The 134,998-nt window shown below is 42.2% G+C and overlaps 3 protein-coding genes across 6 annotated transcripts; 1 reads left to right on the top strand and 2 right to left on the bottom strand.

Moving 5' to 3' along the window:
- Positions 1–22,833: 22,833 nt before the first annotated feature.
- Positions 22,834–44,592, bottom strand: LOC115166281 (leucine-rich repeat-containing protein 38-like). Its single transcript, XM_029720127.1, has 2 exons — positions 43,691–44,592; positions 22,834–24,784 (listed from the first exon to the last, which is right to left on the bottom strand). Exons 1-2 carry the CDS (start codon positions 44,316–44,318, stop codon positions 24,537–24,539), a joined length of 876 nt encoding a protein of 291 aa, XP_029575987.1. The 5' UTR covers positions 44,319–44,592; the 3' UTR covers positions 22,834–24,536.
- Positions 44,593–48,962: 4,370 nt separating this feature from the next.
- On the bottom strand, positions 48,963–106,763 carry LOC115166282 (ephrin type-B receptor 2). Of its 4 annotated transcripts, none has more exons than XM_029720132.1 (15): positions 106,604–106,763; positions 77,456–77,520; positions 75,788–76,472; positions 68,484–68,639; positions 66,818–67,153; positions 65,543–65,667; positions 65,268–65,430; positions 64,936–65,109; positions 64,131–64,244; positions 63,273–63,520; positions 60,852–61,067; positions 59,476–59,625; positions 52,811–53,004; positions 52,256–52,411; positions 48,963–51,903 (listed from the first exon to the last, which is right to left on the bottom strand). In XM_029720132.1, the coding sequence occupies exons 1-15, from the start codon at positions 106,698–106,700 to the stop codon at positions 51,795–51,797; spliced, it is 2,988 nt and encodes a 995-aa protein (XP_029575992.1). In that variant the 5' UTR covers positions 106,701–106,763; the 3' UTR covers positions 48,963–51,794. The 4 variants fall into 4 exon arrangements, with proteins under 4 accessions (XP_029575992.1, XP_029575990.1, XP_029575991.1 ...); XM_029720130.1 differs by having other exon boundaries at positions 64,110–64,244; XM_029720131.1 differs by having other exon boundaries at positions 64,131–64,253.
- Positions 106,764–125,877: 19,114 nt separating this feature from the next.
- On the top strand, positions 125,878–131,813 carry LOC115166434 (putative beta-lactamase-like 1). Its single transcript, XM_029720332.1, has 7 exons — positions 125,878–126,159; positions 126,473–126,615; positions 128,857–128,963; positions 129,188–129,345; positions 129,537–129,766; positions 130,075–130,180; positions 130,481–131,813. The coding sequence occupies exons 2-7, from the start codon at positions 126,510–126,512 to the stop codon at positions 131,463–131,465; spliced, it is 1,692 nt and encodes a 563-aa protein (XP_029576192.1). The 5' UTR covers positions 125,878–126,159; positions 126,473–126,509; the 3' UTR covers positions 131,466–131,813.
- The last annotated feature ends 3,185 nt before the right edge of the window (positions 131,814–134,998 follow it).

The following is a 134,998-nucleotide window of genomic DNA, read 5'->3' on the forward strand; positions in this document are numbered from 1 at the left end:
GTTTGACGTACTGCCAAATTCTCTTAAACATGGTAGAGAAATGAACATTCAATTCCCTGGCAACAGCTCTGGTGGAGATTCCTGCAGTCAGCATGCTAATTGTACGCTCCCTCAAAACTTGAAACATCTGTGGCATTATGTTGTATGACAAAACTGCACATTTTAGAGAGGCCTTTTATTGTCCCCAACACAAGGTGCAGCTGTGTAATGATCATGCTCTTTCACCTCTTACAGCTCCTTAAGGATAGGGGGCAGTATTGACAATTTCGGAAAAAATATGTGCCCATATTAAACTGCCTCCTACTCAAACTCAGAAGCTAGGATATGCATATTATTAGTAGATTTGGATAGAAAACACTCTGACGTTTCTAAAACCGTTCGAATGGTGTCTGTGAGTATAACAGAACTCATATGGCAAGCAAAAACCTGAGAGAAATCCTACCAGGAAGTGGAAATCTGGATGCATGGGCTCTCTTCAAGTCGTTTCCTATTGAATAGACAGTGACGTAGTAATATGCACTTCCTACGGCTTCCACTAGATGTCGACAGTCTTTACAAAGTTGTTTGAAGCTTCTACGATGAACAGAGCCCGAATGACAAGGAGGGGAAGTTGTTGAGGCAGGGGGTGACATCACTTCTTGGGGTGCGTTCACGAGGGAGGATCCTCCCGTTCCAAAACCTTTTTCAAGACACAGGAACCGTCCGGTTGAAATATTATTGAATCTTCACGTTCTGAAGGCCCTAAAGATTGATGTTTTACAACGTTTGACATGTTTGTACGAACGTAAATACAACTTTTTTAAACTTTTCGTCGCGACATCGTCCGCGCGCTTTCTACACTTGGAGTAGCTTACTGGACGTACGAACAACAAGGAGTTATTTGGACATAAATTATGGACTTTATCGAACAAAACAACATTTGTTGTGGACCTGGGATTCCTGGAAGGGCCTTCTGATGAAGATGATCAAAGGTAAGGGAATATTTCTAATGCAATGTATGATTTTAGATGTCCCCAAGATGGCGGCTATCTGTATTGACTAGTGTATTTTTCTGAGCGCAGTACTCAGATTATTGCAGAGTGCTTTCCTCGTGAAGCTTTTTTGAAATCTTTCATAGCGTTAGCATAAAGGAGATGTTCATCTATAATTCTTTGAATGACATTTTAATTTTGTATCAATATTTATGACAAGTATTTTTGTAAATTTTTGCGCTGATTCACCGGCAGTATTTGAGGGAAAATATTTTCTGAACGTCATGCGCCGATGTAAAATGCTGTTTTTATATATGAATATGAACTTTATCGAACACAAAATGCATGTATTGTGTAACATGATGTCCTAGGAGTGTCATCTGATGAAGATCGTCAAAGGTTAGTGCTGCATTTAGCTGTGTTTTGGGTATTTGTGATGCATGCTAGTTGCTAGGAAAATGGCTGTGTGGTGGTTTTTGTCGATGTACTTCCTAACATAATCTAATGTTTTGCTTTCGCTATAATGCCTTTTTGAAATCGGACAACGTGGTTCGATTCAGGAGAAGTGTATATTTAAAATGGTGTAAAATAGTCCTATGTTTGAGAATGAGAAATGATTCGATTTGGTTTTGAATATGGTCCTCACATTTTTTCGCTGGATGTTGATCCCGGTTACGGGATCCGCGGCAAGAGGTTTATGAGATACTTTATGATATGCTACACCTCTCAGGTGGATGGATCTTGGCAAAGGATAAATGCTCACTAACAGGGATGTAAACAAATTTGTGTACACAATATGATAGAAATAAGCTTTTTTGTGTGTATATTTGCTCAGTGTAGTTATCAGAAAAGTCAGTGCTAGTAGGAAAAGCCAATTTGTTGTACTTTTTTAAAGTGTGTGTGTGTGTGTGTGGGGGGGGGGGGCATCATGGGACACTATTCACCATATAACTTTACAACACCCCTGTAGGCCTCTGAGGTGATATACCTAACAGGGCCTCTGTCTTGTGCCTGAAGGTGTCTTTCTCAGAGGTGGAGGGGTCAGGGCTGGCCGTGGACGGTGCTACCAGGGTGCCATCGGCAGTGTCGCTGGGCCCGGGAGAGCCAGTGGTGTGGATGGATTTGGCGATAGACAGGAACAGCTGAACATCGTTGTAAGAAAGCCAGATGTCCAAAGCAGGGAACTGGATCTGTGAGGGCAACAGAGACCCATTGATGTTTTTCATAAATTAAGTGATTACTAATAGTGTTCTAATCGCAAAATAGTTTTCAAATCAAAATCAAATCAAATTTTATTGGTCACATACACATGGTTAGCAGATGTTAATGCGAGTGTAACGAAATGCTTGTGCTTCTAGTTCCGACAATGCAGTAATATCTAACAAGTAATCTAACAAATTCACAACAACTACTATACACACACAAATGTAAAGGGATGAATAAGAATATGTACATATAAATATATGGATGAGCGATGGCCGTGCGGCATAGGCAAGATGCAGTAGATGGTATAGAATACAGTATATATATGAGACGAGTAATGTAGGATATGTAAACATTATTAAAGTGACGTTATTTAAAGTGACTAGTGATACCTTTATTAAGTCCATTTATTTAAGTGGCCAGAGATTTGAGTCTGTATGTTGGCAGCAGCCTCTCTATGTTAGCTATTTAACAGTCTGATGGCCTTGAGATAGAAGCTGTTTTTCAGTCTCTCGGTCCCAGCTTTGATGCACCTGTACTGACCTTGCGTTCTGGATGATAGCGGGGTGAACAGGCAGTGGCTCGGGTGGTTGTTGTCCTTGATGATCTTTTTGACCTTCCTGTGATGTTCAGTTCAGTAGGCATGAAATGGGACAAAATGTGTCGAAACAGAAAATGAACAGGTGCTTTATATGGCCTTTCTGCAATCCCCACCATTGACGGAACCCTGACCTCCAGTAGTGGTGGGAAGTCCGCCATGTTGAAGACATCTAGAAGGCCAAAGCTGCTCTGGTAGGTGGGACAGCTCCACCTGCACATTGACTGGGTCGATGATGGACAGGGCTGTCTGCTGCTCGCTGCCCAGCCGACAGGAGGACACAAACATGACAACACAGCTTCAAACAGCCTTGTGTATACCATAAGAGTTGGAAAGAGGGCCCAACCCTATCTTTTCCATTATCACTTCTGTGACAGCTTCTGTGCCCTCTATCCAACTGTATGTTACATACACCCATATTGACACAAACGGACTCAAATTGACAAAGGGCTCTGTATTGAGTTAGTAGTCCAGTGGTTTCAGGACAGTTCTGAAAAGTATTGGTCAGTTACCTCGATGCCGGCTAGGCTGCCAGAGAACAGTCTGTCAAGCAGACGGGGTTTGTAGATGAGTACAGGGGTGCACTTCAGAATGATGGCATTGGTGTCCAGACAAGACAAATCCTCCACCACCACAAACTCAGTGCCTGGGGAACAGCAAAACGTTTATTATACATTATATTATCATTATGGCTATTATTACGATTAACGCTATTAACTAGTGGTGACAATGTGGCATAAAATACAACTAGAAAAATCATGATTATGAGAGACAATTCAAATGATACTGTATCTTGATGTGTGCCTGACTATATCTACATCTCTATTGTACAACACAGGGGTTAAAGCAAAAAAAGTAAGTCGATCTCAGATTGATTGTCTGCGGGGCCAAGTTAAACTCCCCTTTCATGTACAAAAGTCATGACCATCGTGTTTTTAGGGAAATGAGAGTTTAAGAGAGAGAGACCAATTACAGTGGATGCATGGCGATGTTTCTGTAGCCTATGTGGCCGATGCAGGCACACAAATAAACCCATGAATAGCGGCAGCATTAATCTCATTTGAATCTCACCATTGCGGTTTTTATAATGAGAAATCGACCAAAAACTAGGTTCCTTTTGTAATATTAGGATTTGTATGGAAAGCCAAGAGGAAGCCAGCATTAGATGTTGTCATCCTCATAATAACCCTTCAATTGAAGCAGTGGAAAACAAACGAAAGTGGCCACCTCTCATAAAAACTGATCAAAAATAAAATTTACGGAAAATTATATGGGAGGAGAACTTATAAATTGGCTACAATAATAACACATTGAGGAATTGTTTGATTTTTAAGGTAAGCCTATTCCAGTACTTACATTTCTGAGATCCAAATTCAAGTAGACTACTTCAAGCCTCTTGTATTGTTTAAAATGGCAGATGTAACATGTAACCAAAATGTATTTGTCATGTTATTTCATTACCAGATCATGTTGTGAAGAAGCCCACTAGGCTGTCATTTGTTGTTATTATATCCAGAATAGTCATAGGAATGCGTTGGGGTGTTTCGCAATAGTCTCAGGGTCTAATCTGAAAAATGAAAACATGAACTCATTACCTTGATGCTTTCTCTGCCCTGCTATAAATCAAGCAGACAACAGATGATCAACATCAATTCGCTAGGGATTAATTAGATCCAGCGTCAATCCAGGCACAACGGTCTTCACCGGCATAACGAACGAGACCAAAATATTCTGGATATTCCTCGAAACACCTTTTTTTCAAACATTTGGGCTATTGTTGTATTGCATGCACTATCAGATGAGTGATATGTGTGAAAATATCACGCAGTAATAAAACAGCTCGACACCAAATGCACATCCAACAAGTATTATACATAATTATTGAAGAACCAAAGTATCGATGTAGGTTTTAATTATCAAGGTAAAGTGACTATTTCGGTTAGAAGCATTTGATTTTGCAATCGCATACATTTTGGGGGATTTGTGTGCCCTGTTTTCACCACTTAACATAAAGAGAATCGAAATGTTACGTAGTTACACTGCATTTCTGAGATAGAAAAAAAGTATATATATATATATAACTGTCCAACAGCTAGATCCAGGATTTGTACAGGGTTCAAGTTCAATGTCTCGTTTAATGATTCATCCTTAATACAGTTGAAGTCAGACGTTTACATACACTTAGGTTGGAGTCATTAAAACTAGTTTTTCATCCACGCCTCAAATTTCTTGTTAACAAACTATAGTTTTGGCAAGTCGGTTAGGACAACTACTGTGTGCATGACACAAGTAATTTTTCCAACAATTGTTTACAGACAGATTATTTCACTGTATCACAATTCCAGTGGGTCAGAAGTTTACATACACTAAGTTGACTGTGCCTATAAACAGCTTGGAAAATTCCAGAAAATGATGTCATGGCTTTAGAAGCTTCTGATAGGCTAATTGACATCATTTGAGTCAATTGGAGGTGTACCTGTGGATGTATTTCAAGGCTTACCTTCAAACTCAGTGCCTTTTTGCTTGAAATCATGGGAAAATCAAAAGAAATCAGCCAAGACCTCAGAAATAAAATTGTAGACCTCCACAAGTCTGGTTCATCCTTGTGAGCAATTTCCAAATGCCTGAAGGTACCACGTTCATCTGTACAAACAATAGTACGCAAGTGTAAACACCATGGGACCACGCAGCCATCAAACCGCTCAGGAAGGAGACGAGTTCTGTTTCCTAGAGATTAATGTACTTCGGTACAAAAAGTGCAAATCAATCCCAGAACAGCAGCAAAGGACCTTGTGAAGATGCTGGAGGAAACAGGTACAAACCTATCTATATCCACAGTAAAACTAATCCTGTATCGACATAACCTGAAAGGCTGCTCAGCAAGGAAGAAGCCACTGCTCCAAAACCGCCATTAAAAAGCCAGACTATGGTTTGCAACTGCACATGGGGACAAAGACCGTACTTTTTGGAGAAATGTTCCCTGGTCTGATGAAACAAAAATAGAACTGTTTGACCATAATGACCATCGTTATGTTTGGAGGAAAAGGGGGAGGCTTGCAAGCCGAAGAACACCATCCCAACCGTGAAGCACGGGGGTGGCAGCATCATGTTGTTGGGGTGCTTTGCTGCAGGAGGGACTGGTGCACTTCACAAAATAGATGGCATCATGAGACAAGAAAATGATGTGGATATACTGAAGCAACATCTCAAGACATCAGTCAGGAAGTTAAAGCTTGGTCGCAAATGGGTCTTCCAAATGGACAATGACCCCAAGCATATTTCCTAAGTTGTGGCAAAATGGCTTAAGGACAACAAAGTCAAGGTATTGGAGTGGCCATCACAAAACCCTGACCTCAATCCCATAGAAAATTTGTGGGCAGAATTGAAAAAGCGTGTGCAAGCAAGGAGGCCTACAAACCTGACTCAGTTACACCAGCTCTGTCAGGAGGGATGGGCCAAAATTCACCCAACTTATTGTAGGACGCTTGTGGAAGTCTACCCGAAAGGTTTGACCCAAGTTAAACAATTTAAAGGCAATGCTACCAAATACTAATGGAGTGTATGTAAACTTCTGACCCACTGGGAATGTGATGAAATAAATAAAAGCTGAAATAAATCATTCTCTCTACTATTATTTCATTCTTAAAATAAAGTGGTGATCCTAACTGACCTAAAACAGGGCATTTTTACTAGGATTAAATGTCAGGAATTGTGAAAAACTGAGTTGAAATGTATTTGGCTAAGGTGTATGTAAACTTCTGACTTCAACTGTATATGACATAACGACAACTTACACTGCCATACATGCAAGGACAGAAAAGTGATGTTTTATGTCACACGATTGTGGACAAATCCGTCAAGACACCAACCATAAGAAACGGTTAAACATAGGTTTTAAACCAACTCTTGAATTGTATTGAATATCGCTATCTTAATATAATGACATGAAAAAGTGGCAGATTATTTTCAATGACTTATCAATAGTTGTAACAAGTTGTCCAGTATAGGAAATCCTCACTGGTACCCTAATTTATAGAAAGACCCATTTGCCAATACAGGCACAGATTTTGAATTTGGCGTTCCATGAGGCTCTGTGCTCGGACCTCTGTTATTTTCTTTATACCTGTTACCACCTAGAAATGTTATCTGCAGACATGTCACATACCTGTAATGCAGCTCCAGCTGGAGGGTGACCCGATTGACGCCTGTCTTGGCTGCAGGATGCAGTCGAAAACATTGTGCTTGCCCCTGGCACTGCTGCCCGCATCCATGCCAGGCCAGGTGTAACAGGTGTCATATGCCAAGATGGAGTGAGACACCAGATTCACAGACTTGGAACCGTTAGAGAAACTCTCAAACAGCAGCTTGGACTTCATGAAATCAAACCTGCAGAGAAGGAGAAGAGCGCTTCAGTGAGGAACATTGCAATTGGGACTGTCCATTTACTTCCTGAATTGACTGAATATAAATAGGATTTGTCCCCAACCCTGGTAATTTGCTAAAGTAACTACAGAGCAAACACTTGATATCTCCGTGGTCAAAAGTGTTAATACCAACCTGGCTAGTGAGCATGGTTTCTGTCCAGTGGCCTTGGGGTTGTCCAGCAAGTCCAGACTGACGTTCATCATATCCACCAGGATGGACAGGCTGGTGTACACGTCACCACTCAACACTGTCTGGGGACACATGGAGTCACTCAGAAGAATCCCTCTCAACATTGTTAGTCAATTAATAGTCTATAATTGACAGTCGGCCACAGTGTAGAGTGTGTGGTTACTCACATAGTTACTGGGGTCCTGAAGGTTGTACGGGCAAATTAACTCCTCGACAGGCTCTCCCAGGTTGTTGCCCAGCAGGCCTCGGATCAGCTGGTAGCGCTCCAGGTCCAGTGAGCAGTGCACAGAGGACAGGCTGCCGTGGATGGACATGTCTGGTACCGTATGGCTCAGAGCACTTGTCAATCAATCAATAAATATATTTTTGTTTCACTTGGGATTCCCAAGTCATCTGAACACAAGGACAACTATTATTAATCAATAGTTACTAGCAACATAAAAACACATGCAACAACGACAGTCAGTTTAGGACATTTATCCACTATCCACAGGAAAAACTTTAAAATTATATCATAAGTTTTCCCCAGTGGGTAACAATTATGTAAGCAAGGCAACAGTAGTGTTCTTGCTGAAGCAAGCCCACTTGCTGAAACAAGCCCGTCTTTCCCATTAGGCTCACCTGTCCAGGTTGCGCTCCACTTTGTGTTTGAGGCGGCAGCGCTCCTTGAGCAGGGATACTGTGGTGCGGCGGGCCAAGTAGGAGGGGAAGACCAGGTCTGAGTCGGGCTGCTTCCCTGTGGCGCTGGCCCACGGCTGGCAGGGCATATGCTCTGCAGCAAAGATGTCCATCTCCTGAAGGTCCAAGGCTATGCAGTCCAACAGACAAAAGTGGTCTTCTGGGAAGACACACAACATCAAGGAGATTATTCTGACTATTTATTTCAAATATACATTTGCACACATTAGTTTGTGAGACCACACCAGAGATTCTCCCAGGCCTGGGGCCTTCCCAGGGAGAAACCAGAGGAGGATGTGGTGGAAGAGGTTTTGGGCTTCTCAGCCGACTGCTCCTTCTTCTCCTCCTCCTCCTCACTAATCGTCCAGTATGTGACTGGCTCTCTCTAACGCAATCCTTTGGGAACAAGATGAAACGTTAGCCAAGTGATGGAAAATTAACTGCGTAATGAACATACACTAACATCTGGAAAAGCCATTGACATGACCTTTCTCTTATTATTTCACATCTGACAAAACAATAAGCAGCACAGTGTCAAGGCTGGCTCAAGGAAGCAGGAGAGGTAGAGTCAAGCGCAGGAGACAGTCAATTCTTGAACACACTTTAATCCGTATGTACAAAAATAAAGATAGTCCAAACATGGTAGGGTAGGGCGTCAAACAGTATCGCGCTCCAAAACCCTTGTTGACGTCACAAAATGGGACACAGCCCATAAATACCTCTGCGGTGATAAAACACAGAACCAACCACAGGCAGAGGGAAAAAACACACGTTCCTCAAGAACCACAAAACCTGACAAGGAACATAATCACGCACAAACACAGACATACCTCGCTAAACTAAATAACCCACACAGCAACTTAGTTAGTGTTTCCCTATTATACTGTGGGAAGGAACTGATGCAATTGCTATGCCCAGCCTAAACAGTGGATTTGAACTATCACTTTAAGATTAAGGAGATGGCCAGGGAAACACAGACTAAACATCCAAACATATAAATAAACACCCAAGCAATTGATTCAAGAGGTTCAGGATAGAAAACACACAAAGACTGTAAACCATGAAAGTCCATAAAACAACCATCTGCAGAGTGCAGACAGTTCACACTCCCAAACCAAGCAGCAAGCCAAAAGCATGCCCTTGTACCTTGCAGTGAGAAGGGTCCTTGTACGAATTAGCATGTAATATGAAATTCTTCACAAACAAAATACAAAATGGTGATGAAACACAGTCTGCTACCACGTCAAACCCCATCTTAAGCAGTAAAAAAAATTAAGATTCTCATGCTGAATTAAAACTCAGGGAGACCTGTATTCATAAGCAACTGGCAGCTTCCTGAAATAGTACCCGCAAAACACCAGTCTCAACGTCAACAGTGAAGAGGCGACTCTGGGATGCTGGCCTTTTAGGCAGAGTTCCTCTGTCCAGTGTCTGTGTTCTTTTGCCCATCTTAATCTTTTCTTTTTATTGGCCAGTCTGAGATAAGGCTTTTTCTTTGCAACTCTGCCTAGAAGGCCAGCATTCCTGAGTCGCCTCTTCACTGTTGACGTTGAGACTGGTGTTTTGTGGGTACTATATAATGAAGCTGCCAGTTGAGGACTTGTAAGCTGTCTGTTTCTCAAACTAGACACTCTAATGTACTTGTCCTCTTGCTCAGTTGTGCACCGGGGCCTCCCACTCCTCTTTCTATTCTGGTTAGAGCCAGTTTGCGCTGTTCTGTGAAGGGAGTAGTACACAGCGTTGTACAAGATCTTCAGTTTTTTGGCAATTTCTCGCATGGAATAGCCTTCATTTCTCAGAACAAGAATAGACTGGCGAGTTTCAGAAGAAAGTTCTTTGTTTCTGGCCATTTTGAGCCTGTAATCGAACCCACAAATGCTGATGCTCCAGATACTCAACTAGTCTAAAGAAGGCCAGTTTTATTGCTTATTTTAAATCAGCACAGCAGTTTTCAGCTGTGCTAACATAATTGCAAAAGGGTTTTCTAATGATCAATTAGCCTATTAAAATTATAAACTTGGATTAGCTAACACAACATGCCATTGGAACACAGGAGTGATGAGGGCCTCTGTACGCCTATGTAGATATTCCATAGAAAATCTGCTGTTTCCAGCTATAATAGTCTTTTCAACATGAACAATGTCTACACTGTATTTCTGATCAATTTGATGTTATTTTAATGGACAAAAAATTTGCTTTTCTTTCAAAAACAAGGACATTTCTAAGTGACCCCAAACTTTTGAACGGTAGTGTACCTTTTTCCCCTCTCTGGTGAATCCTGATAGCGTGCCTACCGGTCGTCCATATCCCTGCTACTGGACTAATATGGTCACATTTATTAAGCATTTTACATTACTATTCAGTGGAGTGGGTGTGTGGTCCCAAGTCTGGGTTTAAGGGTCTCTTTTCCAAGTTTAAAATTATAAATATTCAACATTGCCCATGCTGTCAATCCAGCAGGGCTTCTGCCACGCTCAAAACTTGAAACTCAGAACTGGGAAATCTGACTTCAGTGAGTTCAAGACAACTGGGAACTCGGGAAAATATTAGCTCCCTTCTGGGAAAATATGCTTTGAACAGTCATCCAACTCAGAATTTCAAGTCGGGAACTCTGGCCTCTTTCTAGAGCTCCGACCTGAAGATCACTGAGGTCATGATTCGACCTTGTTTTTTTTCAGAGTTCCCAGTTGTATTGAAAGCACCATAAATCCAGAGAATGCTGGACTTTGATGACAAAATTTGCCCACTAAGGACCGCCACGCCACCTTCCTGTTCAAGTGAGCACAGCACAACAAGGTGAGTCCAAAAATGTCTTATATATTTTGCTGCATATATGATGTAATATGCCAGGGAGATATGTATACTGTAGCTAAGAAAGTAATACTAAGTGTATGTTGTGTAGTAAGATGTTAGTAGCCCATGTGCCTCACCATAATGATTGGGTCCATTTTCACCTCTTAATTTCTTCTGTTTTTGAGAAATGTAATATATTGTAAGACCTTTCATTGCCTGCTTATATGCCCACATTATGTAATAATGTGTATACTGTAGCTAAGAAAGTAATACTAAGTGCATGGTGTGTAGTAAGATGTTAGTAGCCCAGGTGCCTCACCATAATGATTGGGTCCATTTTCAGCTCTTAATTTCACCTACTGTTCTGACTTGGTGGTGCACATGTAGCCTATAGCCATTTTTTTTTTGCCATGATTTACATGCTAAAATCGCAACTGCTCAGTGTATAACCACGTTGCATGATTTACAAATGGCAAAGGGCTATAGGTTGTCGACTTCATTCAATAAGTTCGACACCTTTTATAAACTAGTCAACACTTGTTGTTCAGTTGTCAATCAACGCACAGTAAATAGCCTAATATGCTCCACGACTCGGCGCGGCTGGCTATATGAAACACGCGAAAGAAAATAAATTAATGCGTCAGAAAACAATAATTAGGCGAAATCGTGTATTTCGACTCATCGTTACTACTTACATTACATGGGACGTGCATATTCACGAGCATCGTGCTCTCTCTCCCTCCTCGGTGTAAAGAAATTCGAACGTAACCAGAGATCTGAATATAATGACGAGATGGAGGATATTGCATTTTTCTACCTTTGTGTGACTATTTAGGATACATCACCATGAAGAGAATGACATTCAGATCCGTAATTATGCATGTTTATGTAGTACAGATCAGGGACCCATGATGACATTCTGTTACCACAATTAGGTGTAAATCCACTTCACTTACTGTAGTTTAATAACTGAAATATATATTTTTCTAACTCAAAGTATCATGTCACAGCTGACACCACATTCTTTCTGCAGACATCTTTGAATATTAATTCAGAGATGGTGGTCACATAAAAACGGAGGGAGATTTTACAAAAAGTCTGTTACCAAACTTTGCATCTGCACAGTTCTTCTAGTAAACTCATTTTTGTTTAATGTTTGTTTCAATTGTTAAAGGCCCAGTGCAGTCGAAAATGTGATTTTTCTGTGTTTTACATAATACTGTGAAACTGTGAAAACGATAATAATGCCTTTTTAGCGTAAGACCTGTTTGAAAAGACGGCCTGAAATATCTGCCTGTTTTGGTGGGATGGAGTGTTGGCCTGCCTGGTGATGAAAGGTTTGGAGAGTTCCAAACCTTTCTACCAATAACAGCTAGTTTTCAGTTTCCCCTCCCACTCAGACCAGTCCTAGCTACATTTTTGCTTTAGAAATTGCTCTTTGCTAGGGAGCTATTTTTGTGACTTTTTGACACTTTTTATTGATAACAATGACAGTAAGGTACTTAATTGTTACCCAGATATATTTGATATTGAGATAAAAACGGCTGCACCTTTAAATGTAGTCCTTGTGCATAGAGAGTTGTATGGTTTGCTGAACATTGAAATCAAATGTTTTTTGTTTGGCATACATTTGAAGTGAAAAATCAGAGTCAGCTCAATTTCGTTACTGTGGAATTGCCCATATCACAATCACATGTATGCTTGTGGCTTGGAGTAACTCTTGGATACATATAATTTCATGGTCCAAGAGGCTTCTAAACAGCTTCTACCCCTAAGCTGAACATCTAATCAAATGGCTACCCAGACTATTTGCATTGCCCACCCCCCTCCCCCTCTACGCTGCTGCTACTCTTTGTTATTATCTATGCATAGTCACTTTAATAACCCTACCTACATGTAGATATTACCTCAATTACCTCGACATCGGTGCCCCCACACATTGACTCTGTACCGGTAACCCCTGTATATTGCCCTGCTATTGTTATTTACTGCTGCTCTTTAAATATTTGTTATTATTTTCTCTTACTTTTTGGGGGTATTTTCTTAAAACTGCATTGTTGGTTAAGGGCTTGTAAGTAAGCATTTCACGGTAAGGTCTACACCTATTGTATTCGGCGCATGTGACAAATAAAATTTGATTTGATTAGCATGCCACTATTCACTACAATAGCCTAATACAATGATTCCAAAAGTGAGGCAACATTGTAATCAATAATAACATTTATAAGATTAGACTAATGCGTTGTGCCCCGTCTTTTAAGTACAGTAATGCAGCTGTCTACCTACATATAATACATACATATATGGTCTACAGATACAACAATCTGATTACAACTGAATCTGATTCCAGGATTCTTGGCACAGTTCCCACCGACCTTCCACTTGTCCTTGAGTGCCTTGAGCAGCTGTTTCTTGCGATCACGCACAGCCTCCCTCTCCGTCTCCTCGTCATAGTCCTGGGGTCGGGCTGGACCGATGATGAGATTGAGCTGGGACATGGAGAAGACCCAGGGGCCACTGTGGGTTCGGTAGAACAGGATCTGGAGTAGTATGGTGTACAGTAGAATGAAGTACTAGAGTACCCATAACACTCGATGTGTTGTATCCGGTTTATCTTCGTAAAGAGGTTCCTGTAACATAATGGTGCCTCCTCTTCTTATCAAACACACTATCCTCAGATCAAATACTGTCACGTACTGTGTGAAATGGATAGTGCTGCTTTTGTGTGTCTATTGTTTGTCTAATGTTATGTGATTTGAAACTCAATGTCACACCTCAAGTTCCACAAAGAACTGTAGACTGTTTTCATACTGTGTTGTTGCGCTGACTAGACATAGACTTATCATCCAGTTGACCTTGTCTTAATGAGTAAATCAAACACTGGTTTGGTTGAAAGAACGGCATGTTGAATAATTTATTTCCTTCGCCAGACAAGAAAATCCTGATCGTTTGTTTACATTCTTTTAGCAAACAAAAGGTCACGCAAGCGAGACTGATCAGCAAGAACTCGAGATAAGTGTAGTGAGTGCCCAGAAATGAACAACAATCTGATGGTGTGAAAAAAAACCAGCAGCTGAGTTTCTTTTTCTTTTATAGATTTCTTCTGCTCAATTTCCAACAACTCATTTTGCATATTGAGTTTGAATATTATTATTTGTATAGTTCTTGTGAATATTTTCAATGGTAACCTTGATGGATCACTTACCTGCTTTGACCTAAAAGGGCAGATCAAACTCTCGGAGGGCATCTTTCTTTAAGGATCGGACCCTTTTTTAAAAATGTTCACCTAAAATGACATACCCAAATCTAACTGCCTGTAGCTCAGGCCCTGAAGCAAGGATATGCATATTCTTGGTACTATTTGAAAGGAAACACTTTGAAGTTTGTGAAAATGTAAAAGGAATGTAGGAGAATATAACACATTAGATCTGGTAAAAGATAATACAAGGGGAAAAAAACTGTTTTTTTTGTACCATCATCTTTGAAATGCAAGAGAAAGGCCATAATGTATTATTCCAGCCCAGGTGCAATTTAGATTTTGGCCAGTAGATGGCAGCAGTGTATGTGCAAAGTTTTAGACTGATCCAATGAACCATTGAATTTCTGTTCAAAATGTTGTATCAAGACTGGCCAAATGTGCCTAATTTGTTTATTAATAACTTTTCATGTTCAAAGCTGTGCACTCTCCTCAAACAATATCATTGTATTATTTCACTGTAATAGCTACTGTAAATTGTACAGTGCAGTTAGATTAACAAGAATTTAAGCTTTCTGCCAATATCAGATATGTCTATGTCCTGGGAAATGTTCTTGTTACTTACAACCTCAGGCTAATCGCATTAGCCTACAGGGGACCCGCCAATCCTGAAGAAGTTAAGAGGAGAGAGGTTCTCTAGTTCCACTGCTCCTGGGAAGACAAGGGTCAAGGGTGGGCCTAGACTTCAGCTACCGTGCTTCAGCAAATTTATGATACATTGTTATAATTATCGTGCTATATTGTATACTGCAGGGATTCTGGTAGCATATCATGTTTGGCAAGTTGAAGAGCTGTCAAATTCAATGGGGATAAGAGCGAGGATGATGTCATCGTAGAAACCGACAGTGGACACCCTGAGTCACCAAACAGACAAGCAGACAGGGTACCTTTGAGGAGGGTGATTGAGAGCTAGTCTGTATTTAGGCTGCTGACATGTTTTCCTAAGGTATGTGAATACCCAGGTAACAAGTCCCTCCAACATTATGAGGGGTCAGGGAGGAGGAGTGAGGAGGGGCTTAGAGGGAAAGGTGTGGCGGGAAATCTCCAGAATAACTTGATAAAAATATAAAAACAACCAAACATTCAAACAGAATGGCTGGAGGCCTCATTCTAAAGTGAACTGGTAAGTGACAACACATACAGTATTAGAACAAAGTTAACTTGTTAAGATTGCTTTGCAACATAACACCTGATGGTGTTCTTCACAAAAGTCATGATGGCAGTTTCTCTGACAACTAATCATCACACAGCTACAGTATCTCTAACGTTAGTCTAAGTAACGTCTTTATCAATGCCAACTTGGCAAAACAGTAACTCAAGTTTGGCATTAGTCTTGAGTTAGCTTGTTATCACAAGAGAACAGACAGACATCATGAGACATCCTTTCTGTTTTGACAACGATACCGTCACTAACTTAGCTATCTACGTTAGTCTATTGTCTAAGTTAGCTAAATCAGATAGCTAGCGCGCTAGTTTTTGCTACTATAAGTTGACAGGCCAGCTGCCATTAAATGGTTTTGAAAATACAATTTACCTTAAAGCTAGTTATTAACTAACCAACTACCGTTAGTCCACCATTGTGTTGTAAACAACATTAACAGTTAGTTAAGGTGAGTAGTGGCAAAATGTCATATTCATAAATCTAAATTCACCAATAAAAAAACACTGCCATGTTTTCTATAAGGAATTCGAGCAGTACATTAAGACTTAAGACTATTCTACATTTTTTCAATAAGAAAGCTGTTAAAACAATCAATACGTGTTCATCTTTTAAGGTCTTTGTGTAATCTGTAATTTGTTGTACCCCCTAGCATATGTTATCATTGTCTGTTTGTATACTTCTTGTATGTATACTGGTGTTTCTGCAATAAAAAATAAATACGTTTAAAAAACTGTTAGAGTGAGCAACAATAGTGGAATCGGCAGTTCACCTTCAAAATAAAAGTCCCAATTTGAAACGGATGCAAACGGATAATAATTGTTGAATCATGCCACAATTGAACTGACTCAATAATGCTAAACAAGGTTGGAATGTTGTCATATAAATTCAACAAAAGAACTGCATTGAGGGCATTCTTGTATGCGCTGTACAGCCTAACCTATGGATTGTGCACCCATGAAATGGGGTATCAGCCTACTCAGATACATCCACAGAACACAACTATGTAGAGTTTACACAAATATTAGCATATTGGCTATTATTGGAGGACTTTGATTGTGAGAAATCACATTTCCAGTCAGTCTATTGTGTGTATTGGACATTCATATTTCACTGTACAGCCCAACCTATGGATTGTACACCGATTAAATGGGGTATCAGGCTACTCAGTGACACTCGCAGAACAAAACTGTTAGAGTTTACACAAATATTAGTGTTTTAGTTATTATTGCGGGTCTCTGAAACCACTGAAATAAAACATTGCACCGATAGCCACTGAGGACCCCAATGCCTGGACGTGAAATCGATCTGTTATTTTTTGACATTTTGGCGTGCTTAAGGGATACTAAATTCATGAAGAATTTTTTATTTGAGACCATTTCAATGTCCTCAGAAATAACAATGCAGTCATTTAATGCTCAACAGTTGACCTAAATGTATACTATGGCTTGCCTATATAAATGTATTAATTTCTGTGATCCTGCTATCTAGCTTTCATCACAAGGGGGTGCAATTTGGCCATCAGTATAACTTGGTGCTGTGTACACTCGTTGATCTACCATTCAGCTTGTATACCGAACAACCATCTAGCATTCAACATGTCAGAAACCAGGAAGCTTTTGTCTCCAGGCATTAGGCTGATACATTGTGACCTAGTTGTGGCATATTCCATGGGTCGAAGTAATTACAAATGGTTTAGTCAACCAAATTGCCACAGTGATACAAAGTCATGTTGATGAAGCAAGTTAAAATAATGAGGAAACTATGTTGACAAAACCCATCTTTGGCTGAGGGGTGAGATTTTTAGTGGGTGGTGTGTTTGCCAGGAGCTATAACTTAGTGAGTCAGCAAAGTAGACCATGATGGGCGTGTGATGGGGTATTTATAGGACAAGATTACAGTTTTGTTCAAATTTGCCTGATACACTTTTAAATGAGATATCCTTAACACTGCTGCTCACAAGCAAGAGGAATTTGTGAGCAGTGCCGTCCATTGAGGTTTTAAAGACACCCTTGTACTATATGGCCTATGTAACTGGTATAATTTCATTCTTTAAGTTTAGCTTTTTTCTATATTTTTATGATTGAATTGTAAAAATAAAATGTATTCCCCATTTTACTGTACATTGTATCTAGAAGTGAAAATGCACTTGGAAAAAAAGTTTCATTTGATTCCACTATTACATACTGCCATAAAATGGCCTGTGCAACGCTGTCAGTGGAAACATTTATGAAATTATACTGGTTTACAGAAATGCAATCTCGTGCGACCAGGTGCCAAATCTAATCCCAGGGCAGTATTTAAATCTGGACTAACACCACATCCATTAGATTCTCATGATTTACTACCCCTCCTCCATCCATCCATCTCTACTGTCAACATCTACTAATGACTCTCGTTCCTGGCCCCACTGTGGTTCAAAACCCCTTTTGTAATTACTGGGCTGGCCTGATCCCAAGACTTCATCAGATCTGCTAAACATACTGAGAACACTAATCCAGTCAGACCACACAAATCTAATCGCTATGGTCACCAGACCAGGAGGCTACACACAGGGACATGCGCGCACATGCACGCATACACACGCACACACGCGGAGACATGTACGCCCACATGCACAAACACTCACTCACATGCACAAAGACACACACACACACACACACACACACACACACACACACACATACCCACACACACACACACACACACACACACACACACACACACACCTCAAAACCTAAATCTAAATTATTTCCAATTTATCTTGGTTGTAGTCGATTCACCAGGTCAGGATAGTTCCTTTACACACACACACACACACACACACACACACACACACACACACACACACACACACACACACACACACACACACACACACACACACACACACACACACACACACACACACACACACACACACACACACACACACACACACACCTCAAAACCTAAATCTAAATGATTTCCAATTTATCTTGGTTGTAGTCGATTCACCAGGTCAGGATAGTTCCTTTACTTAAGTACTTATTAGTTATATTTTGTTGAGTCAGCAAGTATATCTAAACACCTAACAAACTGGCCAATTCCATTCCTATTACCTCCGTATGCCTTTTCTATAGCCTGCTGTAGCATGTCTCCATTACATATATGAAAAGTCACTTTATTGGACTATAATCCACTAGAATTTTGAAATGTATGATGTTAGGTTGAAAATGGATTGGTGTATTGTTTCAAATAATGTGTAACAGAGTTAAATTAGTTATAAAGGGGCTGAGAAAGTAAGACATAAGACTAAACAGTGTAATAACCACACAATTACATAAAAACACATTATGACATCTATATGGTAATAACCACACAATTACATAAAACACATTATCTATATGGTAATAACCACACTCGGTCTCCCCTGTAAGCATAACCCTCCATACTTCCCCACCTCCAATACCCAGCACGTCCAGCAGCATTAAGCCCTGGCAGATGTTAATCTTCCCACTCCACTGCCCCCATAAACTCCACCCCCATCCGCTCCACAGACTGGTCCTGTGCCACCACATAATCCAAGGCAGGCCCGCAGTGGCAAAGAGGGCCATCTGTTCCAGCTCACAGCTCTGTAACCCTCCACATCTGGACACTGCACGGGCGAGGCAAGGGGGAGATGGGAAGCCCCTCACCCTCACGGGCCCTAATGGGAAAGGATTGATATTGCTCTCATCTCTCTCTCTCTCTCTCTCTCTCTCACACACACACACACACACACACACACACACACACACACACACACACACACACACACACACACACACACACACACACACACCAGTCCTGTCACAGCAGCTCTCTTATTTCTTAATGTGATATTTGAGATGATTGTATGGTTAAATTATTTTATCATGTGTTTATCTTGTTCATGCTTTGCACTGTATCCTGGTGATGTGGTGTGACCCACTTAGTTCTGCGAAACAAAAAGCATTTGAATTTGAGATCCCTTATAGCAGGCAGCAGCTTCCTTTCAGCACACAGCAGGCTTGAATGTACAGTACCTTCAGAAAGTATTCACACCCCTTCACTTTTTCCACATTTTGTTGTGTTACAGCCTGAATTTAAAATGTATTAAATTGAGATTTTGTGTCACTGGCCTACACACAATACCCCATAATGTCAAATTGGACTTACAGTACCAGTCAAAAGTTTGGACACATCTACTCATTCCAGGATTTTTCTTTATTTGTACTATTTTCTACATTGAAGACATCAAAACTATGAAATTACACATCATGTAGTAACCAAAAAAGTGTTAAACAAATCAAAATATATATTATTTTTGAGATTCTTGAAAGTAGCCACCCTTTGCCTTGATGACAGCTCACTCTTGGCATTCTCTCAACCAGCTTCATGAGGTAGTCACCTGGAACGCTTTCCAAAAAGTCTTGAGTTCCACATATGCTGAGCAGTTGTCGGCGGCTTTTCCTTCACTCTTTTCCTTCAGCCATGCTGGTTAAATGTGCCTTTAATTCTAAATATATCACTGACAGTTTCAGCAGCAAAGCACCCCCAAACCATCACACCTCCTCCTCCATGCTTCACAGTGGGAAATACACGTGGAGATCATCAGTTCACCTACTCTGCGTCTCACAAAGACACAGTGGTTGGAACCGAAAATCTCAAATTTGGACTAATCAGACCAAAGGACAGATTTCCACCGGTCTAATGTCCATTGCTCATGTTTCTTGGCCCAAGCAAGTTTCTTCTTCTTGTTGGTGTCCTTTAGTAGTGGTTTCTTTGCAGCAATTCATCCATGAAGGCCTGATTCATGCAGTCTTCTCTGAACAGTTAATGTTGATATGTGTCTGTTACTTAAACTCTGTGAAGCATTTATTTGGGCTGCAATCTGAGGTGCAGTTAATTGCAGAATTCTGAGGCTAGTAAACTCTAATGAACTTATTCTCTGCAGCAGAGGTAACTCTGGGTCTTCCTTTCCTGTGGCGGTTCTCATGAGAGCAGGTTTCATCACAGCACTTGATGTTTTTTACGACTGCACTTGAAGAAACTTTCAAAGTTAAGGAACCTTTCCTCATTGACTGACCTTCATTTCTTAAAGTAATGGACTGTCGTTTCTCTTTGCTTATTTGAGCTGTTCTTGCCATAATATGGACTTGGTCGTTTACCAAATAGGGCTATCTTCTGTATACCAACCCTACATTGTTAAAACACAACTGATTTGCTCAAACTCACTAAGAAGGAATGAAATTCCAAAAATGTACTTTTAACAAGGTACACCTCTTAATTGAAATGCATTCCAGGTGACTACCTCATGAAGCTGGTTGAGAGAATGCCAAGAGTGTGCAAAGCTGTTATCAAGGCAAAGGGTGGCTACTTGAATCTCAAATATAAACTATATTTTGATTTGTTTAACACTTTTTTGGTTACTACATGATTCCATATGTGTTATTTGTTTGTTCTGTCTTCACTATTATTCTACAATGTAGAAAATAGTAAAAAAATTTAAAAAAATAAAAACCCTGGAATGAGTAGGTGTGTCCAAACTTTTACTGGTACTGTACATTTTTCAGATTTTTTACATATTCCCCAAAAGATGTCTTGAGTCAATAAGTAGTCAACCCCTTTGTTAACCCACATAATAAGTTGTATGGACTCTGTGTGCAATAATAGTTCTTAACATGATTTTCGAATTACTACCTCATCTCTGTACCCCATACATACAAATTACTGTATGCCACCTCATGTAGGTTGTGTGGTACTCCGGTGTTTTGGTTTCTTCTAGTTCTAACCACTGATTTCAGTCATTGGCACCATAATGCCACCATCTTTATCGCTGGATTTTAGATTTGAACTGGTTCCAAGTCGTTTGTCCCTTATTGGTGCTGTGGCAGTCAACATGGTCATGGACCTCTGTCACTCTAATTCCTTTTGTGGACCACAGAGAAATTATTCATACTGTTCAACTGCTGTTCAATTATTCATAATGTTCAACTCACTCCAGGTGTAGCATTACTTCCTATGTTCTCTACATATTTTTGCCCTGCAGGCCACCGCAGTTAACTCTGCAGGGTAAGCTACATTAAGTAGATGTGGGACATTGGACATGTAACAGGGATGGTATTTGTTTACATGCATCCATCCTCAGAGGGTGTAACATGAGGCATTCGATTTAGTGAAGTTGTGTCTCACTTGCATAAGTGTATGGCATCAGAATTCTAATACTATTGTATAATTCAGCTGTTTGTTGTTCCTGTCTCAATGTAGTAGACGGAGGAGAGAGAAAGAGAGAGCAGTGACGTAGCAATTTTGAAATCTCTTCCTCTGTGGCAGTTTCGGCTTCCAACCGAAATGGCCTCCAGCCATGTAACCATGGCGACAACAGGAATTCAGTGGATGAGGGAAAATCCTGATTCCCGAAAATCCTCCTTCCCCTCCTCCGCTCTCATCCTACTTCTGTCCATTCTGTATGGCGGCTCAGCTGACTGCACGGCATAAAGGATGAGGAGGGAGGCACTGGCAGAATGGCTCACCATCCCTCCACTCTGATCTTCATCAGTGGCGTGTTGGAGTCGGAGTTCTGTTCTGACTCAACACCCCGCTGTTTATCCGCTCCCTTTTTTTGTGTGTCCGTGCCCACAGGCTTCAACTGTATGCCATCCAGTTGTTTTACAGCACACGAGACAGTATTGTTCATCTCCCTTCGCCGACACTTCCTAACAGCATGCTGACTCCCAGTGCATGAGGCACTATTTCAGCGTGTATAACATAATTAAGGTCCACAAGGACATACAAATGCATTATATAAATAAAAGTTTTAAGAAAAATATTACCATCAGAACAATAACAGGACAGTGTTGTGTTATCCTATCAAACATAACCTAGACAGTGATCTCTTTTGCGTATTGTCTCAGATAGTCTGCAAATTTTACTGTATTATAACACAAATAAGAATATACTCTATATTCGTAGGGTGAACAAATCTGATGACCACATGCCACATAACAGTAAGTCTTGAAAAATGAGGGTGCCCTTCCATCCTTACCTCTCTGTTCTATGGCGTGGGATATGGATGCCAGCTGTAGCATTATGGGAGCTGTGATTATTGAACCGAAACAAACAGATTTCATTGAGGGTAAAGGTCAACCCTATTGGCCACATATGGGATCCTTTGGTTGGACAGTGACATCCGCTCTTCACTGTAAGATGCTACTGTATCTGGGTATACATCCATGAGACTGGACTAGAGAAATAGGACATTTCTATGGGCCACAATTTCAAACAATATAATGGAAGTGGGATTTTTCTCCATAGATAGGTTGTGTTGCATGTGAAAGAAGGGCTCCATGTTGACATGTAAAGTTTTGTTTTACAGAGATAAATAACATTATATTGCACATGCATAGCAGGATGTTTCTTGTTCCAAAAGATTATTATTGCAAATGAGAATTGGTTCTCCATTAAGACACCTTGTTATGTAAGAGTTAAATCAATACAAAAATATATATTCTACATATGTCTTCATTCATAGAAACAAGACTAGTATGTGAAATCAAAGTTATAAAAGCAAAGTTAGTGTGTGTATTTTACCACTTTTATTTTATCTCTTTACATTTTTCTATATTGCACTTTGCAACCCCATGATTATCTTTTCAAGGTGTTTGTTATGGTGCATCATGACAGAAAAAAAGCCCTTCATCTGTTTTTGGGATCTCAAATCTCATTGGTGGGTTACAAGCGCCAGCAAATCTCATTGGTGGGTTACAAGCGCCAGCAAATCTCATTGGTGGGTTACGAGTGCCAGAGACGGATACAGTTTGACTGAAGCAACATAAGTGAGACAGATGGACACCCGTTCAAAACTCAGGTCTTGAAGCATCTGTGACTATGCTGATTTTAATTTATGATCTACCAGTTGTTTCACTATTCTCTTAGCCAAACAATACACATGACATTATTGACCTATAGCATTCATTCATCAATTTCACCTGGCTGCTACTAGCTGCTGGTCTATTGAGGATATAAAGGCCGACACAGGAAAAGGCCCAACATCAAGGATGATGAAGACGACGAAACACTGAATTAGTTTTTACCTTAGCCCTCCTAGCTTGGAATTAGAGTCTTTGCAGATGTGACAATACTGTTACTATGTGAAATCCCCATATAAACAAGAGAAGACTTAATTTGTACAAAAAATAAATAAAACAACCAAAACATCAACAAAAGCTTCAGTATCAATATAAACCTTTTGTTCAAATGTAAAAAATAAATACAATAATTATGCCTGAAACAGGAAAATACATTGGTCCACTTACAGTACAAGCTGTATAATATCATTATTTCCATAGTTACATTTGTGGGTCATAAATGGCAGGTTATTTTAGCATATTGTTCTATACAGTATACTGTACCTAATGTTTGATTGTTTTTTAACCAATATTACATTTGTGCTAGCCTAAGTGCCAGACTGCTTGTGCTCTCTTGCCAACTCCTTAGGGCGTTGTCTCGCCAAACATAGTCAGGCTACATTTGTGCTCCAAAAACAGATATTGTAACAACATCCCCCATATTTACTTGATTTTGCATTTGAGAGTTTGTGTCACAGTTTAGTGTAACATCCTTGTTGATAGCTCATGCTATCCGATTTCTGTGTTCTATATTGTAACAATAGAATCTTCTCATTCAGCCTGCTCTTTGGTAAACAAAGGTTAAGTAGGTTGCTACTCAAATCACTGCAATGGACATAGTTATGCATTAGACTGCAGTGTGCCTGTGCCTTGTCCTCCTCTCTATCCTTTTACCGCTCAGCTCAACCCAGATCTCAAAGAACCTGTTTGCCCCTGGCAGCAGAGGAATAGTCCTCTTTGAAAGGGTGGTGCAAGTAATTTTACCTCATGTTAGACTTAAAGTACAGCCCAAATATAGTACTACGATTTCAAGGGAATGCTGGAGGATCTCTTCAAAGTAAGGTAGTAAGGCTGTGTACACTAAGGCAGTGCTAAGGCAGTGCTAAGAAAACATTTGTATTATTCAAGCGTATGGTTTAACCCACTGCCCTAGCACCCCTCCTGGTGTGTCTCTGACTGCCACCAATGCACCAATGCGGCGAGCAGGAATTCACATGGTAAGAGCCTTTTGGCCCTTGACTTACTCTTCCATTTTCCTGCCCTTCTTCCTGGCCCTCTTACAAGGTATGTAGTCAGGGTCTGCAATGTCTGCAGTGACACTGAATATGGTCCCAGATCACGCTCTTTCTCTCCCTCAGTCGTTGCCCTCCTCCTCATCTGCCTGACCGGCTTTGCCCAGGCGCTGGAAGCAGTGGACCATAGAGGCCAGAAAGAAACTGGCTATGATGGCTACCACAGAGACGGAGATGCCCGAGAAGATGACTATGAGGATATCCGTGAGGGAGAGGTAGCCCCGGCACTCCCGGAAACTGGCCTCAGAGAGCAGACTCAGGGACATAAGACTCCCGTCCATGGGGAGGGAGCACTCCAACCCTTCCATACCTGAGAGGGGAGAGAGAGAGAGAGAGACAGAAAACAGTCTGGATCACAGTAACTCTATGGTCCAATCCCAAATAAACCCCAGCCTATACACAGTGTAGATCTGAAATGAATTTAAATATATACAGTGTATTCAGAATGTATTCAGACCCCTTCCCTTTTTCCATATTTTATTACGTTACAGTTTTATTACGTTACAGTACAATTTTATTGTAAAATTGATTAAATAATCTACACACAATACTCCATAATGACAAAGTGAAAACAGGTTTTTATAATTTTTTGAAAATGAAATACCTTGTTTACATAAGCATTCAGACCATTTGCTATGAGACTCGAAATTGAGCTCAGGTGCATCCTGTTTAAATTGATTATCCTAGAGATGATCCTACAATTTGATTGGAGTACACCTGTGGTAAATTCAATTGATTGGACATGATTTGGAAAGGCACACACCTGTCTATATAAAGTCCCACAGTTGACAGTGCATGTCAGAGCAAAAACCAAGCCATGAGGTCGAAGGAATTGTCTGTAGAGCTCAGAGACAGGATTGTGTCGAGGCACAGATCTGGGGAAGGCTACCAAAAAGAAATCTGCAGCATTGAAGGTCCCCAAGAACACAGTGGCCTCCATCATTCTTAAATGGAACCACCAAGACTCTTCCTAGAGCTGGCCACCGGGCCAAACTGGGCAATCGGGGGAGAAGGGCCTTGGTCAGGGATGTGACCAAGAACCCAATGGTCACTCTGACAGAGCTCCAGAGTTCCTCTGTGGAGATGGGAGAACCTTCCAGAAGGACAACCATCTCTGCAGCACTCCACCAATCAGTCATTTATGGTAGAGTGGCCAGACGGAAGCCACTCCTCAGTAAAAGGCATATGACAGCCCACTCGGAGTTTGCCAAAAGGCACCTAAAGGAGTCTCAGACCATGAGAAGACTAGTCAGGATCGAGAGAAAGATGAACAGAGCAATGTACAGAGAGATCCTTGATGAAAACCTGCTGAAGAGCGCTCAGGACCTCAGACTGGGGCGAAGGTTCACCTTTCAACAGGACAATGACCCTAAGCACACAGCCAAGACAACGCAGGAGTGGCTTCGGGACAAGTCTCTGAATGTCCTTGAGTGGCCCAGCCAGAGCCAGGACTTGAACCTGATTGAACATCTCTGGAGAGACCTGAAAATAGCTGTGCAGCGACGCTCCCTATCCAACCTGATAGAGCTTGAGAGGATCTGCAAAGAAGAATGGGAGAAACTCCCCAAATACAGGTGTGCCAAGCTTGTAGCGTCATACCCAAGAAGACTTGAGGCTGTAATCGCTGCCAAAGGTGCTTCAACAGTACTGAGTAAAGGGTCTGAATACTTACGTAAATGTCATATTTCAATTTTTTATGTTTAATACATTCACAAACATTTCTAACCTGTTTTTGCTTTGTCATTATGGGGTATTGTGTGTAGATTAATGAGGGGAAACAACAATTGAATCCATTTAAGAATAAGGCTGTAATGTAACAAAATGTGGAAAAAGTCAAGGGGTCTGAATACTCTCTGAATGCACTGTAAGTATGGTAATAGCTTAACAGTGAAGGTAACAGCTACACTCTGCCCTGTATGTTTAGTGGCATTTTCATCATATTGCATCTATTAATTCCTTTCAGATCTAAATGCATGTTGGACCTGACCTCTCTCTGATTGAATAAAAAGCCTACACAGGTGATTAGCTGTCTTGTCTGTTCACAGTACTGTTGAATAGCATGCTGACCATACAATTTGGAATGGCATGCATTGACCGTGGTTGAAATCCACCAATAATGGCTTGTCTGGGATATCATCCAACTGTAACAGTGTAAGTGAGGACATTGCGAGACCAGATGGGTGCCATTGTTTTGCCTTACAGGAGCTATAGCCCAGTACGTCTACAGTAGTAGCTCCTATATTGTGTGTGTTCGTGTCTAATCATTTTCCACACCCATCGAATCACATCAAGTCCCAAAACCCCATTCATTTGATGTTTGTGTTTAGTTTTCCCTCTTATAATAGTGCAAAGTATCAAGTGTTGAATTTACTCACTGCAGCAGAGAACCACATTGCCATAAATCAACACCTAACACTCCACAGGAATTTATGATTTTCTTTTAATAGCCATATAAATACATGTGCTTAGTGCCAGGCTGCGTTCCCTGTCTCGTCGTTTGGTGTGATTTAAAGAGCTTCACTGAACACCTGTCACAGACACACGTAACTCCTATTACATAATCCCTATATAAGGTTTTCCTTAGGATTTTCTCCAACTTTGCTTTATTCACCTCTCCAAGGCAAATATTCATTTGTGAAATGTCCATGTTGCAATCAGATCTATCTGCTTTGGTTTATACAGAAGGAAGAGAGTAATCTGCTCCAACCAGTGTGTTACTAGAGACACCAGATCAACCCCTGGGTAATAATAGAACAGAGACAGATTTATTGAAACTGAAATACATAAATATCTCATTTACATAAGTATTCACACACCTGAGTCAATATATGTTATAATCATCTTTGGCAGAGATTACAGCTGTGAGTTTTTCTAAGAGCTTTGCACTGTACAATATTTGCACATTATTCTTTTTAAAATTCTTCATGCTCTGTCAAGTTGGCTGTTGATCATTGCTAGACAACCATTTTCAAGTCTTGCCATAGGTTTTCAAGCCGATTTATTAAGTCAAAACTGTAACTAGGCCAATCAGGAACATTCAATGTCGTCTTGCTAAGCAACTCCAGTGTTTATTTGGCCTTGTGTTTTACGTTATTATCCTGCTGAAAGGTGAATGTGTCTCCCAGTGTCTGTTGGAAAGCAGACTGAACCAGGTTTTCCTCAAGGATTTTTCCTATGCTTAGCTATATTTTCAGTTTATTTTTGTCCTTAAAATAACTCCCTAGTCCTTGCCGATGACAAGCATACCCATAACATGATGAAGACACCACCATGCTTGAAAATATGAAGAGTGGTACTCAGTGATGTGTTGTGTTGGATTTGCCTCAAACATAACGCTTTTATCCTCTCTGGGACCGGCGGGACGAATTCGTCCCACCTACGTAACAGCCAGTTGAATCCTGTGGCGCGATTTTTAAAACGTTTGAAATACTATTACTTCAATTTCTCAAAAATATGACTATTTTACAGCTATTTAAAGACAAGACTCTCGTAAATCTAACCACACTGTCCGATTTCAAAAAGGCTTTACAACGAAAGCAAAACATTAGATTATGTCAGGAGAGTGCCCAGTCAGAAATAATCAGACACACATTTTTCAAGCTAGCATATGTCACAAAAACCCAAACCACAGCTAAATGCAGCACTAACCTTTTATGATCTTCATCAGATGACACACCTAGGACATTATGTTATACAATACATGCATGTCTGTTCAATCAAGTTCATATTTATATCAAAAACCTGCTTTTTACATTAGCATGTGACGTTCAGAAAAAGCATACCCCCGCAAACTTCCGGGGAATTTACTAACAATTTACTAAATTACTCACGATAAACGTTCACAAAAAGCATAACAATTATTTTAAGAATTATAGATACATTACTCCTCTATGCACTCGATATTTCCGATTTTAAAATAGCTTTTCGGATGAAGCACATTTTGCAATATTCTAAGTACGTAGCCCAGCCATCACGGGCTAGCTATTTAGACACCCACCCAGTTTAGCCTTCACCAAAATCACATTTCCTATAAGAAAAATGGTCTTACCTTTCCTGTTCTTCGTCAGAATGCACTCCCAGGACTTCTACTTCAATAACAAATGTAGGTTTGGTCCCAAATAATCCATCGTTATATCCAAACAGCGGCGTTTTGTTCGTGCGTTCTAGACACTATCAGAATGGTAAATCACGGTCGCACGCATGGCGCAGAACGTGACAAAAAATTTCTAAATATTCCATTACCGTACTTCGAAGCATGTCAACCGCTGTTTAAAATCAAATTTTATGCCATTATTCTCGTACAAAAGCGATAATATTCCGACCGGGAATCTGCAATTAGCTACACAGCCGAAGGAAAATACTGCACGGGGTCAAATCGCGCACGCGCCTAATTCCATTGTCCTCTGATGGGCCACTTGGAAAAGGGGATTCTGTGTTTCAGCCTGAGGCTGCCTCGTCATCGTTCAGGTTTTTCCCGGGTTCTGAGAGCCTATTGGAGCCCTAGGAATTGTCACGTTACAGCTAAGATCCTGACTCTTCAATAAACAGAAGCAAGAACAACAACACCTTGTCAGACAGGGTACTCCCTGCATGAAACCTTCTCAGCTTTTTGCCTGCCATAGGAGTTCTGTTATACTCACAGACACCATTCAAACAGTTTTAGAAACTTTAGGGTGTTTTCTATCCAAACCTGAACAATAATATGCATATTCTAGCTTCTGAGTTGGTGTAGGAGGCAGTTAAAAATGGGCACATATTTTTTCCAAAATTCTCAATACTGCCCCCTAGCCCGTAGAGGATAATTATTCAGGACATGAAGTTAATTTCTTTGCCACATTTTGTGCTGTTTTATTTTAGTGCCTTATTGCAAACAAGATGCATGTTTTGGAATATTTGTGTTCTGTACAGGTTTTGTTATTTTCACTCTGTAATTTAGGTTAGTATTGTGGAGTAACTACAATGTTGTTGATCCATCCTCAGTTTTCTCCAATCACAGCCATTAAACTCTGTAACAGTTTTAAAGTCATAATTGGCCTCGGTGAAATCCCTAAGCGGTTTCCTTCCTCTCCAGCTACTGAGTTAGAAAGGATAACTGTATCTTTGTAGTGACTGGGTGTTTTGATACACAATCCAAAGTGTAATTAATATACAGTTGAAGTCGGAAGTTTACATACACTTAGGTTGGAGTCATTAAAACTCGTTTTCAACCACTCCACAAATGTCTTGTTAACAAACTATAGTTTTGGCAAGTCGGTTAGGACATCTACTTTGTGCATGACACAAGTAATTTTTCCAACAATTGTTTACAGACAGATTATTTCACTTATAATTCACTGTATCACAATTCCAGTGGGTCAGAAGTTTACATACACTAAGTTGACTGTGCCTTTAAACAGCTTGGAAAATTCCAGAAAATTCTGTCATTGCTTTAGAAGCTTCTGATAGGCTAATTGACATCATTTGAGTCAATTGGAGGTGTACCTGTGGATTTCAAGGCCTACCTTCAAACTCAGTGCCTCTTTGCTTGACATCATGGGAAAATCAAAAGAAATCAGCCAAGCCCTCAGAAAATAATCGTAGACCTCCACAAGTCTGGTTCATCCTTGTGAGCAATTTCCAAACGCCTGAAGGTACCACATTGTACAAACAATAGTACGCAAGTGTAAACACCATGGGACCACGCAGCCATCCTACCGCTTAGGGAGGCGACGCGTTCTGTCTCCTAGAGATGAACGTACTTTGGTGCGAAAAGTGCAAATCAATCCCAGAACAACAGCAAAGGACCTTGTGAAGATGCTGAAGGAAACAGGTACAAAAGTATCTATATCTGTCACAGGCGTCGTATTGAAGAGACCAAGGCGCAGCGTGTTGAGTGCTCATCTTTTCCTTTTAATGAAAGCACTTCACCAAGAAAAAACAAACGACAGCCAAACAGTTTTGTCAGGTATACTAACACACTAAACAGAAAGCAACCACCCACAAAACCCAAAGGAAAACAGGCTGCCTAAGTATGGCTTCCAATCAGAGACAACGAAAAACACCTGCCTCTGATTGGAAACCATACTCGGCCAAAGATGGAAAACGAAACAGAGAAATAGAAAACTAGAACAAATTCCCCTAGAACCAAAAAAAAACAAAACACACAAAACAACCCCCCTGCCACGCCCTGACCTTTCTACTATGGCAAATGACCCTTTTCACTGGTCAGGACGTGACAATATCCACAGTAAAATGAGTCCTATATCGACATAACCTGAAAGGCTGCTCAGCAAGGAAGAAGCCACTGCTCCAAAACCGCCATAAAAAAGCCAGACTACGGTTTGCAACTGCACATGGGGACAAAGACCGTACTTTTTTGGAGAAATGTCCTCTGGTCTGATGAAACAAAAATCTAACTGTTTGGCCATAATGACCATTGTTATGTTTGGAGGAAAAAGGAGGATGCTTGCAAGCTGAAGAACACCATCCCAACCGTGAAGCACAGGGGTGGCAGCATCATGTTGTGGGGGTGCTTTGCTGCAAAAGGGACTGGTGCACTTCACAAAATAGATGGCATCATGAGACAAGCAAATGATGAGGATATATTCAAGACATCAGTCAGGAAGTTAAAGCTTGGTCGCAAATGGGTCTTCCAAATGGACAATGACCCCAAGCATACTTCCAAAGTTGTGGCAAAATGGCTTAAGGATAACAAAGTCAACGTATTGGAGTGGCCATCACAAAGCCCTGACCTCATTACTATAGAACATTTGTGGGCAGAACTGAAAAAGTGTGTGCGAGCAAGGAGTCCTACAAACCTGACTCAGTTACACCAGCTCTATCAGGAGGAATGGGCCAAAATTCACCCAACTTATTGTGGGAAGCTTGTGGAAGGCTACCCGAAACGTTTGACCCAAGTTAAACAATTTAAAGGCAATTCTACCAAATACTAATTGAGTGTATGTAAACGTCTGACCCACTGGGAAAGTGGTGAAATAAATAAAAGCTGAAATAAATCAGTCTCTCTACTATTATTCTGACATTTCACATTCTTAAAATAAAGTGGTGATCCTAACTGACCTAAAACAGGGACTTTTTACTAGGATTAAATGTCAGGAATTGTGAAAAACTGAGTTTAAATGTATTTGGCTAAGGTGTATGAAAACATGCGACGTCAACTGTAACTTCACCATGCTCAAAGGGATAGTCAAGGTCTGCTTTTTTATTTTAACTCATCTACCTATAGGTGCCCTTCTTTGCGAGGCATTGGAAAACCTGCCTGGTCTTTGTGATTGAATCTGTGTTTGAAATTCACTGCTTGACCGAGGGACCTTACTGATAATTATATGTGTGGGGTACAGAGATGAGGTTGTCATTCAAAAACACTATTATTGCACATACTGTAGAGTGAGTCCATGCAACTTATTTGGGCTTGGCATAACAAAGGGGTTGAATACTTATAGACTCAAGACATTTTATTAATTTGTAAAACTTTCTAAAAACATAATTACACTTTGACATTATGGAGTATTGTTTGTAGGCCAGTGACACAAAATCTCAATTTAATCCATTTTCAATGCCGGCTGTAACCCAAAGAAAATGTGGAATAAGTCAGGGTATGTGAATACTTTCTGAAGGCACTGAATGTGAGAATGCTGTTCATTGACTACAGTTCAGCCTTCAACACTATTGTTCCCTCGAAGCTCGACACCAGGTTCAGAGCCCTGGGTCTGGACACCACCCTCTGCATCTGGATCCTGGACTTTTTGACTGGCAGACCACAGGCTGTGAGGATTGGCAGCAACCCCTCCTCCACACTAACTCTTAACACAGGAGCCCCCCAGGGGTGTGTCCTCAGCCCTCTTCTGTACTCCCTGTTCCCCCACGACTATGTGGCTTTGCACGACACCAACTCCATCATCAAGTTTGCTGACGACACCACGATTGTAGGCCTAATAGCCAACAACGACGAGTCCTTCTCTAGGGAGGAGGTAAGCGAAATAGCATTGTGGTGCCAGGACACCAACTCTCACTCAACGTCAGCAAATCAAAAGAGTTGATTGTTGACTTCAGGAAGCAGAGGAGGAAACATGCCCGATCCATATCAACAGGACTGCAGTAGAAAGAGTCAGCAGTTTTAAGTTCCTTGGCGTCCACAGCACCGAGGACTTGACATAGACCAACAACAACACCACTCTTGACAAGAGGGCGTAAAAGCGTCTCCACTTCATAAGGCAGCTGAAGAAATCTCTTCTCCAAATACTACCGCTGCACTGTTGATAGTGTCTCGACTGGTTGCATCACATCCTGGTAAGGGAATTGCTCCATCCACAACCGCAAGGCCCTCTAGCGGGTGGTGAAGATGGCCCAGTACATCACTGGGACCGTGCTCCCACCCATCCAAGACATCTACTCGAAACGGTGTCTGAGGAAGGGCCGCAGCATCATCAAGCACCCCAAACAGCACAGCCACATACTGTTCACTCCCTTACTGTTGGGAAGATGGTATCGGAGCATCGGGTCTGATACCAACAGGCTCAGAGACAGTTTCTATCTACAATACATCAGTCTGCTGAACACTTGAACTGGACTGACCACCTGCACTGACTCTCCGCACCTTAGCACTCATGCACTCACTCACTCACACACCCACACATTCATCCATACACGCACGCACGCACGCACGCACACACACACACATACATTCATGCTACACACACATCACAACTGCTTCTACCAGACTCCTATTATTATTGCTAAATAATGCACAATTTAAACACCTTCCACCCAATCCCCCCTTCCGCAAAACACGTGTAAATATTGTGCTTATGCAAAAAAAATGATTATATTCTACTGAGTCATTTACTATGTTCGTGTTCTTATCTTTTACTATTCCTTATTGTTGTCAAGAAGGAACCAGAAAATAAGCATTTCGTTGGATGGTGTATGCCATGTGTATCCTGTACATACGACTAATAAAAACTTGAAACTTGAAATTATTGCATGAGAAAAACAGAAGTGTGCAGAACAAGAAATAGACTTATGTTTGCACTCTGGTGATTCATATTTGCACTCTGGGGATTACATATCATACCAGAATAAAATAAAATAATACACTGTAACAGATAATAATGGAACAGTACCAAATTATCTGATCAAATTGAAATGATGAGGATAAATAGATTATACTGTGGATTATTTTACTTATAATGATAAGGGGAATCAATGGGGCTATGGTAAAATAACCCAATCTATTCTACTAATGCACTAATCAAAATTATTTTATTTTTAAATCAATCGGTATTAGCTGTTTTTGGAAGAAGTATTCAATATAAAACATTCATCTAAATCACGTATGGTGTACCTCAGTCATGATAATAAAGGCAGTTTCGGATGCTTCCATTTTGGCATGCCTGTGTTTGTAGCTGCTGTGGTCAGCAGTCAGAATACATCATTATCAAGTGTGTGTGCGTGTGTGTGCGTGTGTGTGCGTGTTTTTGTGTGTGGTGAGTCACAGTCAGACCAGAAGGGGTTTTCCACATGCGGAGAGATTCAGTGACCTCATCGCTCTGTGATATTCCAGTCACGTGGCTCTCCTCTCATCTCACCATGCAGCACAACAAGCTCAGCCCAGACACTGGCTGTCCTGCTCTCTCTTTCTCTGTCTCTGGCTCTGGCTCTATCTGTGGAGAGGACCAGAATGCTAAATTGCAAATAGATGGAGAGAGTCTGTATGGTTTCGGTGTTGGTGGTGATGGTGATGGGTTTGGGGGTGGGGAAGGGTTGAGTAACATAATGCCTACATTGTCTGACGCTGCCTATAAAATCAAATCAAATCAAATGATATGTGTCACATGCACTGAATACAACAGGTGTAGACCTTACAGTGAAACGCTTACTTACAAGCCCTTAACCAACAATGCTTTAAGAAGCTTTAAGAAAAAAATAGATAAGTAAAAAATAGAAAATAAAAGTAACACATAATTAAACAGCAGTAAAATAACAATAGCGAGACTATATACGGGGGTACCGGTACAGAGTCAATGTGCGGGGGCACCGGTTAGTTGAGGTAATTGAGATAATATACATGTAGGTAGAGTTAAAGTGACTATACATAGCTAATAAACAGAGAGTAGCAGCAGCGTAAAAGAGGGCTCTGGGTAGCCCTTTGATTAGCTGTTCAGGAGTCTTATGGCTTGGGGTTAGAATCTGACAAGTAGCCTTTTGGACCTAGACTTGGCGCTCCGGTACCGCTTGCCGTGCAGTAGCAGAGAAAACAGTCTATAACTAGGGTGGCTGGAGTCTTTGACAATTTTAGGGCCTTCCTCTGACACCGCCTGGTATAGAGGTCCTGGATGGCTGGAAGCTTGGCCCCAGTGATGTACTGGGCCGTATGCATTACCCTCTGTAGTGCCTTATGGTCGGAGGCCGAGCAGTTGCCATACCAGGAAGTGATGCAATCAGGATGATCTCGATGGTGCAGCTGTAGAACCTTTTGATCATCTGAGGACCCATGCCAAATCTTTTTCATTTCCTGAGGGGGAATAGGCTTTGTCGTGCCCTCTTCACGACTGTCTTGGTGTGTTTGGATCACGATAGTTTGTTGGTGATGTGGACACCAAGGAACTTGAAGCTCTCAACCTGCTCCACTGCAGCCCCGTCGATGAGAATGGGGGCGTGCACTGTCCACCTTTTCCTGTAGTCCACAATCATCTCCTTTGTCTTGATCACGTTGAGGCCAAGTCTCTGACCTCCTCCCTATAGGCTGTCTCATCGTTGTTGGTGATCAGGCCTACCATTGTTGTGTCATCGGCAAACTTGATGATGGTGTTGGAGTCGTGCCTGGCCATGCAGTCATGAGTGAACAGTGAGTACAGGAGGGGACAGGGCACGCATCCCTGAGGGGCCCCCGTGTTGAGCATCAGCGTGGCGGATGTGTTGTTACCTACCCTTGCCACCTGGAGGTGGCCTGTCAGGAAGTCCAGGATCCAGTTGCAGAGGAAGGTGTTTAATCCCAGGGTCCTTAGCTTAGTGATGAGCTTTGAGGGCACTATGGTGTTGAACGCTGAGCTGTAGTCAATTTATAGCATTCTCCCATACAGTAAGTGTTCCTTTTGTCCAGGTGGGAAAGGGCAGTGTTGACTGCAATAGAGATTGCATCATCTGTGGATCTGTTGGTGCGGTATGCAAATTGGTGTGGGTCTAGGGTTTCTGGGATAATGGTGTTGGTGTGAGCCATGACCAACCATTCAAAGCACTTCATCTCTACATGCTCTTGGGCACAGAGACTATGGTGGTCTGCTTGAAACATGTTGGTATTACAGACTCAGTCAGGGACAGGTTGAAAATGTCAGTGAAGACACTTGCCAGTTGGTCTGCGCATGCACAGATTACACGTCCTGGTAATTCATCTGGCCCTGCGGCCTTGTGAATGTTGAACTGTTTAAAGGTCTTACTCACATCGGCTGCGGAGAGCGTGATCACACAGTCGTCCGGAACAGCTGATGCTCTCTCTCATGCATACTTCAGTGTTACTTGCCTCGAAGCGAGCAAGGAAGTAATTTAGTTTGTCTGGTCGGCTTGTGTCACTGAGCAGCTCTCGGCTGTGCTTCCCTTTGTAGTCTGTAATAGTTTTCAAGCCCTGCTATATCTGACAGGCGTCGGAGCCGGTGTCGTACGACACGATCTTAGTCCTGTATTGATGCTTTGCCTGTTTGATGGTTCGTCAGAGGGCATAGCAGGATTTCTTATAAGCTTCCGGGTTAGAGTCCCGCTCTTTGAAAGCGGCAGCTCTACCCTTTAGCTCAGCGCGGATGTTGCCTGTAATCCATGGCTTCTGGTTGGGGTATGTACGTACGCTTAATGTGGGGACAACGTCATCAATGCACTTGTTGATGAAGCCAGTGACTGATGTGGTGTACTCCTCAATGCCATCGGAAGAATCATATTCCAGTCTGTGCTAGCAAAACAGTCCTGTAGCTTAGCATCTGCTTCATATGACCACTTTCTTATTGACCGAGTCATTGGTGCTTCCTGCTTTAGTTTTTGCTTGTAAGCAGGAATCAGGTCAGAATTATGGTCAGATTTGCCAAATGGAGGGCGAGGGAGAGCTTTGTACACATCTCTGTGTGTGGAGTAAAGGTGGTCTAGAGTGTTTTCTCCTTTGGTTGCACATGTCAGTGCAACCAAAGTAACATGCTGGTAGAAATTAAGTAAAATAGATTTGAGTTTGCCTGCATTGAAGTCCCCGGCCACTAGGAGCGCCGCCTCTGAATGAGCGTTTTCCTGTTTGCTTATGGCCGTATACAAAATGCTTATTGAGTGCGCTTTTAGTGCCAGAATCGGTTTGTGGTGGTATATAGACAGCTATGAAAAATACAGATGAAAACTCTGTTGGTAAATAGTGTGGTCTACAGCTTATCATAAGATACTCTATCTCAGGCGAACAAAACCTTGATACTTTGTGCACCATCTGTTTACAAATATACATAGACCCACACCCCTTGTCTTAACAGAGGTCGCTGTTCTATCCTGCCAAAAAAGCTTAAAACCTGCCAGCTGTATGTTATTCATGTCGTTGTTCAGCCACGACTCAGTGAAACATAAGATATTACAGTTTTTAATGTCTTGTTGGTAGGATATACACTACCGTTCAAAAGTTTGGGGTCACTTAGAAATGTCCTTGTTTTTGAAAGAAAGCACATTTTTTGTCCATTAAAATAACATCAAATTGATCAGGAATACAGTGTAGACATTGTTAATGTTATAAATTACTATTGTAACTGGAAACAACAGATTTCTTCTGGAATATCTACATAGGCCCATTATCAGCAATCATCACTCCTGTGTTCCAATGGCACGTTGTGTTAGCTAATCCAAGTTTATCATTTTAATAGGCTAATTGATCATTAGAAAACCCTTTTGCAATTATGTTAGCACAGCTGAAAACTGTTGTCCTGATTAAAGAAGCAATAAAACTGGCCTTCTTTAGACTAGTTGAGTATCTGGAGCATCAGCATTAGTGGGTTCGATTACAGGCTCAAAATGGGCAGAAACAAAGAACTTTCTTCTGAAACTCATCAGTCTATTCTTGTTCTGAGGAATGAAGGCTATTCCATGCGAGAATTTTCCAATCCCTTCACAAAACAGCGCAAACTGTCTCTAACCAGAATAGAAAGAGGAGTGGGAAGCCCTGGTGCACAACTGAGCAAGAGGACAAGTACATTAGAGTGTCTAGTTTGAGAAACAGACGCCTCACAAGTCCTCAACTGGCAGCTTCATTAAATAGTAACCGTAAAATACCAGTCTTAACTGGTAAGAGGCGACTCTGGGATGCCTTCTAGGTGATCGTAGTCTATTCTATTATCGATTGATTGTACGTTGGCTAGTAGGACCCATGGTAAAGGTAGATTACCCTCTCGGCGACGGACCTTACAAGGCACCCGGACGTTCATCCGTGTGTCTTTTTCTCCTGCGAATGACGGGGATGATTGCGGGGATGATATAGTATCTTATATCAATGTGATTACAGTTGCCATGCTGCTATAGAGTTGGCATTATATGTTTGTGTGTGTGCAGTGGCGTGTATTCATGAAAGCCAAGGAAAGCCAGACATCACCAAAAAATTGACAAGGAAACAAAACATACAAAAATAATTTTGCTTTCGTCTCTCCGTGTTTCATAAATTTCCTTTAATTCGCAGAGGCTGAATGTACCGTATATCACCGGAGAAAGCATTCAAGCGAGCAGAACAGCGTCCCTCTGTCCTAGTATGTGTAGTGAATCTATCTCATGCTGTCTGGTCAAAAAGAGTACGACATTGTTGCCACCCGTAGCATTGAATGCAAGGGAAGCCAGCGAGCATTTGGCCTCCCTTGATAAAAATATATAAATGATAATATCCAATCAGTGTTGGCGCACCAAAAAAAAAAGTGTCAAGAGAAGCCGGTTTGGATTTGGCTTCAGACCAATCACATCAAAAGCCAAACGTCATTGACAGGAGAACTTGAATTGTTACATCTCGTTGTGTTGTTGTCCTCCAGTGGCTAGTGTAACGGATGTGAAATGGCTAGTTAGTTAGCGGTGGTGCGTGCTAATAGCGTTTCAATCAGTGACGTCACTCGCTCTGAGACTTGAAGTAGGGTTTCCCCTTGCATTGCAAAGGCCGTGGCTTTTGTGGTGCGATGGGTAACGATGCTTCGTGGGGTGTCAGTTGTTGATGTGTGCAAGGGTCCCTGGTTCAAGCCCGGGTTGGGGCGAAGAGAGGGATGGAACCTACACTGTTACACTAGCTAGCTAGCTAGCTAAAATCGTTCCTTTCCTAAATTAATCATGAATGGAGATATTGATTTGGACTTGTGGTTTTACTTAATTCTCTGTACTGGCCAATGATTATAACAGCGATTATGATCCAACCATAAATTCATACATTGTGCCCCTGGCCTGAGAGGATGGAAGTATGTATGCTAATGATAACTAGCTGGCCTACTGCATCGTTGTCCATGAAAGGAAGTTAGGCTAACGAGCAACATTTTAGCCAGGTAGCCTAGGACAACAAAAACTAAAAGTGTGTACTGTAGATCGTTTAGGCAACATGAAAGAGAAGGATGGCATTGGCGTTTCTCTACAAGTAGGGTGAGTCAACATGTTTTTTCTGTTTGCATGCACGCGCTTACTCACGCATGCACACGCTTACTCACGCATACACACACACACACACACACACACACACACACACACACACACCAACACACACACACACACACACACACACACACACACACACACACACACACACACACACACACACACACACACACACACACACACACACACACACACACACACACACACACACACACAGAGAAATCAGTGCCATGGACAGCCACATCATGTTTAGCTTACGTTGATTGGACTAAATCGTTTTTGGTATCTTTTTAGTCACTGTTTCAGACTAAGCAGAGGTGATTTGATGATGTTGAAATATTGAAGTTGATATGGTGCTGGAATAGTGGAGGCAGCTTCTGTTACCGGACATCCGGTAACTCTCTGTGGTTCTAAATCAATAGTTGTTAATTAGTCCGAAAATGTTGTAAACATTACCTTGCTTGACCATGCTGTCGGTCATGTAATTGTTTGTTAAATACAATATGTTTTGTGGACTTCCCTGGACAGATGTTGCTCTCCGGTTTTGTAATGGAACAAATGTGTGCTTGAATTTATTCTGCTACTGTGTCTTCTTGTTGTATCGACCTTAGCCTATACTGTATATCACGGTGCCAAGGCATATGAACTAACAGGTTATAGAGCAAACAATGCAATTATCACAACACATTCAGTGCCTTTGGAAAGTAGTCAGACCACTTGATTTTTTCAACATTTTGTTACGTTACTGCCTTATTCTAAAATTGATTAAATAAAAAAAATTCTCAGCGATCTACACACAATACCCCATAATGACAAAGCAAAAACAAGTTTTTAGAAAGTTTAGCAAATGTATTAAAAATAAAACAGATCTGAGGAAGGGTACAAAACATGTCTGCGGCATTGAAGTTCCCCAAGAACACAGTGGCCTCCATCATTCTTAAATGGAAGAAGTTTGTAACCATAAAGACTCTTCCTAGAGCTGGCCGCCCGGCCAAACTGGGCAATCGGGGGGGATGGGCCTTGGTCAGGGAGGTAAGCAAGAACCTGATGGTCACTCTGACAGAGCTCCAGAGTTCCTCTGTGGAGATGGGAGAACCTTCCAGAAGGACAACCATCTGCACAGCGCCAAGACAATGCAGGAGTGGCTTCAGGACAAGTCTCTGAATGTCCTTGAGTGGTCCAGCCAGAGCCCGGACTTGAACCTGATTGAAACATCTCTGGAGAGACCTGAAAATAGCTGTGCTTCAACGCTCCCCATCCAACCTGACAGAGCTTGAGAGGATCTGTATAGAAGAATGGGAGAAACTCCCGAAATACAGGTGTGGCACGCTTGTAGCGTCATACCCAAGAAGACTCGAGGCTGTGATCGCTGCCAAAGGTGCTTCAACAAAGTACTGAATAAAGGGTCTGAATACTTATGTAAAATATTTGTCAATGTGGGGTATTGTGTGTAGATTGATGAGAGGAAAAAACTATTTAATCGATTTTAGAATAAGGCTGTAACATTACAAAATGTGGAAAAAGTCAAGAGGTCTGAATACTTTCCCGAAGGCACCGTAGATTGTAATATGGTAATTTTGGGGGGGTGGAGGGGGGGGGGGGGCTTGGCTTCCCTGGTGATTTTACCCACGCACCGTGTGTCACTCGCAGAGCGATGGAGTATCTTTTACTGTGATGGAACATTAGTCTAGATAATGTCAGTGTCAATGGCATGCTGTCATCAGTATCAAATGAAGTGTAGTTGTGAATAATAGATGCTGATTGTTCATCCTTGACCTATGCTGTAGTGTGATTACACACATTCACCTACAGGAACCACCGTGAAATATCCTCAGTGAATGTGTCTTAAACGGGCAATCGGCAGTTCCAACATAAACAGAGTGGTTATATTCTTCAAGAATCAATGGGTATATTCATTTACAAGTCAAAAAACATATGTGCCAATTGCAGTTGCCTCTTTATCTGAGCTTTGTTGCATCTTGTTGATACAGTACCTGAGAGTACACTAGGCTTCAATGTGTCTATTCATGTTCTCAGGTACCTAACAGATCAAGACGATCTCAATCAGGATCTGACAGAGCAATGTCCCTGACAGAAAAGTGGGGAAAAGAAAGATGCTACCGTTTCGGTCAGTGAAATTACGGTGTCCAATGAAAAGAGAAAATTACGTTTTTGACTTATCCCACAAACCCAGTGACTGGGCTTGATTGAATGGCTCTGTGGAAGTGTCCAGTTCAGCAAGTGCTCCATTATTCCGTGCCCTTCATTCTCCATTTTGTTCACAGCTGTAGTGAAGAACAAGAACATTGATTGTGATTTGCCTCAGAAAGTCAGGAATTGAGTAATCAGTGAGTAAAGGTCTCGTTTAGCCTAATCCATCAAAGCTCCATTTCTTCCTAGTGTATACATTCCGATCCATGTTTCTAGTCTGCCGCCTTGTCAGAATGATGAACAGATTATCATGGCATTCAACAAGTTTGTCCCAAAGGCAATGGGAAGGAGTAAGTCTGCCTGTGTGTCAAATATACTGTACAATCCACATGTCCTTTAGGTCAACATACAGTAAAGGTTTTCTATGGTTAGCCCTATTAAAGGTGCTAAACCAGACATCATTTTCTGTACAGCACTTTGAGATATCAGCTGATGTACGAAGGGCTATATAAATACATTTGATTTGATAAGGCTGGAGCCTACAGTTGCTAAAGCCTATAGAAGAGCATGTAGGAAGCACCATAGTGTTGTTGTATATGTGTCTGTGCTCACTGAAAACTAGGTGTTAATGTGTCCCCAAATAATTTTGTTAATATAACCTGGAATCCAGGGCACAGCTATTGAAATGAAATCCACTGTGAAGATTGCCAATGTGGCCATTTGATCAATTGATATGATCCATAGAACACCCTGTTGCTTTGATTAGCGTACTGTAATAACATAGTGTGTGTCCCAAATGGCACCCCATTCCTTATGGACCCTGGTCTATAGTAGTGCACTATAAAGGGAAAAGGATGCCATTTGGGATGCACCACATAGCTTACTTCAATACAGGCCCTCATTCCAGCTGACATTGGTGTACCTCATTTGTATGGCCCTTAATAAACATGTACGAGGGTGAAGCAGCACTAGACTAACTCTCTTGGGAAGCAGTTAATATGTAAATATGGAGTTGGACTTCCACTCACAGAGCGTTTGCTCAGGTCAGAGCTCACCATAGCACTGGAGCTCCGGAGAATGAGAGTGAGCATATACTGCATGCAATAACCTGTCAGCACTGCAAACAAGGAAGATTTATGTGGACAATACCCTCACTGTCTATAAATATGGCAACACTACAAAGTGTGGATCAGAAGCTATACGTAATGCTTACTGTCTGTAATTACATAAACAATGCAGGTATATTATGATCTATCAAGTGATTCAGATCCTATTGAATTTGATTCCCTGGCCTCATATCTTTTTAATCTTGAAGATCTTACATGTGATCTACCCACTCGATATTTTGGTGGACACACTCTTAGAAAAAAAGGTGCTATCTAGAACCTAAAAGGTTTAATTGGCTGTCCCCATAGGAGAAGCCTTTGAAGAACCCTGCTTGTGTGTGTGTTTGTATGTTCTAAAATCACAACAAGGAGACTGCTTATTGACACTATCCAGGTTTCATACTCAAAAACTGCACTCTTAGAAAAAAACCGTTCTTACTCTCATGGAAGAACCCTTTTTGGGTTCCATGTAGAACTCTTTTGGCTCCAGGTAAAACTATTTTGGGTTCCATGTAGAACCATTTCCACTTTTTTCTAAGAGTGCAGTGTTTGAGTATGAAACCTGGACAGTGTCAATAAACAGTCTCCTTGTTGTGATTTTAGAACATGCACATGCACACACACGCACACACACACACACACACACACACACACACAATCTGAGAACACATGGTTAATTCATTATTCAGACACAATCTGGTATCTGTAATCTGGGACCCTCCACTCGTCTTCCAGAATTATCTTCTCTCTTTCTAATGATTATCAAGATGTTTCAGAGTGACCTTATGACAGCATTGAAGTGTCCATATCCATACAGAATTATCAGTAGTATGAGCAACAAACTGCACATGAAATAAATTATGATGAGGTTGTTAGTCAATAGCTGTTTACTCTATATTAGACAATTGAAAATAAAGAGTAAATTAGAATATGAAACTGCACAGTACACTGAAAGACAGATAACGTAATGTGCATAACAGTGGTTAGTATGAAATATCTCTACACTGTATGTATACAAATATGGTTCCTCATATTTGTATACACACAGTGTAGAGACATTTCATACTAACCACATCACGTTATCTGTCTTTCAGTGTACTGTGCAGTTTCATATTCTAATTTACATTTTAGTCATTTAGCAGACACTCTTAATTTTTTCCCCCCGTGGGAATTGAACCCACAACCCTGGTGTTGCAAACACCATGCTCTACCATCTGAGCCACATGGGACTAACTCTAATCAGAAATGAGTGGGCTGACAAAATAGTGGTTTTATATGTCCTAGCACAGGCAAAGATGTTAAAGCAAATACGTGCTGTTAAGCAGCTTACATACCCGTTGGAAGCTTGTGGCTGTTCTCCATCAGCCACACAAAGAGTTTAGCAAAGTGACAGTTGCACACCCAGGGGTTACCCTCCAGACGCAGCACCCGGAGTGAGGTTAGGGGCTCCAGCACCCCCACGTCCAGCCCCTGCAGGCCGTTTCTCTCCAGCTCCAGCACCCGCAGCGAGGTTAGGCCCAGGAAAGCGTCCTCCTCCACCAGGCTAAGATAGGGGTTGTTCCCCAGCCGCAACTTAATCAGGCTCCTGGACTCTCCAAAGGTCTCTGACTGGATCTCTGTCAGGTTGTTGCTGCCCAGGTCCAGGAAGACCAGGCGGGACGAGGTGCTGAGGGTGCCAGGCTCCAGCCCAGACAGGGAGTTATTCCTCAGGTCCAGGTAGACCAGGTCGCTGTACAGAACCAGGAAATCCGAGGGGATCAAGGGAATCCAGTTGTCAGAGAGCAGGAGGCGGCGGACGTCCAGGGGGATGGGGCTTGGGAGGCGGGTGAGACCTTGGCCCTGGCAGTCCACGGTGTGGTGGTCTGGACACAGGCAGCTGGACGGACAGTTGTGGCCCCGAGTCAGCAAGGTGGAAGAGAGCAAGGCAAGGAAAGGCTGAAGCCAGTTAATGCATGGTAACATTGTCAAGGGGGTGAGAGGGAGAGCAAGACTTTAGGTAGGGTAGGGGAGGGGGAGGTTGGGAGGAAGGGGGCACAGGACAGGAGAGGGCACGGGGGGTGGGTAGAGATCAAGAGGTGGGAGATTAAGGAAGGGGAGGGGGAAGCAGAAGGAGGAAAGGAGTCAATGTCCTGGCGCTGGCATCTTTCTTCCGCTTGGTGTATAATCTACAAAGGCCCGGCCATCGAGTGGCAAGAGAGATGCGGAACAGTGTTTTCCAGGAGATCATGTAGCAAGCGGTCTGTATCGAGTAGCAGCCTGCTGGCTTTGAGAGAATAAGGGGAGTGAGCGAGAAAGAGGGAGGGAGGGGGTGTGGATTAACACAGAGGTAAATAGCAACTAGCAAACCAGAGACACGCTGGGGAGGTGGTGTGTGGGGGTCGAGGGACGGAGGGCGGTAGGGTAAGGCAGGAGGGGGTGTGAACTTGCAGTAGGGTCGCCCCTCAGAACAGTTAACGAGTGACGCCGTCTGTGAGTCAAAAGAAGAATATCATGTGAGTATCTTAGCATTGGAAGGCTAGACTCACTTAAAACATGGGTGTTTGTATCCAACCGTTTGCCTCTTCTTCTTGTGCTCAGAAGCTACCGTCAGTGGCTCGCTGTCCAATTGACATCACATTCGCAACTCACATGTTGTATTTCGCTACACTCGCAATAACATCTACTAACCATGTGTATGTGACCAATACATTTGATTTGATTTGATGTTGTCAAATGGCTCCCAGAATCCCTGGAGGAAAATCACCCTGACGACTCCTGGCCGTGAACCTCGGGAATCATCATCATATACGTCTCCTCCTCATCTGTCCTCTGCCTCCTTGTGCTGCACGATCCAGCCATCCCAGCTCCGTTGCCATAACAACATGCTCTAAACATCCACCGTGGCGTGAAGCCGCCTGGGCAGCACAGACGAATGTACTGAAAGTGTCATATTGAGGAATGCCATCACTTGACAGCTTGCCACAGCGGCATGATGCATTTGTCTCGTGCCTTCACTGAACAAGCTGAATGGCTGTCTCATACCATACACATCCACTACAGTACCTTTAATGCACTATATCCTATAAATAGAAATACATTATACATCCACTACAGTTTAACACATCCACTGCAAAAGCCCAGTGGTCCTCAGAAATACTTTACCTTACACTAAGCAGTATGTTCCCAAGTTCAGTTGCCAACAGCAGCTGATTTGCCAGCTGTTATTGTTTACATGCTATTTACCTGCATGCTACAGTAGTCAGACATGATGTCCCCAGACCACAGTTACAGAAACAGAAACAGAATGCATTCTAGTATGTCCTCCGAAAGCATTTCCTGGTACATGAAACACAGACCAATGAAATTACCATCAGTTTACACGGCAGCTTTGACCTATGGAAAAGAGCTAAACGTGACAGAGATGTTGGCAAATCCTCTGAAAAGCCTCACATATCAAAATGGATACTAAGAGGGGTAAATTCCAATGAATCCCAGGAATGGACTTGCACAGATTCAGTAGGATTTTGTATGTGCCCAGTCCTAATGTCTTGTTCCCTTTTTGACAGTTTATTTCATTGTTTCCTATTTAACACAAAACAACCACATAATACACCAAACCATAGACAATACAACCAATAAAATACAAAAACAATAACCAACAAGACAAACCAACATACTGTACCAAACAAACAAAGAATGAATAATAAAAACCAAGTCCATAGGGAGATTTTTTTTATTCTAATAAGTGATACTTCATTGCCATGGTACTCCTGTACAAACCGTTAAAGAGGTATTTTGCAGTTGAAACAATAATAAAGCACCTTCCCCGCCCCTGTTTCCGTAAAAAGATGAGAGATTGGGCTGGCAGGGTTGGGTATGTTACTTTCTAAATGTAATCTGTTATATGTACTAGTTACCTGTCCAAAATTGTAATCAGTAACATCATTTTTGGATTACTCCGACGCAGTAACGTAATCTGATTGCTTTCAGTTAATTTTGGAATACTTTCCCCTTATGAGGCATTAGAATTGGACAAAAGGGATTCATCAAACACATTTGGTGTGTCATCATAGTGGTCTCTGATTTGTGGTCAGACTCACTCATGTGGAACAAATTTAAACGTGTGTTTTCTTTCAATGCCGAATTGAATGTCATTGAGAAAACAAAAAGACGTAATGTATTTTTTCACAAACATTCTTTCTGAATTTAAAAGTAATCCAAGAACTAATCATGTAGTTTTTCATAAGTATCTGTAATCTGATTACAATATTTTTGCTAGTAGGGTAACCAGTTGCTCTCTAACCCCGGGGACTGGAGAAATGTAACCACTCTGAAATCCATAGACACAGTTATGGATGCAAGGACGCAGCATCCATTATATCAAAATAGTTATAGTTTTAACCATGTTTTGAGGCTATACAGCGTTCGTTTACATTTAATTTGATTACAAACATTGGATTAAAACCACCTTATATTTTGGGTTCTGATGGGGTACAAATGTTGAACTAAGCTCATGAGGCATGTATAAATTATATTCTTCAAGAATCAATGGGTACAAATCATTAATTTATAAGTAACAAAATAGATGTACAGATGTAGGATACTAATTTGATCAACGTGTTGCATGAGAACCTTCCTGAAATGCAGGAAATGGATAACTTGTAGTGTATTTGAGGTTTAAAAAGGCTTCTGAAGTTTGTAATTTCCACTTCTAAATTTCAGACTTGATTCTCACATTTTTTAAGTAAGCAAGTCAGTTAAAAACAAATTCTTATTTACAATGACAGCCTACCCCAGCCAAACACGGACAACACCCTATGAATCACAGCTGGATGTGACTCAGCCTGGATTCGAACCAGGGACTGTAGTGACACCACTTGCACTGACTTACTGTGCCTTAGACCACTGTGCCAATCAGGAGTTGCTGCAGGCTTATTTTCCTGCTGTAGCAAACTGGCTCAAATTAAGATGCAACATCTATAGCAACTACAGATTGCCCCTTTAAGGAAAAGAAGAATTGTCCCAAATATTTTTGGAGTCTATTATTTTTTATAGGCTTTTGTCTAAAATATTTTTATAAGATTATGTTTTATCAACATAATCATCCATTATGTGAACACTGGCTCATTAGAGCTTTTACAATATTTGACCATCAGCCTTAACATCGACACAATACCCAAACATAGTATCTTCTGTCTGGTTAATGTCTTGCTCGTCTGTCCCCTTGGTCAAGAATATATGACAGATAGTTGGTTGTATCTTAGAAAATGAAATACAATCATTTATTTTAAGATATGAAGCAAATCATTTAGATGCACAGCAAATTTCTATGCAACCAGACAATGAAGTATGATCTCATCTCATTTCAATTCAAAGAAGCGTAGCTCAAGATATTTAGCAATCGAAACAACTCTCAAACGCTACATACATTACCATAAATTGCTCATTTCATTGGCACCAGCACAGATTTTATTATTGTTATTGACAAGTTGATAAGTCAGTGTTCTTTCAAGGTGGCTTCCCTGCAGGGACCACTGGAGCCCTATCAAGTGAAAATCGGCTAATGTGTTTCCCCCATACAGTCTAGGTTGAGCATGTAAATAAATGATAAATGTCAGTGTAGCGTGGTGTTTGGCACCCTGGGTCAGAGCATGGTGTTTGGCACATACAGGGCTGGGAGGCAGGGTGGTGCCATGGAAAAGCAGACAGCCTGCCAGGCACACAGGACACACACCGCAAATGTCATCCCACTTTCCGACGGTCTGTTCTCCAAGTGTCCAAAGCATCCAAGACCATAGGGAGCAGCTGTGACATCTGTAGTTGCACGTTGGCAGGTGTGACTGTGCCCGCTGGCTGTTGGCCAGGAGTGGGTGACTGTCAAGGACAGAAAGCTTGGGCCCATAGGAGGAGTGCCACTGTGGAAAGTTAGACAGGCAGGCAGGCAGGCACACACTGGGCATATTGAGGATTGGTGGTGTGCTAAACAATGGTGCACAGTAGGACCCTAACCAGTGCATTTGCGCTTTCGAGGATGTAGTTTAATGTGCCTTCTGAGAAATGGGACACACTTACCCAGATTATGTGGCAGAAATAAAGGAGTATTTGAGTGTCCTCAGATGAGGAAATCCCTAATCTAGTAGAGAAAAATTGCAGCTACATCTGTTACATTGCCAGATGTACGTATATTTCGCAGTTTGTTTACATTCGATAGTAAAGACTGAAAGTCCTCTCTCAGAAAGCACACATGACCCCAGAATGATCTAGTGGGTGAAAGAAAACTGTTCATGGACAACTTGAAATCAAGTGTTCTTTGCCTTGTATTCGGAAATGTAATTACAATAATATTGTGTTCTGATAAAAGACTAAACAGACTTCAGGAAAATGCTCACCAATTCCCTCAGAAAAATAGCTTTGCAAAAACAAACAAACAAGTAACATTGTTCGACAAAATCCTAGAGTGATCTCTACTTCCCCCTTCTGTTCAATGTGTTCTTTACAGACTAAGGACCAGATTTCCAAAGTGTTTGCACAAAATTGTAGCTGTTATTTTACAGTTAGTTTACAGTTGAGGAAATGTATATTTAATGCAAGATAAAGGGAAAAGGTGTTTTAAGAAAATACAAGTTCTTTGAATGTAACCTTTTTTTATTTATAGAAGACAGTTGCTACCGGCTTCCAGTTTGTTGTCGTAATTGTTGTTTTCTTTTGTTTTGTTCTTTTTTTTTATAAAATAGACAATTAACAATATTACAAATAATTAAAATTGTTACATCATTCACAGGGTTACAGTCAATGTACATTTGTACAGAAAATGAAATGTCCCAATGCAATCACAGTGGTTAGAACTGGAAGGGGGGGGGGGGGGGGTTGGCAGACCCTATGTGTCTTTAGGGACACCCAAAGGACGAAGGACAAAGGTGGAAGAGTGTGAAAAGGGTACTATAAAGGTACTATAAAGGTATAGAGGTACGGTAATAGTGCAGGTTTAACATGGGACCAGCAGAGGGAATGAGCTTAGCACAGTGTACAGTGTTTGAGTTATTTTTAAACACCTAAAATGTCAAAAAAGTAAATGTGCTCATATAGAGGTCACAGCTATATTGAGTTACAGAAGAAGCGTCCATTTTGGTTTCTTTTGCTTGCAAATGACACTCACTCAGAGATGGCAGGCTCTGAGTGTATTTGTTGACAGCAGCAAAACAGTTTTTGTATGATTTTTTTGTTGTTGTTACAAATCATATTTGTATGATTGTCTTCCTTAATTTAGAAATTCAAATCTTGTATAGTACATTGCCTCCCCCCTTGTTGCGGCAGGCCTATAAAACTAAGTAAAATAATAGTGTCTGGGGCTATCCTGCATGATCAATTAACATAGCTTTCCACACATGGACATAATTCCACATAATGCACACTATACCCAGTTGAGAAGCTATTGATAGAGAACAATATGACGAGGACAATGTATCTGGGAAGAACTGCAGAAGAACATATCCCTATTTATCGAAATTGGAAATGACTTTTTTTCCCCCAGAGAGGCAGCAGAGTTTGTTGGTTGGGTAGTAACAGTATAACACTTTAATAACTCCATTACCAGCAGTAAATGGTCAAATGTTTCTCATTGAGGTGTATCCTAATTAGTACCATATTCATACCTATTAAATGCTACAGTATGTGAGATGACCTACGGAATGACTGATGGTGATTTATCCATGAAGTGCGGAGACAATGGAAGCATGCAAACACTATCGCACTCAAGGAACAGAGGGTTGCATCATCCTGGTTTGACCAGTGTCTATTTGAGTTAAAAATTGTTTCTAATCCCTGAACCTCAAGTACAGTATGTTATGGATGGAGTATAAATGTGTAAACTTGGGATTTGTGCTGGCACAATATGAAAAAGAGGCATACCCTATTTCTCAGTACAAAAGAAAACCAAATGACCTTTCATCCATTTCTTTAAAAAGTCCCCACTTTTCTCTGACGAATCATAAACACGTGTCCTACCTTTTGAAAAATGAATGGCAACGGTATACACATATGTCAATATGAATGCTGTGTATGACCCCAGATCACGTGACAATTCACAGCTCCATCAAAGGTGATCATAGGTAGCAATATAAAAACAAATCACAAAATATCATTATAAAACCCATTTAAAAACAAACCAATTAACAACAGTGTTCTGTGAAGTCTTTTAAATACCAGCAGGCTCCCTTTGGAATTCTTCCCCACCTGGTTGGAGCTTCAGAGGCTGCCATTTTGTGCAAGTACAGTATAGTACACCTGGCTGCATAACCTATTGCAGCCATTTTGTATGTACCATAAATGTAAGGACAAGTGCTTTTTCATGACAGAGCCAAAATATATACTCACACGAGATCCTTTAAACATAGAGGAGGACAAAGGGAAAGTGAAATCTAAACTTTGCACACAACACTTTTGTAATGGAAGAATTTATGGAAGTGCCCATCCTACTTCTTTATTAAGGTGCACATACAAATATTTAAAAAACAAATACCAACTGAGTCACCGAAACAAAGACTGTACGGAGCGGAACTCCAAAACAGTGAAAATGGCCGACATGGTTCAGTGGCTATGGCAGCCTGTGATTCCCAGAAGAGTAAGAGACAACGACATGCACAGTACAGTACTTTATATTATGTTTCATTTGGGCTGTTGGAAGTAATGTGTGTTCAAAGTTTTTTTTTCAAGAGAACGGAAGTGAAGGTAGGTAGCAAACAGTAATATAATCACCACAATTTTCAAACTGTCAAATGAGAGCATTATGCACAAGGATGGTAAGTTTGTTCTCACGGGAGAGACTCTTCCCGAAGATGAGTCATTTCATTTCACATCCATAAAGTCTATGGAACTGTATGGGAGTCTGACAGTTGTCCTATTCACTATCCAGTACATCATACACTCCGTTCAGAGTACTGGTCCTACTGTTAAAGTCACTGATACCCTCAGAATCTCAATGTGAAAGATGCGAGTAAAGTTATATGAAGTCTTGTCCCAACCTTCTCTTAATATCCCTTTTAAAGGCCCGTCTGTTGATGAGTTTTAGACTGGGGACCAGTAGAAATCATATCCAACCAAAAGACTGTAAACAATGTCCTACTACAAAAACAAGGAGGGGCTACAGCCGTGCAATCAACAGAGACAGACTGCAGTTGGAAACTGGACAAAATCTGGACAGAGTCTGGACAGTCGTAGACTCAGCACAGCTAGATACAGACTGAACATAGGAGGGGCAGTGGTTGTGGACTGAATACACGCTGAGCACGGCTGCAGACTGACCAGACTGACCATAAAGTACAGGCTGCCGACTGTTGACTGAACTCATGGGAGTGCGGTCTAGAGAAGGGGGGCTGATGGGGATGGGGGTCACAGTCTGACAGGGAGACCAGGCTGGGGGTCTGGTCCAGTCCAGTGTTCTCCCTGTCTAGACATCAGAGGTCAGACCTCAACGGAGGTGATCTGATTCATCTGGGCCCGCATAGACTGGACACTGTTAAGGATCTTCTTCTGGTGGCCCACTAGGGTCACCCCTACTCGGAGGATGTCCCTGTGGAGAGAGAGAGCAGTCAGTGACACAACACTGAGTCTATGACACATTTAGCACAGTCCAGGACATATTTAGTACACTCCAGGACACATTTAGCACAGTCCACCAGGACACATTTAGCACAGTCCAGGACACATTTAGCACAGTCCAGGACACATTTAGTACAGTCCAGGACACATTTAGCACAGTCCGGGACACATTTAGCACAGTCTGGGATGCATTTAGCACAGTCTGGGATGCATTTAGCACAGTCTGGGATGCATTTAGCACAGTCTGGGATGCATTTAGCACAGTCTGGGATGCATTTAGCACAGTCCAGGACACATTTAGCAGTCTGGGGAGGTTCACTTACTCCATGGTCATTTGGGAGACCACGTCGAAGCTGGTGAAGTCCTCGTTGGCAAAGTTCTCCTTGTACTGGCCCATCTTGATGGCATCCAGCCACTCGTCCACGGTGCTGAAGCTGGAGAAGTCAGGCGTGCTGCGGTCCAGCAGAGGTAGGTGAACACTAGGAACAGGAGAGGAACCCAGTGAGAACCCAAACCAAATGACAACCCAGTGAGAACCCAAACAAACCAAATGACAACCCAGTGAGAACCCAAACAAATCCAATGACAACCCAGTGAGAACCCAAACAAACCAAATGACAACCCAGTGAGAACCCAAACAAATCCAATGACAACCAAGTGAGAACCCAAACAAACCAAATGACAACCAAGTGAGAACCCCACAAAAAAAACAATGACAACCCAGTGAGAACCCAAACAAACCCCAAAAGACAAGGAGAAAAGACAAATAAACAGTGATGGATAGGCCTCTGAGATGAATGGTCGTCACTGAGGAAAGGAGATGAGGAAAGGGTGGATGCCAATTCAGATGACTGACATACAGCCCGTGAGTGCCTTACCTTGATGACAGCGGCGTCGTGGCCTTCAGACTGTTGGGGTTGCGGATCATCTTGTCCAGGTTATTGACAATCTGGCTGAACTTGGGCCGATTGTTGCGGTCCTTCTGCCAGCAGTCCAGCATGAGCTGGTGCAGGGCACTAGGGCAGTCCATGGGCGGGGGCAACCGGTAGTCCTGTTCTATGGCATTGATAACCTACAGGGCATTGGCACAGATTGATATGAAAATGAATATAAATGATGATTTAGAAATCAAAGAGGCCTTGACCTAAGTTGTTGGTCTCCCCGTGTGGTTTAAAGTGCCTGAATCAAATGTATAGTAAGTATAGTGAGACTGTCTCTATCTGTATGTGTCTCGATCGCTCCTCCTAAAAGTATTGGGACAGCGACATATTTGAAGTGATACAATAACTATGAGGTTAAAGTGCAGACTGTCAGCTTTAACATGAGGTTATGTTCATCTATATCAGGTGAACGTTTAGAAATTACAGTACTTTTTGTACATAGTCCCCCCATTTTAGGGAACCAAAAGTATTGGGACAAATTCATTTATATGTGTATTAACATCGTAAACAGTTAAATATTTGGTCCCATATTCATAGCACGCAATGACTATATCAAGCTTGTGACTCTACAAATTGGTTGGATGCATTTGCTGTTTGTTTTGGTTGTGTTTCTGATTATTTTGTACCCAGTAGAAATGAATGGTAAATAATGTACTTTGTCATTTTGGAGACACATTTATTGTAAATAAGAATAGATTACGGATAGTCGTGAATTAATCATGAATAATGATACGTGAGAAAGTAACAGACGTACAAATATCATAACCTCCAAGACATGCTAACAGTTGAAAAATATATGGCAAATAGAAATAGCAAAAATGCTTATTTTAAATTTACAATCTGTGGAAACAATGAGAATAGAAAGGTTCAGGATTTTGGTGAAACATCACAACAAAATATATGGCAAATAGAAATCCAATATGGATGGTGTTTAGAGATAGATGGGAGCAGTTGAGGGTAGAGGAAGGACAGGAGTAAAAACAAACAAAATAGAACTATTCTAAAATAGACTGTCTATAAAATGTATATAGTATGTATAACTCCCGAGTGGTGCAGGGGTCTAAGGCACTGCATCTCAGTGCTAGAGGTGCCACTACAGACCCTGGTTCGATCCCGGGCTGTATCACAACTGGCATTGATCGCGAGTCCCATAGGGCGCAACTGGCTCAGGGTCTTCTGGGTTAAGGGAGGGTTTGGCCAGGGTAGGCCATCATTGTAAATAACAACTTGTTGCCTAGTTAAATAAAAAAATACGATGGAACTACAGGCCTAAGACATTACAAGAACAGGGGAGGTTTGCATTTTTTTGGGGGTATGATATTTGTGCATCTATAACTTTCTCAGTCATCATTATTCACAATTCAGTCAGGACTATTCGCAATCATGGTAGCAACCACATTAATATAGATGTGTTCATAAACTTATTCTATTCTTATTTACAATAAAAGTGACTCCAAAATGACACCGTTCATTTCTATTGTGCTCAAAATCATCTAAAACACAACCGAAACAAACAGAAAATGCATCCAACAAAGCTGTAGAGTCACAAACTTGATGTAGTCATTGGGTGCTATGAATATGGGACCAAATACATCACTTTTTACTACTTTAATACACATATCAGTGAATTTTCCCAATACTTTTGGTCCCCTAAAATGGCGAGACTATGTACAAAAAGTATTGTAATTTCTAAACGGTTCATTCAATAATGGATGAAAATACCCTCAAATTAAAGCTGGCCGTCTGCAGTTTAACTTCGGAGTCTTTGTATGATTTCAAATATAAAGTGCTTGAGTACAGAGCCAAAACAACAACAAAAATGTTTTACCGTCCCAATACTTTTGGAGGTCACTTTATGTCTTTGTTCTGCTGCTAGTCTACCATACACACATTGCAAATCAAATCAAATTGTATTTGTCACATGCACCAACTACAACAGGTGTAGTTAGACCTTACAGTGAAATGCTTATTTACAAAGCCCTTAACCAACAATGCAGTTTTAAGAAAATCCCTAAAAAAATAAGAGATAAGAATAACAAATAATTAAAGAGCAGCAGTAAATAACAATAGCGGGGCTATAGGTAATTGAGGTAATAATGTACATGTAGATAGAGTTATTAAAGTGGCTATGCATAGATAATAACAGAGAGTAGCAGCAGTGTCTGGGGGGGATGCAAATAGTCTGGGTAGCCATTTGATTAGCTGTTCAGGAGTCGTATGGCTTGTGGGTAGAAGCTGTTTAGAAGCCTCTTGGACCTAGACTTGGCACTCCGGTACCGCTTGCCGTGCAGTAGCAGAGAGAACAGTCTATGACTAGGGTGGCTGGAGTCTTTGACAATTTTTAGGGGCTTCCTCTGACACCGCCTGGTATAGAGGTCCTGGATGACAGGAAGCTCCTGAGGGGGAATAGGTTTTGTTGTGCCCTTGTCACGACTGCCTTGGTGTGCTTGGACCATGTCAGTTTGTTGGTGATTGGACGCCAAGGAACTCTCAACCTGCTCCACTACAGCCCCGTCAATGAGAAGGGGGTCGTGCTTGGTCCTCCTTTTCCTGTAGTCCACAATCATCTGCTTTGTCTTGATCAAGTTGAGGGAGAGGTTGTTGTCCTTGCACCACACGGTCAGGTCTCTGACCTCCTCCCTATAGGCTGTCTCATCGTTGTCGGTGATCAGGCCTACCACTGTTGTGACATCAGCAAACTTAATGAGGGTGTTGGAGTCGTGCCTGGCTGTGCAGTCATGAATAAACAGTGAGTACAGGAGGGGACTGAGCACGCACCCCTAAGGGGCCCCTACGTTGAGGATCAGCGTGGCGGATGTGTTGTTACCTACCCTTACCACCTGGGGGCGGCCCATCAGGAAGTCCAGGATCCAGTTGCAGAGGAAGGTGTTTAATCCCAGGGTCCTTAGCTTAGTGGTGAGCTTCGAGGGCACTATGGTGTTGAACACTGAGCTGTAGTCAATGAATAACATTGTCACATAGGTGTTCCTTTCGTCCAGGTGGGAAAGGGCAGTGTGGAGTGCAATAGGGATTTCATCATCTGTGGATCTGTTGGTGTGGTATGCAAATTGGAGTGTGTCTAAGGTTTCTAGGATAATGGTGTTGATGTGAGCCATGACCAGCCTTTCAAAGCACTTCATGGCTACAGACGTGACCGCTACTGGTTGGTAGCAAACCCTGCCACATCCGACGAGTGTCAGAGCCGGTGTAGTACAATTCAAACTTAGTCCTGTATTGATGCTTAGCCTGTTTGATGGAGGGCATAGCGGGATTTCTTATAAGCTTCCGGGTTAGAGTCCCGCTCCTTGAAAGTGGCAGCTCTACCATTTAGCTCAGTGCGAATGTTGTCTGTAATCCATGGCTTCTGGTTGGGGTATGTACATACAGTCACTGTGGGGATGACGAACTCGATGCACTTATTACAGTTTTTCTCAATTGCTAAAACACTAAAACCCATTGGCTGAACAAAGTTCTCAGTTGCCTGGACTCATTTAGCTAATTAGGCAGTCTGTTGTCAATACCTTAAACCATTTCACATGGTAAAACACAATTTGCAGATCTCACTTTTCAGCAAAACTCTAAACACATTCTCATTCTCAAAACACATTCTGCACTCTAATGCACATGTCATCCATACTGGTAAACACAAGTGGCAAGAATCAAATACAAATAGAGAACTCATGTCATTGACTGAACACAACCACTCAAAATTGATTTAACCTGTTTCAAATGATGCGACACAACCAATATCAGCCAGTCCAGAGAGCAAACAGGTTGTTGAAGGTGGGAAGGAGAAAGTCTGAGAATGGATAGAAGAAACAATGTGAGAGGACGAGGACGAGTGCGTATGCGAGGTGGGCGACGAGGAGGAAGAGGAGGAGGAGGAGGGCAAGAAAGAGGAAGAGGAGGATGAAGAGGAAGACAAAGAGTGGAAATATCTGATGAAATTCGAGCAACAGTTATAGACCATGTTCATGTCTATGGACTGACAATGAGGGAAGCAGGACTTAGAGTGCAACCCAATTTTAGCCGATTTTCTGTATCCACCATAGTAAGGACATTCAGAAAAGAGAACAGGTACAGTATACTACTGTATTTTTGTAATTGCAAATTTACTGTACTACACTATATGCAGCTGTTTGAATAGATATTTGTAAAGTTAATCACTGTATGTATTGTACTGCATGAATATGTTTTGTAACTGCACAACTACTTTTTGTAGAATTGCAAGGCTGCCACATGCAGGTGGAAGGACAGCTATATTCACTCGGGAGCAAGAGGCCGTTATAGTTGGCATGGTCCTTCAAGATAATGCAATACGACTTAGAGAAATCCAGGAACGAGTGATACAAGACAACACACACTTCCAGGGAATCGACAGTGTGAGCATTTCCACTATTGACCGTGTCCTCCATCGTAACAGGATGCGAATGAAACAAGTATACAGAGTACCTTTTGAGCGCAACTCACCAAGGGTGAAAGAACTGCGAGCTCAGTATGTGCAAGTAAGTGTACATTCAGAAACATTTACTGTAATCCAGATTGTCTGCAGTACTGACACATACTATGTGAATGACATTACTCTTCAGTACATACAATGTATGTGAATCAGAAGTGCATACAGTAGGCCTAATTGTACTCTACAGAATAGCACTGTCTCTGTACGACTTACAAAATCCTACATACAGTATATTGTATTTCTACACAGACAATATTTGACTTGGAATCCTTGGACAGACCCCATGAGTTCATCTTTGTCAATGAAGCAGGTTTCAATCTAACAAAGAGGAGAAGGAGAGGCCGAAACATGATTGGACAGCGGGCCATTGTTGAAGTCCCTGGTCAACGAGGTGGCAATGTCACAATCTGTGCTGCTATCAGCAACCATGGTGTTCTACATCACCATGTTACACTCGGGCCATATAACACCCAGCACCTTCTAACATTTATTGCCAATCTAAGAGATATTTTATTTGAACAGCAGGTTCAAGAGCAGCAGGGTCAAGAGCTAAATGAGAATCCCATTCCCACCTATGTGATAGTGTGGGGCAATGTCCGTTTCCACCGAGCTGCTCAGGTAAGGGAATGGTTTAACATCAATGGGCAGTTTATGAACTTGTACCTCCCTCCATACTCGCCTTTCCTGAATCCGATTGAGGAGTTTTTCTCCTCTTGGAGATGAAAAGTGTATGATAGGCAACCCTACACCAGAGTAAATCTGCTGCAAGCCATGGATTTAGCCTGTGGTGATATAGGTGAGGAATCATGTCAGGGCTGGATACGGCACACAAGAGGCTTCTTCCCCCGTTGCCTCAGGAGGGACAATATTGCTTGTGATGTCGACGAAGTGCTCTGGCCTGACCCAGCCCAAAGACAAGAAGAAGCACATTGATCACGTTTACTCCTTTGATTTTTGTCCCTTTTAGTATTGTATACTGTAGTACAGTGCATTATAGGCTGTATAATGGACAAATGGTATTTCCCTGAACATTGTGCTTTCCATTTATTAACAGTACTGACTGCTCAATAGATTTTGACTGGTTGCAGGTTCATATCAACAAAGAACAAGAATTACAGTATCACAGAGACAAAGGACAAGTGTGTGAGATGCAGGGTACAGTACTGTATAAATAGGGGTACAAGGAGGAGGAAGAACAAAAAACAAAAGAGCAAAGAGCAAAGCAGAGTAGTAATTTCTGATCAATTTTGAGCTACTAAGATAGAACATGTTTTCGTTCATCAAAAGACAATGACGGAAAAATATGCATTTTTTTAGATTAAAAATGTACTTCTCCCTGAGAATTGTATGTTTTGAACAATGTGTTTTCTATTTTTCGGTGTATTGTTCACTGACTGCTTGAGAGTGTATATCATTTTGATCACTTTGTTTATGATTTGAGAGCAGTGTTTGATTTTGAACACAAGTAAAGCTGTTTTGAGGTGAATATTTCATTTTGCGAGAGGAGTCAGAGGTTATGTAAATAGTGCTTGAAGATGAGGTTTTGTGTTTAATGTTTTCAGGAAATGGAGCAAGGTTTCAGAAATTGTGTTTTAGCAATTGAGAAAAACTGTAATGAAGCCAGTGACTGATGTGATGTACTCCTCAATGCCATCGGAATAATCCCGGAACATATTCCAGTCCTGTAGTTTAGCATCTGCTTCATCTGACCACTTTTTTATAGACCGAGTCACTGGTGCTACCTGTTTACATTTTTGCTTGTACTCAGGAATCAGGAGGATAGAGTTATGGTCCGATTTGCCAAATGGAGGGCGAGGGAGAGCTCTGTACTATGTGTGTGGAGTAAAGGTGGTGTAGAATTTTTTTCCCCCTCAAATAGTGTGAATCAAAGATATCCTGTCAAGTCATGAGAGAGAGAGAGAGAGAGAGAGAGAGAGAGAGAGAGAGAGAGGGAGAGAGAGAGATGGAGAGAGAGATGGAGAGAGAGAGAGAGAGAGAGAGAGAGAGAGAGAGAGAGAGAGAGATGGAGAGAGAGAGATGGAGAGAGAGATGGAGAGAGATGGAGAGAGAGATGGAGAGAGAGAGAGAGAGAGAGAGAGAGAGAGAGAGAGAGAGAGAGAGACGATGACTCCTGGATACTCACATCTTGATTACTCATGTCCCAGTAGGGCCTCTCTCCGTATGACATCACCTCCCACATGACGATGCCGTAGCTCCACCCATCACTGGAGGAGGTGAACTTCCTGTACTGGATGGCTTCCGGGGCAGTCCATCGGATAGGGATCTTCCCTCCCTGGAAAGACAGACAAGTGTTGCGTACCAATTCTCTACCCTTCAGTCAGGACTGTGCACTCGATCACTCTCCATATGCATTTAGAAGTATTGGATTGGCGCAAGTAATTTAGCAAACACTCTAATTCCAGAGCGACTTAATGTCAGTTTCCACCATATTTCTTAAACTTGTCAATTTCTTTTAAAACTATAAGAAGGAGTACAAAAAAGAGGAAGGAAGTGCCTCCAGATAACACACTAGTACAGTAGGTATTTGTAAATAAAAGGTGCTCTTTGGTTAAAAGGGGTTAAATAACAAATATTTGAAAACTCTGACACATTTCGGAGAACTCCCTGATGAAGGCCATGCTGCCGATACGCGTCTTATAAAAAATATTGTTTCATTGAACAAATAAAGGCTTTTTAATTCCCTTGGTCTTCCTTGCTTTTTTTGTTGTTGAGTGCACACTCAGGAGTAGGGTCAAAAATGGACTGCAGGCTGCAAATAATACCTAGGTTGTGGGTGGATCTTAATAGTCTCAAGAAGTAATAGTTGTTTCCTCATCTCCATTAACTTCATCTGCACTGATCTAATAGCACTGGACAGTTGAAAGCAAATTCTTTGTTAAAGGGATACTTCAGGATTTTGGCAATGTTGATCTTTATCTACTTCCCCAGTCAGATGAACTCGTGGATACCATTTTGATGTCTCTGCAGTTTGAAGGAAGTTGCTTACTAGCGTTAGTGCATAGCTAGTTAGCATTGACTCGAGAAACTACCTCTAACTTCCTTCATACTGGATGCAGATCCATAAAAATGGTATCCACAAGTTAATTTGACTCTGGAGAAGTAGATAAAGGCCTTCATTGCCAGAATCTCAAAGTATCCCTTCAAGCAACTGTGATATTGCTTTCCTGTGTCCTATACTTGAAAATCAGTGGCGATGAAAGGACGGAGACGAGAAGAAGAACCCACTTTAGACTTAGAATGCATCCTATATGCATAATCTTAAACCTGATACAGTTCCATACTAGCATACCACTTACAATGCACGCCCAATACATTGCTTCATAATAAGTGGTATTCTAGTCTGTATATTGGAACCATAGAAATATAATATATTCCTATGAATGGTACAGAGCCATACTCACCAGGACACTGGTGGTTGTGGGGTCTGACATGCCCAAAATACATTGCTTCATACTACACAGTATGGAAGTATGGATATTGGGACAGAGCCACACTCACCAGGGCGCTGGTGTAAGTGGGATCTGATGTGTCATCCTCCAGAAAGCGCGAGAGCCCGAAGTCAGACACCTTACACACCAGGTTGCTATTGACCAGGATGTTGCGGGCGGCCAGGTCCCGGTGCACGTAGTTCATGTCATTCAGGTACTTCATGCCCGCTGCTATGCCACGCAGCATGCCCACCAGTTGGATCACTGTGAACTGCCCGTCATTTTGCTAAAAAAATACAGAAATGTTATATTGCTATATGTTATGCTGTGCTATGTTATGCTATGTTTGTTATGTTATGTTTTATGCTGTACTCTCTGAAATGTGCTCAGGCGTACGGTACACGTTCTCAAAAAATGATGCTGGTTCTCATATTAGTTTCCAGGCGTTGTTAGCCGCACAAAATTTAGCGTCTGGTTAATCCTCATCTGGATCTGTGAGCTCACCTGATCTAACTAAGCCAACTCCGCACACCTCACACCTGGGCCCAACCCGGAGGGGCACACTACAGCGAATCAAAAACAAGAAAGCTATAAAGTGTTGATGCAGAGGAGAGACAGCCACTGTGTTCTTGATGTAGAAACATAGTTGTAGTTGAAAAATCTGTAGTCGATAAGAGATACTTATCCACTGTCTGGTTACTGTGATACAGTGCCTTCAGAAAGTAGTCATACCCTTTGACTTATTCCACATTTTGTTGTGTTACAGACTGAATTCAAAATAAATGAAAAACAAACATCTCACCCATCTACACACAATGACCCATAATGACAAAGTGAAAATGTGTTTTTAGAAATGTTTGCATATTTATAGAAAATTAAATACAGAAATATCTTATTTACATAAGTATTCACACCCCTTTAATCATCCTTGAGATGTCACAACAACTTGATTAGAGTCCACCTGTGACCAATTCAATTGTTTGGACATGATTTAGAAAGAAACACATCTGTCTATATAATGTCCCACAGTTGACAGCACAGGTCAGAGCAGAAACTATACCATCAAATCCAAGAAACTGTCCGTAGATCTCCGAGAATTGTGATGAGGCAAATATCTGGGGAAGGGTATAAAACAATTTATAGTGTTGAAAGTTTCCAAGAGCACAGTGGTCTCCATTGTTGGGAAATGGAACAAATATGGAACTACCCAGACTCCGCCTAGAGCTGGCCGTGCGACCAAACTGAGCAAATGGGCAAGAAGGACCTTGGTCAGGGAGGTGACCAAGAACCCAATGACCACTCTGACATAACTACAGAGTTCCTTGGCTGAGATGAGAGAACCTACCAGAAGGACAACAGTCTCTATAGCACTGAACCAATTTAGGCTTTATGGGAGTGCAGCCAGGTGGAAGCCACTCCTGAGAAAAAGGCATATGACACCACACCTGGAGTTTGCAAAAAGGCATGTGAAAGCATTAGGCAAAAGATTTTGTGGTCTGATGAAACAAACATTTTACTCTTTGGCCTGAATGCAAAGCGCAATGTCTGGAGAAAACCAGACACAGCTCATCACCGTCTAACACCATCCCTTCCGTGAAGCAATGGGGATTCTTTTTAGCGGCAGGGGATGGGAGACTGGTAAAGGATAGAGGGAACAATGAATGGAGTCAAATACAGGCAAATCCTTGATGAGAACCTGCTTCAGAGTGTAAATGACCTTAGACTGGGGCGAAGATTTATGTTCCAACAGGACAAGGACCCCAAGCATACATCCAAAGCAACACTGGAAAGGCTTCAGAACAAGGATGTGAAAGTCAATGAGTGGCCCAGCCAAAGTCCAGACTTGAAACCCATTGAAAAACTTTGAAAATACTTGAAGAATGCTGTTCACCACTGCTTCCCATCCAACCTAACAGAGCTTGAGAAAATCTGCAGGGAAGAATGGAAGAAAATCCCCAAATCCAGATGTGCAAAGCTGATACAGACATACCCAAGATGACTCAAAGCTGTAATCGCCACCAAAGGTGCATCTACAAAGTATTGACTCAGAGGTGTGAAGACTTATGTGAATGACATATATTTCATTTTCAATAAATTAGCAAAAAATTATGTTTTCACTTTGTCATTATGGAGTATTCTTTTTAGATGAGTAAAACAAAAACAATACATTTTGAATTCAAGCTATAACACAACAAAATGTGGAATAAGTCAAGGGGTATGAATACTTTCTGAAGGTCACTGTATAATTTAAATGCTGTCATATTTATTATCTCCGAAATTCACTCAGGAGAATAGGCAGAGATCCAGCCCTTAGGTTCTCCACTTCTAACTTAGTCACCTTTCCTTTTACTTGCACTGATCCAAAAAGACAAGACAGGGGAAAGCAACCTACTGTGTTTGAACCTGAAGTGTCTGGAAGAAGGAAGGAAAGGAGAAAAGATCTCTCCAGCGTATTGAGATGCCCTACGTTGAGGCCCATTGACCTACTGACCCTGAGGAAGGAGTCCAGCGATCCGTTCTCCATGAACTCAGTGATGATCATGACGGGGGCGCTCTTGGTGACCACACCCTCCAGGTGGATGATGTTGGGGTGGTCAAACTGGCCCATGATGGACGCCTCAGATAGGAAGTCCCGCCTCTGGCGCTCTGTGTAGCCCACCTTCAGGGTCTTGATGGCCACCAGGATCTCTCTCTTTCCGGGGAGACGCAGGTTCCCGCTGCACACCTCCCCAAACTCTCCTGAACAATAACATGTTCAGGTTTACTGTGCATCAGCAAAGGGCTCTGATACATCACTACAGATGCCGTATCTTAATTTGATCATCCTGTTGCAGAAATTTTCCTGCAAATCATGGAATTGCAAACATGTAGTGTATTCAAGGTTTAACAAGGCTTATAAAGTTTGCCATTTCCACTTTAACATTTTAGACTTGATTTGACCTAACATTTCTTTTTTACAAAAATGTCCATTAATTATAATCCACATAATAATTCACATTTCTTGTTGCTGCAGGATTATTTTCCTGCTGTAGCAAACTGGCTCAAATTAAGATCCTATATCTGCATAAGACTTCCGAGTGCTATGATATGGGTCTGTAACTTGGATATATTAAATGTAAGACAATCTTACAAGATGTATTATTGGGTTTAATACACACGTGTATATCAATATCACACTTTATGGGCCAGTTTCCCAGACACAGATTAAGTCAAGTCCTGGACTAAAAGTGATTTAAATGGAGAATCTCCATTGAGAATGCTTTTTAGTCCAGGACTAAGCTTGAAATGTGTTATAATGTATATTTTGTAATGTATATAGGGTTTTCACCTTCACCGGTTGATTTTTTACCTGCGCCAATGACTTGCTCAATCTTGACACAGGAGGTGTCAATCTCTTTGGCAAACTCCCTCACTGCCTCGTTGGGGTCCTCATAAGTGAATGGGTCGATATAGATCTTCATTCCTGGAGACACTTGGAAGGAGAAACAAAGAAAACAGAGGCTATGCATAATATCCAGTACCAGTCAAAAGTTTAGACACACCTACTCATTCAAGGGTTTTTCTTTATTTTACTATTTTACTAGAATGCCAAGAGGTGACTGCCTCATGAAGCTGGTTGAGAGAATGCCAAGAGTGTGCAAAGCTGTTATCAAGGCAAAGGGTGGCTACTTTGAAGAATCTCAAATATAAACTATATTTTGATTTGTTTAAAGCTTTTTTGGTTACTATATGATTCCATATGTGATATTTCATAGTTTTGATGTCTTCACATTTATTCTATAATGTAGAAAATAGTAAAAATGAAGAAAAACCCTTGAATGAGTAGCTGTGTCGAAACTTTTGACTGGTACTGTGCATCCTGGGGTTACGCAATTGGGACTACATACAACAGTAGCTAAAACCTTGCCTGGGCTAAGACCTGATACAGGTAGTTAGGTACAGTAGTAACTCTGAACTCCTAGTATTCCACATCTAACCGTAATAGCCCCACTGTCTCCAGGATGACAGTATTATTCCAAAACAAATGTTTCACTCCACCATTCAACACATTTGCCACTGATAGATGTTTATCTGTTCGAAGGTGGATCTATATAAATCTAAATGAATCCTAGTTCAAAAAAAGATAATTCAAATTGTAAATACATGTTACTCACTGTGGCCGCTGGTGTAGTGCTGGAGCTTATCTGTGAATTCAGATTCTGGTCTCTCAGAGCTTCTTCGATTGCAGACGATGACGAATACGACGACAGCGATGATGAAGACCATGCCTGCAGCGGCGGAGCCAATGATGAGGGGGAGCTTCTCCTGAAAGCTGGACTTGTACTCTTCTGCAAGTACACAACAAAATAAACCCCATATGTTGGCCTACTCTGTAATGTTGCACTTTTGGGACCGTACCATTTAGCGGGCCAGCACCGAAAGTGTTTGGGAAAAAAACATAAAAAAATACTATTCAGTGGTTCGAGGTTTGGTTCAAACGGCATACCTTCGGTCATGGTCTGAAAGAACATTTTTCCGCTGAAGCGTCCGAATCCAGCCACGGTCCGAGCTCGCACCTGGAAGACGTATATAGCTCCGGGCTTCAGGCCCCGGATGACTGCTGTGTTGGTCTGACTGCGCACCACTGATGAGTTCCATTCTGCCATGCTCTGGAACACACAGTGTAAGACTGGATCTGCTCACTGTCTGAATGTTCCCCAAGCTTACAGTAATAGCAATTACAGCAGTAATACAGCAGTAACACCTGTCAACTGACTTTACCTTTTCATAGTACTGCAGCTCATAGTCTAGTATGAGACCGTTGGGCTGGTCAGGTTGGGACCAGGAGAGAGTGATGCTGTCAGGGGTCCGGCTCACCTGGTGCATAATCGACACGGCCGATGGCGCTGAGAGCGAGAGTGCGAGAGAGAGAGAGAGAGAGAGAGAGAGAGAGAGAGAGAGAGAGAGAGAGAGAGAGAGAGAGAGAGAGAGAGAGAGGTTCAGATAGACAGGGATAGAAGGGTTAAGGTTAGTGACAACACCACGACACCCGGGAGCAGACAGCTTTAAAATCCCAACTGCCAATCAAGAACTAGACTAATGATGCAGCAGCCTGTACCTGGTCCTGCACCCTGTCTCTAAGGCTGACATCTGTGCTGAAGGAACTGAGAGCCAGGAACATCGGAGGCAGTTTATTAAGTACTATTACAGTTATCCATGCTCTGAAAATACTAATAGTAATATTGTATTTGTTTTCAAAGGGGTGAAATATTCACTCAGTAGGCAAAGACACACAGGCATGTACGCGCGTGCGCACACACACACATACACACACACACACACACACACACACACACACACACACGCACACACACACACACACACACAGGCATTTCGTTAATGAGGGCTTAATGAGGGCCTGTTAATGTAATATTAGTGGTTCTCCTTACATTCTGTAATTGCAGGTCCCAGCAGCCCCAGAGACACTGGGGTTCATGGGAACCTGAGTTTTTTTTTTTTACAGTCCCAGCCCGAGACAGTAATTAGGACTGACAGCTACTGCACTGGAGAAAAGACTACAGTGTCAAGGGCAGAGAGTTTCAACCGATAGCCTGACCCCAATAACAACACTGCCTAACACCCAGTCCATTGAATGTCATGTCTGAATACTGTATACCAAGCACCCTAAATGCAGTGCAACTTACTCAATACTAATAAAGGTCCCAAATCAATCTGTCACTGAATTATTCTGGAATATCCTCTATCTCACGCAGACATCATAAATATGACTTAAGCATCCTTACACAGACATGGTTTGTACCACATGAAGTATATATGTACTTATGCTGATCTTGCCCTTGGAAAACACCAGGATGATCGATTGTTCCGTCCATCAAAATATCTAAACCTATTCGGTGTAATATTTCCTTTGGCACTCCTTGTCAGACTGGACACACTGCTGACCATTTCTCTCCACTGAACTTCACACTTGAACACAGTATTGTTGGAGAAGAGTGAATTCATTGCTGTAGCGGACTGTGTCTATTGGTTCCTTACCGGCCTGGTTGGTGGTGATTTTGACCGAGGAGTACTGTGGCGAGTAGGGGCTCTGGTCGGAGACCCCGTTGACTGCCTGGATCTCAAAGGTGTACTGCGTGTGGGCCAGCAGGTCACTGATGTGGACCTTGGTCTCTGTCAGGCCCAGTTGGCGGGGGACGAACTGGACATTGTCCCCGCAGCGTGTACAGCCTCCCCGGCCCCCTCCACAGCTCTTACAGATGATGTTGTAGACCACGTCCTCGCGGCCCCCGCCATCGCGCGGCGCGCTCCACTCCAACCTCAGGGCTGTCTCGTTCACGATGGAGATTACACTCTGGGGCGCAGAGGGGATGGCTGTCAGGGAAGAGGGGGGATATGAGGAAGAGTTTAGGGAGGGTCACTGATAATAAGGTCTGTACTCCAGACACTGGTCATCATCAACCTTGGTCCTGAGGAGCAACAGGGGGTGCAGGGTTTGATTTCAACCCAACCCACACCCTGTACTATAGCTCTCCAGGATCTGAGTTGTTGACTACTGGTTAACTCTGTAATAAATTACCTTTATGTGGTTGGAGTAGTGTTCAGTAGGTTACAAAACTACAGTCTCTACACTTCAACTGAACAGAAAGTATTCACCTTAGCTGATTATTCGGACACTAAATTCAAAGACTCCAAAGTATGAGCTCTATTCAACCCCATCAGGCTTCAGATAAACATTTTCAATAGTAGGGAGAGAGAGCAGTGAAAAGAGCAGTGAGCTAGCTAGTTAGCGTCCTTTCAGAATCTGAGAGACACAAAGAATGCCCATGCACGCTCATTTCTGCCTCTTCAATCAGAAAGAGACTGCTGAGGGCCACCTCGCCATTGTGGCCCTGGTTGCGTCCCATATAGAACCATATTGCCTTGATAGTACACTACTTCTTACCAGGGCCCATAATAGGGTACCCATAGGGCTCAGGGTCAAAAGTAGTCCACTATAAAGGCAATAGGGTACCATTTGGGACGCAGGCCATGTTTTCACATTCTAAAACAGCTGCCCCCCTCATAAGGGACAGGCTTATGCAAATCTCTCTATTTTCTCGGAGGTCCTTTTCGGACTGTTGCACCAATGGAAGAGAATGGAAGGGACATTCCACCAGTTCAGTGCGTATACAAAAGAGGGCTACCACATACCAGGATGAAGCATAACCCGTGTTTTTCCCTCGGATACGGGGCACCTAGAAGTAAGCATCACTTTGGTATTTCTTATGTGAAAATATGTGGAGCTGGAGTGTTGTTAACAGAGCGGACGTTGAATAGGTTAGCAGTTGTATTTGTGCTCATTGCAATATGCACAAAATATATCAGATTAATTCTGTCTTTGCTAGACAGGTGCTTTTATCTATAGTGAATGGCACATTAGGCCTAAATTATTAGAGGTGAGGTGATAGATTCTGTTAGTAAATTCAAAATCACAAATGAAAACTCAGTTCACAAATTGATAATGACCCATTATGTCCTGAGAGCATTTGTTAATTCATTAGTCAAAATGTAAATGTGCACGCTGCAAAACGTTGTATTCTTAAATACACAAAAAGCCTACTAAATAAGCTGTAGTAATGAGAATCTCCACTGTCTTTCCTTAACACTGTGCTACAGCACCCCCTATGGAGAGTGAATGGTACTGTAAGAACCAGGAACCTACTGGTGCAGGGCATCAGTGGGGGATCTGAGTCGGTGCGGTAGTAACCGTTGCGGCACACACAGTTGGTGGCCCCCTCATTGGTGATGCGACTGTTGATGGGACACTGGAGACACTGGTGGTCGCCCTGGGAAGGCTTAAAGAACCCTGAGCCACACGCTGCAGAGGAGAAAGACACATGTATTTTTATTTAACCTTTATTTAACTAGGCAAGTCAGTTAAGAATACATTCTTATTAACAACGTTATTGACGGCCTACCAAAAGGCATTGGGATTAAAAATATATATATTTTAAATATAGGACAAAACACACATCAAGACAAGAGAGACAACACTACATAAAGAGAGACCTAAGACAACAACAGAGCAAGAAGGCAACACATAACAAGACAGCATGGCGATAGAGACATGAAGAGACAGAGGGAGTGGGAGAGAGGGGTTATGAATTAAGTTATTATACTTAAGAGTGACATAAATTCAGTACCAGACATTATACAATATGACGGCATGAGAGAAAAAAGGATACAGAGCCGATTGAAAGACAAATTCCCAGACATATCATAAAAAATATTGGTCTTGAAATACACAGACACATTACCTTTGGCATGTCCTTCCACATACGGTTAATAAAATAAAACTTCCAGGAATCTGAGGCTTGCTATTCAGGTTTTTGTCTCATGGCATTTGAAACTCTGGGAGAACAGAGTGAGGCATAGTCAAAGAGACTTTGAAATCTGGTGGTCTGGAATTGAATGGCTATACCATAAAAGGCAAAGGGTGTGTGATAGGGAGAGAGAGGTGGTAGAGTGTAGGGGACAATATATGGGGTTACACATATTCTACAACTGTGAAGTATGTGTTAACATAGGGCTAAAGGGAAAGAGGAGTATCTATACCAAATCCTCATATCACTACCAATCCTCATATCACTACCAATCCTCATATCACTACCAATCCTCATATCACTACCAATCCTCATATCACTACCAATCCTCATATCACTACCAATCCTCATATCACTACCAATCCTTATATCACTACCAATCCTCATATCACTACCAATCCTCATATCACTACCAATCCTCATATCACTACCAATCCTCATATCACTACCAATCCTCATATCACTACCAATCCTCATATCACTACCAATCCTCATATCACTACCAATCCTCATATCACTACCAATCCTCATATCACTACCAATCCTCATATCACTACCAATCCTCATATCACTACCAAAGGCTAATACACTACATCATTCATTCTCCCCCCATGATTGCCGACATTGAGAATGTCTATGTGTAGAAACCTTTGTTCCAATCAACAAACGCTGCTAACCAATATCCTACCAAAACCATGTATGGTGTCTTCTAAAGGGGTAAATTATGTGTGTGAAGGTTCCTGCAGCCTCCAGCTTTGCAAGCTAATCCAATCAAGATGGTGTGAAAGTAATTAAATGCCTGTCTGCCACTTCCTCAACTCTCTGGATGCGTCCCAAATGGCAACCTATTCCCTATATAGTGCCCTACTTTTGACCAGGGCGGCAGGGCCCATAGGGCTTTGGTCAAAAGTGGTGCAAAGGGAATGGGATGCTATTTGGGACGTGGGCTCTGACTGTCTGACACTGGCAGACACGTAGCAGTCCATCCCCGACCACTCTGGAGTGCACTTAGCCAGCCTGTGTCATGACAGTGTGAACAAATATATACAGTAGTATATTTTTGACACTTTTCGGAGGATAACTTTACATTGTTCTCTTGTATTGAAACAGTGTTTGCCTCTTGTTGTTATTGAATTCATTTAGTTTTTGTCTCATTTACCAAGAGGTCCGAAACCTTCTTTGACTAACTGTCCTATCTTCTACTTGCCACAATGAGAAGCGATAGGAATCCCAGGCAGTCAAAGGACAGCCAGTGTGACGAGACTAAAGAAATAGTCTGTTGACAGAAGGACCCAGGGAACACCCATGGCTAAACCCAGACAGAGAGGAAGGAGGGTTGAAGGGGGAGAGAGGATTTGACAATTCTATAATAAAGGGTCATTCAATAAATAAATAGTTACACAATCTGTGATACTCAGAAATCAATATTTCAGGCCACAGTGTAGTCGTCCCAGCCCCTGGATCCTACCAAAATAGAAATATATTCACTAGAATGGGTTTCCCCAATGAGGGCGAACTCCCCTTAAACTGCCCCTAATTTACACATTTTTAGCTACAACTTCACTTGAGCAAAGTGAGATGTAGAATCACTGATCTACAAAAAGTATTCCCTGCCAAATAATAAGCATAGCGCAATTAAGATTCATAGAGCTACGCCTCCCCTGGCTTACGGCACTGCTACACTACACCATCGGGCATCCAGCAATGCCATCAGCCATCAGCCATTGAGGGAACTCTTCCTTTGAAATCAATGAAAGCTGCCATACTGCCCGCGTTGTGTCACGTCCAATGACAGCATCCAAGCTCAAGAATCGTAGATTCAATTCTCGACGGCTGACGCATTCTATCTTCTATCTTGTGAATGGAAATAATGAGGGGAAAAAAGTTGATTTGGGTTGGTCTTGTCTAGCAGGTAGAACGTCACATTGACACAATGCTGATGGCAACACAGGTAGTGTAGCTGACTTGTTCGGCGATCCCCCCCCCCCCCCCCCCACCACAAATTCACACACAACCAGACATTGACTGATTGGAGACAGCTTGTGTGAATTAAATAACATTTCCTGGGATTTTCTACCTGTAGCAGACCTACAGTAGTGGATAATGCAAAACAACCAAAACAACTGGCATGTGATACTAAAGAGCCAGATAAGGTTTCTATATTAAGGTAGCCAATGCTTGGTTACGATATTGTGGCTACTAAACGTGGAAGACTTGTGTAAAGAATTTGTTTGGAAACATTATTTCAAGTTATTGAACCAACTTAATTTATTGAATAGCTTGTAACGCAATTGAAGAAATGTGAATAGTTAACTCCAAATTAAAAAGTGAACTTGGAACAAGATGAAAAAATGGGTTGTATTTATATTATATTGTATTGTATTGTATTGTATTGTATTGTATTGTATTGTATTGTATTGTATTGTATTGTATTGTATTGTATTTGTTATTTATTAGGTTTAACCAAAACGGAAAAGAGTGTTGAAAGAAATAGGTTGCAACTTGAAATATCGGTTTGGTAATAATCAAATTAAACAGTTGGCAATGAATCATATATTTGGTTTCAACAAATGTAGTATTTTTCAATTGAGAAAACCTAACTAATTTACTTTTTTGGTTGATCCAAACTGTAATTTTTTGTGTATATCTATTCATCTGTGTTTGGCATTCTCTGGCGCCTGATAAACTGATAAGAGAGATGCATGGCCATTATATTTCTAATGTTTGTTATAGAACGAATGTAACCAGCTAAATTTCCTAATGTTTCGCTTAAAGTTAATCTCGCATTTTACCAGAGAAAAGTAGGCTGGCTACACCGAGAAAAGTAGGTACACATCAGTCAAAGCGATGTCTTTCGATAGAATGCCAATTTGTGAATTCTCAAACGAGTGCAGAAGTGCAAATGAAGCACAAAATTTGTTTGATGCTGAGCAAAAATTACAATAAGAAGGTCTGTATTTTAGATCTGCGTTTAAAAAAAGAATCTGTGTGAAAAACGAAGAATTCTGAGTTAAGGCGACCCTGAACTTTAACTTGCTAGTTATCTAAGTAAGTGGCTGAATTAATAAGGTCACGGGGCATCATAATGTGTTAGCTTTCTGCCATGGTTGAGAAGTCAAAGCCCTTTGAATGAGTTATCTGTACAGCTGCCACGGCAGCTTGATTTCCTTGCGTTTGTTCTCCTATCTGTTCTGGGCAGTCTGCTTCTCCCTATCTTCTTCTTCGAGCAGAGCAGGCAGGCTCCTTGCCTTAGCGACTCCCAGACTCCTCACAGACACAGTCTGTACACAGTACTGTCCTTCCTTCAGACAAGCATCTGTCCAAACTTGTTAATTTAATTCGCACAATGTCTTTCGTTCACATTTGTTTGAAAATGTCAAAACTCACCAAAAATGACATTCGGTAGCTCCTACCTATATATGTATAACTTTATGAGCTGGATTGTCTGTCTTTGCAATTTGTGTATTTTCGTTTCCGCTCGTTAGCATATTTAGCTAGCAGCCTCCATCGAAATTCTCTATTACAAAGTGCTAATATTGTTACCATTCTGGTAATAGAGCCCCTTCTGTACTAAGCCGGTAATACCGTAAATCCCGATGTGAGAGAAGGAAGGTATGAGGATATGAACATCTGGATACAGCCCAACCCTAGATTCAAGCATGGCACTATAAAATATCTATAGATTTAAAAGTGTTCGCACTTTTACACTCTCAAGAGTTGGCTCACATTATGTGATACTACAGTAGTAGTATATGAAACTGAAAACCCTTAAATAATCATGTTCTTTGAGACAATTCTTCTTGACAAAACGAAATAATGAATGAGTCAGCCTGATGTGGAGCAGTAGAATTGAACTTTGGCCTTAGCAAAGTCTTAACAAAACTGTACACACGTAGCAAAGGTAAATTTGTAAACAGTGCCTGACTTTGATCCAATAGCAGGCAGCGACAACCCATGTATTGACACTGACAACATCGCCAACATTCTGCGGAGCCATTCTCCTAATTAGAGCCAGAAGCTGTTTGTGTTTCCCGACCATATAGGCTATAAATAAGACCCCGCACACGCATAGACGCGTGCACACAAGCATGCACAAACAGTCTGCATGAAGAGGCTCTGTCAGAAACGAAGAAGAGACACTTGTCTAAGAGAGGCTGAGTTCAGGAGTAGCAGTCGGACTGAAAGCAATATTATTGCCCACAATATTACCACTCTGTCTCCTCTACACAGCCCTGTGAATCTTTTAACACTGTGGTTAAGTAACAATAACATATCAACTGTGTGTGAGAGAGAGGGGGAGGACAGAGAGAGAGAGAAAGAGAGAGAGGAAGAGGGAAAGGGAGAGAGATGTGGATGTGGATGACTCAGTTTCCGAGGGAGTTTAATGCGCCATGTTTGTAGGATTGGCGGTAAATTGAGAAGACAGTCTTTCCCCTCATGCGTTTCCAGACCTCCTGACCCGTTAGTAATTGCTTGAGCTTGGGGGTCTGCCCTAACATAGCCCAGAATTCTACACTCAGAAGACTTCATTTGCAGTGGCTTGATTCAAATGACTCTTTTACACGCAAGAACCATGATGTCCCAATAATCTGAGTGTGGCCCAGCATCACATAGGACCATGTGTCTGTTGGAGGTGGAGAGAGAGAGAGGGGTAAATACTACAGGGGGTTGCTTATGTTACATGCACAGAGTCATGCACATCTAATCTCTCACATAAAACTAAGTGTACTCTCTTTGCAAATAACACTACAAATGTTATTGGGTTTTTTTATACAGAATTTTCATTGTAATTTACAATGTAAGAGTTGTAAATCTGGTGTTGAATACAATGGGGGGTAGCAGGTGAGTTCTCTCTCTCTGATTATGTTCAATGACCATTGAATTCTCAGTAGAAGCTGAAACCCAGAAGACAGCATCCACTGTTGCAGGACATAACTCTGGCTTCCCCACTGGACAGACTAAATGCCTGCAGTGTATGTTCAGCCAACAAAAGATTGTCTATGAAGCAAATCAGTTAACAATGTGCACAATCCAAACCCATCTGAAGCACGTTGGTACTTTTTAAAAAGGGACTGGCATTTGTTTGATAGCGTCATAACTTTGGAAGTTTGGAAAAGGTGCTTGTACAAGCAAGAGTTTGAGCGTTCGCGTCGATCTTATGAAAGAAACCAATACAGCAATAAATATGTGACAAGTGAATTTACTCCTCACAAATACAACAATTATGACTGGAAAGAGGGGAAGGTCTGAGGTGGGCTGGGCATGAGCGTTGCTAATTTCTCCACCTTGCATGTCCATTAATCCAACTAGACAAATGCATGTACCTATTGAATGTATTGTTACAGCAATAAGGTCCCTCTTTCCCCTGCAGGCTATCAGACCTTGAAATGAATCCAAAGGGCTACACTCCCATGATTCACTGCTCTCCATGGGAGAGAGGAAGACGGGGCGAGGTTCGAGAGCTTGACCCTAGAGCACGTTGAGTAATCAGTAGAAGTGTCACGCAGTTGTTGCTGTGCTATTGTCTTTGGGACTAATGCACTCTCTAATCAGGTCATTATTCCCCATAGGGCATTTCTTGTCCTAACATGGCTTACATAAACCAGGAAGCATAGGTCATTAATAGATCAGTCGGCTATGGGCTATATACTGTATAAAAGCTGGGTGAGTATGAAGGTGCCTGGTGATGTGAAGTCACTGTCCTCATCCAGTGGTCAAATTACCATCAAAACGGACCCTTGAATAATGACTGGATGGCTAAACCAAATTTAACAATATAGGGGAGTCACTGCTGGGTCTGTGTGACAGTATGACTAAAGCTCAGTGATATCATTGACTACCTCTGGCTATTTAAGTGTTCCTCCTCCCCAAAGAAACCTTCACACCGTGAAACACGGCAGAACAGGTCGTTGAGGGCTTCATTAGCAGTGCTTGATATTTCTAATCAAATAGCCAGGGATTTGTGTGTGTGTGTGTGTGTGTGTGTGTGTGTGTGTGTGTGTGTGTGTGTGTGTGTGTGTGTGTGTGTGTGTGTGTGTGTGTGTGTGTGCGTGTGTCAGACATTTTCCTTCTCTTCCTTTCTTCACTCATCACAGAAATACATCAGGGTAAGGGAAGACACTAGGATAGTGCTTTCTTGGCATGAAGTGATATCTCTCTGAATGTAAGGCTGGGACACAGGTCTACCATTTAAAGACACCTCCAATTACCCTCAACACTCTCCCCCTACAGCACATTCTTGACCCATCTTTCCTGGCACTAATTGTGTTCCCTTAGTGATTCTACTGTAGTTAGTAAACCAAACGTACATACATTAAAGATGTAGGATCTTCATTTGAAACTTGCAGTGCATTTGACATTTAAAAAAGCTTTGTAATTTCCACTTAGAAATTTCAGACTTGATTTTACATTTACATTTACGTCATTTAGCAGACACTCTTATCCAGAGCAACTTACAAATTGGATTTTCCCTTCCGAAAAATGGATCAGCCGCTACATAAATGTCTATTAATTATAATCCAAATTAAGATCCTACATCTGTTCAAGTCTCTATCCTCTGGCTTATCACTAGTCTCAATAAGTAAATGACCCCAAGGCAAAACGTCCACAGTAGTAGTAAACACATTATATCAGCAGCTCTCACCTCGACACACCGTGCCGTTCTCCACCGCCTCGTGCCCAGCCTTGCACATACAGCGCCCAATGGGCACCATCCACTCCCCGTCCCCGTTACAGTAGAGCTTGATGGGCACATCCACCTCCTCCCCATTGGGCACACACACACCCCGCGCCACCACCAGGGAGGTGCTCTCCGCCCCCGACAGGGTCTCAGGGAACACAGCGCCATTCTCGACCACGCGGGGGCACTTCCTGTAGAAGACGCGCACGGCGATGAGCGACATGCAGCTGCCGTAGTCCTGGAATGCCAGGTAGAAACCCTGGCGTGACACGGGGCCGAAGCTCCGTACCTCCCTGTTGATTTTCATCACCCGGCTGCCCAGGTCCACCTGGGAGAAGCTCTCATCTGCAGCAATGGTGTCCACTTTAATCCAGGGGTTCTCCATCCAGGCCGGGGACACCTTATTGGCCGTGTCCGAGTCTGTCTCATAGTAGTACAGGTTAAAAGTCTCTTTACAGGAGCCGGGGACGCTGGGGATGGAGCTGCAGTCGCGCACCGAGAACTTAATCTCCACGTGGATGCGCTGGGCGCCGTGCCGGCGGATGTACTTGGTGCGGACCCAGTTGTTCTGGTTGTTGTCGAAGACGTTGCACACCTGGTAGGTGCGGATGGTGTTCATATTCTCATCGTAGCCACTCACCTCCTCCCACTGCCAGGGACAGACAGAGCAAGAGGTCAGTTTAACATCCATGACCAGTGAAAAGTCAACATATTTTAATTTGATTACTGGTCTTAAAAAAAAAACAAGAACCCATATCATGATTAATGTCAAAATAAACGTGGTAACAATATGATATGACTAAAAAATATAATTGAAATGCATACATCAGTTATCCAATTGGACACTAATGGACAAGCTTCAAAGTGACCAAATCCAATTGAATATACTGTCAGATAACATTGTTATCAAAATAACATTGTTATATTTCTGCTTTGTATTTTAGACCTTTGTCGATGTAACTTTGTCGGCATGAGACCACACGTGAGGAATTACAAACACAGTCCATAGACAACAAATATTAAAGAGTACATTTCCATGTCAGACAATTGTCTTCCTGGGCTGCCTTGTTCTGGGCCTACACAACGAGCGGACAGTCAGACTATTCAGCAATAAGATTCAGTTGATGTATCACTTGGCTCACAGCTTTCACACTGTTTATCTTCCTGGCATCACACACCTTATGAATTATTGATTTCAGTATGACAGGACAATCTTCCTTCAGCAGAGTTAATAAAACAACATCGCAATTCCTCAGACAGCGCCCACTTTTACATTTTACATGAAAGGCATACGTAGGCAAATTTCCCCCAATTCACTTTGCTTAGAAGTTTATTTTATGAAATAAATTATTAACTCTAACCAACTACATCAGGGGGGTTCACACATGCTGTTTTGGGACCTTTTGCAACCTATGACTGGATATATTGCTGCACCTAATTGTATTCCTAACAACAATGCTGTTTGAACATGGAAAACAAATTGGGGTATTGATTCCTGATATATGCTGTTGTTGTTGCTCTAAGTTGGGCTTCTCATGGTGCTGCAGCTAGAGACGGTTCTGCAAAATGACAAAAAGTTTCAAAAGTTTACAATATGGTGTGTCATATAACGAGATGCTTTGTTCTACTCACCCCCAATGCTGGATAGATAGTCCATCCCAGCTCTGCTGTTGCCGTCGTAGAGTCCATGAGTATTTCTACAGGGAAATCAAGATGAACAAGTTAATGTGGTGTTAAAAATCACAACTGCAAAACAGGGCAACTAATACAGCAAGACACATGTTACTGACATTGTGAAATATTGTGGTGAGAAAATAGTATTAACTGTGAAGATAAAAATAAAAAATGTGTTTCTCTAGCCACATATGTACGTTCATCATTATCGCTAGAGGGTTGCAACAATGTTGCCTTCTCTCCCCTCTGTTCTTAGCGTTATATATGGAGTCTGTACCTGTACATCTCTCTAAATAGATAAGATAATGACTTTATTATCCCCATGGGGAAATGTTAGCTCTGTGCATACATAATCAAACATAGAGATGGGCATATGCAGACAAATACAGGTTCATGAGCGATCAATGATTAATCTGTAAACTACATACACTATACACAACATTACACTCTGTAACTTAAACTGTTGCCATGATGCAGTTGTGACAGTTCTATTGGTTAATCATGATACTCCTAATATGGTCTGACAGAATGGCAGTTATGATCATAACACACTTTTGCGACTTGACGTAGAGTGATATCGTAGAAGTATTGTGTTATGACCCGTGGCCCTGCTTTGTGTTGTTTCAGTGAAGGTCTGTGTGCAGTCACGCTAAGGGGGCACAGTGACACTCTGCTGCACCTCAACCACACTTAATACAGGAGGAACGGTACTGGATATGTCTCTCTCTCTCTCTCTCTCTCTCGCTCTCTCACTCTCTCGCTCTCTCGCTCTCTCGCTCTCTCGCTCTCTCGCTCTCTCGCTCTCTCACTCACTCACTCGACCCTCTTCTCTCCCACTCTGTCTCTCTCACTCTTCCTCACACACATACACACACAACATAGGGCTGGGCAATATGGCCAAAATATCATACCATGGTATTTTTCAAATTGTTGACGGTATGACGATATTTGACGATATTTTATGTTTTTGATAAATAAAAGTTCTACATTTGATTCACGAGTAGTGCATGACCCTAGGGTGGCAACACATATATTCAAAATTATTTAAATGGGTCTTTCTCTATTCTGATTGTTTAATATTGTTCAATTCAACTTCAACCCAAAATAATTTCCTGCATTTCCTGCACTCATTTGAGGTCATTTCCACACTGCCACGATATGGGCAAAAATACTAGGCCTTATTTTTAACCAAATGTTGCAATTGTGATTTAGATCAAAAAACTTGGGTGAACTTTTGGAATCATGGAAATAGAATGTTTATTATAATTCTATAGTTAGAATATAAATAATAGTGGGCACTTTGAATACAGTGCTGTTTGACATGACAACGAATGAAAATGCCATGGACGAGTTATTGTGACTGGGTAGGAACCAAAGTGATATTCAGTGTTTCCTAGGGGACCGTATAATCTTTGGCTACATTAAATCTTTATTCATATAGCCGACATAGTCATGCTTCGCCTTTCCTCTTTGATTTAGAAGATACTGTTGCACACTAATGCTAATTGCTAGCCAGCTAACTAGCGATTAGCATAACTTGCTAAGAAAATACAAACTAGCTGTTTGCAGATGTAAGAAACACAAACTAATATTGTAATTATAGAACGCGTGTGGATTTATATTAAGATCAAAGTGGATACAACATCGTTGTCATCAACATTGTTGCATGGGCTGCATTGACCATGCAGACTGAACGAAAGTGTCTCGTCGTCAAGCAACAACAAATGCGCTCCTTGAGTGACGGGGGGTGGGACTATGTCTGTGTGGAAAGCAGCATGGAGAGAGAGAGAGAGAGAGCGGAGAGGGATGACTCAAGTAGAGGAGTAAACTATAAAAATGGACGTTGCATACCATATCACATTTAACAAACCAAACATTCAAATACCGTTATAGAAGGTAAAGTAAAAACCCAAACCGGTCGGGTGCATATATACCGGTATATAGTAAAATACGGTATACCGCCCAGCCCTAACACAACATCACCAAAACACACAAACACTCAGTCTCGCTCACTCTTCCTCACACACATACACAGACAACATCACCAAAACACACAAACAGCATCACCAGTCCATAACCAATCCATAATAACCAAACTTCAGTATCCGGACACACACGCACGCACACAGTGAAGCCCATAATCTCTCCTCTCACCACCCCCACCAGAAGGGGAAGGGCAAGTAGACTGTAAGTCTCCCCACTCTGCCTGTGTAGACTGACACATTTTAAATTATTCACAGGGTCCTATCAGTGAAGTGCTGCTGAGTGGAGAGATGGTACAAACAAGTATATTTAAGCCTTATATGCTGGTAGGGAATATAGGAAGGGGGACAGGCCACAACCTACTCATACAGCGGTAAAACATAGGTTGGAACCTGATTATGTAGACAGCACAATTCTGTCTCTATAAAAATGGACCTGTATGGAAACCGTACTTGGGTTAAAAGGGTTAGAGTAAGGGTTAGTTGTTTATCGAGTGCATTCCTCATTATAACACACTGCCTGGTACCCTCACATCTGCAGTTGAGGACAAAGACTTATGGAAAGCCAATAGCATCAATGTCTGGTCCACAGGGACACTGCAACACTGTCTTCCACCCTAGAGAATTTACACTCTTCATTGCAAGGGCCATGATTTCCCACCGGCAACCACACAACCCGAGCAGGAAAATCTCCTGCTTTTACATTTCCCTAACAATTTTTCCCCAGTCAGGTCACATGGTCAGGAAAAAAACAGCCCCCAATGCTCTCTCTAGCAAACATCTAGACTGTTCAGTACATCATGATATCCACTATCAGATGAACTTCTGAATCTTTTTTCTCTACCGATTTTTTCCATCTAGGGAGTTTTTCCTTGCCACTGTGCTGCTGATTGGTCTTTGGGATCTAGGCTGGGTTATTGTCGATGTAAGAATTATATAGAAATAGAATTTGATTATTGGATTGATTTCTCACACCATAGGTTGCTGAAAGGGAAGAGACCGTGGCTGACCCTCCCAGTTCTGAGAACGTTCTAGGAACATTAAACATGAAGTTATCCTCGGGCCATAAAAGGACGTTCAGTACAGCAGAAATGGCATGTAAATCACAGAAAAAAGATGTTGTGGTGGCAGGTGCAGAGAAGTACTTGGGTGTACGAGATGTTGCTGCAGAGGAGTTACAAGGTGTTGAACGATAGTGTCCCGTCCTCCCAGGCTGTCGGCCTGGTGTAGGATCAGATAGGGCCAAGTAGTGGAATAGTGGTGAGGTTTTAATGGGTGTGGGTTTAAATGGTAGGGACATTTTTCTTCCCTTTTCCCCGTCCCTTTTCCCTTCCCTGTTGTGTTAGTTCCCGGTTTGTCCGGGGATGTCCCCAGGGACGTTTATAGGACACTCTCAGGAAGTTGTGTCATGGACATGGTCCTGTAGAGATTTTGTCTAGTTACCGGTTTGTTCTGGGGACGTCCCCAAGGACAATTTTAGGATGCTCTTATAATGTACTTTCATGGTCCCCTGGAGGTTTTTGCATTGTTTCCAGTTTGTTCTGGCGACGACCCTAAAGACGTTTTCAGTACGTTCCCAATAAAATAAACAAATCTGTCATCGGGACGTCGTGTGATGGAGCCAATGTAACGTTCTCTGGGGGACCTTTGTGTAGTTCCCTGCAAGTTACCAGGACGTCACTGAGGACCATGTCAACACTTTTATAGGAAGTTCTCAGGACTTTCATTTTACTGGTCATTAGGATGTCGTGTGTAGTCAGGACCATGTCATTTAGGACCATGTTAGGACGTTTGTAAGATGATCTCAAGACATTTGTTTCACCAGTCATCAGGACGTCACGTGATGTTCCCAGGTGTCCCAAACCAAAGTTTGTAAAGTTATTCATTGGTATGGGGCTTTAAGGTAAGTGGGACGCTGTTCATTTAAAATAATGTAAAAACTCTTTAATCAATGACAGTATGATTACATTTGATATGATTACTTATTACTGAATAAGTCTGTAGCATTCTCAGAAGTCCCCTACATAATCATTACCTATAATACATCTCTACACTTAGCAAAAGAGTACCATCTGCACTGCTATTTTAGTTCATCTCAATCTCATAATATTAATATCAAATATTAAATTCTCTCATCATTGACTTCAGGTACTTGTTTCGGAATTTTGAAGGTTTTCTGTATAGTTGTCTAATGTTGGTGGGAAATATTATTCTGTTTTAATGTTACTCCTGAATCACTATGATAAATAAAAGAGTTATTCTTGAGTGTATTTTTAACCGAGCTGAGATTTATTTTGAAGTGCAAAGTGTAGGAATACAGTTGAAATCAGTCATTGACACAGCCATTGTGGCGTAGCAGCAAGCTCGGAAAGCTTTTAGACTTTTATTCAAGTAGTATTTTACTGGGTGACTTTCACTTTTACTTGAGTCATTTTCTATTTAGGTATCTTTACTTTTACTCAAGTATGATATCCTTTCTCTGACACCGCCTAGTATATAGGTCCTGGATGGCAGGAAGCTTGGCCCCAGTGATGTACTGGGCTGTACGCACTACCCTCTGTAGGCTGTCTCATCTTTGTCGGTGATCAGGCCTACCACCGCTGTATCGTCAGCAAACTTAATGATGATGTTGGAGTCGTGCTTGGCCACGCAGTCGTGGGTGAACAGGGAGTACAGGGGGGTACTAAGCACGCACCCCTGAGGGGCCCCTATGTTGAGGATCAGTGTGGCAGATGTGTTGTTGCCTACCCTTACCACCTCGGGGCGGCCCACCAGGAAGTCCAGGATCCAGTTGCAGAGGGAGGTGTTTAATCCCAGGGTCCTTAGCTTAGTGATGAGCTTTGTGGGCACTATAGTGTTGAACGCTGAGCTGTAGTCAATGAATAGCATTCTCACATAGGTGTTCCTTTTGTCCAGGTGGGAAAGGGCAGTGTGGAGTGCGATTGAGATTGCGTCATCTGTGGATCTGTTGGGGCAGTATGCGAATTGGAGTGGGTCTAGTGTTTTCGGGATGATTGTATTGTTGTGAGCCATGACCAGTCCTTTCAAAGCACTTTATGGCTACCGACGTGAGTGCTACGGGGCGGTAGTCATTTAGGCAGGTTACCTTCACTTTCTTGGGCACAGGGACTATGGTGGTCTGTTTGAGAGGTATTACAGACTCGGTCAGGGAGAGGTTGAAAATGTCAGCGAAGACACTTTGCTGGTCTGCGCATGCTCTGAGTACACGTTCTGATAATCAGTCTGGCCCAGCAGCTTTGTGAATGTTGACTTGTTTCAAAGGTCTTGCTCACATCGGCTACGGAGAGCGTGATCACACAGTCGTCCGGAACAGCTAGTGCTCTCATGCATGCTTCAGTGTTGCTTGCCTCGAAGCAAGCATAAAAGGCATTTAGCCCGTCTGGTAGGCTCGCATCACTGGTCAGCTCGTGGCTGGGTTTCCCTTTGTAATCCGTAATAGTTTGCAAGCCCTGCCAGATCCGACGAGCGTCAGAGCCGGTGTAGTAGGATTCAGGATTCTTACATAGACATTACGTGTTAATCAATATGTACCCAGCTAACCACCTACTGTACTAGCCTATTTGATTACAGTGAAAACACAGAGGCAGAGTGAGGTGCAAACCTTTTGGCTGCCAAGCAAAGCCAGCTCAGAGTGCTCGGTCATGACATTTAACAACAAGCCAGCTAGCTAACTGCATCGTAATGCCCACAGTAACAAAAGTGTGATGCCAGCAGGTCCTGAGCACTTGTTGAACTACAGTATGTATAATGAACTATTCTATTCAATATGTAACTACCATGTAAATACTCTGGGACCAACATTGTTCTCCAAAAGAACGCATTTCTCAACAATTGAGAGCTAACATATTGATGTTAAATTATTAGATCTACTTCTAATAACCAGAAATAACCAGAAAGTCTTTATAACCAGCATTGGCACAAACCATTCCTTGCTCGAAATTAAAATGACAGCAACATGTCAGCAAACATCTGGGAAAATGACCAAGAATCTCTATTAAACTAGACAAATATGAACCAGGATCTAGTGTCCATTACTATGTGTCTGTGTCAATTACATTACCACAAATATTACATTTAATTCAAGTCAATTGTGTCACCTCTGAAAGAATCCTTAAATACGTAGGGGAGTCTGAGCCATATACAATCTCTAGGGGAGTATGCTATAATGAGCCAATTACAGAACCATGATGGCCGATGATTCCAGTTTCATGTAAGCCACCTGTCGTAGAGAGGCAGTAACCACAGTGGAATAACCACAGTGGAATAACCACATGATTCATCCCCATTATCAACTGACCAGAGAGGCTAAATGACATAATGTATACGGCATTACAACAGTAGGCATTTTCTAGTCAAGTTCAGACAAAATGATTGGTCTCCAAATTGGGCCATTTTTCGGGTGATCAGTTCCTGTTAGTATCAGTGTGGATTAATGAGTAGCTGTGAGGGAGGGCGAGCCAGGTGTTGGTGCCGCCGCTGAACGGGAATAAAGAGGCCGCGAGCAGTGACCCGCTAAGAATTCCCATGGACTGAGCCTAGAGGGATTGGGAGGGGAGCGAGTCTGAGTGGAAAGCAAGGAGAAGGGAAAGAATGGGTCTATGTGGATACTAGCTCCAGCTCTCCCAAGTCATACAGTAGGCTCAAACTAACACACAACAAGACTCAAAGTGCAAGGCATGCACAATCTGACGTACTGTAGCTGCAACAGGGGACAAAGGGGGTTGACATTAGTTACTGCATGATGCCCTCCTTTCGTGCCTAGACATGTCATCAAAGCACTTCAGTTTCTGCTTGAGCCCAACCGAGTGTGCACAGTATGTCGCAGAGATCTTGTCACACACGACACATGGAAGGCTATATTAAAGCTGAGTATGATGAATACTGTAAGAGATAAAGAGGTTGTCTAGAAAATGTAACAGAGCTCTACCAGGCGGTTGAGAGTGTCATAACAGCATTGCCATATTAGAATGGCATTTTGCATAGCATTTTGACTCATCTCAACAATATTACAAAAATTACTTAAGGTCTGCTTCAGTGGCGTTCATTGGTAGGTAAGCATTGTTAAATGAGGACTAATGTCACATTATTACAAATGATAGTAATTTTGCACATGAATATTTAATTGAATGGAAATGAAACTGTTTTCAGGTTTAGTTAAGTTTATTAGGATCCTCATTAGCTACTGCACATGCAGCAGATACTCTTCCTGGGGTCCACATAAAACATACAAATACATGACAAAGTACAGAACAGTTATAGACAAGAACAACATAAGATATTACATTAAATTACGCAACCCTGCCCCTTAGAGGCTGCTGCCCTATATACATAGACTTGGAATCACTGGCCACTTTAATAATGCAACACTAGTCACTTTAATCATGTTTAAATCATGTTTACATACTGCTTTACTCAGCTCATATGTATATACTGTATTCTATTCTTCTGTATTTTAGTCAATGCCACTCAGACATTGCTCTTTCTAATATTTATATATTTCTTAATTCCATTACTTTACTTTTCGATCTGTGTGTATTGTTAGATACTACTGCACTGTTGGAGTTAGGAACACAAGCATTTCACTACACCCGCAATAACATCTGCTAAATATGTGTATGTGATCAATGAAATTGGATTTGATTTTAAATGAATAAGAAATCAAATAAAAGTTATATATAGGAAAGACACCAAGAGACAACAAAAATACTATTTATACTAGAGGTCGACCAATTCATCGGAATGGCCGATTAATTAGGGCCGATTTCAAGTTTTCATAACAATCGGTAATCGGCATTTTTGGACACACCGATTTTGGCCGATTACATTGCACTCCACGAGGAGACTGCGTGACAGGCTGACTACCTTTCACACGAGTGCAGCAAGAGCCAAGGTAAGTTTCTAGCTAGCATTAAACTTATCTTATAAAAAACAATCAATCTTAACATAATCACTAGTTAACTACTACACATGGTTGATGATATTACTAGTTTATCTAGCTTGTCCTACGTTGCATATAATTGATGCGGTGACTGTTAATTTATCATCGAATCACAGCCTACTCGGCCAAATGAGTGATGATTTAACAAGCGCATTCGCAAAAAAGCACTGTCGTTGCACCAATGTGTACCTAACCATAAACATCAATGCCTTTCTTAAAATCAATACACATGTACAGTGAGGGGGGAAAGTATTTGATCCCCTGCTGATTTTGTATGTTTGCCCACTGGCAAAGAAATGATCAGTCTATAATTTTAATGGTAGGTTTATTTGAACAGTGAGAGACAGAATAACAACAAAAAAATCCTGAAAAACGCATGTCAAAAATGTTATGATTTGCATGTCTGTTCGAAGTGTATGCAAATAGATTATACAAGTGGTTAATTATTTCCAACACACAAACGTTTCTTAAAAAGACTAGAAGAGGAGTAGTCAATTTCTCATCAACCCTCAACCATGAAAGACTATCATGCATGTTGGTGGTGTAAATGTACATTGCAATCTCCCTCAAAATGTCTTTCTTACATTTCATATGATTCCAGGCTCTTCCACCATGTTTCCCACATGTTCAGACTACAGTGCCTTCGAAAAGTACTCAGGCCTCTTAACTATTTCCACATTTTGTTACGTTACAGCCTTACTCTAAAATGGATCAAATTAAAAGAAATCCTCAGTAATCTACACACAATACCCCATAATAACAAAGCAAAACCAAGTTTTTAAGAAGTTTTGCAAATTTATAAAAAATAACAGAAATACCTTATTTACATAGGTACCTGTGCTATGAGACTCGAAAATTGAGCTCAGGTGCATCCTGTTTCCATTGGTCATCCTTCAGATGTTTCTACAACTTGATTGGAGTCCACCTGTGGTACATTCAATTGACATGCTTTGGAAAGGCACACACCTGTCTATATAAGGTCCCAGAGTTGACAGTGTATGTCAGAGCAAATACCAAAAACCAAGCCATGAGGTCAAAGGAATTGTTGGTAGAGCTCCGAGACAGGATTGTGTCGAGGCACAGATCTGGGGAAGGGTACCAAAAAATGTGTGCAGCATTGAAGGTCCCCAACAACACAGTGGCCTCCATCATTCTTAAATGGAAGAAGTTTGGAACCACCAAAACTCTTCCAAGAGCTGGCCGCCAGGCCAAACTGAGCAATCGGGGGTGAAGGGAAGTGACCAAGAACCCGATAGTCACTCTGACAGAGCTCTAGAGTTCCTCTATGGAGATGGGAGAACTTTCTAGAAGGTCAACCCAAACTGGGGTACCATCGGGGGTACCAACGGTGCCATCGGGGGTACGCCAAATAAAAATGTGATTTTTTGTAAATAAACATATATATATATATATATTTTTTATTTTTTATTTTATTTTTTTAAATAACAATTTCTTCACATTTTCAAACAGTTCATTTATATTTTCCAATGGGGCTATACATTTGGGTGAGGTTTTTCTCTCGCCTGAGTAGCCTCGTTTCACTGCCAAAAATAAAATTAAACCATCTAGTGTTCAGCGAAATAACAACACAATGTCAAATACAGGTAGCTTAGTCAAATAATTAACATCCAATCACATTAACCCTTACTCTCTCGCGGGAATTCCACTAACGGTCCGTATGTAGCCAGCTGTCCTACACCTGCATCTGTCGACGATACAAGTTGTTCTGCTTTCACAAGCACATCCAATGCTAGCATCAGTAATTCTACATTTGTTGTTAGCCCAGCTAGCATGGCCACTGACAGTTGTGAATATGATGCAGCCGAAGAGTTACTGCCCCCTTACCTGGGAAAGCACCGAACAACAGACAGGGACGTTGGACCATTGAAGAGACGCAAATATGATGAGAACTACATTGATTTGGGGTTCACTTATATTGGGAGTAGTGCCTTTCCTCAGCCACAGTGTGTTATATGTGCACACATAACCTCGATGAAACCTTCACTCGTGCGCAGACATTTAGAAACAAAACATGCCAATTTGAAAAATAAGCCACGGGAGTTTTTTGAGAGAGAATTAAGACGACTTTCGAGTAGTAAGACATGTATAAAAGCAACAGATATCATTAATAAGAAGGGGTCAGAAGCGTCTTATATGGTGAGCTACCGATTGGCTAGGACAGGCAAGCCCCATACTATTGTGGAGGACTTCATTCTTCCTGCTGCTGCGGATATGGCTGGGACAATGCTGGGGGAAAAGGCAAAAAAAACTATACAGACAATGCCTTCATCAAACAACACTGTTTCACGACGCATCAGTGACATGGCAGGAGATGTTTTGAAACAATTACTGCTTCGCATACAAGCCAGTGAATTCTATGCGTTACAGCTGGATGAGTCAACAGAAGTGGCGGGCCTGGCACAGCTCCTGGTATATGTCCGTTAAGTTTATGGGGGTCAATTAAAGAAGACATCCTCTTCTGCAAACCACTGGAAACCAGGACAACAGGAGAGGATATTTTTAAAATACTGGACAGCTTTGTGACATCAAATGGACTTTGCTGGTCAAGATGTGTTGGTATCTGTACTGATGGCGCAAAAGCCATGACAGGGAGACATAGTGGAGTGGTAACGCGCGTGCAAGCAGTTATCCACTGAGAGGTTCTTGCTGACCAATTGAAAGACGTTTTGGACACTACAGTGAAAATTGTTAACTTTGTTAAAGCAAGGCCCCTGAACTCTCGTGTATTTTCTGCAAAATGCAATGATATGGGCAGCGACCATGTAGCGCTTTTACAACATTCAGAAGTGCGCTGGTTATCAAGGGGCAAAGTATTGACACGTTTTTTTAAATTGAGAGATGAGCTTAAAATGTTCTTTACTGACCATCATTTTCACTTGTCTGACCGCTTGCATGATGACAAGTTTCTCACACGACTGGCCTATCTGGGTGATGTTTTTTCTTGCCTGAATGATCTGAATCTAGGAGTACAGGGTCTCTCCGCAACTATATTCAATGCGCGGGACAAAATTGAGGCTATGATTAAGCAGTTGGAGCTCTTCTCTGTCTGTATTAACAAGGACAACACACAAGTCTTTTCTTCATTGTATGATTTTTTGTGTGCAAATGAACTCAAGCTTACGGACAATGTCAAATGTGATATAGCGAAGCACCTGAGTGAGTTGGGTGCGCAATTACGCAGGTAATTTCCCGAAACGGATGACACAAACAACTGGATTCGTTATCCCTTTCATGCCCTGCCTCCAGTCCACTTACCGATATCTGAACAAGAGAGCCTCATCGAAATTGCAACAAGCAGTTCTGTGAAAATTTAATTTAATCAGAAGCTACTGACAGACTTCTGGATTGGGCTACGCTCAGAGTATCCTGCCTTGGCAAATCACACTGTTAAGACACTGATGCCCTTTGCAACCAAGTACCTATGTGAGAGTGGATTCTCGGCCCTCACTAGCATGAAAACTAAAATACAGGCAGAGACTGTGTGTGGAAAATGATTTAAGACAGAGACTCTCTCCAATACAACCCAACATTGCAGAGTTATGTGAATCCATTCAAGCACACCCTTCTCATTAACCTATGGTGAGTTATTCACAATTTTAAAATGAACAGATAAAGATGTATATGTAAGATGGCTAAATAAAGAGCAAAATGATTGATTATTATATTATTATTTGTGTCCTGGTTGTAACGTCTGCTTCCAACTCACACTCTCAAACACATAGATCTCCTGAACGCAGCTCACTTTCCAGCTCACTTTCCAGCTCACACTCTCAGACACATATATCTCCTGAACGCAGCTCACTCTCCAGATCCCAATCACCCGAATTCTGATCACCTGTTCACACAACTGTATGTCATTTACACACACTATTTAGTTCAGTTCTTTGCACCCCATCATTGTGAGGTATTGTTTGTTTTGTTACACGGTCTAGTCGGAGCGCTGTTTATTTCCGTAGTAGTCTTCCCGTGTATCATAGTTTTTGGCCATCCTCACTAACGACGCCTTTTTGCCTATTCCCTGCCTGTACTTTTGCCTATCAGATTTCCTGTCGTCAACCTCTTGCCTGATCTCCCGGACTACGTTATTAGCCTTTTCCCTGCCTGTACTGTTACCTTTTTGGAGTCCCTTTGTATGACCTTCTGCCTGCTCCTGGACCCAGCTACCTGCCTCCTCCTGTTATCCTTTACTATGAAACACCTGCGGTGCCCCGCGCTTGAAACCAGCACTCTGTCTCCCAACTTACTCATTACACTGGTCCTATAAGTGTTCTTTGTCACTTCTCATGAGCTAGGTTGTGACAAAAACTCACACTCATTCTATTGTTTAATAAATGTATCGTATAGTGTGTGTGGCAGGCTTACAATGATGGCAAAAAATAACATTTGAGAGTGCGCTGACCCTAGTGCTAGAGGGGGTATGCAGCTGAATGTTTGAAGGGGTACGGGACTATAAAAAGTTTGGGAACCACTGTGGTAGAGTGACCAGATGGAAGCCACTCCTCAGTAAAAGGCACATGACAACCCGCTTGGAGTTTGCCAAAAGGCACCTAAAGACTCCCAAACCATGAGAAACACGATTCTCTGGTCTGATAAAACCAAGACTGAACTCATTGGCCTTAATGCCAAGTGTCTTCCTCTGGAGGAAACCTGGTACCATCCTTAGTCCACCATACTTTTTAATGGAATATTAAACTGCCTGGTTGAGCACATTGTTACAAAATTCTAGCTTTTAGCCTTTTTACATTTGAACTATTTATTTTCATATTGTCATGTCCTGACCAGTAAAGGAGTTATTTGTTATTGTAGTTTGGTCAGGACGTGGCAGGGGGGTATTTGTTTAGAGTGTTTCGGGGTTTGTTGGGCTATGTTATTATGTAAGATGGGTGTTTGTTTAGAGTGTTCCGGGGTTTTTGGTCTATGTTCTAGGTTAGTGTTTTTCTATGTTCAGTCTAGTTTTTCTACTTCTATGTTTAGGGTTTGTTGATTGACCTTCAATTGGAGGCAGCTGTTCCTCGTTGCCTCTGATTGAAGGTCCTATGTATAGGGGTGTTTGTGCTATGGGGGTTTGTGGGTAGTTGTCTCCTGTTTTGTGTCTGTACACCTGACAGGACTGTTTAGTGTCGTTTGCTGTTTTGTATACGTGATTTGTTTGTTTTTCCTTCTTTTAATTAATAAAGAGAATGAGTATACACGTTCCCGCTGCACCTTGGTCCAATCCTTGCGACACCCGTGACACATATTCCTACTCATCTCTACTAACAGGAATGGTGCAATATTAATCCCTCACCAAATTAATTCCTGCCTTTTATCCCATATCTTCGGTGACTGATTTTGAATTTTCTTAAAGTTAGAGTGCCACAACGCTCAACTGCAGCAACCGAAAAGTATCCACATTTTATGAATTCATACAGGAGGGAGTGGGGAGTTGACCAATCAAGTTCAAGTGAAGATTGTTTTCATACCCACTTCTAATTCCATTGTCAAAACATGCTCTACCGGCCGGTTGAGAATATGGTCAAAGGAATAGACAAATCTCCCATTATCTACCGCCCCATAAGTTATCTTAAACCAGAATTAAACACGCGAGAGGGAAATAAAGTTATAGCGGTCTCTCTCCCGCTCTCTGGCTCCACGTCCCCCTCCCCACCGCCTGACTCCATCTGTCCCTGCATTCCTGTAATATAGAGCTCCTGACATTCTTTCCTTCTCTCACTCTCTTTCTCTTCATATTTCAATGAAAAGTAGGGCACCGAGGAGGAGAGAGTAACTAAGTCCAGCACACATAATCCTTGCAGGCTGCGCCACGCTCTGTACGCCACACTGGATTAAACCCAGGGGACACATCGCTGGGCTTCACTCACTGGGTTTTATGTCAATGTGCCTCCCGCCGCACTGCAACTCCCAGTCCCACATTTCTTATTTATCCATTTTATGGCCGTGCTTCTTCTGCTGCTTTTATATATATTTTATTTTATTTTATTTAACCTTTATTTAACTACGCAAGTCAGTTAAACTGTCTCGGCTAGGGGGCAGTATTTTCACGGCCGGATGAAAAACGTACCCAATTTAAACAGGTTACTACTCTGCCCAGAAACTACAATATGCATATTATTAGTAGATTTGGATAGAAAATACTCTGAAGTTTATAAAACTGTTTGAATTGTGTCTGTGAGTATAACAGAACTCATATGGCAGGCAAAAACCTGAGAAAAATACAAGCAGGAAGTGGAAAGTCTGAGAATTGTAGTTCTTCTTTTGATTCTCTATCGAAACTACAGTGTCTGTGGGGTGACGTTGCACTTACTAAGGCTTCCATTGGCTGTCAACAGCCTTCAGAAAGTGGTTTGAGCATTCTCCTGTCACTGGGCAGATAATAGGAGCTCAGTTTCTGAGTGGACTGCCTGGCAACAAAGGGATTGGATATGCGCGGTCACGCGAGCACGCCGTTCCTTCTTTTTCTTCTTGAATGAATATGCTATTGTCCGGTTGGAATATTAATGGAATATTAATATTATCGCAATTTTACGTTAAAAATACCATAAAGATTGATTTTAAACAGTGTTTGACATGCTTCTAAGTACGGTAATGGAACATTTAGACTTTTCGTCTCTGGTTCCGCGCTCGCACGTTATGCCTTTGGATAAGTGATCTGTACGCATGAACAAAACGGAGGTATTTGTACATAAATATGGATTATTTCGAACAAAAACATTTCTTGTGGAAGTAGCAGTCCTGGGAGTGCATACTGACGAAGATCAGCAAAGGTAAGAGAATATTTCTAATACTAATTCTGAGTTTAGGTTGCCCCGAACTTGGCGGGTGTCTTTATAGCTCGCCGTGATGGCTGAGCTATGTACTCAGAATATAGAAAAATGTGCTTTCTCCGTAAAGCTATTTTAAAATCTGACACAGCGGTTGCATCCAGGGGTAGTCTATCTATAATTCTTTAAATAATTGTTATATATTTTGTTAACGTTTATGATGAGTATTTTTGTAAATTGATGTGCACATTCACCGGGGGTTTTGGTGGGAATACATTTTCTGAACATCACGCGCCAATGTAAAATGCTGTTTTTGGATATAAATATGAACTTTATCGAACAAAACATACATGTATTGTGTAACATAATGTCCTAGGAGTGTCATCTGATGAAGATCATCAAAGGTTAGTGCTTCATTTAGCTGTGTTTTGGGTTTTATTGACACATGTCCTTGCATGGAAAATGGCTGTGTGATTATTTTGTCTATGTCCTTTCCTAACATAATCTAATGTTTTGCTTTCGCTGTAAAGCCTTTTTGAAATCGGACAATGTGGTTACATCAAGGAGAAGTGTATCTTTAAAATGGTGTAAAATAGTTGTATATTTGAGAAAGTTGAATTATGACATTTTGTTGTTTTTGAATTTGCCGCCCTGATATTTCACTGGCGCTAGCGTCCCACGTAGCCCATAGAAGTTAAGAACAAATTCTTATTTACAATGACGGCCTACCCCAGCCAAACCCGGGCCAATTGTGTGCCGCCCTATGGGACTCCCAATCACGGCCGGATGTGATACAGCCTAGATTCAAACCAGAGACTGTAGTGACGCCTCTTGCACTGAGATGCAGTGCCTTAGACCCCTGCGCCACTCGGGAGCCCAATATTATAATTGTATTAGCATTGCATTATATTAGCATTGCAGGGGAACATCCCAGGGTTGTGACATGTTCCACTAAAGCACACACAGAGACCAGCCTGCATTAGAGAATGAAGAGAGAGATGGCATATTTGGACTAAATGGTTCAAATCATCTTGGCTCATGCATGTTCTGCCAAGGCTACAAATCGAATCAAAGTGCAATATCTATTTGCTCAGGTTGATAACAACAGCACATTATTAATACTGATGATGCTCATTCAATATCTTGGTGCATCCTGAAAGATTACGATGGTAAGAAATGGGGAAACTGTGCACTTGACAAGTTTGCTAGATATTTACCGTCCGAAGAATGGGGCCTCTAATATCTAAATAAATTATCTCTAAGCAGATGTTATTGCATTATTCGGAGTAGACATTCTCAAGACCAGAGCCTGTGAATTTATACTGGCAGGTAGTCAGCTAAGAATCAAAACAGTCTTATGCAATTTGACATCTTTAAAATCATTGTCTGTTTTCCCAAGAGGAACAATGGGAAATGTCATGGATAGCTCTTAAAACTTGCTGAATAATTCATGGAGGGTAAATTAATTCACAGCATAGCTTTGAGCCAACATGACATGCTCCAGTTGAAAAGCCTTCACCACCTGCCTGCCTGTCCAAGTGGCCATACTCTCAAAGGAATACAGTAGGCTGCCGTTCCACTGTGTCAAGACCTAGACACATTTCTTCAATCGTCTCTGGTTTTGGCATTTGTGTGAAAAAAGCACATTGGACACGTCCATTGCCCCATATCAAGCCATGTCAGGAAAAGAGTTGTGAGCATATGCAGGAGATGTGGGAAAGCTTACATTGAAGTGAATTTAGGAAAATGAAAGTAATTTCTTCCCAAATAATTAGCATTTGATCAATGTGGTAATTCTGGACCTATGTTGGACTCCAATTCCTTTGGAAAAGAAAGTTGGTTTGGTTGACCTGTCAAATAAGAACCAGGTGCCCTCAACAGGTATCAACCAGGCACTACTCACAAAAAACTGCCATTTTTGTTTGTGTGTATAAAACAGTTTGTCCAGCGAAGACAAGAAGACTGGACTCTGCACCATTGTAACAGCTGTTACTGTACTTCATAACTCTCTTGCGTTGTGTTTTTAAAGAAAGGACTGTCCAGCCAGCGAGGATCCGTGTACGGTTCAGCGAGCCCAGTTGATTTGTAGTTTATTCTGTCAATAGATTTATTTGTCTGTTAGCATGGAAATAACTGAATTAGCAGGGGCTAATGCGACCAATACAATTAGAGCATGCTAGCTAACTCACTCTTTCAGCAATAACATACAAAAGCAAATCCCAGGATGCCCCCAATATCTAACAGGTACCGCACACATATATACACCAGGACATGTATCTAGTGAACTCGTACACATTGTAAATATGAAAATAGAATACAGTATTTCAGAACGTGACATACCGCTTGCATGTCAATATCAGACTGGGAAGAATTGACGTTCGATCTCCCTCTATCTGCAAGCATGACCAATAGCATAACTCCTTATTGATATGTAAATTCAACAAACCAATAGGAATACATAAACATCAAATACATATTTCTGCAGTGTCAAGTGGAAACATAACCAACCCTGTTACACGTACTCCAGCCCTAAATGTACCTGATGAACCTCACAGGACATCCAACAAAACATTTGTTTTCCTTATCCCACTTTTGCTGAACAAGTTAAATGTTGATGAAATAACTCCTACATAATGAATGAACCCAAGCCATCCCAAAGTTTGCAAACAAAACAAGCATAGTGATGTAAGTAAAAGTGATGTAAGTATCTAGGCAGCAAAAATAGACTTAACTAGAATTGGATACAGCACTGTAAAGATATGCGCTGAGAGTCGGGAAGCAAGTTCAAGGAGTGAGTGTTTTAACAAATGAAACAATACAAAACAAGAAACACGAACAACACACAGACAGGAAACTGAAACAGGAATATTGACACCTGGGGAAGGAACCAAAGGGAGTGACATATATAGGGCAGGTAATCAAGGAGGTGATGGAGTCCAGGTGAGTGTCATAATGCACTGATGCGTGTAACAATGGTGACAGGTGTGCGCCATAACGAGCAGCCTGGTGACCTAGAGGCCGGAGAGGGAGCGCACGTGACAAACACATAGCTTATCTGCGTATTTTTCAAGTCCTTTCAGTTTTTGGTATGGGTAGGCAATATACTGTAACAATACAAAAGAAGTTAAGAAATTATGATTCTTTTTCAAATGAGGCTAAAGTACTGTATATCCATTTCCATTCAATGGACAGACAAATGCTGCATACTGTCATACCCTGATCTGTTTCACCTGTCTTTGTGCTTGTCTCCACCCCCCTCCAGGTGTCACCCATCTTCCTCATTATCCCCAGTGTATATATACCTGTGTTCTCTGTTTTTCTGCTGCCAGTTCATTTTGTTTTTCGTAACTGCATTTTCCCCATGCTCCTTTCTGTCTCTAGTTCCTGTTTCTAGCTTTCCTGTTTGGACTACTGACCTCTGCCTGCCCTTGACCTGTCGTTTGCCTGCCCCCCTGTTTTTGTAATAAACTTTTGTTACTTCGAAACAGTCTGCATCTGGGTCTTCTCCTGAGCCTTGACACACACTGATGTATTGGGATTGTGTCAGTAAATTACCTTCTTTCATATGCTACTGCTAATGGGAGCAGCATAGAACATTTTTGAGAATTGGGGAATTGGGACCCATTGATTTTCTAGTGCTCCAGTTCTGTCACTCTCTCTGTACTGTTAGAGGGTTTATGATATATTGGGTGGGAAGACACTTGACACAATACACTGGATCAAGTACATTGAACTCAAATTAACTTGCAGTTAAAGCTGCTAACCTGTGTTAAACTTCAACAATAAATGTAGGGCTCCATTCCATCAAAAGCTGAAATTGTTTTATGCCCGAGAAACCAAGTGTGTGTGCACTCTCCTTCCAATCAGTAACATTCAAGTCAAGAAAAACATAGTGACTGCATAACATAAAGGATTTAGATGTGCAAACTTTAAATCATATTTATCTTATGTTCTCCTGTTTTTCACACAACTGACTTAGATTACTCTATGTCTGAATGTTTACACACAAGTATTTTAAGTTAGGATTTATCCTTGTAAGGTCACATAAACACTACTTGTTCTTGGAATGAATTGATAGAATAATGTTAAAAAATATATATAAAAAAATGGCAAGTAAACTGGTAGGCCCACTAGAAAAAAGGGAGTTCACTAATGTTGATAAGAGTAAAGTAATAGGGAGGTTTATAGCTCTTCTGCTGATCTTTACAGCCCTCACTGTTTTGACCAAGATATGATGATGGCACCGGAGGGGAAGGCTGCCGTCTTAACGGCACTTAGCCAACAATGCTATTTTGTTTGTTTTTTTCGCGTTGTTCGTAACTTGTTTTGTACATAATGTTGCTGCTACCGTCTCTTATGACCGAAAAGAGCTTCTGGACATCAGAACTGCGATTGCTCACCTCAAACTGGACGAAGAGTTCTTCAATGAGTCGGACGGGAGGGATATAATACAGACATCTGACCAGGTCCAGATCCCCGTTATTCGCTGGAGAAGGAAACTGAGATTTCGCGGAAATAGATCAGGGTGCCTTGTGAGGATCAGGCGACGAGTGGCTAATCTGCCCTTGCCTTCCGTCCTGCTAGCTAATGTTCAATTGCTGGAAAATAAATGGGACGAACTGAAAGAACGTTTATCCTACCAACGGGACATTAAAAACTGTAATATCTTGTGTTTCACTGAGTCGTGGCTGAACGACAACATTAAGAACATACAGCTGGCGAGTTATACACTTTATCGGCAGGACAGAACAGCAGCCTCTGGTAAGACACGGGGTGGGGGCCTATGCATTTATCTAAACAACAGCTGGTATACGATATCTAAGGCAGTCTCGAGGTTTTGCAAGCCTGAGGTAGAGTATCTCATGATAAGCTGTAGACCACACTATCTACCTAGAGAGTTTTCATCTGTATTTTTCATAGCTGTCTACATACCAGCACAGACCGATACTGGCACTAAAAGCTTTTTATTTAATTTTTTTATTTCACCTTTATTTAACCAGGTAGGCTAGTTGAGAACAAGTTCTCATTTACAACTGCGACCTGGCCAAGATAAAGCAAAGCAGTTCGACACATACAACAACACAGAGTTACACATGGAAAAAACAAACATACAATCAAAAATACAGAAGAAAAATATATATACAGCATGTGCAAATGAGGTAGGATAAGAGAGGTAAGGCAATAAATAGGCCATGGTGGCGAAGTAATTACAATATAGCAATTAAACACTGGAATGGTAGGATGTACAGAAGATGAATGCGCAAGTAGAGATACTGGGGTGTAAAGGAACAAGATATATAAATAAATACAGTATGGGGATGAGGTAGATTGGATGGGCTAATTACAGATGAGCTATGTACAGGTGCAGTGATCTGTGAGCTGCTCTGACAGCTGGTGCTTAAAGCTAGTGAGGGAGGTAAGAGTCTCCAACTTCAGATATTTTTGCAGTTCGTTCCAGTCACTGGCAGCAGAGAACTGGAAGGAGAGGCGGCCAAAGGAGGAATTGGCTTTGGGGGTGACCAGTTAGATATACCTGCTGGGTGCTGCTATGGTGACCAGTGAGCTGAGATAAGGCAGGGCTTTACCTAGCAGAGACTTGTAGTTGACCTGGAGCCAGTGTGTTTGTCGACGAGCACGAAGCGATGGCCAGCCAACGAGAGAGTACAGGTCACAGTGGTGGATAATATATGGGGCTTTGGTGACAAAACGGATGGCACTGTGATAAACTGCATCCAATTTGCTGAGTAGAGTGTTGGAGGCTATTGTCTAGATGACATCGCCGAAGTCGAGGATCGGTAGGATGGTCAGTTTTACGAGGGTATGTTTGGCTGCATGAGTGAAGGATGCTTTGTTGCGAAATAGGAAGCCGATTCTAGATTTAATTTTTGATTGGAGATGCTTAATGTGAGTCTGGAAGGAGAGTTTGGTCTAGCCAGACACCTAGGTTTTTGTAGTTGTCCACATATTCTAAGTCAGAACAGTCCAGAGTAGTGATGCTGGACAGGCAGGCAGGTGCGGGCAACAATCGGTTGAAGAGCATGCACTTAGTTTTACTTGCATTTAAGAGCAGTTGGAGGCCACGGAAGGAGAGTCGTATGGCATTGAAGCTCGTCTGGAGGTTAGTTAACACAGTGTCCAAAGAGGGGCCAGAAGTATACAGAATGGTGTCGTCTGCGTAGAGGTGGAGAATCACCAGCAGCGAGAGCGACATCATTGATGTATACAGAGAAGAGAGTCGTCCCGAGAATTGAACCCTGTGGCACCCACATAGAGCCTGCAAGAGGTCCGGACAACAGGCCCTCCGATTTGACACACTGAACTCTATCAGAGAAGTAGTTGTTGAACCAGGCGAGGCAATCATTTGAGAAACCAAGGCTGTTGAGTCTGCCAATAAGAATGTGGTGATTGACAGAGTCGAAAGCCTTGGCCAGGTCGATGAATACGGCTGCACAGTAATGTCTCTTATCGATGGCGGTTATGATGTCGTTTAGGACCTTGAGTGTGGCTGAGGTGCACCCATGACCAGCTCTGAAACCAGATTGCATAGCAGAGAAGGTACGGTGGGATTCGAAGTGGTCGTTAATCTGCTTGTTGACTTGGCTTTCGAAGACCTTAGAAAGGCAGGGTAGGATAGATATAGGTCTGTAGCAATTTGGGTCTAGAGTGTCTCCCCCTTTGAAGAGGGGGATAACCGCGACAGCTTTCCAAACTTTGGGAATCTCAGACGATACGAAAGAGAGGTTGAACAGGCTGGTAATAGGGGTTGCAACGATTTTAGCCCGGTTGTCTTGCCCGGCTGATTTGTAGGGGTCCAGGTTTTGCAGTTCTTTAAGAACATCAGCTATCTGGATTTGGGTGAAGGAGAAATGGGGGATGCTTGGGTGAGTTGCTGTGGGGAGTGCAGGGCTGTTGACCGGGGTAGGGGTAGCCAGGTGGAAAGCATGGCCAGACGCAGAAATATGCTTATTGAAATTCTCAATTATAGTGGATTTATCGGTGGTGACAGTGTTTCCTAGCCTCAGTGCAGTGGACAGCTGGGAGGAGGTGTTCTTATTCTCCATGGACTTTACAGTGTCCCAGAACATTTTTGAGTTTGTGCTACAGGACCTCCCTCAATGACCTGTATATGGCCATAAGCAAACAGGAAAATGCTCATCCAGAGGTGGCGCTCCTAGTGGCCAGGGACTTTAATGCAGGGAAACTTAAATCAGTTTTACCTCATTTCTATCAGCATGTTAAATGTGCAACCAGAGGGAAATAAATTCTAGACCACCTTTACTCCACACACAGAGACGCGTACAAAGCCCGCCCTCCATTTAGGCAAATCTAATTCTATCCTCCTGATTCCTGCTTACAAGCAAAAATTTAAGCAGGAAGCACCAGTGACTCGGTCTATAAAAAAGTGGCCAGATGAAGCAGATGCTAAACTACAGGACTGTTTTGCTAGCACAGACTGGAATATGTTCTGGGATTCTTTCGATGGCATTGAGGAGTACACCACATCAGTCACTGGCTTTATCAATAAGTGCATCGAGGACGTCATCCCCACAGTGACTGTATGTACATACCCCACCCAGAAGCCATGGATTACATCCAACATTCGCACTGAGCTAAAGGGTAGAGCTCCCGCTTCAAGGAGCGGGACTCTAACCGGAAGCATATAAGAAATCCCGCTATGCCTTCTGACGAACCCTCAAAGAGGCAAAGCGTCAATACAGGACTAAGATTGAATCGTACTACACCGGCTCCAATGTGGCAGGGCCTATTACAGACTACAAAGGGAAGCCCAGCCGAGAGCCGAGAGCTGCCTAGTGACACGACCTACCAGACAAGCAGAATAACTTCTATGCTCGCTTCGAGGCAAGTAACACTGAAACATGCATGAGAGCATCAGCTGTTTTGGACAACTGTGTGATCACGCTCTCCGCAGCCGATGTGAGTAAGACCTTTAAACAGGTCAACATTGACAAGGCCGCAGGGCCAGACGGATTACCATTACGTGTACTCTGAGCATGAGCTGACCAACTGGCAAGTGTCTTCACTGACATTTTAAACCTCTCCCTGACTGAATCTGTAATACTAACATGTTTCAAGCAGACCACCATAGTCCCTGTGCCCAAGAACACTAAGGTAACCTGCCTAAAAGACTACTGACCCACGTCCAGATGATTGTGGAGATGACTGTGGACTACAGGAAAAAGAGGACCGAGCACGCCTCCATTCTCATAAACGGGGCTCTGGTGGAGCAGGTTGAGAGCTTCAAGTTCCTTGGCATCCACATTACCAACAAACTAACATGGTACAAGCACACCAAGACAGTCGTGAAGAGGGCACAACAAAACCTATTCCCCCTCAGGAGACTGAAAAGATTCAGCATGGGTCCTCAGATCCTCAAAAGGTCTTACAGCTGCACCATCGAGAGCATCCTGACGGGTTGCATCACTGCCTTGTATGGCAACTGCTTGGCCTCTGACTGTAAGGCACTACAGAGGGTAGTGCGTACGGCCCAGTACATCACCGGGGCTAAGCTTCCTGCCATCCAGGACCTCTATACCAGGCGGTGTCAGAGAAAGGCCCTAAAAATTGTCAAAGACTCCAGCCACCAGCCACCCTAGTCATAGACTGTTCTCTCTGCTACAGCATGGCAAGCGGTACCGGAGCGCCAGGTCTAGGTCCAAGAGGTTCCTAAATAGCTTCCATCCACAAGCCATATGACTCCTGAACAGCTAATCAAATGGTTACCCAGACTATTTGCACTGCCCCCCGGAACGCTGCTGCTACTCTCTGTTATCTTCATTGGGGTAGGGGGCAGTATTTTCACGTCCGGATGAAAAGCATGCCCGTAGTAAACTGCCTGCTACTCAAGCCCAGAAGGTAGGATATGCATATTATTAGTAGATTTGGATAGAAAACACTCTGAAGTTTCTAAAACTGTTTGAATGATGTCTGTGAGTATAACAGAACTCATATGGCAGGGAAAAACCAGAGAAAAAAATCCAACCAGGAAGTGTGGAAATCTGAGCTTTGTAGTTTTTCAAGTGATTGCCTATCTAATACACAGTGTCTGTGGGGTCATTTTGCACTTCCTAAGGCCTCCACTAGATGTCAACAGTCTTTAGAACGTTGTTTCATACTTCTACTGTGAATGGGGAGAGAATAAGAGCCAATGGAATCAAATGACTGAGAAAATGACATGCGCTCAGACAGGGGCGCCCCCGTGAGAGTTAGGTGTGTTCCTTTTCATTTCTGAAGACAATAGAATTGTCCGGTTGGAATATGATCGAAGATTTATGATAAAAACATTCTAATGATTGATGCTATACATCGTTTGACATGTTTCTACGAACTGTAATATAACTTTTTGGACTTTGTCTGAACTTATTGCGCGAGCACAGTGCATTTGGCATGCTGGACTGAACGCGCGAACAAAAAGGAGGTATTTCGACATAAATATGGACTTTATCGAAACAAAACAAACATTTATTGTGGAACTGGGATTCCTGGGAGTGCATTCCGATGAAGATCATCAAAGGTAAGTGAATATTTATAATGTTATTTGTGACTTCTGTTGACTCCAAAATGGCGGGTATCTGTATGGCTTCTTTTGGTGTCTGAGCGCTGTACTCAGATTATTGCAAAGTTTGCTTTCGCCGTAAAGCTTTTTTAAAATCTGACACAGAGGTGGCATTAAGGAGAAGTGTATCGATAATTCTTTGAATAACTGTTGTATATTTTATCAACGTTTATGATGAGTATTTCTGTAAATTGATGTGCTCATTCACCGGAAGTTTTGGGAAGCAAAACATTTCTGAACATTACACGCCAATGTAAAATGGGGTTTTTGTTTATAAATATGAACTTTATCGAGCAAAACATACATGTATTGTGTAACATGAAGTCCTATGAGTGCCATCTGATGAAGATCATCAAAGGTTAGTGATTCATTTTAGCTGTATTTCTGGGTTTTGTGACACCTCTCCTTGCTTGGAAAATGGCTGTGTGGTTTTTCTTGTCCTGGCGCTGTCCTAACATAATCTAATGTTATGCTTTCGCCGTAAAGCCTTTTTGAAATCAGACACTGTGGTTGGATAAACGAGAAGTGTATCTTTAAAATGGGATATAATAGTTGTATGTTTGAGAAATTTGAATTATGAGATTTTTGTTGTTTTGAATTTGGCGCCCTGCTATTTCACTGGCTGTTGGCGAGTGGGACGCTACCGTCCCGCAGGTGTCCCACATACCCCAGAGAGGTTATTATCTATGCATAGTCACTTTAATAACTCTACCTACATGTACATATTACCTCAATTACCTTGACACCAGTGCCCCCGCACATTGACTCTGTACCGGTACACCCTGTATATAGCCCCGCTATTGTTATTTACAGCTGCTTTTTAATCATTTGTTATTCTTATCTCTTACTTTTTTTGTATTTTCTTAAAACTGCATTGTTGGTTAAGGGCTTGTAAGTAAGCATTTCACTGTAATACCTGTTGTATTCGGCGCATGTGACAAATACAATTTGATTTGATTTGATCTCCCTCCCCATGGTTATTTGGGGCACGGGTGTGACGGCGACCAGGGTAGATCCTGCCTCTGTCACTGGAGTGCTCACCTCAGTAAACCTCAGAACAGTGTCATTCTTCAGGGTTTCCCACTATCCAATGTCAATTACTTTTCAAGGACTTTTCAAGGACGAATGTTTTTCCGTCCTGATTCTGTTCAAATATAATCCTGATTCTGTTCATTGTATAATGACAATGATTTACTAAGCCTTTGCCACAGTGAAAAGTTTGCTCCTGTTGTTATTCAGAGGGAGCAAAATTAATCAAAGGAAGCATTTTACATTCAAAGGTGTCAATGTTCCATAGGTGCAAAACCTTAACAAATCTGTTTTGGATGTGTTTCTTTGGCACATGTGCTTGCAGTTCCAGAATGGGTTCATTCACTGTACCCAATGTCCATCTTGTCTGGCGAATGGTTGTCTGGCTATAATCCAACCTGGAAACAAGGATAGACTCATAACAAATCTATGATCATAACTACGGTATATATAGATTGTAACATTTACATGTTACACTGTTAAGTGTCTCAGTCATGTAAGTGTAACCACGTTTTGCAACCCCACCATAGGGAAGAAGGAGAAGTAGGTCATTGGCTGTTTTGATGCTAAATATTTTCTGTCACTGCTCCCAGAGGGGAAAGAGTACTGCACTGAAGAGCAGTATTACACTGAATATTGATTGACTTCCAAAGAGCAGAAAGGCAACGCTTCTTTTGGAAGCAAAAGGCAACGGTGTAATGTCAACACTTTGGTTTGTACTGAAAATATAAGTGAAGAAAATATGATTCAGGGATCTTTATTGAACTTATGTTTAAAATAAGTGGTTTGTTTTGTCGGGAACAAATAGACTGGTAAGGGCTTAAGGTGGACCAAAATGGACTCAGTCAGTCGCAAGTCGCAAGTCATTGCTAAAAAGCGTCAGTAAAGAGGAAATAGAAATAGATCATCATAACAAATAGTTAACGACCATAATGTATAATCATCCACCCCCCCAAAAAAACAGCTATCTAATGCATGGCATGACTATTTGTTGTGATATTTGACCATAGTAAAAAGTGTATAGATAGACCAAAGAGGTGGATGGATAGGAGAACCATCAAACAGTAGCCTACTGCTGCTGTGAACAAGACATTCTGTATCACACAGTCCTCGACAGTAGGCATGGATAGGAAGAGAGCCTTCTGTATGTTTCATAAAAGCAAAAACCAGTCGTGAAAATATCAAAAAAGAGTAGTGTTCAAGGTTGGAACTGCAGAGCCACCCAAGTACAGCCATTCAGCAATTACGTGTCAAACATTTACAGTTGCACTCCTCTTCTCTGGATAAAAAAATACCTACATTCACACGCATGGGTACCATCTGCATCCAACTGGCATGTGTCACTAACCAACCACTACAAAGAACCCAGTCAGGTAAAAAAAAAAATGTCTGTGGTGTGACAGAACATAATGGGGAGAGAGAGATAGAGTGAGAGAGAGATCCTATATGATTTCTCAGCCAGACTATGCAAGCCAATGCTGAGCCAATCGCTCTTGACGTGGCTGAAATCGGTCAGGTCTGCCCAGCTTACATAAAGGCTTGGGAACATGGACGCTGTGCAGCCCAACAAGGGGGAGGGAGGTCTCACAGCTGAAACAGAGGGACGGGAGGGGACAGCAGGCTGGGAGAGCAGAGCAAGCAGACGTCACATGGGCCCAGAGCTGACAGACAGACATCACATGATCCCACACAACTCAGATATTTTTGACTGACTGAAGCAATTGAGGGGAATTATTAAAAGGCATCTAGACCTATAGATTTTTTTTCTTCGTTTTAGTCAGAAGGTTGGTGACATCGTAATAGGCCTGGGACATGCATGATGTTATGGACATAAGCACAACAGTCACAGTTAGGCAGCCATACTGTTAACCAGTAACACATTTGTTAAGTAATTTTCTGTGATTTTTAACACATAATCTTGCTGTGCATGAACCATGTAACTAAGGTAAAATGTCACATGAAGGCCTAGTAGTTACTCTATACTGTAACTACTTCAGTGACTGCAAAGATAGATAAGTAACAATTATTCTTAATAACTTAAAATGTCCTTTCACTGTTAATTACCGGTTTAGTTAATATGTCATTACAATTTGTTACACTGTCGTTACCAAAGCAGTATCCTGACGACTCACGCTAAATTCTGTGTTCGCTACATACTTTAATCTGACTTGTGTTCTTGCTCCGGCCCAACCCATCGGTTTCTGGCCCAAACAGGCGGCCCCAAATGTGTTCGCATTTGGTGAAGGGTCGGGGAGGTACTCAGATCCAGACTCATTGCGGAGAAGAAAATAACATCCGTGGGTGTGACGTAGCGTTTGGCCCGGAGCAAGGACTCTGGGTAACCAGGCAAGTAAATGAGGAAATCCTGAATCTCTAAGTTATTCTGCCATAAAATGGTCAAAACTCAGAATAAGTAGCTTTAACTCTCAACTCCTGAAAATCCAAATGACAGGCCAAACACACCACAGGGCCGGATCAGCTTTTCAATCCAAAAGACAGGTCAAACACACCACAGGGCCGGATCAGTTTTTCAATCCAAAAGACAGGTCAAACACACCACAGGGCCGGATCAGTTTTTCAATCCAAAAGACAGGCCAAACACACCACAGGGCCGGATCAGTTTTTCAATCCAAAAGACAGGCCAAACACAACACAGGGCCGGATCAGTTTTTCAATCCAAAAGACAGGCCAAACACACCACAGGGCCGGATCAGCTTTTCAATCCAAAAGACAGGTCAAACACACCACAGGGCCGGATCAGCTTTTCAATCCAAAAGACAGGCCAAACACACCACAGGGCCGGATCAGCTTTTCAATCCAAAAGACAGGCCAAACACACCACAGGGCCGGATCAGCTTTTCAATCCAAAAAGCCTTTTTGCGCTGGATTTAGCCATCATGGGTCAGTTATGCATCCACACATCCGATTCATCTTTCATTAAATACAGAAGACACCTGTGCTGTGGAATGACTGAGAGAGCATATAACTCAACACCTCACCAACACATCCCATGGAGTGCTGTTCAGAGGGAATATTTGCTTGTTTTAAAATGACACTAGTACAAATAATAGGCTATACCTATGTCATAAAGATATATTACCATGTTATTGATATATGTATGTGTGTATGTATGTAGGCCGTCATTGTAAATAAGAATTTGTTCTTAACTTGCATAGTTAAATAAATGACTCGAGACAGGGTTACAGGGTTACATGGTTTGTTCAATGCAAGTAACCCCCCCCCCCCCCCCCCCCCCACACACACACACACAGGGGCAGTTGTCTTAACCACATTTGTTACATGATTATATGCTATGAAGCAGATACATTTCTATAACATACTGTATACTGACTACAGGTAGTTTAGGAGTCAAAACTTGTGGTTTGAAACATTAAAATGACTGAAACACTGTTTTACCTATAGATATACTGTATTTCCTTGGAGTATTTTATCTAACGTTAGTTTTTTATCTCAACAGCATTTCATCAGACTTTGATGCATACAAAATACCGGCGTTACAATTGTGACAGTCCCCCAGAAAGCATTTACTGTTGTCACATAAAAAAAACAATAAAAACGAGTGATTTACTTTTACACTACCATCACAATCCACCCAACTCCTAGATGTACATGATATTCGCGCAATATCTTACGAAATGAATAATTGATAGTGTATAATTAATGGATTTATGGTGAGAGCTTATTCACAATGACAATCATCCATGCACGTTTTAATTATGCATTCAGACGAGAAAAAGAAAAAACAGCATTCTCTCTTACCTTCGACAGCCCCTACCATTGGAAATATCCATAAACAATATAAGATATCCATAACAACGGAAATACTTGGCATTTTGGCTGTAAAAAGCCAAGGCATTCATAGAAAACAGGTCCACCAGCGGGCCATTGACAGCGAATTAATCTACAGAAGCGCAAACCCTCACAGCCAATGATTAGAACGAACCGCTTTTGAAGGGAGAACACGCGTCTGAAACCAAATGTGGGCGAGACCAAACGGAACCATACAAAGGGGGGTAGGGCAATGTATCTGTAGTTTGGAGATGGCTGCAATTTTCATTTACAAGATACCTCTGAATTGAGAATGTAATAATTGTTGTATTTAATATATGTTGTAATTAAATAATATCAAAGCACACTATTATACTGTAGATGTCATTATTGTTGTGCACATGCATCACTAACTAGCGCCATACTTCCACCACCACCACTATTGCCTACCACCAGTTGCAGCTACATAATAAAATGGTTTGTTTTATTGATTGACTAAGGCTGTTTTCATGGACGTGTTTTGATCATTTATCAGTGCACCATCAACAAGTGAAACACATGCTGTTGAGAGGAGATAGAAGTTGCATAGTGCTTATTTCACTTACGGTCAATCAAGTCACTGGTTCTTTGAAAGCAGCTGCTTGAACATGTATTATTTCAGTTCTCTGCTCAGATATTATGTTTTTTCAAAAGCATAAAGCTGCGAATGTAATTTAGTGTATATATTTAGCTATACTAATGAAACTCTGCAGGCGAATAAATAAAACCATCTCAGGCATGTCAACTACTTTCAAATGAAAAGATTAGGCATGTTTGGTGCTTCTCCTGAACGTTCACTATGTCATTCAAGAACAATGGCGCCACCCTGAGTAGGAAACAGAAACGACATGATTTGAGTAGTGTTTTAGGCGTAAGGGTTTCTGGAGAGGATTAGAGTCAAATAGGTAGTCTGCTGGAAACATAAATGACAGATTGAAGCTTTGAAATCATAGAGAGGGTAGGCTATCAGGCAAAATCTGTCTAGTGTGATGGATCATCCAATTGTAATGCTAGGATGTTGTATGATCAGTAAGAAACAAGTGGCTCATTGTCAAATGTACACTTGATCTTTGACCCTAACCTGAGAACATCAACAAAGCAATTTATCCTGGAATTAACCCCCATTTAGTCATGGATTAACACCCTCCATTACTCCAATCAACGGCACTTAAAGCAATGCTCCAGCAGGCCACAAATGTGCATGTGTCTGCTCAAACGGTCAGAAACAGACTCCATGAGGGTGGTATGAGGGCCCGACGTCCACAGGTGGGGGTTGTGCTTACAGCCCAATACCGTGCAGGACGTTTGGCATTTGACAGAGAACACCAAGATTGGCAAATTCGCCACTGGCGCCCTGTGCTCTTCACAGATGAAAGCAGGTTCACACTGAGCACATGTGACAGACGTGACAGAGTCTGGAGACGCCGTGGAGAACGTTCTGCTGCCTGCAACATCCTCCAGCATGACCGGTTTGGCGGTGGGTCAGTCATGGTGTGAGGTGGCATTTCTTTGGGGGGCCGCACAGCCCTCCATGTGCTCGCCAGAAGTAGCCTGACTGCCATTAGGTACCGAGATGAGATCCTCAGACCCCTTGTGAGACCATATGCTGGTGCGGTTGGCCCTGGGTTCCTCCTAATGCAAGACAATGCTAGACCTCATGTGGCTGGAGTGTGTCAGCAGTTCCTGCAAGAGGAAGGCATTGATGCTATGGACTGGCCCGCCCGTTCCCCAGACCTGAATCCAATTGAGCACATCTGGGACATCATGTCTCGCTCCATCCTCCAACGCCACGTTGCACCACAGACTGTCCAGGAGTTGGCGGATGCTTTAGTCCAGGTCTGGGAGGAGATCCCTCAGGAGACCATCCGCCACCTCATCAGGAGCATGCCCAGGCGTTGTAGGGAGGTCATACAGGCACGTGGAGGCCACACACACTACTGAGCCTCATTTTGACTTGTTTTAAGGACATTACATCAAAGTTGGATCAGCCTGTAGTGTGGTTTTCCATTTTAATTTTGAGTGTGACTCCAAATCCAGACCTCCATGGGTTGATAAATTGGATTTCCATTGATTATTTTTGTGTGATTTTGTTGTCAGCACATTCAACTATGTAAAGAAAAAAGTATTTAATAAGATTATTTCATTCATTCAGATCTAGGATGTGTTATTTTAGTGTTCCCTTTATTTTTTTGAGCAGTGTATATATTATGTCCCACCGACTTCTAAAACCAAAGTTGCGCCCCTGAATCAGAGAGTATGCAGCAGGCTGGCCCTGCATCTGTGTGCCAGTGCTGCCTGTCAAGACCCATTAAAGGAATTACAAAATGAGGACAAAGCATTCCAGTCATGTTGACGTGTGTTCAATATTTACATCTAGAATATTTATATAAATTAATCATACCATGTGTGTTGTGGAAAAATGTATATCGAAGATTATGCCATCAATTGTTTGTTTCAATTAAGTTATTTTCTGATCCCATTGCAAATGAATGTGAAACATGCCACTTGGATTTCAGTGGGAAAACCAGGCTGATTAACTGCAAATGCTTATAGTAGACAAACATGTAAGGAGGAAAAAAATTGTGCAGAGTGCCGACAGGAGAGGGAGAGAGGGAGGGAGTGAGAGGGAGGTGGGGGCGCGGGGAGGCAAATAGGGAGTGGGTCTAGGCTGAGGAAATAGAGCAGAAGGATATGGGACTGACATAAAGGAATCCAACATAACTCAGCCTCAAGATGAGCGAGGGCTGCAAAATAGCAGATTAGAGGATCCAGGGGTCGTTCCCATGGAAACCTTTGCCCAGGGAGATCAGCGATCCTCTAGTCTGCCAATACGAGCTGAGCACATTGTAGGTCACACATGGCACCAACGACCCAATCAAGTCTAATCTGTCTTGACTTGTGGGTCATAAATTGAACAGGAAAGCTGGTTTGTTTCACTGACAACTCTCATCTCTTTATTAATGTAGATTCAGTCACACAGGCAAATTTAGCTACGCAACCAGGCTAGATAGGGAAGTAACTAAGTCGCCCACACATTTTTTTATGAATGTTATGTATATATACACACAGTACCAGTCAAAGGTTTGGACACATATACTCATTCAAGGGTTTTTCTTTATTTTTACTATTTTCTACATTGTAGAATAATAGTGAAGACATCAAAACTATGAAATAACACATATGGAATCATGTAGTAAACAAATCAAAATAGTGAAAATCAAGAAAATCCTCGAATGAGTAGGTGTGTCCAAGTGGCTTCCGTCTGGCCACTCTACCATAAAGGCCTGATTGGTGGAATGCTGCAGAGATGGTTGTCCTTCTGGAAGGTTCTCACATCTCTACAGAGGAACTCTGGAGCTCTGATCATCGGGTTCTTGGTCACCTTCCTGACCAAAGCCCTTCTCCCGGATTTCTCAGTTTGGCCGGGCGGCCAGAGCTAGGAAGAGTCTTGGTGGTTCCAAACTTTTTCCATTTAAGAATGATGGAGGCCACTGTGTTCTTGGGGACCTTCAATGCCCTTCAATCCTTCCCCAGATCTGTGCCTCGACACAATCCTTTCTCTGAGCTCTACAGACAATTCCTTCGACCTTATGGCTTGGTTTTTGCTCTGACATGCACTGTCAACTGTAGGACCTTATATAGACAGGTGTGTGCTTTTCCAAATCATGTCCAATCAATTGAATTTACCACAGGTGGACTCCAATCAAGTTGTACAAACATCTCAAGGATGATCAATAGAAACAGGATGCACCTGAGCTCAATTTCGAGTCTCATAGCAAAGGGTCTGAATACTTATGCAAATAAGGTATTTAAGTTTTTTATAAATGTGAAGAAGAAAAAACTGTTTTCGCTTTCTCATTATGGGGTATTGTGTGTAGACTGATGAATTACATTTTTTTTTAATAAGAGCTGTAACGTAAAAAAATGTTGAAAAAGTAAAGGGGTTTGAATTCTTTCCCGAATGCACTGTACATATATATATATATCAGCTCATACCCTAAAATACAAAGGGATAAAGCACACACATATACACACACTGTCATGGGCGTCGTAAGGATTGGACCAAGGCGCAGCGGGTAAAGTGCTCATCTTCTTTCTTTATTAAAGAAAACACTTAAACAAAATAAATTGACGACGAAAAACAGTCCAGTAAGGTGCACAGACTATAATGGAAACAACCACCCACAAAACACAAGAGAAAACAACCCCAACTAAATATGGCCTCCAATTAGAGACAACGACAACCAGCTGCCTCTAATTGGAGGTCATTTTAAAAAAAAAAATATTTTACCGTTATTTTACCAGGTAAGTTGACTGAGAACACATTCTCATTTACAGCAACGACCTGGGGAATAGTTTCAGGGGAGAGGAGGGGGATGAATGAGCCAATTGTAAGCTAGGGATGATTAGACAGCCGTGATGGTATGAGTGCCAGATTGGGAATTTAGCCAGTACACCAGGGTTAACACCCCTACTCTTACGATAAGTGCAATGGGATCTTTAATGACCTCAGAGAGTCAGGACACCCGTTTAACGTCCCATCCGAAAGACAGCACCCTACACAGGGCAGTGTCCCCAATCACTGCCCTGGGGCATTGGGATATTTTTTAGACCAGAGGAAAGAGTGCCTCCTACTGGCCCTCCAATACCACTTCCAGCAGCATCTGGTCCCCCATCCAGGGACTGACCAGGACCAACCCTGCTTAGCATCAGAAGCAAGCCAGCAGTTGAATGCAGGGTGGTATGCAGGGTGGTATGCAGGGTGGTATGCAGGGTGGTATGCAGGGTGGTATGCAGGGTGGTATGCAGGGTGGTATGCAGGGTGGTATGCAGGGTGGTATGCAGGGTGGTATGCAGGGTGGTATGCTGCTGCATTGCCAAAAACCCAACATAGAAATAGAAAACTAGATAAACACATAGAAATAGATAACATAGAACATAAACCAAAAACACCGAAACACACAAAACAAACACCCCCTGTCACGCCCTGACCAAACTACAATGACAAATAACCCCTTTTACTGGTCAGGACGTGACACACACACACAGATAAGCACAGCCATGCTAACAATGTAAAACATTTTTACAGTGTATAAAAGAGCTATACAACTAATGTGGTCTTGGATAAAGGTATTCTTTATAGAATTCCTTATTCTATGGGCTTACATCATGCGTTAGGAAAAGACGATCACCTAATCGCTTGCCTGATTTGGTAAATTCTGCAGACTATGATCAAACAGCACCCCTGACCTGTCTGTAATGACACAACAAAGCCATCAGGGATTATTTTGAAAATGATGTTGAAAATGTAACCTCCAGTCAAGTACCAGTGCTTGGGATATAAGACTTTACTAGAGAAGCGTTATTGCAGCCATAGAAATCGAATTAATTGCAAAGAATAGGGTAAAAATGGTCAGTGTGGCTTTGTGAGATGAACCTAGGCGGGGGTGTCTCCTGAATAGTGCAGGGCTGAGGGAGATTACTCAGGGTGTGGCGTGAGGTGGAGAGGTGATGAGGTCCAAGGTGGATGTCTGAAGTTTGACTCCTGTATGATGCCAGTGTGAAGAGAAGACTATTCATGCTGGATGGGGTTCATGTCTGCCTGTCTGCGAGTCCACTGCTCAGTGGACTCACAGACAGGGGTCAGATATGGACAGCAAATAGAAGCTTCCTCTTTTCACTTGTGTGAGCAAAGGTGGAAAGGTGTCTTGAAAAGCTTTCGTTTGCACTCTCCCTCACTCTTGCATTTTGGTACAGTCCATAATCAGACACATAAGCACATCTAACACACATTTTGAATATAAGACAGGCTCTGAAACTTAGGAGCAACAAGGATTTCCTCCTCCACCCACATGCAGTAGTCCATTCTGAGGATGGTTTCCGCTTTCACTTTGTGTTTTGTCTGTACTGTGTGGCCGACTGCCTGGGATACAAACGGATACTAATGAAGTCAAGTCAGGAAGTTGGAGGACCTTTGCTCCGGTGAGCAGCACTTCCCGCGCAGGGTGACGTTTTTAAACAAAGACACTGGGTAAACATTGCTATGGGGGGTTGATTAAATCCCAGCCTGTAAAGCGGTTCTAGGATAGGACAGGGTCAATAAATACCTGAACTGGGTACTTGTATGGAAGGCATGTAAAAGTCATCACTAAATAGAGATTAAATATCAAAGGATCGTAGACTAAAGTGCTTCATGCATATAAGTCAAGCCCTTAAATGTACTGATCAACACAATGTAAAAAAACACAAGAAATACATTCGCTGGCTGTCTCCAAGTCCACAAGATACCAAACAAGTTCTATTCAGAATACTTACAATTAACCTTACAAAAAACACACAGACAGAAATAGGATTGTCAACTGCAACCGGAATGTTCACAGACTATAGATGGAGTGGGGCCTTGGAGACAGCAGGACTGTCCCTGGGTTTCCCTCTCCTGTGGAAAATTTCCTTGCGTTCTCTCTTCCGTCCCTTCCTCACCTGCCTTTGAAGAAGGTCAAAGGTAATCAACTACATGTGGCAAGGAGAGGAAACGTGGAAACAAGTGCCCTTGTATGAAATGACACTCTCCTTCTCTACACGCACGTCATCAGGCTAATGACGTTAACAGAGGAGGAATCCCAATATATATGTTTAAGTGGTAAAAATACATTTAGCTGGTTGTGCCAGACATTTTATAGATAAAAGATCAGTAGCTTTTGGGTTTTAAACGTGTGCATGCTTTTCTCCTCCAAGAAAACAACAGCTGATTGCTATAACATATGAAGTGGTTAGCTGATACGTAAAATCCAGGTGTTGTAAATTCTGGCATGCATGCTTCAGCAATGTCTGTGCGGACCCCACCTCATGCTCCATATTCACACCTGGAACCAATCACAGCACAGAAACCCTTCATTCAAACGGACCAATGGGAGAGCATCCACAGTTCAGATGATTTCCTTAGTTACTCTAAGCATAACTTTAGGCCTCTTCTAAAAGCTTACATTTGTTTGGATTCTGTAAGAGCTCTCATGGTATATCTAGAACCTACTTTGTGTAAACTAATAGAGGAAAATGTGTTTTTTAAACACAATCAATAAAAAAAATAGATATATCAGTGCATTCACAACTCCAAATTGTAATGCTAATATTGTTGTTGGGTTTACTCGGATCCTGGAGAAATCCGATCAAACCTTAGTTTTGCTATCATGGTTGCTGTTATCAAATCCTAATCCTGTATTATGTGATGAGTGTGCCATGGCTGGCTAAAGCAACAGTATCTTCTGCCCTCTTGTGGTCTGATTGGAAAGCATTACGGTAATGACCCGAAAGCCACATAACTCTTGAATGGCTTTTGGGTCATAGTCATAAGGTGAGACTTCATACAACAGAGGATAATTATGATGTGGGCAGACGTTTATCATTTCTGATGAAGTGTATGAGGGCATATGGTGGAGCTGACTTCCCACGTCCATATCACAGTCACAGCTCATACTGTCATATCATGCATCATAACTTAATTAAGTGTGCAGCTACTGTATCTGTCTCCCTTAGGTATTTGAGCTTCCTACCCATCAAAAGAAGACCATCTCCCCAGGAAAATGTAGTGCGTAAAACCCCGGAATTCAGATAAGTAAAATATTTGAGATTGGTCCGCACTAAAAAAGACGTCAAGCTTACTTCTTCATTTTTCTACTGCATCAGGTTGCTAACATACACAGACGTTGCAGCTTTTGCCATCTTCAGTGTGCAGCTTCCTACCCATCTGCTTGCTACAGATATAGGATCTTAATTTGACCAGTTTCTCACAGCAGGAAAATGATCCTGCAGCACATATAATGAATTAACATTTTTTGTAGGGTTGATACATTTTTTGTTAGTGCAAAATAAAAAACTTAAGAAGCCTTTTTAAACCTTGAATACACGTTTGCATTTCGAGAGTTTGGGATTATAAGGTTCTATCTGCAAAAATATGATTCTGAGATAATTGCCTTTAAAGTCCTGAACCCTCATTGGTTTGAATGGAGTCAGCAATTTTTATCTTGTTATTCTTTTCAATTTCACAACATGAATTGGGCTATTTAGAGTTTTAATTTAGAGTACTATATAGGTAGAGAACATTTAGAGTTTTAATTTAGAGTACTATATAGGTAGAGAACATTTAGAGTTTTAATTTAGAGTACTATATAGGTAGAGAACATTTAGAGTTTTAATTTAGAGTACTATATAGGTAGAGAACATTTAGAGTTTTAATTTAGAGTACTATATAGGTAGAGAACATTGAACAGAACAGGACTATGTTAATAACTTAATTTCGACAAAAATTCAGATAGAACCGTATAGTCCCAAGTTCTCGATTTCCTCCTGTGTAGGAAATTTCCTGCAACAACATGGTGATTCAATTAAGATTCGATATCTGTACTACCTGTTCTTATTAAACACAAACTTTTCCTCATACATATGTACTTATGATATCTATTGCTTTCATGAACCTTCTGCAGACAGCATATGAAATGCCATGGCATAAAAACAGAGTAAATTGTGTAAATCCCATCATCAATACATCTCATCAGTAAATATCATTCATATCTATTGCAATGACTTGAACCAATTTAAGTTTGACGTTTGATGTGTTTGGTCTACAGTGTGTATAGTGTGTTTGAATCTGTAGTGTTTGATGGTGGAAGATTACTGAAAATTATAGTGGTCCATTACTAGGCTTTATACCTTCATCTTGAGGATAAATCATAATCAGTTCCTAATGAAAGTTACACTTGAGTTAGAGTGAAACTAGTATTTGCAGACACACACACATTTTCCACTTGACTGTGAGAAGGTAAAGAAAGCTGAGATATATGTAACTGAGTGCATAAAACATATGTCATGCCCATGTAATCCTTGTCTATTTGGCAGAAGCAGAATCGGAAGCAACATACAGGTTGTGGTAATCTCAGCACCTAGAACCAACTCTCAGCTACTCGGGCTGTCACAAGAGACTAAGGCAGTGGTGAACTATAATTTGGCCCTGGCTGGTGTAATATTGCTCATCCTCAATGCCGTAAGCACAATTTTTTACATTTACATTTGAGTCATTTAGCAGACACTCTTACCCAGAGCAATTTACAGTTAGTGCATTGATCTATTTGGGACAACTACATATCACAGTCATAGTAAGTACATCAGCAAAGTCAGAGCTAGTAAGGGTGAAAAGAGTCAAGTTCACAAAAGGCTTTTTTTTGGGGGGGGGGGGGGTTAAGATACTCTTTGAAGAGGTGGGGTTTCAGATGTTTTGTCACGTCCTGACCAGTAAAAAAAGGTTATTTGTTATTGTAGTTTGGTCAGGACGTGGCAGGGGTGTGTTTGTTTTGTGTTGTCGGGGTTTTTGGGTTGTGTTCTATTTTCTAGTTTTTCTATTTCTATGTCTAGTTTATTGTTTTGACTTTCAATTGGAGGCAGCTGTTTCTCGTTGCCTCTAATTGAAGGTCCTATTTAGTAGGGGTGTTTTTCTATGGGATTTGTGGGTAGTTGTTTCGTGTATAGCTGTATGCCTTACAGGACTGTTTGTCGTCGTTGTTTTTGTATGCGTGTGTTTTGTTTTGTTTTTCCTTCTTTCTGCCAATAAAATAGAAGATGAGTATACAGACTCCCGCTGCATTTTGGTCCAATCAATACGACGCTCATGACATGTTTTCGGAAGATGGGCAGGGACTCTGCTTACCTAGCTTCAGGGGGAAGCTGGTTCCACCATTGGGCAGCCAGGACAGAGAAGAGCTTGGACTGGGCTGGGCGGGAGCTGCCCTCCCGTACGGGGCAAATCAAATCAAATTTCAAATCAAATCAAATCAAATGTATTTATATACCCCTTCTTACATCAGCTGATATCTCAAAGTGCTGTACAGAAACCCAGCCTAAAACCCCAAACAGCAAGTAATGCAGGTGTAGAAGCACGGTGGCTAGGAAAAACTCCCTAGAAAGGCCAAAACCTAGGAAGAAACCTAGAGAGGAATCAGGCTATGAGGGGTGGCCAGTCCTCTTCTGGCTGTGCCAGGTGGGATTGTAACAGAACATGGCCAAGATGTTCAAATGTTCATAAATGACCAGCATGGTCACATAATAATAATCACAGTAGTTGTCGAGGGTGCAACAAGTCAGCACCTCAAGAGTAAATGTCAGTTGGCTTTTCATAGCCAATCATTGAGAGTGTCTCTACTGCTCCTGCTGTCTCTAGAGAGTTGAAAACAGCAGGTCTGGGACAGGTAGCACGTCCGGTGAACAGGTCAGTGTTCCATAGCCGCAGGCAGAACAGTTGAAACTGGAGCAGCAGCACGGCCAGGTGGACTGGGGACAGCAAGGAGTCATCATGCCAGGTAGTCCTGAGGCATGGTCCTAGGGCTCAGGTCCTCCGAGAGAGAGAAAGAAAGAAAGAAAGAAAGAGAGATAGAGAGAATTAGAGAGAGCATACTTAAATTCACACAGGACACCGGATAAGACAGGAGAAATACTCCAGATATAACAGACTGACCCTAGCCCCCTGACACATAAACTACTGCAGCATAAATACTGGAGGCTGAGACAGGAGGGGTCAGGAGACACTGTGGCCCCATCCGATGATACCCCTGGACAGGGCCAAACAGGCAGGATATAACCCCACCCACTTTGCCAAAGCACAGCCCCCACACCACTAGAGGGATACCTTCAACCACCAACTTACCATCTTGAGACAAGGCCGAGTATAGCCCACAAAGATCTCCGCCACGGCACAACCCAAGGGGGGGCGCCAACCCAGACAGGAAGACCACGTCAGTGACTCAACCCACTCAAGTGACGCACACCTCCTAGGGACGGCATGGAAGAACACCAGTAAGCCAGTGACTCAGCCCCTATAATAGGGTTAGAGGCAGAGAATCCCAGTGGAGAGAGGGGAACCGGCCAGGCAGAGACAGCAAGGGCGGTTCGTTGCTCCAGAGCCTTTCTGTTCACCTTCACACTCCTGGACCAGACTACACTCAATCATAGGGCCTACTGAAGAATGAGACTTCAGTAAAGACTTAAAGGTTGAGACCGAGTCTGCGTCTCTCACATGGGTAGGCAGACCATTCCATAAAAATGGAGCTCTATAGGAGAAAGCCCTGCCTCCAGCTGTTTGCTTAGAAATTCTAGGGACAATTAGGAGGGCTAAGTCTTGTGACCATAGTGTACGTGTAGGTATGTACGGCAGGACCAAATCGGAAAGATAGGTAGGAGCAAGCCCATGTAATGCTTTGTAGGTTAGCAGTAAAACCTTGAAATCAGCCCTTGCCTTAACAGGAAGCCAGTGTAGCGAGGCTAGCACTGGAGTAATATGATCAAATTTTTTGGTTCTAGTCAGGATTCTAGCAGCCGTATTTAGCACTAACTGAAGTTTATTTAGTGCTTTATCTGGGTAGCCGGAAAGTAGAGCATTGCAATAGTCCAACCTAGAAGTAACAAAAGCATGGATTCATTTTTCTGCATCATTTTTGGACAGAAAGTTTCTGATTTTTGCAATGTTACATAGATGGAAAAAAGCTGTCCTTGAAACAGTCTTGATATGTTCTTCAAAAGAGAGATCAGGGTCCAGAGTAACGCCAAGGTCCTTAACAGTTTTATTTGATACGACTGTACAACCATCAAGATTAATTGTCAGATTCAACAGAAGATCTCTTTGTTTCTTGGGACCTAGAACAAGCATCTCTGTTTTGTCCGAGTTTAAAAGTAGAAAGTTTGCAGCCATCCACTTCCTTATGTCTGAAACACAGGTGTAACGATCGTCGTGCAGGAAGGAAGAAGTGGACCAAGGCGCAGCTGGGAGCGAACACATGTTATTTATTACAGACTGAAATAACACGGTCAAAACAGAGAATAAACGTATCGTTACTGCTCCAACAAAAAGAGACAACACCCCACAAACATCGTGGGGGAAAAGGAACTTAAATGTGATTCCCCAATCAGAGGCAACTAGCGACAGCTGTCTCTGATTGGGAATCGACAGAACCCAACATAGAAATAAGCCCCAAAGCAAGGCTATACCAAAAACATAGAAAATAAACTATAGAAATGCCACACCCTGACCAAAATAGAAGAGTTCACCTGGTCAGGGCGTGACAACAGGCTTCTAGCGAGGGCAATTTTGGGGCTTCACCATGTTTCATTGAAATGTACAGCTGTGTGTCATCCGCATAGAGGGGAAATTTAACATTATGTTTTCGAATGACATCCCCAAGAGGTAAAATATATAGTGAAAACAATAGTGGTCCTAAAACGGAACCTTGAGGAACACCGAAATTTACAGTTGATTTGTCAGAGGACAAACCATTCACAGAGACAAACTGATATCTTTCCGACAGATAAGATCTAAACCAGGCCAGAACTTGTTCGTGTAGACCAATTTGGGTTTCCAATCTCTCCAAAAGAATGTGGTGATCGATGGTATCAAAAGCAGCACTATGATCTAGGAGCACGTGGACAGATGCAGAGCCTCGGTCTGATGCCATTAAAAGGTAATTTACCACCTTCACAAGTGCAGTCTCAATGCTATGATGGGGTCTAAAACCAGACTGAAGCGTTTCGTATGCATTTTATTTTTTTTTTTAGATGAATGGAAGATTCGATATAGGCCGATAGTTTTTTTATATTTTCTGGGTCTAGATTTTGCTTTTTCAAAAGAGGCTTTATTACTGCCACTTTTAGTGAGTTTGGTACACATCCGGTGGATAGAGAGCCATTTATTATGTTCAACATAGGAGGGCCAAGCACAGGAAGCAGCTCTCAAAGAGACCAGAGGTGGCAGACGGAGTACTCGGGTTGGAGTGTAGGGTTTGACCATAGCCTGAAGGTAGGAAGGGGCAGTTACTCTTGCTGTACAGTAGGCAAGAACCATCGTCTTGTAGTGGATGCAAGCTTCAACTGGAAGTCAGTGGAGTGTGCAGAGGAGTGGGGTGACATTGGGAAGGTTGAACACCAGGCGGGCTGCAATGCTCTGGATAAGTTTCAGGGGTTTGGTGGCACAAGCAGAGACTCCAGCCAACAGCGAGTTGCAGTAGTCCATATGGGAGATGACAAGTGACTTGATTATGACTTGTGCAGCATTCCTGTGTGAGGTAGGGTCATACTCTACGAATGTTGTAGAGCATGAACCTGCAGAAGTGAGTAACTGCTTTGATGTTTGCAGAGAATGACAGGGTGTTGTCCAGGTTCACGCCAAGGTTCTTTGCACATTGGGAGGGGGACACCATGGAGTTGTCAACAGTGATGGAGAGGTATTGGAGTGGGCAGGCCTTCCCAGGAGGAAGAGCAGCTCCATCTTGTCGAGGTTGAGCGTGAGGTGGTGGGCCGACATCCAAGATGAGTTATCTGCCCCTTCCAAAGTCAGCTTTGGAAGAGCAGCGAGCCTCTGTGGCACAGAGAAGAGCAGTCTCGGTTGAGTGACCCGTCTTGAAGCCTGACTGATTAGGGTCAAGAAGATCCACTCCAACTAGCAACAAACCTAATGACTTGGTGGAGGTAGAAAGTGTTATAGATTAGTGTTACGGAACCAGTATTACATGTCAAATGTACATGGCCAGTTTCTATTTAGACCACATCTACAATCATCAAAAAGTATTTTATCATAGATCTCTAATGGTCATGCCAACCATGTCTCTATTCTTAAATCAAATGTGTAATTAACAGAATGGTATAAGGCTAGGATTATCAACTAGATTCAATCGAGGGACGTTTTTTTTCTTAAGCAGATGGTCAGGGGGCCGGAACATAATTACAAATAATTTGTAGACTGCAAACTGACGGCAAGAAGCCCAACCAGATATAATATTTGACTTAAACATAATCATTTCAAACCTTGCTTACATTATACGATCACGTGTTTGTAAAAATTGGACAAAAGCTATGCTCGAAGCAAGACAACTGTTCACCTGTAACAAGGTGCAAGAGATGCAAAATAAGATTATGCAAAGGGTTCATAGGATTCCTATTATACAGCACCAGTCAAAAGTTTGGACACACCTACTCATTCCAGGATTTTTCTTTATTTTTACTATTTTCTACATTGTAGTAACCAAAAAACACATTTTTGGTTACTACATGATTCCATATCTGTTATTTCAGAGTTTTGATGTCTTCGCTATTATTCTACAATGGAGAATATAGTAAAAAATAAAGAAAACCCCTTGAATGAGTAGGTGTTGTGATGACAGACACTGGGCGATGAGAAGCAAATTATCAAGGCACAAGGAGACACAGGAGGGAGATGGTTGGAGTCTTACAATATTTATTAATCCAAAAAGGGGTAGGCAAGAGAATGGTGTTGTACAGGCAAAAGGTCAAAACCAGTTCAGAGTACAATAGGTACCGAAGGGTAGGCTGATTCAAGGTCAGGGCAGGCAGGATGATCAGGCAGGCGGGAAAGTAGTCCAGAGTCAGGCAGGGGTCAGAACCAGGAAGACTAGCAAAAGAGAATAGAAAAGGAGTATGGGGAAAGACACGCTGGTTGACTTGACTAAACATACAAGACGAACTGGCACAGAGAGACAGGAAACACAGGGATAAATACACTGGGGAAAATAAGCGACACCTAGAGGGGGTGGAGACAATCACAGGGACAGGTGAAACAGATCAGGGCATGACACAAGTACAGGGAGTGAACATTTAATAAACAACGGACAAGAAACAGAACACGAACAGCGTCTGGACAGGGGAAACAAAATAACATTAATGCTGACAAGGGGATCAAACTGAGGAACAGACAGATATAGGAGAGGCAATCAACAAAGTAATGGAGTCCAGGTGAGTCCAAAGAAGCTCTGATGCGCGCAACGATGGTGACAGGTGTGCGTAATGATGGGCAGCCTGGCGCCCTCGAGCACCAGGGAGGAGGAGCGGGAGCAGGCATGACCGGTGTGCCCAAACTTTTGACCGGTACTGTATGTAATAAAATAAAAGCAGAATTCTCTGATATGTGTTGAAGTCTAAGAAGGAAAAAGGCCCTCATGGCAATCTGTTTTGGACTTCTGGGAAAATGTCAAAACGGAGGTGGGGGCATGTTCACATGGCTATTTGTACTGGGTGTAGTTGGGAACAGGCCCTCACGTACCTTAGCACAGCTCAATCTTCTTAAAAAATTACTCTTTGTGGCCAGCAAATGCATTCTCCTTAACTGGATAAAAGACCAGCCACCAACAATAAATCAGTGGTATTGTGAGATCTTTAAAGTATTGGTACTGGAGAACATGAGTTCTATATTTAGGAACAAGGTAGGAGATTTCTATACAATATGGGACCCTTTTTGCTATCTCTTCCCCCAAATCTTGCAGATAGCCTAAGAAGTGTCAATATAAAAATTAAATGAATTTATAGGTCAAGTGGACCCTGGTCGCTTTGTTGTAGAACATAAATATCTTGTTGTATAGGCCTCTATACTCTGTTAGGGGTATTTTACACACTACAGCCACACATTTTGCGACAGTCAAATTATTAATGGTATGCAAGGAAAATAAATTGATGAAAATTTAAGTCATGAAAAATTAGAACAGAGAACTGAAAGGGAATGTATAATTCTTATTGTTTTTGAATTTTTTTGTTTTGTTTAGGTATTTGTTGGTTATGTTATGTTTAATGTCAGCTTGTTTCATTTTGGAATTCAAATATATGTACATACAGAACCATTTAAAAGTTTGGACACACCTTCTCATTCAAGGGCTTTTCTTGATTTTTACTATTTTCTACATTGTAGAAAAATAGTGAAGACATCAAAACTATGAAATAACACAAATGGAATCATGTAGTAACCAGAAAAGTGTTAAACAAATCAAAATATATTTTATATTTGAGATTCTTCAAAGTAGCCACCTTTGCCTTGATGACAGATTTGCACACGCTTGGCATTCTCTCAACCAGTTTCATGAGGTAGTCACCTGGAATGCATTTCAATTAACAGATTTGCCTTGTTAAAAGATAATTTGTGGAATTTCTTTCCTTCTTAATGCGTTTGACCAATCAGTTGTGTTGTAACAAGGTAGGGTTGGTATACAGAAGATAGCCCTATTTGGTAAAAGGCCAAATAGCTCAAATAAGCAAAGCGAAACGACAGTCCATCACTACTTTAAGACATGAAGGTCAGTCAATGCGGAAAATTTAAAAAACGTTAAAAGTTTCTTCAAGTGCAGTCGCAAAAACCTTCAAGCACTATAATGAAACTGGCTCTCATGAGGACCAGACCTAGACTTACCTCTGTTGCAGCGGATAGAGTTACCAGCCTCAGAAATTGCAGCCCAAATAAATACTTCACAGAGTTCAAGTTACAGACACATCTCAACATCAACTGTTCAGAGGAGACTGTGTGAATCAGGCCTTCATGGTTGGATTGCTGCAAAGAAACCACTACTAAAGGACACCAATAAGAAGAAGAGACTTGCTTGGGCCAAGAAACACGAGCAAAGGACATTAGACCGATGGAATTTTTGATTTTTGGTTCCAACCACCAATGTCTTTGTGAGACACAGAGTAGGTGAACAGATGATCTCCGTATGTGTGGTTCCCACCGTGAAGCATGGAGGAGGAGGTGTGATGGTGTGGGGGTGCTTTTCTGGTGACGCTGTCAGGGATATATTTAGAATTCAAGGCACACTTAACCAGCATGGTTACCACAGCGTTCTGCAGCGATTTGCCAGCTCTTAGTGGGACTATCATTTGTTTTTCAACAGGACAATGACCCAAAACACACCTCCAGGCTGTGTAAGGACTACTTGACAAAGGAGAGTGATGGAGTGCTGCATCAGATGACCTGGCCTTCTCAATCATCCGACCTCAACCCAATTGAGATGGTTTGTGATGAGTTGGATCTCAGAGTGAAGGAAAAGCAGCCAACAATTGCTCAGCATATGTGGGAACTCGTTTGAGACTGTTGGGAAAGCATTCCTCATGAAGCTGGTTGAGAGAATGCCAAGAGTGTGCAAAGCTGTCATCAAGGCAAAGGGTGGCTACTTTGAAGAATCTCAAATACACTGCTCAAAAAAATAAAGGGAACACTTAAACAACACAATGTAACTCCAAGTCAATCACACTTCTGTGAAATCAAACTGTCCACTTAGGAAGCAACACTGATTGACAATAAATTTCACATGCTGTTGTGCAAATGGAATAGACAACAAGTGGAAATTATAGGCAATTAGCAAGACACCCCCAATAAAGGAGTGGTTCGGCAGGTGGTGACCACAGACCACTTCTCAGTTCTTATGCTTCCTGGCTGATGTTTTGGTCACTTTTGAATGCTGGCGGTGCTTTCACTCTAGTGGTAGCATGAGACGGAGTCTACAACCCACACAAGTGGCTCAGGTAGTGCAGCTCATCCAGGATGGCACATCAATGCGAGCTGTGGCAAGAAGGCTTGCTGTGTCTGTCAGCGTAGTGTCCAGAGCATGGAGGCGCTACCAGGAGACAGGCCAGTACATCAGGAGACGTGGAGGAGGCCGTAGGAGGGCAACAACCCAGCAGCAGGACCGCTACCTCCGCCTTTGTGCAAGGAGGAGCAGGAGGAGCACTGCCAGAGCCCTGCAAAATGACCTCCAGCAGGCCACAAATGTGCATGTGTCTGCTCAAACGGTCAGAAACAGACTCCATGAGGGTGGTATGAGGGCCCGACGTCCACAGGTGGGGGTTGTGCTTACAGCCCAACACTATGCAGGACGTTTGGCATTTGCCAGAGAACACCAAGATTGGCAAATTAGCCACTGGCGCCCTGTGCTCTTCACAGTTGAAGCAGGTTTACACTGAGCACATGTGACAGACGTGACAGAGTCTGGAGACGCCGTGGAGAACGTTCTGCTGCCTGCAACATCCTCCAGCATGACCGGTTTGGCGGTGGGTCAGTCATGGTGTAAGGTGGCATTTCTTTGGGGGGCCGCACAGCCCTCCATGTGCTCGCCAGAGGTAGCCTGACTGCCATTAGGTACCGAGATGAGATCCTCAGACCCCTTGTGAGACCATATGCTGGTGCGGTTGGCCCTGGGTTCCTCCTCATGCAAGACAATGCTAGACCTCATGTGGCTGGAGTGTGTCAGTAGTTCCTGCAAGAGGAATGCATTGATGCTATGGACTGGCCCGCCCGTTCCCCAGACCTGAATCCAATTGAGCACATCTGGGACATCATGTCTCGCTCCATCCACCAACGCCACGTTGCACCACAGACTGTCCAGGAGTTGGCGGATGCTTTAGTCCAGGTCTGGGAGGAGATCCCTCAGGAGACCATCCGCCACCTCATCAGGAGCATGCCCAGGCGTTGTAGGGAGGTCATACAGGCACGTGGAGGCCACACACACTATTGAGCCTCATTTTGACTTGTTTTAAGGACATTACATCAAAGTTGGATCAGCCTGTAGTTTGGTTTTCCACTTTAATTTTGAGTGTGACTCCAAATCCAGACCTCCATGGGTTGATAAATTGGATTTCCATTGATTACTTTTGTGTGATTTTTGTTGTCAGCACATTCAACTATGTAAAGAAAAAAGCATTTAATAAGATTATTTCATTCATTCAGATCTAGGATGTGTTATTTTAGTGTTCCCTTTATTTCTTTGAGCAGTATATAAATGTATGTTTAACACTTTTTTTGGTTACTACATGACTCTATATATGTTATTTCATAGTTTTCATGTCTTCACTATTATTCCACAATGTAGAAAAATGTAAAAAATAAAGAAAAACCCTTGATTGAGTAGGTGTGTCCAAACTTTTGACTGGTACTGTATGTACAATTTGTTTATGATGTTGACCTGGAACAAGGAAAATGATATAATAATTAAAATATACATATTTAAAAGAAAACTTGAGGCTGCAAATAAAACCACCAACGGGCCAATTTGTTTATGATGCTGAGCTGAAACAAGGAAAATGATATAATAATTAAAATATACATATTTAAAAGAAAACTTGAGGCTGCAAATAAAACCACCAACGGGCCAATTTGTTTATGATGCTGAGCTGAAACAAGGAAAATGATATTATAATAAAAAATATTTATTTCTAAAAGAAAACTTGAGGTTGCAAATAAAATCACCAGCTAGTTTTATTGGCTAGGGGAACCCTGGTATAGAGTGTGATTTGTGAAGTGAATCAATTCGCCCTCCCCCCGTTCGGCTTGAACTGATTATATTGCTGAGGATGAGAGCTTAAGGGTTCCCTCCTCTCCTAGGCCTTCTCCAGCATGGCTTTACAGCAGAATCTCTGGAGATTATGACGTCACGGCTCCTAGTTTGCGGACAGGGAATTGAATCACCCATTCAGGGATCACCGACTAGGATTAAGTGTGGGTAGGTAGTAGCAGGTAGCAAGTGAATGATTGGGAGCCATTGGTTACTGTACATGTACTGTATGTCTCGGTGAAAGAGTACTGAAGTAACTGGAGAGGTAGGACGGTGGGGTTTTGCTAGCATCCTACTGAAGATGAAACATCAGTGATGTGAGAAGTTTGGGTCCTGTGGAACTGCTCTCAGCTGGAAAAGTGAGCATACTGAGTGGTAAGTCCGCTGCACTGTATCTATACAGTCAACAGGATTCTATCTATGAAAGTACATATTATTGCACTTGGGATTGACAGTGTTCTGGCTTGTATTGCTATAGGCTACTATAGGCTTGATGCAACAAGCTTCTGTTTCATGTCATGTTTTCTTTTGGAAAGACATTAACTACTGTTGTGTTACTCAGACGTTTTTTTTATCCACTAATCAATTTATCCTCACATGCCAATGAATACTTCATTAGGAAATGTATTTGATTGAGGAAATTAATAAACACAGTAAGAGGTGCAACTAACTTTCATGTAATTCCCAGCCTGTCAAACCTTGGGCAAGACCACCAGACCAGCAAGATGAAGGTGAAATGGACCAAGTTAGGCATGGTGGTCTTTTTGCTGATATCCTTGGTCATGACGGGATGCTTTATTTGGCAGTACAGGATGCCAAAATTAAAAATAGGTAAGAGTTAAAAGAGAATTTCCCATCCCATGTTCCATATATCCACTGATTCAAGAGCCATTCTGTGTTCTAATGGGGGACTGTTGAGGTGTAGCCATTTCGCCCAAGCAGACAAAAATACTTAGATGTGGGTTTTAACATGGAAACACTTTTGTACATGTGGCTTCCTTATCCTCTTTGGCTTAATTGCTCGTTTGCAGGGGCTGCTGGGGATTACACAAAGCTGCTGGATTACCGGGCCCTTTAATGCAGGCTTTAACACCGGGGGCGGGAGGGAGGAAGACTACGAAGTGGGTGTTCCTGTATAGGACACATACTGTACATCAGGCATGTGCACAGATAGGGGTCTACCTGTGCCATGAGCACCTGCCCCTTTGCCCTCTCACTCACCAAGTGTACTTTTGGGTGGTAGTATGGTTATTATTTGTATTCTAATTATACCACCACCTCCAGCACCCCCTGCAGCATAAGATTTGATGAACACTTGATAACACTTGATTTACATCATTATCGATGTTTGGTCTGGTTGGCTGACAGCCTATTCGCAGCAGAGCGAGGCAGAAAGGCATAGAGAGGAGCAGCTGCATCTGCGACCCTCTGACCTCCAACCCTTCTTCAGTCGGGAGTTGCACTGCGTCAGGGCAGCAGAGCAACAGCAACACAGATAGTCTACACTCTAGCTAACCACCATACAGGGCCTTCAGAAAGTATTCATACCCCTTGACTTATTCCACATTTTGTGGTGTTACACATAATACCCCATAATGACAAAGTGAAATCTTGTTTTTAGAAATGTATCTCATTTACATAATTATTCACACCCCTGAGTCAATACTTTGTAGAAGCACCTTTGGTGGTGATTACAGCTGTTACATAGTATTTTGGGGTAAGTCTCTAAGTGCTTTGCACACTTGGATTGTACAATACAATTCTTAAACTCTGTCAAGTTGATTGTTGATCATTGCTAGACAGCTATTTGCAAGTTTTGCCATAGATTCTCAAGCCGATTTGTGTCAAAACTGAAACTAGGCCTCTCAGGAACATTCAATGTTGTATTGGTAAGCATCTCCACTGTAGATTTGGCCTTGTGTTTTAGGTTATTGTCCTGCTGAAAGGTGAATTTGTCTCCCAGTGTCTGATGGAAATAGGAATTTCCTCTAGAAGTTTGCCTGTGCTTATAGCTGTATTCTGTTTATTTGTATCCCACAAAAAAAACATTGACCATTGACAAGCATACCCATAACATGATGCAGCCACCACCATGCTTGAAAATATGAAGAGTGGTACTCAGTAATGTGTTGTATTGGATTTTCCCCTAACATAACGCTTTGTCTTTAGGACAAAAAGTGTCTTGTTGCAAACAGGATGCATGTTTTGGAATATTTGTATTCTGTACAGGCTTCCTTCTTTTTTTTCCTATCACAGCCATTAAACTCTGTAACTGTTTTAAAATCACCATTGGCCTCATGGTAAATCCCTGAGCAGTTTCCTTCCTCTCCGGCAACTGAGTTAGGAAGGACACCTGTGTCTTTGTAGTGACTGGGTGTATTTATATACCATCCAAAGCCTAATTAACAACTTCACCATGCTCAAAGGTATATTCAGCGTCTGCTTTTTTTATTTTTACACATCTACCAATCGGTGCCCTTCTTTTTGAGGCATTGAAAAACCTCCCTGGTCTTTGTGGTTGAATCTGTGCTTAAAATTCACTACACTCTTAGAAAAAAAGTTGCTATCTTGAACCTTAAGGGGTTCTTTGGCTGTCGCCATAGGTTCAGGTGGGTGGCCTTTTTTCATTTTGAGCACCTGCCCCGAGAAAGGTCTGTGCACGACCCTGCTGTACATAGCCTGGTACAGAATGACAGAAACATAAACTGGCAACAGAATGAGCATTGTCTACCATTTGTAACACAGACAAATCCTCACATCAGATAGTGAATTACATAACTAACATGTGAGATAAGGTGACATAAAATTGTGACATTGTGGTTGTTTTAACATAATGAGACCATGTTGCCAAAGAGAATTGGGGAACTTCCATCACTCAAACAGAGACCATGGTGCCAAAGATAATTGGTGAACTTCCATCACTCAAACAGTCTTTTTATACAGTCTTTTTCTGTTGGAACTGAAAATGATTGGCGTTGGTAGACGTGAACTGGCTTAATGGCCCAGTTTGGTACCACGTGAAGTGTGATTCACCACCTGCACTTGTTACATCCCCTTTCTTTCTGTTCACAGACAATGTTGTGAACATTGAGGTGAAGGAGGAAAAGATGTGCCCTCGTTTCCCTGAGCCAGTACTCCTGGAACATCCCATCCCTGCACTTAAGGAAGCATTAGAAAAGGTCAACAATAACATTTCAATCATGAGATCATGAATGGAATTTGATTGATAACCAAACGTGAATTAGACAAGCACTAGACTAGATATACAGACATGTATAGCTGCCTATTTGGCATTGACTTTACTTTACTTTCTCAAACATGATAGATTTGCCCTGTGTTGTTTTTGAGGCAGAATGCACGACATGCACATTTTTCTTCACAAGATGCCATTTTTTCCATACAGATAGATGTTGTCCTAAGGTTAAGTATTCATGACACTACACTACCAGCTCTGTCTGCCATCGTTATCTTCAACGACTCTGTGTTGTGGAACGGAAACTTTGGCAGAAGGAATGGGAGTGATCCATCCTCGCCTCCACCCAACGAATACACAGTGTACAGGTGAGCTCTGCTCTCCTCTGTTGTTAAAACATTTGTTAGAAGCGTGTTAGATGAGATTTACATGATTTCTGTGACAGATTTGTATCTATTTCTAGAGATTGGGTCAGGTTGACAATGAGAATATTGGGGGATTTGCCACAAATGTGAATGGTTGCAGAAGTAATAACACTCGACAATTGTTTTCCCAACAGAATCGCTAGTCTCTCAAAGATCTTCCCGACACTGATGCTGTACAAGCTATGGGAGGAGGGGAAGGTGGCCTCCTTGGATGACCCTTTGGAGAAGTATGCAGCAAACTTCACCATCAAGAACCCGCTGGGGAAGCGGCGGGAAATTGTGGATGTCAAGGCTGGTTCTGACAGAGATACCCAGCCACACTCTCCCTCTGTCACCCTGCGCAGGATGGCCGGTCAGCTCTCTGGTAAAGGCACACTTCCTCTTCATGACTGTACATTAACCTTAGCTTACCCTGGCCCTTACGTGAATGGAGAGAGAGGCTATACTTAGATCGAGACTTGTCCCTAAAGATGGAGGTAATAAGCTCCTGGCCTATTATCCTTTTCTCCTGACCAGATCCCTCTGACTGTGCTGTAGTGTAATGTGCTGTACTGTACTCTCACTGGATTAAACCTAAGGAAAGCACTACGTGATAAAGGAAGTTCCCTTGTACATTCCTTTAACTCCAGAACGTTTGACATTCTTTGACTGCAGAATTTGTTTCGTCTTCAGGGTTACCCAGGCGGCTTCGGGCAACAAATCTACTCTGGGGTGGAGACACAGAGGCTGCTATAGATCTACTACAGGATGATGTCCTAGTGGCAGACCCAGGCACCAAGTAAGATGCACCTCATTCCCCTTCCTGTTAAGAGCTTACCCAGTCAATTTTGGTAAAGGGTGGTGGTGATTTAATGTGACTGTGACATGGGGTTGCAGGTACCCTAGCGGTTAAGAGCGTTGGGCCAATAGCCGAAAGGTTGCGGGTTTGAATCCCGAAGCCGACTAGGGGGAAAATCTGTTGATGTGTCATTGAGCAAGGCACTTAACCCTAATTGCTCCTGTAAGTCACTCTGGATAAGTGTGTCTGCTAAAATGACTTAAATGTAAAAATCACCAATACTTCCTCTCGCTCCCCTAGATGTCACTACAGCAACGTGGCCTTCTCTTTATTGGCTAATGTCTTGGCCGAGAACTTTGCGAAATCCGACTACGAGAGCTGGGTGTCTAACAACATCCTGGAGCAGCTGGGGATGGAGGACACAGGCTTTGATATAACCCCAGCCATTCAGAGCCAGATGGCGGTGGGCGTGTACAGCAGCGGCCAATCGGCACCCTTCTACGACCTGGGCTGGTATCGGCCCGCTGGCCAGATGTACTCCACGGCAGCCGACATGGCCAAACTGGCCATGGTGCTTCTGGGGGCCTACAGCCGGCCCCTCCTCCAACATGACACCCTGAAGACCCTGCTGACCCCTCTGTTTCGCTGCCACCAGGGCTACTTTGCCAACTACACCGGCACACCCTGGGAGGTCAACGAGCAGCTGGGCTACGAGGTGGTTCGTAAGGACGGAGACCTGGACGGCTACGCCACCACCTTCTCCCTGGTTCCCCGACTGAAGCTGGGCCTGGTGGTGCTGATGGCCGGGGTGAGGCCGCCAATAATGGACGGGGATCTGGTCACCCAGGCCTACAGCCACCTCATCCCAGCCATGGAGAGCGCTTTCAGGAATGCACAGCGCAAGCTCTCGCCGCCGCCCGACCCCACGCCCTATGTGGGCCTCTTCACCTACCAGAACATGACCTTCTATGAGATAAAGGCAAGTTTGGGCGGGGTGCTGGTCATGCAGCAGTTTGGGCCCCAGGTGGACACCATGATGCTGGCCAAGTACAGGACTATCAGGCTGGACTTCCTGCAGGAGAGGGTGTTCAGGGTGGTGTTCGAGGGGGAGTACCCCTGCAAGCTGAAGGTCAACAGCATGTCAGTGTCGCTGGAGACCCAGGACAGGCAACTCTTTAACTTCTATTATTTCAACAAGAAGGGCGTGTCGCCTGGATTCGACTCTCCTGGGCTCAACACTTACAAAGTGCTCCGGATAGCTCAGCGGCCAATCTTCAACAGTTAAACCCTGAACTGTTTTTATTGTATGGAATTACAGATGGAATTCTGGATTTTAAGTGGATCATTTCAGAGCCTGAACAGTGTGCAGAGACTTTGGAATTAAAAATGTTCTACCCTTTCAAATGCTTATTTTTTTATGTGTATAACGTCACATAAATGAGTAAATTGTTGTTTTTCCTACAGTGAATGTCAGAGGGCCTTGTTATTGTGTTCTGTAAAGTAGTGCAATTGTAAGTCGTTTTATAATTATCTTATCTTTAATGTCAATTGTCTTCCATGCAAATATCATGCTGTCTCTTGCATGAAGTTATTCTTATTGAATGATCCATCATTAAATGAAGGTTCAATGAAATGGGTGCGTTAAATTGTTTGTTGTTATACTGCGGTGACACATTTATTCTGATAAACTTGTTATCTTGTTACTTCTATGAAAGAAGCTGCCATCACTATGATAGATAATTGTCTCACAACAAAATATGACTAGTGAAAATTCTGTAAGCTAATGTCCACTTTTCTCACTTTAAATTAATTTAAGTGCCTCAAATGATCTTGGGAAAGAAAATCCTGTTGTCTAAATGTTTTGTCTCCACAGGTTAGAGGGCAAGTGCAGAGCTCCCTGGCCTGAAGGAAAACTCCACCCAAAAACATTTTGGGATTTGTTTCATTAGTCCATTGTTGATATAGTCCCAAAATGTTTTGCATGTCAGTAATCAAGTTTTCAAGATATGTAACTTTCAAAATTCAATAATACTGCATTCATATGATGCTGTGTTTTGCATCATACAATGCAATTATACAAAATTGAGTAGAGTCCATATGCTGTCAACACAAATAAACTCAGCATCAAAAATGTGTAAATATTTGTATGAACATAAGATTCAACAACTGAGACATAAACTGAACAAGTTCTACAGACATGTGACAGAAATTGAACAATGTGTCCCTGAACAAAGGGGGGGGGGTCAAAATCAAAAGTGACAGTCAGTATCCGGTGTGGCCACCAGCTGCATTAAGCACTGCAGTGCATCTCCTCCTCATGGACTGCATCAGATTTGCCAGTTCTTGCTGTGAGATGTTACCACACTCTTCCACCAAGGCACCTGCAAGTTCCCGGACATTTCTGGGAGGAATGGCCCTAGCCCTCACCCTCCGATCCAACAGGTCCCAGACGGGCTCAATGGGATTGAGATCTGGGCTCTTTGCTGCCCAAGGCAGAACACTGACATTCCTGTCTTGCAGGAAATCACGCACAGAACGAGCAGTATGGCTGGTGGCATTGTCATGCTGGAGGGTCACGTCAGGATGAGCCTGCAGGAAGGGTACCACATGAGGGAGGAGGATGTCTTTCCTGTAATGCACAGCGTTGAGATTGCCTGCAATGACAACAAGCTCAGTCCGACGATGCTGTGACACACCGCCCCAGACCATGACGGACCCTCCACCTCCAAATCGATCCCACTCCAGAGTAAAGGCCTCGGTGTAACGCTCATTTCTTCGACGATAAACGCGAATCAGACCATCACCCCTGGTGTGACAAAACCACGACTCGTAAGTGCAGAGCACTTTTTTGTCCAGCGACGGTGGGTTTGTGCCCATAGGCAACACCGGTGATGTCTGGTGAGAACCTGCCTGACAACAAGCCCTCAGTCCAGCCTCTCTCAGCCTATTGCGGACAGTCTGAGCACTGATGGAGGGATTGTACGTTCCTGGTGTAACTCGGGCAGTTGTTGTTGCCATCCTGTACCTGTCCCGCAGGTGTGATGTTCGGATGTACTGATCCTGTGCAGGTGTTGTTACACGTGGTCTGCCACTGCGAGGATGATCAGTTGTCTGTCCTGTCTCCCTATAGCACTGTCTTAGGCGTCTCCCAGTACGGACATTGCAATTTATTGCCCTGGCCACATCTGCAGTCCTCATGCCTCCTTGCAGCATGCCCAAGGCACGTTCACGCAGATGTGCAGAGACCCTGGGCATCTTTCTTTTGGTGTTTTTCAGAGTCAGTAGAAAGGCCTCTTTAGTGTCCTAAGTTTTCATAACTGTGACCTTAATTGCCTACCGTCTCTAAGCTGTTAGTGTCTTAACGACCGTTCCACAGGTGCATGTTCATTAATTGTTTATGGTTCATTGACCAAGCATGGGAAACAGTGTTTAAACCCTTTACAATGAAGATCTGTGAAGTTATTTAGATTTCGACGAATTATCTTTGAAAGACAGGGTCCTGAAAAAGGGATGTTTCTTTTTTTGCTGAGTTTATATTTATATAAGTATGCATACACAGTACCAGTCAAAAGTTTGGTCACACCTACTCATTCAAGGATTTTTCTTTATTTTTACTATTTTCTACATTGTAGAATAAGCAGTGAAGATATAAAAACTTTGCACACGCTTTGAACAAGCTTTGCACACGCTTGGCATTCTCTCAACCAGCTTCATGAGGTAGTCCCCTGGAATGCCTTTCAATTAACAGGTGTGCCTTGTTAAAAGTTAATTTGTGGAATTTCTTTCCTTCTTAATGTGTTTGAGCCAATCAGTTGTGTCGTGACAAGGTAGGGGTGGTATACAGAAGATAGCCCTATTTGGTAAAAGACAAGTCCATATTATGGCAAGAACAGCTCAAATAATCAAAGAGAAACGACAGTTCATCATTACTTTAAGACATGAAGACAGAACATTTCAAGAACTTTGAAAGATTCTTCAAATGCAGTCGCAAAAATCATCAAGCGCTATGATGAAACTGGCTCTCATGAGGACCTCTACAGGAAAAGAAGACACAGAGTTACCTCTGCTGCAGAGAATAAGTTCATTAGAGTTACCAGCCTCCGAATTCTGCAATTAACTGCACCTCAGATTGCAGCCCAAATAAATGCTTCACAGAGTTCAAGTAACAGACACATCTCAACATCAACTGTTCAGAGGAGACTGCATGAATCAGGCCTTCATGGTCGAATTGCTGCAAAGAAACCACTACTATAGGACACTAAGAAGAAGAAGAGACTTGCTTGGGCCAAGAAACATGAGCAATGGACATTAGACCAGTGGAAATCTGTCCTTTGGTCTGATGAGTCCAAATTTGAGATTTTCTATTCCAACCGCTGTGTCTTTGTGAGACGTAGAGTAGGTGAACAGATCTCCACATGTGTGGTTCCCACCGTGAAGCATGGAGGAGGAGGTGTGATGGTGTGGGGGTGCTTTGCTGGTGCCATTGTCAGTGATTTATTTAGAATTCAAGGCACACTTTACCAGCATGGCTACCACAGCATTCTGCAGCGATACGCCATCCCAGTTGGTTCGCGCTTAGTGGGATTATAATTTGTTTTTCAACAGGACAATGACCCAAAACACACCTCCAGGCTGTGTAAGGGCTATTTGACCAAGAAGGAGAGTGATGGGGTGGGGCATGTAGCCTAGTGTTTAGAGTGTTGGGACAGTAATTGAAAGTTTGCTGGATCGAATCCCCGAGCTGACAAGGTAAAAATCTGTTATTCTGCCCCTGTGCAAGGGAGTTAACCCACTGTTCCCCGGGCGCCGAAGACATGG

Source organism: Salmo trutta, chromosome 28, assembly GCF_901001165.1.
Source record: "Salmo trutta chromosome 28, fSalTru1.1, whole genome shotgun sequence".
NCBI lineage: Eukaryota > Metazoa > Chordata > Actinopteri > Salmoniformes > Salmonidae > Salmo > Salmo trutta.

What these genes read in the sequence shown, in the direction of transcription:
- LOC115166281 (XM_029720127.1), bottom strand. Translation starts at nt 44,318, where the DNA reads ATGTTACCATGCATTAACTGGCTTCAGCCTTTCCTTGCCTTGCTCTCT. An exon ending in CAGCCACAAGCTTCCAACGG is followed by an intron (nt 24,785 to 43,690) that starts GTATGTAAGCTG and finishes CTCCCCTCTCAG; the next exon opens with GTATGGAAGGGTTGGAGTGC.
- LOC115166434 (XM_029720332.1), top strand. Translation starts at nt 126,510, where the DNA reads ATGAAGGTGAAATGGACCAAGTTAGGCATGGTGGTCTTTTTGCTGATA. An exon ending in GATGCCAAAATTAAAAATAG is followed by an intron (nt 126,616 to 128,856) that starts GTAAGAGTTAAA and finishes TTCTGTTCACAG; the next exon opens with ACAATGTTGTGAACATTGAG. An exon ending in GATGGCCGGTCAGCTCTCTG is followed by an intron (nt 129,767 to 130,074) that starts GTAAAGGCACAC and finishes TTTCGTCTTCAG; the next exon opens with GGTTACCCAGGCGGCTTCGG.
- LOC115166282 (XM_029720128.1), bottom strand. Translation starts at nt 106,700, where the DNA reads ATGCCTTGGCTTTTTACAGCCAAAATGCCAAGTATTTCCGTTGTTATG. An exon ending in AATCACCACCAACCAGGCCG is followed by an intron (nt 65,668 to 66,817) that starts GTAAGGAACCAA and finishes TCTCGCTCTCAG; the next exon opens with CGCCATCGGCCGTGTCGATT. An exon ending in GCACTACACCAGCGGCCACA is followed by an intron (nt 64,254 to 64,935) that starts GTGAGTAACATG and finishes TCTCCTTCCAAG; the next exon opens with TGTCTCCAGGAATGAAGATC.